A 139984-nucleotide genomic window follows, 5' to 3' on the forward strand; every position below is an offset into this window, starting at 1 on the left:
CCGGCAACTCTGTTCTTTCCTCCAGCCATGTCCTAAGGTCACGACATCACAGTTCTCAGGTGTTAGCTTAGCTGGGAACCCAGGGCCTTTGGCCTTTGTGAATAGAGTCTTATTTCTCTGTTTATGGCTGAGGAGCCTGGCTGGCTTTCCCCTACGAATCAGGATCAGTCTCTGGAGCTAAGTGATTGCTTTCCATAGCCTTACTTCCAAGAATAGGATACTGTCTTCTGAAGACAGACAGTGATTTCAAATTAACCATATAGTCATCTTGTGTTAGCTTTTCATCACTGTGATCAAAACACTCAATGAACTAGAGGAGGGCAAGTGTATTTGGGCTCACAATTCAGAGTGTAGCCCATAGTCAACCTAGTCCATTGCTCTGGGCCCAAGAGAATCAGAACATTGTTGGGGAAGGGTGTAATAGAGGAAAGCTGTCAAGACATGGTGGCCAGGGCTGGAGATGTGGCTCAGCGGTATTGCGCTCGCCTGGCATGCATGCGACCCGGGTTCGATCCTCAGCACCACATACCAACAAAGATGTTGTGTCCACCGAGAACTAAAAAATAAATATTAAAAATTCTCTCTCTCTCTCTCTCCTCTCTCACTCTCTCTTTTAAAAAAAAAAAAAAAAAAAGACATGGTGGCCAAGAAGCAAAGAGAGTGAAAAGAGGGGATGAGGGGGTACAGGGAAGACGCACCCTTCCAGAGCACACCCGCAATGACCCACCTCCTCCAGCCACACTCCAACTGCCTACACCCACTCGGTCCATTCAAACTAGTAGGATGTACTGATTAGGTTACAGCTCTCAAAATCCAACCATTTCACCTATGAATATTCCTGCATAACAGGAGGTTTTAGGGGACACCTCATATCCAAACCATAGCACACTTCCAGAAGAAAAAGGTAATTGTTATAGCATTTCATTTTACCTGTACTAACAACGGCCAAACTAACAACAGACAAGAGCCAGGCCAATGGAAGAAAGGGGAGAGGATGTGGGCTGGGGTTGTGGCTCAGTGGTAGATCACACGTGAGGCAATGGGTTCAATCCCTAGCACCACAGTATTAAAAAAAAAAACAACTAAATAAACAAAATAAAGGATTGTATCCATCTACAACTAAAACTATTAAAAAGAAAAAAAAACACAAAGAAAGAAAGAAAGGGGAGAGGAGATGACCAAATCCAACACAGGCCATTGTTGTCCTTTCGGGGCTTCTGCTCTTTTCCTTCCTTTACCTGTTTCCTTCCCCATGAAATGCAGAGTATTTGTCATTGGCCAAATGTAAGAAGCAAATGACCTTTTTTTTTTTTTTTTAAAAAGCGGTACAATCACTTTATTTATTTATTTATTTATTTATTTATTTAGAGAGAGTGAGAGAGAGAATTTTTAATATTTATTTTTTAGTTCTCGGCGGACACAACATCTTTGTTGGTATGTGGTGCTGAGGATCGAACCTGGGCCGCATGCATGCCAGGCAAGCGCGCTACCGCTTGAGCCACATCCCCAGCCCGCAAATGACTTTTAAAAACTGTAAAAAAAAAAATCAAGTTTTATGTTTTTATTGTAATTAAGGGTGGCTTTTATATATACAAAAGACTGCTTGGAATTATTTTAATTTTTGATCAATATTCATTTTATTCAAATTCAAAATTTGAATTTTTTTTTCAGTGCTTGAGATCAAACCCAGGGCCTTGTGCATGCTAGTGCATGCCAAGCAAACACTCTACTCCTAGGCTACATCTCCAGCCCCTGATCCTTTTTCTTAAGCCCCTATGTTCAACTTAAAACTCTGTGATTGTATATATAACTTTATTTTATAAAATAGAAAAAATTAATAGTCACTGTTAAGGGAAACATTGATAACTGAAATTTAGTTATCAGAAATTTAGTTATTTGAACTTCCTTAAAGAGTTTAACTGCAGTTATGAAATTAATATTTTGTCCTTTTAATTACTTCAGTTCACTCAAACTATACTTATCAATTAAATATGATCACTTTTAACTTCTCTTGATCCCATACTGCTCATAATATTGAAATTATATTTAATTTTTTAGTTTAAATCACAAAGCAATATCAATTACTCAATTTTTGAATTTAAATTGGAATCACAAATTAAATGTAGCATACTCCAATATGCTCTATTCTCTTAAAATTTCAAATTCTTGAAATGCAAAATACAGTGGTAACGCATTGCCTAACATGATCAAGGCCCTGGTTTCAATCCCAGGGCGACACAAAAGCCAAGTACACATATATGATCTAAATTTTTTTTTTTTAAAGGCCATATTCTGTATGATGTAGTTTATGTGAGATGGCCAGATCATTTTTTTTTTAAGAGAGAGAGAGAGAAAGAGAGAGAGAGAGAATTTTTTTAATATTTATTTTTTAGTTATTGGCGGACACAACATCTTTGTTGGTTTGTGGTGCTGAGGATCGAACCCGGGCCGCACGCATGCCAGGCGAGCACGCTACCGCTTGAGCCACATCCCCAGCCCCTATATGATCTAAATTTAACCCTAAAATATCAACAGTGAGTTTACTTCACATTTCTCTACTTACATAGAAACTTCTCCAATATCAAAAGAAACTTACCCAATAAAGAAACAATTATGTCATTACCAACAAGTGAGGGACCCTTAAAAGGAAAAGAGGTTACCTAGAAATTAATACTTTCTGACAAAAAAGGATAGTGTTGGAGCCACTATGCCAGGAGTTCTGTCACCCACTGGAGAAAACCCTAGCCACTCAGGTTTCCAGACCCAACGACCTTTATTCAGCGCCAGGATGGGGGAGGCGTTAACTAGCGGGTGCCTGCTGTAGTCATCACTGCACTCGACCATGCCCTGGTTCAGGCTACCATCAACCGAGTGTGGAAAAGTGAACAGCAACCTTCTTTGTCACCTTTGCCCCACAGCTATGTTAGGGCAGATGTAAGAAAACCAAATCGCTCCTTTCCTCATAGAATAATTGCGGGGCTTCATTAATTCTGGTATGCAAATAAATCATTGCCAAAATTCCAGCTAAAGAGATCAGTCTAGCAGCGTTTTCCTTCTGCTTAATCTGGAATTAGGAAAGGACCCTTCCAATTTAACTACTGACTAGACAGTGAAATGAGACAGGAAGTGAGGGAGTCGGGCGCAAAGGCGGCCAAAGGTGGGAAGGATGTGATGGTAAAGTGCCTGTGCATCTTTGGAATCTTTATATCTTTACATCATATGATTTTTCTCTCTGTTCCAGAGAAAGAAAAACATCCCCAGCCCTGCCAGAAACACTGGGTTTAATGCAGACGAACAAAAGGTATAGAAAAAAATCCCAGCGACTTGGGGAGCCGAGGCAGGAGAATGGTAATTTCAAGGCCAGAGACTTGTTGAAAGAAGGAGTGAAAGAAAGAGAGGGAGAGGAAAGAAAGGGAAATGAAAAGAAAAATTTAAAAGGTTGGGGATGTAGCCCAGCGGTAGCATCCCCGGGGTTCAATTCTCAGCACACACATACACCCCGTCACGCCCACAAAAAAAGGTAAAGAACAAAGGTCCGCACCACACACTCTGCTTGTCCTAGAGATCACCAGTGGCTGCTCGGGCACTCGCATGTCTTCCTGGTCGCGCAGTCATCGCAAAAGCGCTGCTTTTACCGCAATAGGCGGAGCCCAGCTCCGGGAGAGAATGCTGAAGACTGGTCTGCACTGTGCGAGCATTGAGGGGCTCCCGAGACGCAGGTGGAGAAGGGTCGGGTAGAAAAGGCCAGAGACTTGCAGGAGTGACTTGCAGATAAGGCGAAGAGAAAACCATTGTTTTAAAGGCACCAACAATGGAATGCTTGAAGAGGACTATAAGAATTCTGAAAGGGAGATCTGTGGAAATAGATAAGGATTCTGGGATAGAGGATCAGTATTGGATAAACCACAGTCGGACAAGGTTTGGGGTGCTATCCTTCTGACGGCAGCTGCAGGACCCCATTCTGGCTGTGTGTTTGTTTAGACACCACACCCAAATCCTGTGCGGCTCTGCAGGCAGGAGTTCAGGCATCAGACTGAGGGGATTATTTGAGGGTGGGAAGCGGCCTCCCCATTCATCCCAAACCTCTCTCCAGGGTAAGAAGCTTATGATGTGAAACCAGTATTGGCTCAGAGAGGTTCACTAACTTAACCTAATGGTCTTTGCCAATAGAGTGGAATCTTGCATTTTGTGAGTGTGTGTGTGTATCAGAAATGCTTTGGGCAACATGTAAATAAAATTCTGACTTACAGAGGCCTAAACAAATTGTGATGTATTTTGTCACAGGTGAAAGTCTGGAGGTAGCAACAGTTTGAGACTGCTTGAGACTCAATAATGTCAAGGCTATCCTCTTTGTGATTCACTTGACCTTTCCCTCAAGGTTACAACATGGTTGCTAAGTGACAAACATCACATCTGTGTTTGGCCTATGCATAGCAGCAGTCTATCCCTTTTGTCTGGAAAGGGATGTACTCCTGGAACCCCTCCCCCAGTAGATTTCTGATTGTCTTATTAGTTGCAAAAGTTTAGAAACTTAATGTTTCTAAAAAGTAAAATACAGAAAGGTTTGGGAAAGAGAACTGGTTTGGACTTTTCAGAAGCCTGTCCAAGTCCTCTTTATATAGAACACACCACCTCCTTAAGGGTTTAGAAGACTAGCCCAGAGTCATGGCAAGTTATTCCGTTCAACTTACTGACTCTTGCATATATGGATGCTATTTAGTCTTCTTTAAGGCTAGATTTAGATCCTCGTGATTCAGTCAATTGCAGCTAAAAGACAAGTAGTCTGTTTCAACATATCAAATAAAGAATGACAACTTTTAATTGACCTTGTTTAAATTGGCTCCATATTCGGACACATTGAGGTTTTTCTCACTCTTTGCAAGTCTCCATACTTGGGACCTTAGTCAATTTAGATTGCAGGCCAATAACCCAGCTTCCCTGTGCTGCTGCTCTTGCAAATCACTATTTCCTGGGCCTTCTGTAAGACCATATTAAGCCTCCAAAGCTGAGGAACGAATTGGGATTTCCCAGAGAATAGGCTCCTTCACATTGACTCTTATTCTCTGACTCACTGCCCATTTCTTTGTTGAACTGTCAGTGTAGCTGCTGAGGTGAGTGTCCTAGCTACAAAGATCACACTCCTGTTCAGTTCTTCACATTTATGTCTTCTGCCATAGAATGATGCACAGTTGGGGCTGGGGTTGTGGCTCAGTAGTAGAGTGCTCGCCTAGCATGTGGGAGGCCCTGGGTTCAATCCTCAGCACCACATAAAAATAAATTAAAAAGGCTTAAAAAAAAAAAAAGAATGATGCACAGTTGTCACGGCCTAGCCACTGCTGACTGAAAAACTTCCCACTATGAAAAGCTCAAATTTTTCAGCTCAGGGTTGTGGAGGTGGGGATGACATCAGAACTAGGGTGAACAGATGAAAACAGTGCAGTGGACAAGCACTACATTGCGACTCCTGCTCGTTGTCCCAAGGTAATTCTTAAGCATTTTCCCACATGGTCTTATCTTGGAGTTTAAAACACTGAATGGCAGGGCATAGTGCAAGATGGCCTGTTCCTTGAGGTGTCTTCTCACCAATGAATCCCATCCTTGTTCTTGAGAAAATACCTGAGAAGCCAAGTATAGGGACACGCACCTATAATCCCAGTGACTTGGGAGCTGACACATGAGGATCTCAAGTTGGAGGCCAGCCTCAGCAATTTAGTGAGCTAAGCAACTAGCTTACTAAATTGCTAATCAACTAGTGAGACCCTAAGCAACTTAGCAAGATCCTGATTCAAAAAGGACTAGGGATGTGGCTCAGTGGTAAAGTGCCCCTGGGTTCAATCCCCAGGACCATACACATAAGTGAGGGAAATGCCAGGCATGGTGGTGCACACCTGTCATCCCAGCAGTTCTGGAGGCTGAGACAAGAGGATTGTGAGTTCAAAGCCAGCCTCAGCAAAAGTGAGGCATTAAGCAACTCAGTGAAATACTGTCTCTAAAAAAGACATACAAAATATTGTGGATGTGTAACCGACATGATTCTGCAATCTGCATTTGGGGTACAATTGGGAGTTCATAACCCACTTCATTCTAATGTATGAAATATGATATGTCAAGAGCTTTGTAATGTTGTGAACAACCAATTAAAAAAAAAAAAGACATACAAAATAGGGCTGGGGATGTGGCTCAATGGTAGAGTGCCCCTGAGTTCTATCCCTTATACCCTACACAAAGGCCACCAAAAAAAAAAAAAAAAAAAAAAAAGTGAGGAAATATTTTTCATTCCTTTTTGTTTTGGAGATGGGATCTCATTGTGCTGTCCAGTCTCGTCTCAAAGAAATCCTCTTGCCTCAGCTTCTCTAATAACAGACTGTTGGTGCACACCACCACACCCAGCAGATATTTTTTTTTTATTTTTAATTATTTTTTAAAAAAGTTTTTAGATGGATTCACTGTGTTGCCCAAGTTGCCCTTAAACTCTAGATCTTGCTTTAGCCTTCTGGATAGCCGGGGTCACAATCTGACTTTACCTGAGGAAATGAATAATTTCCACTTTAATGATGAATACCAGGTTTCCTGTAGACCTCATATGGACAATTGCTTTATAAAATTTATGAATACACTTACCTCAGCCAGAAGGGTGGTATATAATTTCTACATTTTGCTACATTTCACCAATTATTATTTTTACAACAATGACTCTGCAGGAATAAGGTGATACTTAACAGCATTTGGACAAAGCATATTTTTTTTTGACAAAAATAAATCTTCCTCCTCACATGTCCTTTCAGGCTTCCCACCAGTCACCCACACAGCCTTTCATTGTGCATAGCAAGTCCCCTCCTGCTAATGACAACCTTTGGGGCAAACCCAGAAGTAGTTTGCAAAGACTGAAATAACATCTCTAATTGGTGGTGCCATCAAATTTGCTGTGCTCTTCAGTGGCCCACCCAAGTTTGTGCTAAAACACATCATCTTCCCAGGGTGCAAAGGGGAAGAAGAGGCTGTGGTGTGCTGTTGAGCTTTTTGATATTTCAAAAATATGAATTAAAAATCAGGTTAAGGGAGACAGAGATAGAACCTGCTTTTCCCAGTTGTTTCTTCTACGTAGAGCAAGGGAAATTGTGTGTGTATAATTGTTTTATACCAGTTAACATCAAAGAGCTTAATATGGTCTTACAGAAGGCCCAGGAAAGAGTGATTTGCAAGAGCAGCAGCACAGGGAAGCTTCTACCACCTCACGCAGATAGGTGGGAACACTGATTACTGAGACCCGAGGGCATCTTGGGACAGAATACATGAGGGAGGCAGGGACTTAGCTATACACCTAGACTGGAAAATGGAAGTGTCAGCACTTCTCTTAAAAATTCAGTTCATGCTAGGGGTGGTGGTGCACTCCTAGAATTCCAACAACTTGGGGCAGGAGGATCAGTTGGAGGTCAGGCGGGGCAACTTAGAGACCCATTTGCAGGACCAGACCTGACAGTGGATACCTTTTACCATGTGCAATGCCAAATTCCACATACTGTGTTTTTTCCTATATAGACATACCTCCAATAAATTTGTAAGTGTACCTAATTTATAAATCAGGTGCACTAAGAGATAAACAACTAATATAGTAGTCCCTTATTCAGTGTTACCTTCTGTAGTTACCTGCAGCCAACTGTGATCCAAATTTGAGGAAATTTCAAAAGTAAGCAATTTTTAAGTTTTGAATTGTACCCTGTTCTGAAATCTCACGGCACCATCCTGCTCTGTCCCACTTAGATGTCAACCATTCATTTGTCCTGTGTATCCACATTGTATACACTATCTGCCAGTTATTTAGTAGCCATTTTAGTTATCAGGAAGACTGCCATATTATCCTTATTTTATGCTCCAAAGCATAGGAGTATCGATGCTGACAATATGGATAATGCCAAAGAGAAGCTGTAAAATGCTTCCAATGAATAAAAAGGTAAAAGTTCTTGAGTTGTTAGAGATGAGGATGGAGAAGTAAACAGAAAATTAGATCAGAAGGCTTTGTATTGCATATCAAGGAATTCAGAGCAGTTCTGGGCTTGAGCATATCAGATGCATTGGAGGGTGAAGGTTATACTTCAAGCTGAAGTCAAGAAGTTGCAAAGAAAATTGTTTGCTAAATTAAATGGAGGAAACCCCACTCAGCTCCCAGAATACCAGCAGGGTAATGTAGCTTCCCCCCACCCCCAGACAATTTGTGTACAGCTAAAACTTGGGAGATCTATTTGTAAAGAAAGGACTGAATGTATATTAATGTGGGCATCTGGTAATCATTCATAGCTAGTGTAGCCTACATGGCTTACCTTGTCTATCTGTACATCTCAGATGCTCAGGCCACTCACTGTCTGCTACAAAGTAGATGATGGATAAATATTTGCTGAAAACAATTTTAAAACCTTAATTTCCTCAAAGAGACAAAGTATTGGGAGAAAAAGACCAGGACACCATGTTTTTACAAAAGGAAGACAGAATGTATTAGAAATAACATTTCTATGAGAATTTAAGACAAAGAAACTTCTAAGAAGTGAAAAAAAGAAAAGAAAGATGAGGCTTTAAAAAGACCAATTCCAAAGTTCTACTACATGACTAAATGGAGTTCTAGAAAGAAAACATAAGACTATACAATGATGCTAAAATCATCATAATACAAAAGATTCATTTCACAATCTCAAAGTCACAAGGTTCTAGATTGAAAGAGCCAACCACATCACAATATTTCTGAACACTAGGAACAAAGAAATGATTCTAAATGTTTCCAGAGATAAAAAGACATGTCACATTTAAAGTAAAATTTCATAGCACTAGGCTTCTTCAACATCATCTATAGGAACTAAAATAAAATGAAATAACAGCTCAGAAGTCTGATGGAGTACAACTTAAAACCCAGCCATACAAACTAAGAGTAAAAATCAAGAATGGGAGTAGAATAAAAATATTTTGAGACATGAGAAAACTAAAGATCATCTTCTTTTTTTTTTTTGGTTTTGTTTTATTTTTATGTGGTATTAAGGATCGAACCCAGTGCCTCACACTTGCTAGGAAAGTGCTCTGCCACTGAGCTACAACCTCAGCTCTAAAATCATCTAAATGAAGGTTCTGGAAGGGATTAATTCCATTTAAGAAAACATGGGCCAATATTGGTGACAAAAAGACTCTTATAAATAAGAGATCCAGAAACACAGCAAAGGGAAGTCTCAAGTTGGAAACAGGCAACAGAGAAAGTGACCCGTCTGGACTGGTCAAAATGCTGGAGTTCTTCAGGAAAAATACAAAACTGGTAAGACAAATTGATAAACCTGTCCTTCTGGGAGAAAAAAGGATTGAATGGTACATAAAAAACCAACAGAAAATGCTGGGCACAGGGATGCCTGCCTGTAATCCCAGTGATTTAGGAGGTGAAAGCAGGGGGATTGAAATTCAAGGTCAACCTGGGCAATTTAGAGAGATCCTGTCTCAAAATTTTAAAAGGGCTGGGGATGTAGCTCAATGGTAGAATACTTATCTACAATATGAGAATAATCCCAGTACTACCAAAACGAAAAAGAAAAAGAAAACCAATGTGGTAAAAGAATTAGAAGAAACTTTCAGTTATTTAAACTAAATGATTTTTAAAAACTTGGTAATTATTATTATATAATAAAATATGCTACAAATTATATAAGTGCATAATATTTATGTAATAGTGAATTAGCAGTGACCATGGCTTTAACAACAAATTTTGATGTGAATACACTGGAAGAATGGAGAAAGAAGAAATGGGCCATGAGTTGGGTTAACATAAATCCTTTTCGATAACAGAAAATGATGAAAAAAAATGCCTAAAGATAATACATTAATAAATGGCATTATAAGTAAATGAGTTACAAATAGGAAAACAAATGCCATAATAAGAGTTAAATTAGTTGAATGTGTTTTGTTTGAGGACTGGTGGGGACAGGGATCTGATCTAATTTGCTACAAGGTTTTGAGTATTCAGTTGATTTTATAATTATGTAAACATTTATTTTTTAAAAGATCAAAATTAATTAAAAACTGAAAATAGGAATAACAATAACCCTGAACTTAACCTTTCAACCCAATTTTTCATCGTAATTATGCAAAACTCAGTTTGCAACAACTTAAAGCAGATGGATCTTCATAAAATTCCCATGATCATAATCATATAGGATGGTTCATTGAATTGCAAGCAGTTTACTTCTAAAATGATTTAACATTCATATGATTGTTTCTTAGTCCTAGTTCCATTTATACCTCAGAATTTTCCTCTTCAGAATTATCAGTAAAATTCCCTTAGCAACTACATTCATATCGCGCATTTCCCCCCCTTATGTAAATTCTGGTTTTAGCAAACTATAGACCCATGTGGGTTTGTTACAAACCTATCAATGGGTAGACAGTAGCTTTTCAGAAACTTTGAAAACTTCATGTGTCCACTGTTTAGACAGACTTAAGATGTGGGAGAAAAACAACAGGAAAAGAGGATAACAAAATGTAATAAGAAGTGTTTTTAATACTATAAGAATACAGAGGAAGGAAAAAAGGTGGTTGCTAAAACCCAGCTGTTACCAAATCCGGAAATTGCTGGTGCCCTAAAAGCCTATTTAAAAATATCAGCAGATCATGTATCTGTTAAAGAGACACTAACATAACAATATTGTCTTTCTTTGTTCAAGGCATATTTTAATATTTCCCTAATTGGGAGCAGTAGCGCAAACCTATAATCTCGGCAACCTGGAGGTTGAACTAGAAAGATCACAAGTTTGAGGTCAGCCCTGGCAACTTAGACTGTTTCAAAATGAAAATAAATCCCAGTACCTCAAATAAAATATTTCTATAATCCTCCCTTTATCACACTTAGAAAAAAAGAAGTTTTAGGTTACTTTTAAAAACTGTTTCTATTTTGTCAATGTCTAATGATAACCAAAACAAAGGGAACCTAAACAGCATTTCACAGAAGAGGGTCTATCTGTTACTCTTCCTTTAGTAAATAACATCTTTATTGTAATAATTGAATACTAAGAGGAATATACTTTAGAAGGAAATTGATAGTTTTCCCATATTGTTAGCATTTACATGTTTACATAAAATGTCAATATTAAGTTCATTGTTCTTCAAAAGATCTTAAAAATATCATACTTTTAAAAAATAAAACGTGTAGCTCCATCACTTAGATACATCTAGACTCCAAAGACTATGGTCCAGAGCTCAACCACTTCCTTAAGTGCCTTAAGATGTTAACCAATGAAAGATTTAAATAAATCAACCCAGACATAAAGTGGCTAATGGAAGATCCAGAAAGAGCAACACAATGAAGAAAAGGGAAGAAATTATCAAGGAAATAGTGATAAAATTTTCCATGGGCTGGGGATGTGGCTCAAGCGGTGACTCGCTTGCCTGGCATGCGCGGGGCGCTAGGTTCGATCCTCAGTACCACATAAAATAAAGATGTTGTGTCCACAGAAAACTGAAAAATATTAAAAAATTCTCTCTTAAAAAAAAAAAAAAGTCTTCCAAAATCAAACATACGAACTTCTACATTAAAAGAGTTCATCCCGGGTGGCTGGAGATGTGGCTCAAACGGTAGCGCGCTCACCTAGCATGCGTGCGGCTTGGGTTTGATCCTCAGCACCACATACAAATAAAGATGTTGTGTCCGCAGGAAACCAAAAATAAATATTAAAATTCTCTCTCTCAAAAAAAAAAAAGAGTTCATGGGGGGGGGTTGTGACTCAAGTGGTAGAGTGCTCGTTTAGCACCAGTGAGGCACTGGGTTCAATCCTCAGCACCACATAAAAATAAAAAAATAAAGATATTATATCCACCTACAACTAAAAAATAAATATTAAAAAAATAAAAGAGTTCATCCCAAATGCCCAGTATAATGAATGAAAAGAAATTCTGGGTAACACATAACCATGAAACTTCAGGACACAGATTTCAAAAACCTTCCAGAGAAAAAAGTCACAAATAAGAATATTGATTTTATCAAGGGTAAAGCAGGAAAATAATGATCTAATACTGCCTTTAAAATTTAGAGGGAAAAATGGGTTTTAATCAATCTCACATTTAAACTATCAATTAAGGATGATGACAGAATCAAGATATTTTCAGACACACAAGACCTCAAAAAATAAAAGCATATCCAACGTATCCTGGAGTTACTTCTCAGGAAATTATTGGAGAAAGGAAACCAAAAAAAAAAAAAAAAAAAAAAAAAAAGAAATAAAGACAGACAGACACAGGATCCAACACCACAGATTCAATATGGGAAAGACAAGAGAATTCTGATAATCTATTAACTTCTTGGAAAACGGAAGTTTTGCCAAGACTCTCCTACTCTTTTGTATTCATGCTTTCAAGTTAGAGATAAAACAACATCAAAAAACAAACCTGTAATCAGTCTCTGTGTTATGAAGTTTGGTATGTTATGCTTAGCTAAGCCAGTAGTATACCTTGCTTTTTATTACTGTATAACCATGTTTTCCCTAGAATGGAGACATAGCGTGTAATTGATTCCACCTTCCCTGCTGGGGAGCCCAGATTACTTTTCTGCTCCCATATGAACTCAAGGTTCTTTGCCCAGTTATTAGACTAAGACTTCCTTTTCATTATCTTAGGAATCACTTTTCCTCTCCCTGTGTAGGGTTCCCTATTTCTTGAATCACTGCCATCTTTTTCTGGATTTACTCCTTGAGTTGAAGTGGGTTGAAGACTGAATGGAAATTAAGGAGGTGGAGATTGAGTACAGACTATTCTGAGACATCTGCTTAGGAAGAGGCAAAAGAAGGCTTACAATGATGTATTTAGAAACATGGAGGCAGAGACCAGAAGCAATCCAGCTAAAAAAGGTAAGTTACCACAGGGGAAGAATAGAGTGGAGGACTTTTTTCATTATAAGGTCTATGGTACCAATATCACTGCACGAATGCCTAGCAATACACTAGTTAAGATAACTGGAATAACGGGGAAAAGGGACAATTCTCTAGGTAGAGGGAAAGTGAGCAAGAAAAACTGTCAGTGATTCTGCCTGTTAAAACTCAAGGTGTGGTGGGATAAGAATAAGCACAAGGATACTGAGAACTCCCAAAAGTATAGGATTGGCTTTGGAGAACAACTAAAGATTTTCATATATGGGAATGCTTAACAACCGAGGAATTGTTTACCCAATTAGAGAAAGGAAAGCAGACAGAGCCCACTGGCCTATTCTAGGAAGGAGATGAGGAGGGTCTAAAAAAAAAAATCAAAGGAACTATACTGGGTTAATATGAAAAATGGAAAAGAAACAGAACCAACAGGTCTCAATTACATATTGGACTGGGTAAAAAGGAATGGTAGACATCTAAGAACTGAATAATAGATGCTTTCCTCCAAATTAGAGAATTTAATATGATGGGTTTTAAAAAATGAAAGTGAGTTGTTTAGGACATGTATTTGAGGTGAGGAGATAACCAGGTGATGTTGTCTGATGATCAGATGATGATCAATAGGCAGCTGGATATAGTTCTGAAGTACTGTAATGAAGACTGGTGAGATTAAGATGTTATTCACATAGAAGAAGAAATTAAAAGCCAGGAGGATAAATAAAATAACCTATAAAGAGGGTGAATGGTAATAAAGGGTAACAGGTACAGAGGTCACAATTCTTAAGAAGGGAGTGGCTGTGTCAGATGCCATTGGAAGTTCAAGTATAACTGGATAAATTCCTTTGGATGCCAGTTGCACTGATCTTTAACAGTAATTCAGGGTGCCTAGAGGAAGATTTCAAGTGTACAGAATGGAAAGCAAATGTTTAGTCTTTATCTTGCAGGGAGTAAAAGAAAGAAATTCCACAAACACAGGAAGTAATTTTAAAAGATCATAGACAGGCCACCAAGAGTCACTAATGTCTATTATGTTGAACTTAATTGCTGTATAGTAGCAAAATTAACTTTAAATTTATATTATAGTTGATTTGGATTTTAGTTAATACTGGAAAGTAATTTCAAATTTCTTAAGCACGAACTTGTAGAAGATTTAGAACACACTAAATGATGAATGCAGTTATGGATAATCTAGAAAAGAACAATCAAAGAGACTGAGCAGAAAGACATTCACTAAGTTATGTCATGGTGATGTGAATCAAAGTGGTATGAAGTCTTCTGCAAGTATTAAAAGCAGTTTGGAACTTATACCTTAAGCACATTAGAGTACTACCATCATAATATTAAGTGTAAACTCAAAAGGGGTATACACATTAATATTCATATACCTAATTCCAAAGGTAACACTATCTAAATTCCAGGGTTGTTTTTGATTACTGTCTTAAAAAATGTCCTAGAGGGGCTGGAGTTGTGGCTCAGTGGTAGAGTGCATGAGGCAGTGGGTTCGATTTTCAGCACCATATACAAATAAATAAAAATAAAGGTCCATCAACAACTAAAAAATACTTAAAAAAAAAAAACCCTAGAATTCTTTTACTTTTTAATCCAAACTTATTTTATAATGTGCACTTTTATCACAAAATTCCAGTTAGTCCAATTTTATTCAGTAAAATAACACCACAGAAGATAGAACGTTACTTTTGTTAATAAAAATAGTAGAAAATTCTTTTTTTAAGAAGGGCCAGAATATTCCTTATGTCTCCAAACCAAGTCCATGGATGTAAAGAAATATCAAATTCTTTGCCCCTAAAGGTGGCAATACCCTTTAATGTCTTAATAACCCAAAGAGACAACACAGGCTCACGTGCTTTAGTTGCCGCTTCAAGAAAGTCACGTGCAATACTTGGGAATGCAAGGAAGAAAGCACAGGCAGGAGTGATTCTTGAAATACTTCTTGCCCTGGCAATGAACCTCAGTACTAAATTCTTTCATCTGTTTCCTCTTCTGTGATCCTGCTAAACTTTTAAGCCACTAGGTAACTGCACTTCAAAGGCACAATTTTCCACAATTCCAGAATTATATTTGGTAGGCAGTACAGTTAGGTAGATGACAAGGCCGAATTCTTATAAATTTTGAAATTACATCCAATAGAATTTACATTATTGTTAATTTTTCCAGTGAAAACCTGCCATTTCCAAAACATAGTTGGGCAATGTACCTACTAGTGACATGGCTCCCCAGTTGCTCACTTGCACAGCCAGCCAAATAATCCCCACTAAGAAATGGTGGTGGAACAGTGGAACATGGGTGGCAGGCACAGGCAGAGGCTACAGCAGGCCTGAGGTGAGCCAGGGGTAATAACCTGTGATGCCAAGGCAATCCAGGTGCAGGCCGGTGTAGATGCGTGTTCCACAAAGTGCCAAAGCTCAGAACCCCAAGCATTCATGATCTGACAACTTCAACTTTCCACTTCCCAGGAATAGTGGGAAAATTTAAGTGGGGCAGACCTGAACATAAGTCCATGTTCAGAAGTACCAATAGCACTGGTACTTTCCCAAATGCTGAATAGCATAAATTTGGACTAATAGTGTTGACTCAAGTGCTATATAAACCCCTAGACTAGGACACAAGCAGCAACCCCTCCAGTCCTCTCTTCTCCTGCAGGAATTAAATATGAATAGAAACTGAACTCCTGATTTCCATACCTGCATACTTCATAAACCCATCATGAACTCTACATTCTAACTTAGCTTAACCACAAATGATTAATCCAAACATGTCATGGTAGGATCTGAACTATTCTTTAACCTTAGTTCAGGCTGCAAAGAGTTTTTCTTGGAGTCACTAAGAATTTTGTAAGAGAAAACAGACATTTTTACCTTTGGCAGGATGCCAAGATGATACTTCATAATAGAATTTATGAAGCTATAGTCTAGTAACTTGCAGGCTTTTTTAAAAGAAGGGGCAGGAGGTGGGGGGGAGAGAGGGAGAGAGAGGGAGGGAGGGAGAGAGGGAAGGAGGGGGAGAGGGAGGGAGGGGGAGAGAGAGAGAAGGGATAATTTAATACAAATCCCAAGTTCCAATACTTTCTATATTTTTTTAAAAATATAAGTGCTGCATCATCACTGAAGCAATTGAGAATTACCATGAAATCTCAACCAAGAATAGAATCAACCCAGAAGTTAGCAATTAAAAAAAAGAGAAGCACACAAGAATTTTTAAAAGTATTTTTATACTATATTAAAAAATCACAAAATAAAAAAGAAATCAATCAACATATATCTTAGAAGTCCTTCCAAGAGTCTCAGTATTCAACAGCCACAGAGGCCATTGCCTTTTTCTGTCTTTGCTCAGTCTGCAGCTCATTTAAGGATCATCAGAGATGACTCTAGTTCTTAAAATCAAACTTGTTCCGCCAAATCCAAGACCCTGAATTTATCCAAATTGTAGAAACATGCTTTTACCACCCTTCCACCAAAATACCTCCCATTCAGATCAACAACAGCTAAAAGGCAAACAAAAAGACAGTCAGTTAATACAGGTATCCTATAAGACAATGCATTAACTTTCAACAATAACTTTAAAATAAGCAAATAATAATAATCATTTCAATTATAATGATTAGGGTCACAAATTCAACTTTTAAAAATTCTTTAATATTTAGCTGTGCAGTTTACCTTTAATTGCTGATTCCACTCTCTCAAATTCTAAAAATATTCGTACTGCTTCATCGTCAGGGGCACCAGGAATCTGGAAAAGAAATTAAAGTACAATGAGTAAAGTTATCAATTGAGATATTATTTGTGTTGGAGTAAACTTATAAACAACAACAATAATAACAATAACAAAAAACCCAAAACTCTCTTACTTCAAATATCACACATTTTCCAACTTTGCCATATTTTTCACATTCTTCCTTGGTTTCAACTTCCAAGTCTTCATCTACCTCTCCTGCACCAACCATGTTCTATAAACAACAACAACAAAAAAATTCAACTAACAAGTATAATTTACGAATATGTAAGTTTTATAAATAAGAATATTTTTCAGTGTCAACTGTTCTTAATCCCAAATGACACAATAAAAAATCTATCCTTCAAGCACCCAAAAGATGGCATTCCTTTACACATACATTAGGCTTTGAAAAGTTAAATGAGCATCTATGCAAGCACCAAAATGTATGAACTAAGTGGAAGTTCTAGCAATTTCAAGTATTTTAAAGTAATTGGTCACTGACTTCTCAAACACTGTATTCAGCTTAGAAACGAATCTAAAAATCAGTCTTATATGGGATTCCCAAAGGCATTATTTGCAAAAGTATTATTTTCAGTTTCATTTTTAACTTTTACATTGGTGGAGGTGAAAGCATATGGGATAGAGTAGAACAGGGTGACACAAAAATCAAGGTAGACAGACAGGGGTTCCTTTCTTTTGCTTCTTACCCTCAGTAGGACCACTTTAGTAGGACACTTAAGTATTTCAGTTAATGGATTTGAATCTGACTTCTTGGATGCATCTGTATCAAAACATCATCAGACATGTTATAGAACTATTATAATGACTAATTCCAACAGCAATCTCCATCATTTTTGTCACTAAGACATACAAGCATCTATGCAATCAGTCTCTGCTACAAAACATTTGCTTTGCTTTGGTATGTTTTCATAATATTTTCTGGAAATTTCTAGTGTCTACCATTACCTGCAATTTTGTGCTCTTTGTGCTCTTCCTGACAGAGCATATGGATTACAACCCTTACTGGTGAGTTTTACCTTGGAGTTTAAAGTCCAAGATCACTAGCCTAGGACATTAAGCAGTTAATTATCTAGCCACTTGCTAATTCAGATACTGGGATAACTGTTGGCTTCTGGTACTAACAATTACACTGACTGGCTGCTTCCTATATAAGCTATGCAACAGGGCTACCAGAAGTGTTTTTTCCTATTTTAGGAAAGGGAATTCAGCTAAGTTAATCAAAATCAACATTTTTTTTTTTTTTTACTTAAAATGCCATGTTTTCTCATTCCCAAATGTTCCCAGTATAGAATTGACTATAAGAATCAAATGAAAATAAAAACACCAATTAGAACAAACTACAAAGTAATATAAGATCTTATAGAGCAAATAATCTCTAAGAAAATGAGCAACTACATCTATAATGAAAAGATAGGAAAAAGTAAAGAGCTATTGAAAAAGATGGAGGTAGAGCAGATATAATCACTGATAAAATGTGCATGTCTCTAATCTAAATGCTATGAAAACAAATATTTTATCAAGTTAAAAGGACTCTGTCTAGTCAAGGTAGGTATGAACTTATTTTCTCTACCTCTATTCTGAAAAACGAAGATCATTCTCAAGATTCTTGCCTTCCCAAACAGAAGTAGAAGTGCATCATTCACAAATTACCGTCTTTTGCCAGAAGGGAGGGTTGATCTCTCCCTCTGGGTTGAAGGATCAAGACTTCTCTGTGAACTTACCCTGAGACTCGCCCTTCTCCGTGGCATCACCCACAATGATCTTGCCGCCCCGCTTGCTGGTCTTCTCCACTGACAATGCGGTGCTCAGCCCCTGCTCGTGCTTCCCCAGACCCTGGCCTTCTCGGAAGCCATACTTCTGCATGATCTTATGTGCTACTGTGCCACTAGGAGGGGGAAAATGGATAAGGGTCCTTACAGTAGATATTATCAACTATAGTATAAGTTGGACACCACAATAATCTCCTGGAGAGAGAAAGTATAAATTCCACAAAGGTCCTGATGAGGTCACATACAATGAGTAGGCCTTCAGATGGAAGCTGTGGAGATGTTTAGATCAAAGAAGTATAAATATAAAAAGAAATACAAGCTAGGTATGGTAACACGCCTGTAATCCGAGTGGCTCAGGAGGCTGAGGCGTAAGCAACTTAGTGAGACCCTGTATCTAAATAAAATACAAAATAGGGCTGGCAATGTGGCTAACTGGTCAATTATTTGTGAGTTTAATACCTGGTACCCCCCCCTCCCAAAAAAAGACAAGAAACGTAAGCATAATCCAGGATATCCTTTGGTTAACTCTCAGGGAAATGCTAGTTTCTCTAGTACTGTTAAAAAACACTAGACTTCTTATGTATTCCCTGATCTGTACTGCTACATATCTTATAACTAGACTTATTTAAAACAGTGGTCTGTAAAAATATAAGTATGAAGTTTCAGATAATGAAGATAACTATATTTTTCTAAATAACAATATATTTCCAATGAAAGATTTTTATAAATTTAAGAACCCTTATGAGATCATCTACTGTACTTAGGAGGAATAAAATAACCAAGGGCAAGATAAGGTGACTAGCTTAAGACTGGCTAGAAGGTAAAGCAAAATGTCACATTTAGAAATTATTTCTATATTAGGGTATGGTGGTGCACGCCTGTAATCCCACAAGCTTGGGAGGCTGAGGAACAAGAATCACAGGTTTGAGACCAGCTTCAGCAACTTAGCAAGATCCTGACTCAAAATAAGAAATAAATAGGGCTAAACAGCCTAATACCTTTCACCTTCCACTGTGAGATGCTTGGTGGTCTCAAGGGCACTTTCCAACAAAGACTGCTGCTTAAGCTTGAATCACAAAACCTCGCTTCCACTAGAATTGTACCTACCTTTTTATGTACTTAGTTCTTTTTAGATTGTCTTTTGAACAAGCTATTCGAAGGGGGTAAAAAAGAAAAAAAAAGAAAAAGAAAAAAGAAACAACTGTATCTTACTTTCCTTTTTTCTTTTTGACAGCACGAGGGAACGAATCCATGGCTTCACACATGCCACTCTACCACCAAGCTATATCCCTAATCCTTTTTGAGATAGGTTCTAACTAAGTCACCCAGGTTGGACTGGAACTTGGAATTCTCCTTAGGCTCCCAAGTAACTGGGTGCCCATGTACCATTGTGCCCCATCCACTCTGCATTGTTTCTTTCTTTTCGGGGGGGGGGCAGAGGGGGGTACTGTGATTGAACCTAGGGATGTTCAACTATTGAGCTACATCCCTAGTCTTTGTTGTTTTTATTTTGAGACAGGGTCTCACTGAACTGCCCAGGCTTGCCTTGAACTTGCAATCCTCATGCCTCAGCTCCCCAAGTTGCTGGGGTTATACAGGTGTAGGCCATTGCACCCGCCACACTGCATGTTACTTTTTTTTTTTTTTAGAATTTTTAAAAAATATTTATTTTTTTTTATTTATCGGCAGACACAACATCTTTCTCTGTATGTGGTGCTGAGGATCGAACCCGGGCTGCACGCATGCCAGACGGGCACGCTACTGCTTGAGCCACATCCCCAGTCCTGCATGTTTCTTTTTTTTTTTTTTTGAATTTTTAATATTTTTTATTTTTTAGTTCTCGGCGGACACAACATCTTTGTTGGTGCTGAGGATCGAACCCGGGCCGCACGCATGCCAGGAGAGCGCGCTACCGCTTGAGCCACATCCCCAGCCCCTTGCATGTTTCTTAATATAAGTTAAATATTAACTAAGTTAATGCTTGTTTAAAAAAAGGGAATTAAACTTACCAGTGATGGCAATGTTCTGCATCTACTCTGTCAAATACAGTAACCATTAATCATATGTGGTTACTGAGCACTTGAAATAAAGACTACTGTGACTAAAGAACTAAAGTTTAAGTGTTTGTTTTTCAAATTAATTTGATAACCACTTATGGCTAGTAGTGACCACATAGGTCTAGGATATAGAACACAAAGAAACTCAGGAATTCAAAATGCTCCTGAGATGCACAAATGCCAGTCATCTACTTTAACTCAGCAGCTACCTGAGGGTTTTGAGAACCAAAGCAGATGCAAAGAGGTACAGTGGCTCACTGGGATTACCATACTTGACTGTCTCATTAGTAGCATTTCTACTAGAGGGAGCATCCTGTCAAACAACACAAAACAAATACCTCAGTGACACTGTTTCATAGCCCCTTCATAGCATCAGAGTAAATAATATATAAGATTCTCTTATCTGAAATGCCAAATCCAGCAGGGTCAAAAAAAAAAAAATCATAATTCTTGGGGCTGGAGATGTAGCTCCATGGTAGAGCTCTTGCCTTCTATGTGTGAGGCACTGGGTTCGATTCCTAGCACCACATATAAATAAGCAAATAAAATAAAGGTCTATCAAAAGCTAAAAGATATTTTTAAGAAAATTCATAAGTCTCATCTGAATACCAACCTTAAACTGATTTTTAGACCCTGGCAAACAAACGTCCAATTTTTGCCCCCCCCCCCAAAACCCAGGACCTCATGCATGCTAAGCAAACATTATACCACTGAGTTAGACCAAGGTTTTAAGTCAATAGTACATAACCATGACCTTACCACAAATGACCTATTTTGTGAGGAAAAGAAGATGTCACTTATCCTTTATAGATAACTGAAGAAAGCTCTAAATCACATAAGTTTTTTTTTTGAAATGTTATAAAAATGGGCATAAGAACACATAAATCAATCAAAACTTGTATTAGCTGTTTTGGAGAAAACTGTACTATCTTGGAATGTACTTCACATAACTTGAACATTAATCCTTGACCAAGGCACTATGTGACTGAACACACTCCAAGTTTCTCCTATAAACCAGAATGGCAGGGTCTCACTGGGTTGCTTAGCACTTTAATTTTGCTTAAGTTGGCTTTGAATTTGCCTTGTAAAATTGATTTTTTTTTTAACCTCCTGCCTTAGCCTCCCAAGCTGCTGGGATTACAGGCATGCGACACTGTGCCCAGCCCCAACATTATTTTACACTGTTTTTTACACTGTTCCTCAAACCATTTTTACACTTTCTTAAATGAAAACACTTAAACCAATAATACCCCATGTTAGCAAGGAAAGAGTTGCTAGGCCCAGTTGGAGATCTTGGTCTATCCTGTTCCTCATATACTGGCGGAGGAATAGCAGCTTTGGAAGACTGTGATCGAGGTCTTGAGTCCTCTTCATAAGGAAAATCTCGGGGTACTATTGGGGAAAAATAAAGTAGGTTCACAAAAATACTACGTGAAACTGTACTTTTATCAGTTAATTATCTTTAACTGGTTTAGCCAACATTTTTGTTTATCACAAGAAAAAACTCCCAATTTATAGTCTCTATTTTTTTTAACCCGAAGTAGAATAACCTTTGATTCTAACTGCCTCTACTTGTTCATATCCCCATTAAATGTCCTCTGACATCGACTGAAATATTACATATCCTTTGGAGTTTAACGACAATTCTTGTGTAAATCATTAAGATTTCCTGTATGCGCCAAAGAGATACAATATAATTTTCAGTTGACTCTCATAGCATCTGTGTACCTATCTTAAGACTCCAACTTATTTTCTCATTAGTCTCACAGATCATAAAGCTGTTTGAGTCAGGGACCATACACTGGAGCAGTGGTTTTCAACCCTCGTTACACATTAGAATTCAAAGGAAGCTTTAAACTACCCAGATGCTTGGCCTCATTCCCAGAGATTGTTTTCAACTGAGGTTTACTATATGTGAGTTATTTTCACATAATAGATATTTAATGATATTTTAATAGTACAACAGATATTTAAAAATACCATGGATAATTATATTTTCTTATGACAGCTTAGGTCTGGCCCAACCCACAGCATGGGGAAATGGTCAACATGATATTTAAAAACCTATTACTAAACCCCAAATTCTGGATAACTCAGTGGGAGAATAAGCGGTGGGAGGGCATGTTTTGGCAAAGTATCTAAAAGGACACACACCTGTTCTGAAACAATGCGGGGGTGGGGGGGGTGGGGGGATCAACAAAGGAAGGCACTGCCCTCTTGTGGAAGGTCATGAACATACTCAACTCCAAATGAACCTAACATGAATCTTGGGGAAAAAAATTGATTTAAAAAAATGGATTCTACTCTATAAAAACTTAAGCCTCAGAGCTTAGTATTAAAAAGGCTTAAGTATCAGGGATGTAAGGGAGCAATAGCCCCAAACCACTGCAGCCTCCAAGGTCAGAGCTAGGGGAGTGGTGTGCAGGTTGTTCTGCTCTAAATTCAGGAAACTGAGGGTTTCAAGCTTAAGATTTCCCACAGCTGGGTTAAAAATTTGTATTGGGGGGTGGAGAGTGGGGGAGAAAAGGATCTACATACGCTCTTTGTCTTTTTCGACAAGAGAAGTAGGCGGGGCGATGGCAGCTCCTCCCATACCTGTAAAAACATAAATGTAGTGATCAAAGGAGGGAAACCATTTCAGATACCAGAATCCCAAGAACTGTGATACAATTCAACTGTCATATTATCCACCCATACCATACTCCCAGAAGCAGAAAAGAGCTGCTACTTCATCCTTCTTTCTAATATCTACCTTTAGATTAAACATCTAAAGATAAGATGAAAAATGTAGAAAACTGGGGCTGGTGCTGGTGTTGGGGCTGAGTGATAGAGTCTTGCACACATGAGGCACTAGGTTCGATCCTCAGCACCACATAAAAACTGGCAACACCTAGAGAGATAAAATTGTTTTTTTTTTTTTCAAAAGGCACTCAAAAGTCCCAGAATATAATTGCCAAGTGAATTTTTAGGCAAAACTACACAATCCAGAGAACCAGTACTTACTTAAAAGAGAATAATATAACTCAAAGTAACATAATTTATCACTGTGTAATAAGATACACATACATGACTAGCATATACATGAGCTCATCTAGGCTTCATAACCCTTGGAAACAGGTGTTTCCAGTTTACAGATGAGAAAATAGAGTGAATCTATCAGAGCATCTATTTGGAAGTATGGATCCTGGTTCCTGAAAAACCTGTTAGATATTGTCACTATTCCTGTTTGTGTTTCCTGGATGGAAAATGTAGATACAAAAGAACCAAAAGATAAGAGAGATCTTTCCATTTGCCTCTGTCAATCAAAGGACATGAATGGAGATTATAAGAAATTTTTATTAGGGATAAACTATACATAATGCATATGGCTTAACCATCAATGAAATAATTTTTTAAATACAAATTAAAATTGGCTACAAAAGTATTCTGCATGAACACAAAATGTTTTACAATGGAAATTACTCTAAAGCCAATATAGATGCATAATAATGACAGAACTGAATGACAGCAATTATTTAAGGAGAAATATGAACCTAAAAAAACCTTCTTATATTTCTTTTTTTTTTAATTTTTAGATATTTTATTTATATTTTTTTAGGTGTAGATGGACACAACACAATGCCTTTATTTTTATGTGTTGTGGTGCTGAGGATCGAACCCGGGTCCCACCCATGCTAGGCGCTCTACTGCTGAGCCACAATCCCAGCCCTTATATTTCTTTTCAATCTTGTTATTAAGACCAAGAGTGATTACTGATGGACCCTGACAAGCACAAATTAGTGCTAGTAACTTCAGTATATTGAAAACTTGCTACTATCAGGTTAAAATATAAGCATCAACTATTAATAGTAGTACAATAATCTGCAGGGGTATATTCCAAATATTCAAATGAATATCTAACAATGAACCCCACACAAAGACTATGTTTTTTCATATATCATATGATAAAGTTTAATTTATAAATTGGGCACAATGAGATTAACAATAGTTAAATAAAATAATTATAACAATATATTCTAATGAAAGTTATGTGATATGATCTCTCTCAGAATATCTTATGTATGGCACTGTATAGTAATTTTCAGAACTTAGTTGATAACAAGTAACTCAAAACTTCAGGAAATGAAAGGGCGGTAAGGTGGGACTATTGTGCACATCATGAATATAATGCTGCTACTTCTCTAATGTTAGCCAAAAGCCAGTCAAACACAAAGTCTTTCATTAGAAACTATAGTTCTTGCTAATGTTTAATAAATTAAAAAAAAAAAATGTCCTCAATATAGAAAGCACACCTCCTTCCAAGAAAGAGAGTCAATTTTTAGACTGGAAAAGGAGATCTACAAATATTCAAAGATCTACAAAACATATTAATAAAAACAAACAATAGTTGATTAAGATAATGGACATAAAATGTGTAACACCAACGACTGACAGATACACAGATGCACTCAACAAATGTTAACATTACACCTCATTTAAAAAAAATTACAATGGCTAATAGGGCTCAGCATATAGTTAAGTATAAATGCATTTAATTCACAATTTACATTTAAGGATTTGAGTTTTAAATCATAAACTTGTTCTTTTAACTCAACAGGTTATTTTTAAAATTTAAATTCATCCTAAAACACCCTTTTCTGTATGCTTGGGAAGACCATTCTCAGCCAAACTGCTGTTCATATAACAGAATTACATATGTAGCAATATGACAAGCTTCATGAAATTACATAGATTTTGTGTTAAAGATACCATATTATAACAAGGGTTTCGGGCAAAAAAAGATCTTGGATAAGGCAAAATATGCCTCCAGGTCTCTTACTCTTACAATGGGAGAAGGTAAAAGAGCCTGCGAGTTAAAGGAGATAGCATGAGTGAGGCACTGGGTTCGATTCTCAGCACCTCATATAAATAAATACAATAAATGACCATTGACAACTAAAAAAAAAATTTAAATCTGTCAACCAAACTAGTCAACTAAATCAAGGAAATCTCAGCAATCAAAACAATAAGAAGCTCTCCATTCTCTCAATCCCCTTACATACTGCTGGTAGTTAAGAATATATCTTTTAAAAAAAATTTTTTTAATTGTTGATAGACCTTTGTTTTATTTATATGTGGTGCTGAGAATCAAACCCAGTGCCTCACACATACCAGGTAAGTGCACTACCACTGAGCCCCAGCCCCAACTCCAAGAATATATCTTAAACACAACTATAATTCTGCTTACAAAATTCTAGTGATAGAAGGGGCCTTAAAAAGCACCTTGTGCTAATTCCTGTCTCCCTTGTGACAAGTAAAAGAAAGCAACATTCCAAGAAACCAAGTGTTTTCCTCAAATCCATGCATGTTTGTTACTAACATGCTCTAGAGATAGTGTCTTGATTCAGTGCTGACAAGAACTGCAACTAGACTTTAGAAAAGAGGCAAAAATAACTGTATTGCAGATAAGGAAAAGAACAGGAACAAATTTTATGCTACTTTCAAAGTAATAAATAAATGTTAGAAAGTTTGTGAAGCCCAAAGGATAATATATGAGAAAACAATATAAGCTGAAACTGTCATGCAATTGTAGACTGCTGGGATTCTAAAGAAAAAAATCACCTGAAACAATGTCAAATGAACAATTCATCAAATTAAATGTGCAAACAAACAAAGGGACTGTGCCATGTTTAAAACATTATTTATGTTCATGCCTTACTTCTTTTCCTCCTTTCTCGCTCATAATCTTCATCCTCATCAGAATCTGGATCTGGTCGCCTTGAAAACCCACTAGCTTCGTGTCTGTCTTTACGCCTCCTGTGATAACAAAGGAAACCAATACTTATCACAGATGAATCGATTTTCAGGTATGAAGCTGGAATGAAGTCACCTTGACTTCCTCTTGGCCAGAAAATATCTGAAACCTCTTTCACAATAAATTATTAATTTGTGAGGTGGGGTTGGAAATAACCAATTAAGATTAAAGTAGCAAAAGTATAAAAAGTGAGAAAAATTCAAAAGATAAACTGAACAAAACTTAATAGGTGCCAGGTGCAATGGCACATGCCTGTAATCCCAGCAGCTGGGAAGGCCAAGGCAGGAGGATCACAAGTTCAAGGCCAGCCTCAGCAACTTAAGTGAGTCCCCGAGGCAACTTAGTGAGACCATGTCTCAAAATAAATAAATAAATAAAAAGGGCTAGGGATATGGCTCAGTGGTGGCATCTCTGGTACCAAAACAAAGCAAAAAACAATAGGTACATAAGTATAAATTGTAAGAAAGTTTTCTTGACTTTTAAAGCACATAAATATAGTAATAGCTTAATTAATTAATTAATTAATTTTAATTCTCTAGGATATATATTTACTAATGATCCAACAAATGGGAAACAAAATATTATCATTTAATATATTAATAATTTGATATTTAAAAAATTAAAAATCTAACTACATTACCCATACTTTTCAAAAACAAAAATAAAAGATATGTAAGTTTAAAAAAATTCCATCTGAGGGCAGGGGATATAGGTCAGCAGGAGAGTATTGCTTCCCATTCACAAAGCCCTGGCTGGGTATGATCCCCAGTACTGGGGGAAAAATAAAATTCCATCTGATTCAAAACTAGAAAGAATAATATTTAAGTATTTCAAAGAGTTATAATTTTAGCAGTCATAGCATAGGGGAAAAATATCCTTCAAAATCAGATTTTTATTTTTTTAACTTACCCAAAATTTATACATTAGTTTTTTAGCATTTATAAAGAACTACTGAAGAGCTGGGGTTATAGCTCAGTGGTAGAGCACTTGCCTAGCACGTGTGAGGCACTGGGTTCAATCCTCAACACCATATAAAAATACATACATATAGGGCTGGGGTTGTGGCTCAGCAGTAGAGCGCTTGCCTAGTGTGTGTGAGGCCCTGGGTTCGATCATCAGCACCACATAAAAATAAATAAATAAAACAAAGGTGTTTTATCCAACTACAACTAAAAAAATAAGTACTTTTAAACAAATAAATACATATATACATAAAATAAAGGTATTGTGCCCATTTACTACTTAAAAAAAAACAAAACAAACCCCGCAACCTTTGGAAGGACTGGGATAGAGTGTAGCTCAGTGGTAGAGTGCTTAGCTCAAGGTCCAGGCTTCAATCTCCATTATTATCCCCCCACTACCACCACCACCACCAAAGGAATTGCTGTGGTTTGTTATCAGGGTGGGATATAACAACAAATTCTTAAAAACAATGTGATTCCTTCTGCTGATTAGTCAAATCAACCATGGTAACTAACTTCAGTCCTAGAGATAGGACTAAAGTTCATTCATTAATATTGTAATGAACATTTCAACAGCAAATTATCCAAATTCAAGTGAAATCTTACTTTTCCCTTTCTTCTATTTCCTTCTGTCTTTCCAGCTCCCGCTGCCTCTGTCGTTCCTCTCTCTGGCGCTTCACCACTTTCTCATAATCATTAGGAAACATAGGATCATATTCATCAGCTAAGGGAATTAGAACTTCCCCTGCAGAAAACCCACTGGGAACAGGGTCCTGAGGAAGGTAAAATATCAAAGTAAATATTATATTTATATCTCAAAATTACCTTAAAGAATTATGGTCAAGAATGAGATAAAGAGACCCTAAAGATCATGTAGGACCCAAATACAATTTTATAGAAGGGAAAACAAATGCCTAAGAACACCATACCTAGCTAGGTGGCAGCAGAACCTTGATAGAGAATGCCATCTCTTAATTTAGAACTATTTTCCTAACAGACTATGGCATTTATCAGGAACTCCTACATAAGCCATCTTTAACTAAAATTTTAAACACTAGCTCTTTGAAACAAAAAAATATTATTGCCAGGAGGTGCACACTTGTAAGTTCACGGCCAGCCCAGGCAACTTAGCAGAAATCTGCCTCCAAATAAAAAATGCTGGGAACTCAGTAATAAAGTTGTTACTCAGTAGTAAAGCATCCTTCTGTTCAATCCCTAGTATGGGATTGGTAGGGGTGGGGGAGGGAGAGGAAATTATTTATGAAAAGCATTGAATAACTTAAAAAAAAAAAAACCTCACGAACAACAATCATTCTTAAAGTCATCATTCAGTAGAATAACTTTAGACTCTGTTTACATGGAAATAATACTGATTTCAGAAAGTATCCTCTTGCTCTAAATTCTCTGGAATATTCACTGCATTTCAGGCACCAAGTTTTGACACAGACATAATTTTGTTAACAGCATCATAATTTTTTAAGGCTCACTAAGATTAGATATGACAGCATTTTATATTTTCTCTAGAAGCTTGGACTGTTCTTTGAGAAATAGGAGTAGCCTTAAAAAATTGGAAAAACAAAAGGAAGGGCACACTATTGAAACAAACTTTACCATGGGTGGGTAGCTTCAACCTACATGTGGTTCTGTGAGCTTAGATGCAACAACTTTCCTTAGACTCCAGACATTCTTTTCTTAGCTTTCTTAGCATAACTCTTCCTTATCTCTAAAAATAAGTTGCTTTCCTTGGTTTACACAGATGCCTTGAGTAAGCACAGGTTAGGATTAATGTCCTTAAGTGTTCAAGTCTTTACCTCTTTCAGAAAGTACACTATCCAGTAGTATCACAGCCAAGATTTTACTGTCTGTAAAATGTATTTTGTATTGGAGATCAAAACTGATATGAGGTCTGGGGTTGTAGCTCAATGGTAGAGCACTTCCCTAGCACGTGCTGAGGTTGATCCTCAAAAAATAAACACATAAAATAAAGGTGTTGTATCATCTACAACTAAAAAATATTTTTAAAAAGCTTGATATGATCAACATAGCTTGTATTCAATATCAACAGATCTAAATCTAACTATTCCTGTACTATACTATTGAGGTTTGCCGTTCTGCATTAAAAACAAATGCAAACCACTTCCTTATGACTAAAATTAGGAAACTTTATAATCTGGTAAAAGCGATCAGAAAAATAACCATAATCACCATCCAAGTCCTATGACTGGAAAATTTAACAAGGGGTTCCCAAAGGACCCATAAATTTGTATTCAAATAGAAGATGTTTTCAAAAGACAAGCACATAAATGAAGTTTCTTTTTAGTCATTAAGACTGGAGAGTGAATTAACAGTCACTCACTCAATATATATAATACTATTATCACAATGTACCCAAGAGAACAAATTGTCAACATGAAGGTTGATTTTTGGTCATTTCAAAATTTGCAAGGAAACAACTTTTACATTATAAACCCTGCTAAGCTTAATAATGACCCACTCTCATCTCTTAAAGTACGCAACATTCCCAGCACTCATTGACCCCACCCCCATAAAAATTTGAGATAGGTCTCATTAAATTGCCAAGCTGGCCTCGAACTTGCAATCCTCTTGTCTCAGCTTCTCAAGTAGCTAGGATTACAGTGTGCATCACCATGCCTGACTTAAACCACCCTTTTTCAAATGTTTTAAATAAAGCAGGACTTGGGTTGTAGCTCAGCAGTATAGCACTTGCCTAGCACATGCAAAGCAGTGGGTTCGATCCTCAGCACCACAAAAAAATAAAAAAAGAATAAGGCAGTTTGCTCAATTAAAAAAAAATTAAAATGTGAAAACCCCCAAACTGGGGAGGGAAGAATGTAGTAAAATTAAAATACTGATATATTGTAGGTGATACTGACTACTGTTAGAAACAAGCTGGACCTAAAACAAACTGACCATAGAAATAACTGATCTCTTAAATGCCACCTTAGGAAATCAACCCAAAGAAAATAACTATAAACACAGCAAAAGCTCTCTGAAGAGTTCACTAAAGTGTTAACAGTATATTTTACAATTAAAAATCAGTCATGAAAACTCTGTGTAAGAAGAAAGAAAAATGCTTATGATTAACTGGGGTGGTGATGGAAAAAAATATTATAGGTGTTAGAATTACAATTACAAAAAGATGATGAACCAATTTTTTATTAGATATAGTAAGAAAAAAATAGGTATCAAATTTATGAAAAATAGAAATGTTAAATGACTAAGAATCAGCAAAAAGCTACCTCCACTGGGGGTGGAGGTATCAGTCCTCTTGAGGGATTACAGCCCTCAGAAGCAGCACCAGCTTCTGTGGCCAGAAAAGGTTACCAAGAGGTAAGCTGCCACCTATCTCAGAATGAGAGCAAGAAGCAAAAAACCCTAGGGGAGAGACAGAAACAGAGACAGAGAGACAGAGAGAGAGAGAGAGAGAGAGAGAGAGAGAGAGAGAGAGAGAGAAAAAGAGAAAGAAGCCAGGACAGTGTCTCTCAGTCTGATTGGCCCTTTCTAATGGAGGAAGGAGGAGAGGGGCCATGACAAAGGAACCATGGCAGGGGTATTTTGCTTGGAAAAAGTCAACAATAACAGCATTATCCATTATTAATCTTTTGACTACTTTTCGTCAAGCAATTTTGTGCAATGCACAGGACTGTTTATAAACTACCAGTTGTATTATTTGAATGCCATCTATAGAAAGATAACTATATACCTAAAGAGTGGACATATTTTAACTACAGTTTATATTAAATTCTTTGTACTTTATATTGCCCAGTTTTAATAATTTTGAGTTATCCTTTTTAATCCTTATTAACCCAGCTTATAGAGAGCTTACCATGTCTGTCTGTTTTTAAGCTTACGTAAAATCACTGGGATAATAAAGGTTGGTGTAGTAGAAGAGTTTGTGTTTTTCTCAAACCTCTTCATTTTAATAAACCTCTTTATTTTAATCCACAGTAAAATAAGCACCAACACTGTTGATGACAGCACAAATTAGAAACGACTTATCCAAATTATAGTACATTCATATTAGGCAATACATATTAGGATCATACAGTCCTATATTTCATGACTAGTCATAACACATTAAGTGAGAAAAGCAAGTTAGAGAAAAGAATGAAGATCATATTAAGTGAGAAAAGCAAATTAGAGAAGAATGCTGAGAAGCCATATAATAGAAAGACATTCTGAAATTCAAAGTTTTTAATTTCTGGAGGGTAGGACTGAAAAATTGTTTTTCTTTTTTGCATATCTCTAGTTTCTAATTGTTCTATAACTATTTTAAATAGATAAATGTTTTTAAATTGAGAAAACAAAAGCAAAAACTAAGTTGGAAATAATACTACTTAAAGGCCTACTGAATAGACAATCTATTAAAGAGTAACACACTTGTAAAACAATATTGTATGAAAAGCAGGATAATGTTATCAAGATCACAGGTACACAGGGGTATATAGGCTTACCTTCAGGCCAGCTGCTACATGTGGTGGTGTGTCCACAATTTGCCTGTCATCTGATGAGCCACCTCGCTTTAGATCAATGACTGGGGCAAGGACTGTACTTTGTTTTGTCCTCTGGCTCTAAAATCATCACAAACAAGAAAAAGTATACTGAAGTTTCAAAATAAAATTCATACTATTTGCAACATGTTTTTTTCTGGTCTCAAAACTTTTTAAGACGTGAAAATCATAATCTCAAAACAACAGCCTTTTTTAGTCAATCATTACTATATCATACACTTTCTCTTTTTAATTTTATTTTGAGACAGGGTCTAGCTAGTCGTGTAGGCTGGCCTCAAACTTGAAATCCTCCAGCCTCAGGCTTCTAAGTAGCTGGGAGTGGCCAATGCACCCAGGAAATCATACACTGTTTTCTTCAGTCTGTTAAGAAACACCAGATTTCCTTCAGTTTTTCTGAAAGATTTATAGTAAACTTGGTCATGCTGATTTAAATTTACATGTGAAAAATGTGAAAGCTCCTTCAACCACAGGATGACAAATCTGTAGCACATTACACCTTAATTTTGTGGCTCTTTCACAAAGAATGGGTATGTTTTGATTTAATGGGCAAAAGATACTTAAGGATTAATGGGGTTTTCTCTCCCACTAGGATATATAATCCTTCCCTACCTCTTTTACTATGAACTTATAGAAAAAATTTTAAGAAGACAATAGGGGCTGGGGTTGTAGCTCATCAGTAGAGTGCTTGCACGTTGTGAGGCCCTGGGTTTGATCCTCAGCACCACATAAAATAAATAAATAAATAAATAAAGGTATTCTATCCAATAACAACTAAAAAATAAATATTTTTTTAAAAAGAAAACAATGATTATTCATATACATTCAGCCTGTTAACATTTTGTCATGTTTTCTTTATCCTATAACTGTATTTTTGTTGAACTGTTTGTAAAAAAAAAAAAAGCAGGAGACATCATGACTTCAAACCCCTAGTTCCCCCAAACTATGGAAATTCTCCCACAAAACCAAAATACTTTTACCACAATAATGCCTCTGTATCATTTCCTATCCAATTCATATTCAGACTTTCTAAGCTAAATTTTATTTTATATATATATATATATATACATAAAATATGTGTCTTCTTTTGAAATAAAAAATTAGGATTCTATCAAAGTTTATGAAACTAGTTTGGTTTATAAAGGTCTTGATTTAGAACAGTTCTTCTTTTCTGTAGTTACTACCACCATCCTCTCCTTCCTTTTTTTCCTCTGATACTGTCTTTTAAAATGCTGCATAATCTAGATCTAATAACTTCTTGGTGATCTAGTTTAACTTATTCTTCTTCACCCTGTTATTCCTGAAAACTCAACATTAAAGGTTTGATTTGGTTCAGGATAAGGCTTTTAGGTCAGAATACTTCACAAGTGAGGACAGTGTATTTCATCTGCATCACACCAGCAGACACAGTGTATGATGCTATCTACCAGTTTATCAGGTACCTGGGAATTGTGGTGACTCAGATGCAAAAAACGCAATCCAATGATCAAATATGTAAGTCATAAAGTGAACACCAAAAGTTAACTGACAGGGGGGTTATCAGGATCATGATTTTTCTATTTTTTTTTTCTATTTGGCATGTATTTTAAAAGAGATACAAATGAAACCACAGTTCCATATTTTAGCTACAGATAAACTTTTCTCCATCAAATACCTTTATACATTGGCTTAGGTTAAGCTAATACTGAGTAATTCATTAAACAGCCTGAGAATCAATGCAATGTAGTTCAACTTCCCTTCAAGAAAATAACCATACATATAGTAATCTCAAAATTTATATTAGAAAGCAGAAATGATTTATCAAGCAACTTTTTTTTTTAACCAATTAAAATCTCTGGAAATCTCAAATCTCAAAGACAGATTTCTGACATTAAAATACTTGGAGAAGTAAAAAGACAAATATAAATTAAAAAGACTGAAGTAAACACTGAAGCGGGTATACACTGAGAGCTTAGACTTCATATAAAAACAATTTCTTAAAGTATAGGTACTAGGGAATGAAACAGATCAAATTATTCGGTTATATTGTGTGCAGGTATAAGAGTTAATAATGGTGGAATTTGCTAGACACAGAAAGTAAGGAAGAAGTACAGTGGGCAGGAAGAAACAAATTATCTGCCATTTTAAAAGATGGGTGCAATACCTGTCAACTTTTAGGTTGGCAAAAAAGAATTATATAAATAAGTTTTTTGTTTTATTTTTTTATTTTTTATTTTTTTTGGGGGGAGGAATGGTACTGGAGATTGAAGCCAGTGACTTTGGCATGTAAGCAAGAACTACACTCCCAACCTCCAAGAAGTGTTTTATATTCAGTCTCTCCAGTTATATCTTTTGTTGGCTTCTACTTTTCAATTTCCTGTTGGAGTCATTTCACAAAAAAGATTAGACTTTGAAGAATAAAATATACTAGTGAAAGTGGGGACACACACCTGTAATTCCAGCTACTTGGGAGGCAGAGTCAGGAGGATCACAAGTTCAAGGCCAGCGTGGGCAGCCTAGCAAGACCCTGCTTCAAAATAAAAAGAGCTGGGGAATGTAACTCAGTGGTAGAGTATCTTTAGGTTCAATTCTCAATACCACAAGAGGGGGGAAAAAAAAGAATGAAATACATGAAAAGTTACTGGTATTATAACCTAAAACTTTAATTATGCTTCTTATGTACAAAGCAAAATTTACATGAAATTTAGAGAGATTTTAAAATTTTTAAAAATCTGTTGTGCTAATATTTCTTTTACTTGGGATGAAAGTTTGCTTTAAAAAACAAATGTCTCTTCAAAAAACAAACAAACAAACAAACAAAAAGACACTAGTGGAAAGAGAATCGAAAAGTTCAAGGACAACCTCAGCAACTTAGCAAGACCTTATTTCAAAATAAAAAATAAAAAGGACTGGGTATATACCTCAGTGGTAAAGTACTCCTAGGTCTAATCCACAGTTAAAAAAAAAAAAAAAAACAACAACAACAACTTGGGGCTGGGGTTGTGGCTCAGTGGTAGAGCGCTTGCCTAGCATGTGCAAGGCCCTGGGTTCAATCCTCAGCACCACATAAAAATAAAATAAAGATATTGTGTCCAACTACAACTAAAAAAAAAATACTAAAAAAAAAAAAAAAAGAAAAAAAGAACCTAACTTCAAAACACCTCAATCTGGTAATGTGATAAATTTAGAGAAAAACAAACAACAACAAAACTAATCAACAGAACAGACAAAACAAAACACAAATTTTAAGACTGCTTCCTCTATGGGTATCCTTACTCGTACTCTGTGATATCGAACAATCAAATATAAGTACTTCAGTGTATCTACTGATGCTGTGATAAATGAAAAACAAAAATAATTAGAATTTTAAAAATCAACTCAGTTTTATTTCCTGTTAAGCCCTATCGCCTCTGCCCAAGACTGGGTTATTTTTGAAGGAAATCCTGTATGAAATAATTTTATCAGTAACTATTTCAGTGTGTACCTCCTACAAACTTTTTCTAACTTTTCTTTCACTACTGCCTCCCTTGTGTGGGTTTCTTTTTTTGGTACTGGGGATTGAACCCAGGGGTACTTTACCACTGAGCCACACCTAATCTTTTTTATTCTGAGATTTCACTAACTTGTTTAGGGCCTTTTCAAGTTGCTGAAGCTGGCCTCAAAACTTGCGATCCTCCTGTCTCAGCCTCCTGAATCACTGGGATTACAGGCATGTGCCAATGCACCCACCTTAAGGAGACCTTTAATATGTTTCTCCCTGCTCCGTGACATTTTAAAACTAAAGACACACTACATATTTGTTTACATATAATATTTATATCTGTACTTATACACAAATATAAATACAAAGAACAAGATCTTTTCATCCCTTAAAGACAGATATTAGCCCCATTAGAGGGAATATAATCTCTATTCGGATGTGTGCTCTGAAACATAAGGACCCTTAAACAATAAGCAAAGCATAATACCATTTTCATTCCTAAAAATGAAATTCAACAGTAACATTTTAATAACTACCTAGTCAACATGTGTTTTCAATGTTAAATTATTTCAAGGATATTGCCATGTGCTACACATATACAACAGGAAATAAAGCAATTCCCATCAAGACTACCTATGCCTGATCCACTCATAACCATGTGAGCCCCAGTGATGTATACAATATTTTCTAGAGCTTCTTCTAAAGCACCTGCAACAAACCAAAAGGATGCTACTTAAGAATTCACACTCCTGAGGCCCCAGCCCAGAACCAGAAAGTACCAAAATGTCAGGATCATAGCTATAAAATCAGCATTTATAAACAAACTCTCAAAATAGTGCTCTCACTGTGCTGAAAAGTTGAGAGCACTATTTTTCTTCATTCTTATTCCAGGAAATAGTTCCCAAGAATCAGGAAAAGCAAAGAGATCTTAAATTCTTCATGCCTCTTCCCCATGACTATCTCATATTATTTATCCAATAAAAAAGCAGAACACTCTAAACCAAACTATTTTAACCCTAATGAGGAACATGCTCTGCAGACTTCTGATTTCCCTCTCTGGGCTTGTTTTTACCTTTGCTTGCAGAACACTCTAAACCAAACTATTTTAACCCTAATGAGGAACATGCTCTGCAGACTTCTGATTTCCCTCTCTGGGCTTGTTTTTACCTTTGCTTGAGTGAGAGCTGCTTTCTTCACCTGAAGCTGAGACTGCAGAAGTTTAAAGTTTTTGGACCAGCCTTCTGTTTTTGAGTCACTGGTCTCTACTCCCAGGTCATCATACAGGGACATCTTTTTAGTCTAATGCTGAAAGGGAAGCAGTATGGAGATTAAAAAACATAAAATACAGTAAAGATTCTGAACCTTTTCATGGACAATTAGTGCCATGAAATTTTAGAGGTAAAAGGTCCAGGGTCCTTCAACAAGAGTGGCCAAGACCCCTAATATCACCAAGGTTGGGTTCCTAATAATACATGAAACTATACTCATGCAATATTCACAAACAGTCCTGTAGAGTTAATTCTATTAGATCATGTAGTCAAGTAATTCATGAGTAAAATTCTTCAGTTCTACAGAATATAATGAGGTAAGATGGAAGTTCAAGATTCATGGCATTATTAAATATACAGCCAATATTTTAACTTTCATTTAAGTTAATGGCAAAAAATAGAAACTTTATATAAAAGACCAGCTACCAAGTTGGTTTAGCACAATAAAGAAAAAAATTAAAACACATTCCTAGAAAAAAAAGAAAAAGATGAAATATCATTTCACAAATGCTGTAATTTTGTACATTATGATTTCTGAGGGAGTAGATGCACTGCATCTTAAATACTGTGACCTCCTCATAACCAGAGATAATCAATAATCTACATAAGATTGTTGCAATATACAATACCCTTGCAAAACAGAAATTCATAGTAATAACAAGAAATGGTAAGGGTTATACATCGTGTACAACCATAGAAGTGTAAAGTTGTGCTGCAATTGTGTACAATGAATCAAAATTCATTCTGCTGTCATATATACCTAATTAAAATAAATTTTAAAAAAGAAAGGAAAAGAAATGGTAAGGGTTAAGCACTTGCTAAACCTTGTCAGGCCAGGCATATTAAATGTAGTATCAGTACATTTACACTTCCCTACCACACATACGCCTGTTGGAGTTTGAGTTTCCTTTTCTTACTTCTCAGACCTCCCATTATAGATACTCTAAGAGGCTGCTACCCCAGTGACTTCTCTGACCTTAGTCCACATTGCTTTAGGTGGGGAACAAGGAGCACATAAACTTTTACTGGCTCAGAATGGCTTTTCTGGTCTCAGTACTCAATGAAGTCAGTACTCTAAGATTAAACAACTGCTTTTTTTCCAGGTTTCTTTCATTTCTTCATTCATGAACCCTGAAATTACTCAAACTTTCTCCATTTTAATTTTAATTTTTAAACAAGAAGTGTTGAAGCTGGCTTTATTAAAGCAGAGTACATGGGATAAAAATGGAGGCAAATCTATAGATTATCCTATACTCACCAGCTCAGATGACAGCTGTATCCCCAAACAGGGAAGGCCCACTGCTTTCAGAGCCAAAGTCAAAGTTTGGTCATACTTTGACACTAGGCTTAAGGCAGTAAGGCCAAATCAAAAAGTAATGAAATTAACTCCATCTCTTGGCAGCTACAGCTGAAATACAATCATGTCTTGAAAGGTTTAAAGGGAATCCCCTGGGGATCTACTTCTAAACCTATTTTAAATTATCCTACTGTAAACTATTTCATGAAAATCAAAATCCAGTGTATCCCGTCCACTGCTCTACTCCCAGACCAAGATCAATGTCTAACCCAGCACTGAAGAGGTAATTAGGCCAAATGCACACTTTACTTGCAAAGCCCTCCCAATCATCTCCTTAGAGATTTCTGGCCAACAATTACTTTGGCCAGAAGGAAGATCATTGCATCAAATGGCTTCTGGGCTTTTGTTTCAGCTTTTCTTCCAGCTCACCTAGATTTCAAAATTCATTGTTTATAGATACATATCCCCTGAACTTTAACAGGAAAAAAAAAAAAAAAAAGATCAGAGCAAGGAAAAACAATACCAAATGCCCAACAGTTACCACTGTACTTCTCAAAAAAAAAAAAACCTACATCAAAAATGACTTTACCTCCTTTCACCTAACTTAATCTTTTGAGCCTTTTTTTTATTCACTTGGTTACCAAACTAAAGCCTAATAAATCATGGTCTCATATGTTCCTTTTTATTCTTTTTTAAAAAATATTTTTACTAGTTGTTGATGGACTTTTTTTTCCTTATTGTGAGGCTGAGAATCAAACCTCACAAAAATCACATGTGTGAGGCAAGTGCTCTACCACCAAGCCACAACCCCAACCCCCTTTTTATTCTTGAAATGGCAAGAGAAGACAAATGCAATCTAAAAAACAAATATAAACAGTAATGCTTTCTGGGAAGTCACAAAGTTATGACCAAAAAAACAAAAAACAAAAAAACACAACCCAAACCAAACTATACTTTAGATATGTATCTCTCAATATTTCTTCAAAAGAAACACCTCAGGACAAAAAAACCACACTCTATCATATGTGATTTTTTCCCCCTGAATCCCATTCTCATTATTACCTTGCTTCCTTTTTTAATATAAATTTATTTACTTAGGTTGAGTATATCTATTTCTTAAGATGTGTATATAGTAAGCATTTATGAATATACCACACTTTAACTTTCCCCACTGCAACTATTGAAATGTAAGTGCATTAACAAGACTCTACCAAGACCCAAACTTAATCTAATTAATGTAATATTATAGATGACCATAACATATTTATTTCATGAAGTCCAGTGCTAAGGAATAAAAAGCAGAACATTTTAACATTTGGATATACTGTAAGAAGCCAAGATCAAATATAAATAAATACAAGTAGCTGGTTTTTATAATTCTTTAAAATATCTACTATTTAGTTCTTGTTTATGGCAGCACTAAGTGTTGATCACTTCATCTTTCAAGTATGTCTCAATTTTTAAAGAAGAAACAATAAATATGTTCCTACCAGAATTAAACAAGAATGACTTTTCAAGATTCCATTTAAGCTGCAAAGTGTTTTTCATAACATGTCCAACTGGCAGGAGACAAGAACATGGAAGAAATCTTCTCAGAAGCATCCCACTTATTTTTTCCAAGTGCATCTTAGAAGTCTTTAGTGACTACTACCCTCACATAAAATTAACTATCCATGATTAATTTTCCTTGAATATAACTAGATATTCACAACACTGCAGTTTTTACATGTTTTGCTGCTTAATGGTTTACACCCATCTGTCTCTTCCTATACAATGAACCCCTGAAAGGTAGGGATTCTTTAACTCTTCATATTTATATCTCCAGCTTATCACCATGCCTGGAACACTGTAAGCACTGTATAAACATTTTATAAGTGTTTCAGAGAGTGGAGAGAATATGCCAATTCATCTATTTAAAACAGTAATATCTACAGATCTGCCTTCTAAGGACACAGGTAAGTAGAATTGGTGTAATAAAACTTAAATTGTATACACAAATTAATGAGAGAAAACTACCATTACCATACAACTAAATAATGAGTGTGGGTCTGAGTTCTGAACACCTAGAGATGTAAGCTTGGTAAGAACAAATTTTTTTTTAATCACTAAATAAATATTCAAGCATAAAATGAGACTTGCATAAACGACGCCTGAAGAATATGGCAAATGTACAAAGAAAGAAACAGAAATAGAAATAAGAAGCATGGTTCACTTTGATGTTCACCCAATATACAACTATAACATGCATCTGTCTCATGTATAGTTTTTATGACTTTTTAAAGAATTTAACAATTTTTCCTATTACTCTTCTTATGCTACACTTGTCACACTTCAGTATTTTCTATTACTCTAATGCTCTGCTATTACCAAAATAACAGCCCTGAGCATACAACAAACCTCTTAAGAGTCACCTGTAACTTGGGTGTGTAACAAAACAGCCTCCTCTATTTACTATTGTGCAGGATTTGAGGGGTTAGTGATGGAAAGAGGTCTGAAAAATTCATGTGCAGGGAGAAGCTGGAAGTTAATTAAAACAAACCAAATGAAAAAATGCCAGTTTATACAAAGCTACATTTAGGAATGTACAGAACCCCACAATCAAAGCTGCTCTTCTCTGTTCATGTTTCTTTTACATCTTGTTTTACTTTTTCATTTTTTCTATCTCACAACCTACTCTCTGTCCTAAACCATGCAGCAGGCAGCACGCCGCTTATTAAACTCTAAAAATAAAACGTTATTTGTTTGGGTTACCAACATGTTGCCTCCTATTTTCTACAACTCGTTATTCCACTCAAAATGTCGGCAATTTTTTTTTCCAGTCAAAACGAGTAACTGAGTTTCACCCTCCACCTGTTGCAGGAAGTCAGTGCTCATCTAGCCATCCACTTGAGGAGATGCAGAATCTTGCCCTTATCTAGGAAATCCTAATTCTCCATCCATATGTCTGGCTCCAGCAATAAGAACGAAAGCACCTTACTCAAAGGCGCTCCCCTACCGACCTCTGAGGTCCTCCATGAGCTGACCTGGCCACCTTCACCCTTCTCTCTGCCTTACCTGAAGTTTCCAAAATGCCCTGCGGTGCTTCACTTCTGCTCTTATTTTCTCTGAAGGGATCTTTCCCCCACTTCGCCCTTTTAACAAAACACTTCCAAGCTTCAAAATACGCATCGCCTCCTCTCTGAAGCCTTTCTAGATCCCACTCTATTTCTCGGACCAACAGGCCTGAGTTTTCAAGCCTCGTCTTGGAGACCAGAAGTCAAAGCAGGGACAGAGCTCATTCAACCTGCAGCCCCTGGTAGCAGCACACCTTGGGGACCAGGGATGCTCAAAAACCGTCCGACCACTGGCCATGACTGCTAAAACACCGCTTTAAAACCAGGGCCACTGCAGTGGCAGGGTCGCCACTGCCCTCGCGCGTCCAAGAACGTCCCGGTTTCCCGAGAGACGCTAACATCTGCAGCCTTTAGAGAGAAGCGACTCGATTCTCTCCGTTCCCCGAGCCCTGGACGGCTGTGCGAGGCCATAGAAGGGGCGGTCCAGGTCACTGGGGTCCAGTGACGGGCGGCTTCGTCAGGACTTGGCCCGCTATGAGACAGACGCGTTCGTTAGTCCTGAAGGGATCTACACAGACCGGAGGCCCGAGGAGCCCGGAGCTAGTGGAGGTGGCGGGCGAGGGTGCCGGGGGCCGGGACGCGGCGCGCAGGAAGCCAGGGAACCCCCCGAAGCGTCGAGAGGCCGCCAGCGGATCCAGCCGCCGGGCCAAAATATGCCCACCCCTGGCGCCGAGGCCTAAAGCCGCGGCCTCAAGTCCCGCGCCGCCGGGGAAAGCGCACCCGCCCCGGGTCCCGGGTTCCCGATCCTGTCAGGCCGCCCGGCCAGAACGGTCGGAGCGCGACTTACTCGGCCTGCCTGGCCGACTCTGCCCATGGGCCACGGTGGCGGCTGCGCGGAGCCCGGCCGCACACGGCGGAAACCCGCCGACCGTAGGAGCCCACCGCCGCTCACAACCTCTGCTGAGTCCTCGGGGCGGTCCGCGGCGTAGGGTGAAGCAGCGCGGGCCTCAGAAGAGCGCGTCTGTGTCTGCGCCTGCGCCTGCACCTGCGTCGTGGGAGCCTCGTCCCGCTGCCTCGTCACACTGCTCCCGTCACACTTCCCCCTGCCGGTTGGAGGATCGCACTGCACGCTCCCCTCCACCGGCCTTCTCTTCTACCAAGAGGTGTCACTGTGGTGCAAGGATTCGAAATTCCGTCAGATTTGCGGATCGTGGCAGTGACACCAGAGGGAAGGAGGAGAAAAGGTCCAGGGCGTTCAGAACCCTTGGTTTACAGGTCAACAGTTGAAAATAGATCTCCGTAGGCGAGGTGCTGCAAAAGAATAGCCGTGAGCACTGAATTAAGTGTAAGGCTATGGAAACATGCCGAGATTAGCATTACAGAAAAGAGTATAAATATTACAAAGTCTCGCAGTTTTAAAACTGTGTAAATTACAAAAAGTGGGGGGAAGTAGAAAAGGGACTTCGTGTGAATATAATTTTCACATCTTTAAATGCAGAAAATATTTTAAGCTGATAGATAAAAATTTTAGAGATTTAGGTAGGTATCAGTGCAAAGGAACACAATATAATCAACTAAAATTTGGTGATTTAGGAAAGGGAGGGAAAATAGAAAAAGAAAATTAGTCAGAAGGTAATAGGCAATGTAAAGAAACAGAGGATTAAGGGCATCCTTTAGCCATGTAATAATGGTAACCCAGAATAAAAATACAAGTCTTTTAGATGATCAAAAACATACAAGCACGCAGCTATAGAAAACAAAGTGACATAATGGAACAATTGGAAAAGTTACAAAACAGAATGCATAGCAAAACAAATAACAAAATTAAGAGGAAAAATCTCACATGGATAAATGTAAGGGACCTAAGTTTATCTACTACAAAAATGCAATACAACTTCAGATTGGAGCACAAACCATAACACCACTCTATATCATATAAGGCAGCGTTCAAAAAAAGTGATTCTGAAATTTTGAAAATACAAGACTGGAAAAGATATACCAGTTTCTGCCAGATAAGCATAAAGAAGTCAGGGATCACAAACACTTTTCACAGGTAGATTTCAGGGCAAACAGCTTTAAGTAAGTTTTAAAAGGGTATTTTTTAAAAGGTCACAATTTACAAAATAATAATAATAAGAAGAAGAAGAAGAAGAAGAAGAAAATCCATGCAATAAATCAAATAACAGTGCATATAGAAGATACTATAGGAATGAATGAATAAATCATTGGTTTAATCCTTGACAGATTAATCCTTGACAGATTAATATAGTGAGGATTGAGAAGACATAAAAATGTAATTAAAATGGTAGACATAACAAACTCTGTACCCTGAAACAGATTACACCTTTTCAATTGTCTGTGGAATATTTGTAACAATTGGCCTTATTTTATTTCTCAATAAAATAAACTACATTTTATTCATCATTCTTTTTTTTTTTTTTTTTTTTTTTTTTTGCAGGGCTGAGGACCGAACCCAGGGCCTTACGCATGCTAGGCAAGCGCTCTGCCACTGGGCTAAATCCCCAACCCCATATTCATCATTCTTAAACCATTTCAATTGGCTGTATTTTAGACCAGAGGGGGAAAAAATCTTAATATATCCCAATAAGTAGAATCATGTGTATTATCTGATCAAAATTCAATTAAACTAGAAATTAATGACAAAAGAGAAAGTAAAGCATTCCTACTCCTTGGAAGATATTAAATACCTAAACAACATTTGGATCAAGAAGGAAAATAAAACCAAAATAGCATAATACCTAGAAAGTCTAAATGATGAATCAGAATCCATGAGACTTAGCTAAAACAGTACTAAAAGGCATATCTAAGAATTTAAATTTTGGTATTGATTTAAAAAGTTGGGACAAATTAAATGAGCTAAGTGCCTAGGCAAAAAAATAAAAGAAAAAAGAAATAAAACAATAAAAATTTGAAAAGGAAAAGGAAGTTACCAATAAAGAAAAAAAATCAGAAAATAATGGTGTATAGACAGAAAAAGGATAAGGAGCAAAGATAGAAGTTATCTGAACTAGGTCTCTCCCCACCCCCCGGTCCCAGTGGAGGTGGTACTCAAAAGCCCTGGTTCTGAGACCCAAAACCTAGGGACTCCCTCCATTTTGAATTGCTGTCTACCAATTCTCCTTAAGCCACTTGACATCTCCACTTTGCAGACTGTTTACCACTGCTTTCCTCCCTTCATGGGAATTTTGTGTATTTGTTCTTAAATCATTCAATCATTCATCCTTAGATTACTTATTGGTTTACAGACTACAGGTACAATTCTATCCATTGTTTGGGAATTGTTCAGTTGAAACCCAAAAAGAAAATCTTAACTCCTTCATCTCCCAGTACATAGGCATATTCTTTTTTCCTCTATTTCCTGCCAATGGTAATAAATATTACTTTTATTTTATGAATTGAGAATCTGAGACTTACCATGATAGAGGAAAATAATACAGGCCATGTATCTCTTAGGCAGTATAAATAAAGTGGTGGAGATTGGGAAGAGAGATAAGAGGCATTGGGCGTCCAGTTGAGCAGCTGGGCAAACATACAGAGCAACCCCTACAGAAACTATTCATATAATTTTCCCAAGAAGTGCTTCACAGCCTGCAGGGAGTAGAGCAGGATATAAATTGGTAGGATTAATCAAGAACTGGAAATTAGCAGGGCAGATGTTCCAGAAGGAAAAAAGATGGGAAGTATTTGGGCTGGCAGGAGAACATCTAGGCAAAATGCCATCCTGCATGATGGGCAGAAACTGGAGGAGATGAGAAGGGGGCAGGTGCCCTGGAAGGAAAATATGTTGGTTAAGATGACAATTTGATCAAAGTTGAGTATCTGCAAGCTCTCTATGAGCAGTGATACTTTTGGCAAAGCTCTGGGGAGAATTTGTGTGGTTCCTCTTGTACATATCTAAGCAGTTTTATCCATTTTTCAGGAAAATTTTAAAGTTTTTCTCTAAGTCATTTTTGTAGCTATTCCTGTTCTTTAATGTTTATGATAACAAAAAATTAGAAACAAATCAAATAGCAAAATAAAGACTTATGAGATCCAATTATCTTGGAATACAAATAATTTACACACAAATATATACCAGAAAAGTATCTAAAAATACACACCAATATGGCTTTCTCTAGGTAAATGGAATTATAGAGACTCTATTAAAATTTTTTTTGCTTGGGGAATGGGTATTGGGGGTTGAACTCAGGGGCACTCAACCACTGAGCCACATCCCCAGCCCTATTTTGTGTTTTATTTAGAGACAGGGTCTCACTGAGTTGCTTAGCACCTCACTGTTGCTGAGGCTGGCTTTGAATTCCTCATCCTCCTGCCTCAGCCTCTGGGATTACAGGCACGCGCCACCTCACCAGGCCTGCCTGTGTATTTTTCTAATTTCCCTGTAGTATGTTTGCATTACTTTTATAATAAAATAACAAAATAAATTGTCACTTTTTAAAATACATAGAATTTTCTGAAGCTTTAAAAAAGTTTTAATTCGTCTTCCAATTGATGTCTGTGCTCCTGGTTTGATCAGGATTTTCATAATTTCAAAATTGTATTGATTGGTTGAAAACTAATCTTTTCAATAAGAAAATTACTTTTTAGAAAACACAATTCCTGAGCTGGGGGTGTAGTTCAGTGGTAGTGTTTGTTTAGCATATACCAGGCCTTGGGATCATTTCCCAGCACTGCAAAACAAAACAATAAAACACAATTTCTGTGCACGATTTCCGGCTTTTGTGTGGATATCTTTCAAATGGCAAATTCAGGTAAGTATGTATCTAAATTGGTCAATAAAAGGATGCCTTTAGCCTTTTTAGCTCTGAGGTTCTCGCTCTTCAAGCAATGACACCAGTACGGAATGTGTCCCTGGGGACTTCTGTCTTCTCCATTGTGTCCGTTAGTGCATCCCCAGCGTGCGTGAACAGAAGCAAGTCTTGTTCCTTGTACTTCCATCACTAGTACAGCTTTGAGTCGCAACCTTCATGTGGTTCCCAATGTGTGATCAGGTCATCAAAGCCAGATCATTGGCTTACGTGGCACGATCGGGAAATGAGTTTATCTGTGATCTGAGGGTTTCGAGGGATTAGTAATCCTTTCAAGTTACAATCTCTCCCTCTGCAAATGAGCAGTGACACAGATCAGCACAGAAGTAGAGCACTCTTGGATGGTAGGGGGAAACTACTGCCAACGGTGTGCTAGGGGTCTTAACAGCAATTGTACCACTCATCTCCGTTGATTTGGTGAGATGGGTGTTATTGTGCCTGGTTTTGTTTTTGTTTTTGTTTTTTTTTTTTTGGTTCAGAACAGAAAACCAAGGCTCAGAGAAGTTAAGAAATTTCCTGAAGATGCATAGTTACTAAATGGCTGAACTATGATGAGAATCTAGGTCTGGCTGGATGGGGTTGGTCTGCTTTTTAGTATAGTAAGCTGCCTCCTGAGAAGGCAATTTAATTAAGAAGCAGGACACTGATGCCCCCACCAGAAATATATTTGGCACTAGACAGTTTAGTCTCTCCAGTTCCACTGACCTCACCATTATTCCCACTGAAAAATAATACCATTTATCAAGCAGCAGACACTAGAATAAGAGAATTACATATTTTATTTAATTTATTCCTCCTGTGGGCTCTATGTGCTAGATGTTCCATTCCCATTTACAAGTGAAGAAATGGAAACTTAGAGGAGTTTTTTTTTTTTTTTAGAGGAGTTTTTTGCCCAAGTTTTTATCTGTGCTTAGAGCTCCTAGATTCCCAAGCCCATCCTCTTAAATGTTCCTCCTTACTCCACCTGTAAAATATGGGCAAAGACCAACTGTGATGTATCATCTCTGTGCAGTAAAATGTGCAAGATAATATTTTTATTTCTGACAGCATTCCAGTATGTCTATAAAAATTAAGATGATTCATTTTAGTTTAGATTTCATTGAATTTCATCAGAATCCAATTTCTTAAAAACTCATCCTTGGGCTGGGGATGTGGCTCAAGCGGTAGCACACTCGCCTGGCATGCGCGGGGTGCTGGGTTCGATCCTCATCACCACATAAAAATAAAATAAAGATGTTGTGTCCACTGAAAACTAAAACTAAATATTAAAAATTCTCTCTCTCTCTCAAAAAAAAAAACTCATCCTAGATCAGTACTATAATTCAGCGACTAAGAACTTGGTTTGGTGTTGACTAACACAACAAGGGCTTAGGAAATTCTCCAGTTTTAAATGAAAAAAAAAAAGTAGACTTGGCACTGGCTTATATCTGAACACACAGAGAGGGTAAGAAACAGAAATGCAAATTCTAGCTCTATCCAGAATATAACTGGACTATGCGCTCTGGGGCTCCGGGAAGTAATAACATATGCAGGAAAAGAAAAACAAGACTGGGTAAAGCTCCCTGTAGCAGGACACTTCACACACCTGAAGAACACAGCTCTGCAGAGTAAGAGAGTCACACCCATGAGAAAAGCCTGTGGTTCCCTTGTCTGAACCAATAGAAATGCGATTTGTCTCTTGGCTGCATTTGAAACTCAGGAGAAACAGAAGAGGTGGGTAGATGCGGAATCACACTTTTGCAGGAAGCAGGCCGTAACTGAGGCATGACCCACCTTAGTTACAGGTGGGGGTCCTATGGGCTCAGGCACAAACAGGACCAGAGCACAGAGCAAGCTGGGTGAGCAGGCCACCTGTAACATGTCCAATGAGCCCGGTGCACCAGGGTCACTCAACTCTCCCCTCCAGGCATGTGAAGGATCCCTTACATACAACTCAGAGAAGGAGAACATACCTGAGCTTGCTGTAGATAGGCAAGCTCATTATATGGACTAAGCTGAAAATAGATAGCAGATGCATTACAGCTTCTCTTAGGAGTCACTTCGAAGGATTAGAAGGAAAGAGAACCCTTCACAGGAGCAGAGTGTCCAAAGATGCTCTTGGTCATCCACTTTGTATGGACAGGAAATGTTACCTAAGGTTAGAAGATACTCCTATTTGTTGAGAAGACTTTGGCTGGCTGGTTAGATATTTAAAAGGAAAAATATTGGAAGACTAGGGACAAGAAGGTCTAAGCATAAGCAGAAGAATTGGCAGGTGGGCAAGGTTATATAGCATAACGATTTCTGTATTTGTGTTTGGCCCGAGAAGGTTTGACCCACCATGAAAGAGGCACTAAAACAATCAAGAAGACAAAATGACATTGCCAGTTCACATAGGTTGACCATGGTCACAGAGTCATGCTAGGCACATGAACAAAATGACCAGTGTAGAAGAGATACAGGTGATTCAGAAGCCCAGAAGCCTTGTTTCTGGTTGCATCTCATCCTGTACCACCCAGCTGATTTAAGAGCATTTAATGATGTCATTGAAATGTCAACTCAGAGGTGATATTCTGTGATGGGACAACTTTCTCCAAACTGCATTATACACTTTGAATCAAAACCTTTTATACAGGGCTGACCCCCAAAAGGAAGAACCAAGAGAACCAAGGAGAAGAAGAAGTGAACTTACCATCACTCCAAAGACTCTTTGAGGGACTTTGTGTTCCCTATTCCTGTAGCCTTGGGCTTGGCAGGACTGCAGGTCTTGATGCCCCAAAGATCACACTTTTTCCAGGGGACACACCAAAAGTCTTATTGGATAATAAGTTTATGGCTACCACGTAGACACTTTGAGCTCCTCATGACCAGCGAACAGGAAGAAGGGAGAGCAGTTACTATCTTGCAGGGGTGTGTGTGATCCTGGTCAGCAGGAGGACGGGGTGTGTGTGTGCTGTTACAGTCAGTGTAGGAAGACATTTGTGTACCACCAGGGTGATCCACTTGAGCATCTCCTGGTGCTCCTTGGCATATTCAGAGTACTTCTTGGATAAGTGTAGCCACTAAGAAGGACATGGTGACTAGGAAAACAGAGTCCCTAGGGTCGATGGTTGGTAACCCCACCAGGTAAGCCACCAAGATGGTGGTAGAGCACGAGGCAATCTAGAATGAAGAGTATAGGTGGAAGATCATGAGTGCTAGTCGTAGCCTTGAGACAAGTCATGGCCGTGGGAGTTGTAGTTCCTTGTTGTAGCCTTCTCCTTCACAGGTTTTCCCAGAAGAGGGGTGCAACAGAAAGCTGAAGGACCTGTTGGGAGAAGTATATCCAACTAGTGCTACAAGGGATGGAAGTGAACACAGAGGTGCCCTGGCCAGCCCTTCGAGGATGGACACATCCCAGCTGCTGGAAGCCTCAGCAGGTACTCCAGTGGACAGCTTATTCTGGTTCGCCTCGGTTGTAAAGCACTAGCTCACCCAAGATGATATCCTGCTGAAGGTGTCCAGACTCACTGATCAGCATGGGGATACACAGGACAACTTTGATGAGCCATATGCACTCTAGAAATTTCTGTGAGGCTTGCTAAGGCTTTGTCAGACCTGCTTGGTTATTCGTCTTCTCCACCTGCCCAATCCTGAGTCTTTCCCTCTCTGTTTACAGATGTCTGCCCCAATTTAAATCCTGCAATCCCAAATCTGTCTTTTTGAGTTTTTGTACAATGGACATGTATTATCAATTTAAAAACAAAATTTTAAAAATCAAGAGGAAAAAGGTCTAAAGAGTACTAGGATGTGCTCTTGTTTGGTCAATGGCTTAAGTGGAATATACCAACAAGGAGAAAAATGAATTCAAGAAGGAAAAAACAGCAGAGAAGAGAAAAAAGGAGGTAAATAAAGTGGAAAAGAAGATCAAAGCAGAAAAGATTTTTCCATGGTGATTTGGAACGTTTGGAACTCATGAAGTTTACCCTTGAGGTCTTTGAATTTCCCCTTTCAGTTCCTACTTTCTACTCCTAACAAATACCTGCCTACAGCCTCCAGAACCTTCTACCATGTTAGCTCTTGCTTTTCCCTGACAGCTCCAAGCCCAGATCTCCCTCCGTTTCTTCTTCCAGTGTCCAGACTCTGATTATCATTCACCAATTAATCCACTGAAAAACTGTTTATTTAATTCTTATAATGGAGTAGTTGTGGGAAACATTCCAAGACAAAGTCATATGAAGGTATGCATGCATGAAACAACTTTGATGAAAGATTAACAAAGACTATTTTTTAAAAAAATTTTATTTGTAAACCAAGAGTATTGATTTAAAAATAGAAAAAAAAAAAAGAAATTCCAAAGGTAGAGATGTTGGAAATATTTAGAAACTAATAGGAGAGAACTGAGGGCGCTGACTTTTGCACCATTTTGGCAGTGGCTCTTTACATTGTTTTGTAATGCCAGATTCGTGGGACCCCCAATAGACCTCCAGGAGCCGAATCTGATGCAATCACACAAGAGTCTTTATTGCAAGCTCGAGCCTGGACCCACAACCGTTTCCGATGAAGGGGTCCCAGGGAGTGAGCCCTGGTCATTTGTTCAGGGAGATTTTATAGGTTTTGGGGGGATACTCTATGCATCACAACATCACACAGCAAATCATTCCACACCGCAGGAAAATCAAACAACAACTCTTAACATTGATTAGCACATTCATTGGCGGGAACAAGTTGGGTGGGGGTGATTGGTTGGTACAAGAGGGGGATTCCTTTAAACTGATTGGTTTAAGCCATGAGGGATATACGTGCTAAACTACATGGTTTCCCAACATGTTATCAACCACCATAAATTACTGGGGGGTCATCTGGCATCCCAGGTATTTTCCCTGTCTCATGCTGATTGATGGCTGCTAGGGGGTTGCTATGGGTCCTCACTTAACCTAACTGAGTCAGGGACACCTGGCGCCGCCGATCTCTCCTGTTACTTGCAGACAAACTACTCAGCAAGGTGGGTATGTGCCTAGAAAGGCTCTGTGGGTTTTTCCAAGGACAAGGGTCACGCCCCCTTCCTTAGGACAGGCCTTGAGGTAGAAGCTTCTGTTATTTATTTATTTTCAAAAATGGAGTCACATCAGTTTCTTAGTTTCTGGGGCTAAAAAAAGAAAAAATGGTCTATACTACCTATTATTGCCTTCTTAATGATGATGTGCCCACTCCACCTTCCCCGGATTCCAGCATCCTCAGTCGTTGTAAATTTGTGCTACATAGATGACTCAACTCTGAGCCAACATAGAGAGGAAGCTTGTAAATGGGGCAAGACACACAAAGGGGTCAGTGTGGGTGGAGGAACCTCAAGTGCATCAATAGGGATGGAAGTAGATTTGCCAAAGCACACTGGTATAGACCAAAAAATACCCCATGCATATTTTTAGGAATGATTACTCCCTGAAATTTCACCTCCCTTTTGTCAAAAGAATAGCCACACCCAGATAATTTGGAATGAAGAGAAAAGAATAATTGTAGTCTACTATAATTCTTTTAGAGAGAGAGAGAGAGAGAGAGAGAGAGAGAGAGAGAGAGAGAGAATTTTAATATTTATTTTTTAGTTATCAGCGGACACAACATCTTTGTTTGTATGTGGTGCTGAGGATCAAACCCGGGCCACACGCATGCCAGGCGAGCGCACTACTGCTTGAGCCACATCCCCAGCCTGTCTACTATAATTTGCAAAACTGGCAACACTGTGTGTCTTTTGTAACTAATTACATTTCTCATCATGGGTGAACACCTACCAAAGTGTCAGGTTGATCACCCTTTGGAATCATGAGCTAGATGCCCCAAGACCCTTTCTACTTCGAGGCTCTACCCTTGTAAGGAACAGGAAACAAGAACAGGGTTCAGAAGAGTGCCATTTTGAACCTAGGTGGATTAGGCGAGGCCAGTCAGAAACCAAGATACCCACAGCTGACACGTTCCCTCTCCTCTGTGTTATCCAGTGACAAAACAAGGAAGAATTCATGTTGGTTGGCTGAGCAGACTCTGCCTCTGGACTCTTTCAGAAATTCTGCAGAGATGTTCTTTCTTTCAACAGGCTACCCAAAATTCATCAGATTTAAGTTGAAAAAAATTACATTCACATTCCATCTCCATTCCCCTCTAACACACACATTATTTTCATTGAACATGTGTTCTAAGATTTTTCTGACATTCATTCATGGCAATCATTTCTAATTTTGCCTCTTTGGGGACTTATATTCCACTTTTAATTTTCATTACAGAAGCTAATTTAGTTTCAGGCTTTAAGATTTTGTGAACTGGGGGCTGGGGATGTGGCTCAACTGGTAGCGCACTCGCCTGGAGTGCGTGCGGCCCGGGTTCGATACTCAGCACCACATACCAACAAAGATGTTGTGTCCGCCGAGAACTAAAAAAATATTAAAAAAATAAAATTCTCTCCTCTCTCTCTCTCTCTCTCTCTCTCTCTCTAAAAAAATATATATATATAAAAAGATTTTGTGAACTGATTACATGCATACTATTTATAATCTCGTACTAAAATACGAAGCTTTTATGTTGTTTATTTGTTTGTTTTGATGCTTTGTGACACTAGGAGTTGAACCCAAGGGTATTCTGCCTGAATTACATCCCTATCCCTTTTGAAAATTTTTATTGTGAGACAGGGTCTTGCTAATTTGCCCCAGCTGGCCTCAAATTTGAGATTATCCTGATTCAGCCACCCAAGTAGCTGGGATTACAGGTGTGTGCCACTCTGCCCTACAAAAATTGTTTTCTATAAAAAAGTTTTCATAAAATTGTCAGTTATCTCTCATCTCTTTAGTTATAAATTTAATTGTGGATTCTTGCCCTATTTAAGATTTTTTTTTTTTTAGTGATCTCACTGGAATGTGGGATACAGTTTTAGTTCTTTTTTTTTCAGTCTAATAATTCAAAATAATTATTCCCTGCAGTCTGCTCTCATAGTTCAAGACACAAAAGTCTTAAAACCAGAAGGTTGTTCCCTGCCAGGGAGTTCGAGAACCAAGAGGAAGAGTGTGGAGTCCAGATAAATGTGTGATTGGGAAATAATAAAGCTGACCTCAGGGAAAATGAAAAGACTTTGCTCTGTTTCCCCCACCTCCACTTGCCAGGGCATTTCAAGGTAAGACAGCAGCTCTAAGACTCATAGCACCAACTCTATCTACCCCATTCTGCAAAAGACCCACACGCAGAGAGAGGATGTCCTTATCAAGACATCTATAACTGTGACCTTCAGAGAAACACAACAAGAAGTGCTACTGAATTTCTTGATGTCCCCTCCTCCACTGGTATTTTTTCTCTTTCTTTCCTTCCTTCATTTCAGTCATTTCCTTTTTATCTACGACTTCTCCCTTGAGCAAAACTAAATACCATTTCTTTCCATTACGAAAATACCAAAAGTCAGAATTTAGTGTGTTTGCTTCTTCTGTGAGTGTTGGTCTTCCCTGCTCCAAAGGAAGACATTTTGTTTGTTTGAAATAGAACATTATTCCAGAAAAGGAAGCAAATCTGAAACACCCTCTTCATGCCCTGATTGGGGCTGTATTCCCGTCAGAAGCCATGAAGCGACTCGTCTTGGCGCCTGCCTGCTTCCCAGAGTGTAAGAGAAGAAGTAACTGAAAAAGAATTACAGAATCATGTAATCCCAGGGTTGCCCCATCACCTTCAATACTTAAATCTTTTCTGTACACCCTCAATGTTGGAACTTTTATGTCGTGGTTTATAGTTTGTGCCCTCTGAAATTCATGATTCATGTGGAAACTTGATTGCCATGGTGGTGATGTTAGGAGGTGACTAGAGAGTTAAAAGGGATTGATACCTTTCTCCTGGGAGTTAGTCTGTTCTCACAACAGCAGGTTGTTATACAGCAAGCCTGCCTTTTCTGCTTTGTCTCATCCATGTGTATCTGCTTGCCCTTCTACCTTCTGCCATGAGTCAAAGAAGTATGAGGCCCTCACAAGAAGCCAAGTACATGCTGGTGCCATGTTCTTAGAATTTCCAGTTTCTAGAACCATGAGCCAAAGTAAATTTCTCTCTTATAAATCATCCATTCTCAGGCATTTTGTAATAGCAAATGAACTAAGGCAGCGTGATAAGTAATTTCATCTCTTTCCCTTCTTAGCTCTAAATCTATCAAGAAATAAAAGAAGGAAGAACACAGGAATTGAAGTATTAACTTTCTTGGTGGTGGTAAATCTAGTTTGGAATGTATGGTGGATTTGAAGCTTAAATCCAAGTCTAGGCTTGTGACCTAAGTAGAGAGAGTTGGGTTTACAGAATAAACCCTTGCCCAAGGGCTCTATGGAAGGAGTGGCCTACCTTGAAGCCTTTCAGAGCATAAATCCTGTGGACAACCCTTCATACACTCATCCTGTTGAGTTCAGAAATGTAGACCAATGCCCACTAAACTTCTCATCTGTGCTAGTCAGTTTTTTTTTTTTTTTTTGTAGCTGTAAGCAAAATACCTGAAAAGAACAAATTAGAGGAGGAAAAGTATATTTTGAGTATATTGTTTCAGAGGTCTCAGTCCATGGTTGAGCTGACTCCATTTCTTTGAGCCTGAGATGAGGCAGAACTCTGTGGCAGAAGAGTAAGGCCGAGGAAAGCTGCTCACCTCACGGCAACCTGGAAGGAGAAAGAAAGGAACCCAGGGAAGATAAATCCCCCAGGACATGCCCCCAGTGATCTGCTTCCTCCAGCTACACCCTATCTGCCTACAGTTACCACCCAGGAGTCCATTCAGCCATCAGTGGATTAACCCATTTCCTGATGTCTGAACACTAATCACTGCCTAAAAGCCTCCCCTCTGAACCTTGATGCACCAGGGATCATGCTTTCAAAACATGAGTTTTTAGGGGACATTTTTAGATCCAAACTATAACATCATCCCACCAAACATGTTTTTTTTCCCCCCCTTAGGGAAAACCCAGTGAGAGGAAAGAGAAGGTAAATATTTTGACCCAATACTTCCAGCAGCTAGAAACTCATTATCTAGAAGCCATCTGTGCTTGGAAAGTTGTGACTAGAAAATGCCTATGTAGAACTAAAATCTATATTGCTGCAATTTCTGTCTTGTGCCTTTCTGTTTTGGGAGCTTTTTAGAATGAGGTTAATTTCTCTCCTACATAACAGCTGTTTTAAAAACTCTTAGATGTACTTTCAACATCTATCATAGCCCATGTCTAGATTGTTCAAGTGAGAAGTTTTGGGTTCATTCACAATCCTGGTCTGAATATTGGAAATTGTTATAATAGGTATGTTAAAAATATCAGCTTTGCCAGGCATGGTGGTATAAGCCTGTACTCCCAGTGACTAGGGATACGGAGGCAGGAGGATCACAAATTTAAGGCCAGCCTCAGCAACTTAGCAAGATCCTGACTCAACATAAAAAGTAAAAAGGTCTGGGTATATAGCTCAGTAGTAAAACACCCACATGTTCAATCCTCGGTACTGAAAAAAGAAAGAAAAATGAAAAAATATTATTCGCTTACAAGAGATTTTTTTTTAAATGCCAAAAAGTTTTCTAAATAAATAGAAAACTTAAATATGATAAATAAAACTTACTAAAAGTAAGGAAACATTACATTAAGTGATGAAATAATAAAATTTTGTCTCCAAAATTCATGACTTAAACAAGGATGCCCACTATTGTCACTGTTATTAATTTTTTTTCAAATTCTGGCTAAGGAATAAGACAAGAAAAGGAAATAAGTGGCATAAATCTTGAAATTAAGAATAATTATTCTCATCTAGACAACACAACGATATTATATTGGTAGAGAAACAACTAGAATGTATTAAAGATCTGTAACACTATTTGAAATCTTATTTACTAGTTCTAGTTCTTGCTGTAGCCGAGGAGAAATTGATTTCATGAAGAGATATTAGATACTATCTAACCATCTCTTCCCCTAAAAAATACAAGAATTGTTCAGCTTGGTAAAAACAAAAACCAAGGCAAGAAGGTATTCGACTCGTGTATTTTCCTTACTATTAACTACTCATTACAATGTTATTTTGATTATGCTTTTCTGTTTCTTTCAAATCAGCTCAATGTGGACATTAGCATTATTCCACCATTCTACAGACCCATAGTGCATCTTATAATCACCCTTGTTGGGTTTTCTTCTCGTATCTTGGACTTCTGAAGTCCAGGTTCTCTAGAATTCCCCATTCAGTCCTGTTTCTCTTCTCACTGGCATCATTGCTTAGAAATACACTATCAGAAATTAAATGTATTTGCTTCCTAGCTTCCCCATAACATCTTTCCTCTCCAAGTCTTCTGCCCCCTAATTTCCTTGTCTTTGCATGAGTGTTTGCAGTATTCTTTTCTAAAAGTAAATGTATGCATCTGACAACTTCTAGACTTTTCGTGGTTATAAAAAAATTCTGAGAATGTACATTATGGGAAGTTCTTAGACAACAGATGGCCACATCTTCCCTAAATTTCTGATACTTTACCCTTCACCCAGTTTTGGCTTCTCAGTTACAATTACATAGAGCAAATGTTCTCAAAGTGTGGTTCTGTAGACTAAGCAGCCTCATCAACATTACCCAAGAACTCATTAGAAGTGCCAATTCTCTGGTCTAACAAATGTCATACCTGGGGAACCAGAGACCATGGGGATGGGGCCTATTCATTAGTGTTTTAACGAGCTCTCTTGATGATTCTGATGTAGTCTAAAGTCTGAGAATAAAATTTCAAAGGATAAGTGTAGATAGAGGATTGCACTATTTAGCTCATTAAACATTTTTAGTAATGAAATTTCCAAAAGATATTTCTTCAACCAGAATGGATTATGTTAAGAACATGGTTTTGATCTTCAGCCAAGTATTTTGTGACTGCTACTATTCTTAGAGTGGTAAGTTTTCATGCACACGCAAGTCTTCTTGACATGCTGTTGTATATCTTCTCCTGTCCCGACAAGCCTGCCTTTTCAAATTGGACTTTCCCTCTCAGTGCTATATTCTAATTTTAAGTGCTTATCGGTTGATCTTCATGCAGCTGTTTCTGCATTCTTCACCCAGTGAACCAGCCATGATAGGAAAAGAAGAGGGAAGATTTTTTGCTTAAAAACTATTTGAAACTATCTAGATTAAGTAATTGGCATACAACACCGTGTAGGAAGGCTTAGCATTGGCCTAAAGATGGGACAAGACATCCAGGGTGATACTGGCCTGGTCATCATCACCATCATTATCAATCAGAAGGCACTCATATCAAAGGCATTCACTGGAAATAGTCTTTTTTATTTTTAAATATTTTTTAGTTGTAGATAAACACAATTCCTTTTTATTTATTTATTCTTTTTACGTGGTTCCCGGGATTGAACTCAGTGCCTCACACATGCTAAGCAAGTGCCATACTACTGAGCCAAAACCCTGGCCCCTGGAAATGGTCTTTATTAAGACCTGCAGCATTACATAGAAAAGTTCACAAGAAAATGGATGATGCCAGCTTCATTCTTGACCCTCTTCTTCTCACTTCATCATCCAAAGAGCTAAGCAACTTTAATTTATCCCAATAAACTTTAACTGAATAGAAAGATCCAGTCCTGTGACTTGCTTTTGCTTTTCACCAAGTGGGACTGGATCAGTTTCCCTTATTTTCTTATAAACGTCCTTGACATCATTGCCACAGTGCTTAGCAGGTTATGTGTGTGAATGTCACATTTCTTCAAAAGCATAAGGTCCTTATATCTCATGATGGTAGGCCTGGAATGAAGAAGTGTGTGTAAACAAACAGGGGAATAAGTAATGCAAGACACAAACCAACTAAACCATGATGGCTGATGGGGTTTTAATGTATGTATCCATCTATTAATTTTGTAGTAGTTTTAATTCTTCCAGTGAGTTTGAATTTTCTCTGTTTAAAATAAGTGACTGCCAGGAAGGCATTTTTAAAGAAGTGTACTTAAAGACACTTGAGATTATGAAATTGCTGTAAAATTTTCACTGTGTGCAGAATGAAGAGTTATTGATAGTGCTACATATTCTAATCACTTCATTCTTTTAATCCATGTTCTTCGTTTTACTTTTTTGGGTTAGTCTTATTCTCTTTTGCATGCCTGCTCAACCCAGACTCAATGTTTTTGAGAACTGCACCCTCAAAACATATACTGGATTCCTATAGCCACAATGTGTGTGTGAGCAAGGCCCCTGGCACAGGTGACTGTCAGGAATGGAAATTCAGTTCATTGGTTGTTGATGGCCAGATACCTGTTCATTGAAAATGTGAACTGAGAAGAAGGCTGAGAGTCATGGGCAGAGTCACCTAATGTTGGTTCATTAAATCAACAACCTATACTTTCCTGCAAAGTCCCCCAAACTCCCTTGGCCCATGACTTGAGACCCAGGTCTTTAGCTTTCCTTGGACTCTGCTGTGTACTTCCATAAATGTGTCCTTTCTCTCTCCTTGGAGTGGATTTCTGTCAAGTCCAACTACATTTCTTTAAGACAGTCTTTGAGATGGTTTATCTAATCTTTGAGATGACTATCCTGAAAAATTAAACCTCTCACACTTTTAATCTCAAACCTCAGTTACCTTTCAAGCCATGCTTCTCAATCAAGACTACTATTTAAAATTATCTGAGAGTCTTTCAAAACCTGCTGATGCCACAAGCCACAGACTGAGTCTGAAACTCCAGGTGCTGATCCTTGACATAAAAGTGCTGTCAAGGTTCCCCAGGGAATCCTAAGAATCAGCCATGTGACAATGACCCAGCATTCCCCAGATGTATCTAGTATGTGGCAAAGCTCCTTCTCACCACAAATCTTTCCTACCAACATTTGCAACTTTAAGAAACATAATTATGTGTCAGTGTTAGTTCATCAATTATAATAAATGTGCCACTCATGGAGGAGGCTGAGCACGTGTGGAAGCAAGAGATATATGGGAAATCTTTGTACCTTCTGCTCAAGTATTCTGTGCACCTAAAACTGCTCTAAAAATAAGTTTATTTTTAAAAAAATCTCACTAGTCTCTCATAACGTCTTTCAGTTCCTGCTTATTTTCTCTGCTTTCTTTTCTTTCTTTCTTTTTTTTTTTTTGAACACAACTTTTAAATATTGTGATTGAGTACCTTCACAGTATCTCCACTTAGATGCTAACTACCATGGCCAGTACAGGGCTCTTTGTTCCACCTCCTCCTCCTCATAATCCGGAACCAGATGCTGCTCATCTCCATCGCAGTAACCAGCGACATCCTTGGCTGAGTTAAGTCAAACATTTGAGTGGGATTTGATTTCTTCTATTTTCCTCATGCCACTCCCCGCATGTGCCCATGAAGCAAGTTCTGTGGGATCTACTTAAAATGCCCCAAAGTGGCTGCTGCTCACCGTCTTTCCTGTCTTTCCTGCTGTGGCCTCAGGCTGTGCCACTGTGGACTCACTGGACAAGTGGTGTAACCTGAGCACTTTACTTCTCTGCTTCAGTAGCTTCCCACCAACACAGAATAAAATCCCAAACCTCTGAGCTAATAAAAATGCTTCAATGATCCAGCCTCTGCCTCCTTTTCCAACCTGCATCTCTTCCTGTGCCCCAGGCTCATCTAGTCAAACCAGTCTGCTTGCTGTTTATGGGACATCAGTGGCACTCCTGGCTCAGGGGAGCTCATCCCCCAAATAGTGACTTGATTTGCTCCTTCATTTCTTCCAGGTCTCCACCCAATGTCATCCTCTCAGAGGCCTTTTCAGACTTCTCCACCTAAAAGGGCATTCTTTCCATTCCATCCCTGGCAAGCTTTATTTACCTGCATTACTTTTCTTTGTAACACTTATCATGGTGGAATATTACACTATATTTTTGTTTATTTGCTTATTGTCTGTATGCCTTACCCCACTGAAGTGTCCTAATAACAGCAAGGATTTTGTCTGATTTGTTCTCACTATAATGATGGTGCTTCTTGTGTGCCTGGCACATAGTAGGCACTAAATAAACAGTAGAGATCACTGGGCACCAGAGAGCTCAGCAGAAAAATGAGGACCTATAGGTACAAGCAGACCTATAGCCAATGTGGGGAAAGGAGGGTCATGATGGGAGAGAGAGAGGTTTTGTTTTGTTTTCCTAAAAAAAAAGACACTTAGATGAGACAGTTAGAAAATTGCCCTGTCTCTACCATGGATGAAAATAACATAGGCTCAACAAAACTCAATTTCTTCACCTATCAAGCAAGAAACAGAACATTTCACAGTGGGTTGGGGCATGAAAAAAAAAAAACAAAGTAACTCAACCAAAAAGTTTTCGACTTCTCAGAAAAAATGAATTTCATCAATCTTAGGTATTGTTAATACCCCACCTGACTAGGGCTGATGAAACAGATATTTGGATTCCATGAATTAAACTACCTGCTAATGTCACTTCTGGATTCTTCAACCTTTTGATAGGAGGTTGGTCCCTTTTTCTGTTAACCCTTCAGGTGTCATGTGAAAAAAAAAAACAAAAAACCCTTACCTGTTTTATGAGACCATTCTCTGTCCTCACTACCCAGAAAGTGTCCGTTTTATTTGTTTTCTCAAGCTCTGACATTAGACATGGAAAAAACAAGGGAGGAAACTGAGTTTTTATGGGGGATCAAAGTTGCTCCGAATAGCCAAGCGGTTGACATTAAGCCCAAATTCCTAAGCCTGATATATTTAAGATTCTTCATCATCTGCCATAGCCTCTCCCTTTAACATCATCTTCCTTTTTCTTCTTTTTTGCTGTCTTTGCTACAAAACAAAATTCTGCCTCATTACTCTCCCAACATGGCTTCCTCCTCTTTTCCTGTTTAATGTCAAGCTGCCGTATCACCCACCTCCCTTGTCCCACATGCTCAGGAGACACGGCTGCTCAGCTCTGTTTCTGGAGATCCATCTGCACTTAAGGGAAGGAGTGTCCAGAGTCAAAGAGAACCCATTGTGCTACGGAAATCAAGACTTTACCTCAGCAGGCCAATGGCATCTGATTCCTTAGATTCACAGTTGAGCCTCTGGCTGTCCTATCCGCTGACACTAGGGATTTCAGTCAAATCCTTTGCAACACACAACCCAATTGTGGACTCTAAAGTCCCATAGGACACTTCACTGTAAAGTAGAAACCATTAAGGCCGATTCCTGCTTCTTCATGTCTCCCCACACCAGAGCTCCTGAAATTTCTTCATACAATTATTTATTCAAAGGCTACTTACTGAGTATCCATTATAGTCTGGACCCTGCAACAGCACTAGGAATAAAAAGGTGACTTAGAGACATATCATTTTTTTAAAAGACACATGGGGTCTAGTTGGAGGGATCAGATGTGTCTCCAGAGATCTACAATGAGGTCATAAATTGGCAGATGCCACAAGACTAAGGCTATAGTCGCATGTTTAAGGGTTCAATAGACCTGGGCACTTAGACATGACACTACTTGTCATGAATTTCATGAGTATGGGCACCGACAACCACCAGGAGAAACAGAATCTTCATTTGTAAAGTGGAAATTGTGATAGCACACCTTCCTCATGGGACGGCTGTGAGAAGTCAGCGAGATCACACACCTGAACTGTGGGACATGGTGCCTGCCACATAGCAAGTTTGACCCAAGCTAGTGATTGTTTTCAACATTTATGAGATGTGGATAAGGGAACAGCTCAGAGAAGAGTGCCTTCAGATGGAAGATGAGACCTTTTTCAGGAGGTAGACTTTGAGGTGGATCTTAAGAGAGATTGAACTGTGGGTTTGTAGATTCCACAGACACACTGAAAGAGGAGGAGGCCGCGTAGGGGGAGTAATGAAGAGTTGAATTTTTACTTTGTAGCAAAGACAGCAAGAAGGAGAAAAAGGAAGACTAGGGAAGATCATGAAGAATCTTGAATATCAGGCTTAGGAAACTGGGCTTAATGTCAAAGTTATTACGAACATTCCTAAGACTCTTAAGTTTTAGAAAAAGAATGGAAGAAATACAGAATAAAGGAAAATAAGAAGTTCATTTGAATCAGCAAAGCTGGTTTGAAAGCTAAGTGACACAAATAGGACTTCACCTTCCTCTGAATACCTACAGTCCAGTAAGCTGATACAGAGCCTCAGAATCTTCATCAAGTAGCCATTAGTGATTGATCAGCACTGGCTTAAGAAATAAACTTCATTATTATCCATCCCTGATGGAGAATCCAACAGAAGAGGTGAGGGAGATGTGTCTGATATTCATGCAGCAAACACAGGGTGTACTCAAGTAGAAAGGGGGGACAGGGATCTGACAGGTTACCATAGCTACCAAATGATAGCAAAGTCAACTTTCAATTGTTAGGGACAGAGGATTCAGTTTATGATTCATAAAAACCAACTGTTCTTGCCTAGTATTTTACTGGTGGAGCAATTCGCAAGTCCTCCTTGGGAACCAGACATTTGAGTGGAGGAGGGTTATTTGATTCATAGTGGATTTTGGTTTTCCACAGGACCCCTGCGCCCTGTCTAGTAAAATCTGGTGGAAATTACAAAGTGAGAAATTCAACCCAGTGCCACAATAACAGGATGCACCTGTACATTTCACAGAATTAGCAGCCGTGTTCTCTCAACACAGTTTGAGAGAAAGAAAACTGTTTGTATAGTGCTAACTGGGGAGAACATGACATGTTCTCACAGCTTGTCAACAATGGACGTAGCAATCATGGTGACAATTGTCCAGCTACCCAGCTACTAAGAATCAGAGGCCTGCATGCTACAAATCCTCTTGCATTACTCCTCTTTATTTGCTCCTCTTGGGATCACCAACTTTTCAGTTGCACTTGAAATTAATAGGAGGTTTTTCTATCCCTATTCCCCCAATACCACTATTACCTTGTTGGCTTTTTGAGAGCATGAATCCCTTTGTTTTTTGCATCTTTCAGACCCTAGCAGAGAACCTGGTTCCCTCCTCGATTAGTATTTATTGCATTGAATAATATTAAATGATGTGACTGAGAGCCCATGAACTATGAAAAAAGTAAATCATGGGTACATTTCAGGTCCATGTCTAAGAGATAAAGGAAAGAAAGGCTTGGAACGCCATTAGCTGGGAAAACCAACTCTTAAAAAACCCTAATAAGAGTTATCACATATGTAAACAATACACTCTTCACAACCACCCATGTCATCTCACTGCCACCCTTCAAGAAAGCAAAACTTCATTATTATCCAAAGGGTTCTCCTCTCTCTCAATTTTGGCTTTGAGACCACACAGCTCAGCACATGGCTCTTCTAGAGAAAGGAGAGTGAGCTGAGAGAGTGTGGCTGCTTGCATGTGGTGCCAGTTGGGTAACCCAGGGCAGCCTGACCAGGTAGAGGACCTCCCCTGCAGAAATGAGTGGTTTCCTTCCCTTTTCAAGGCCCATCGCCTTTTCTCTTTGAGTAGCTTCTGAGCATTCTTGGAGCATGGACCAGGACTCAAGTTTCTTGGAATTCTCCCCAGATCCTAGCAGAATGCTTTGTTTTATTGCAGGTGTTCAGTCAATATTTGTTGATGGACTACTTGACAGAATTGAAATTCTTTGATCTGAGTTTCAGCTTTTTCTTGCCTTGGGGTTCCTAATGAAGATGCTAGTAAATAATGAAACCATCAAGGGAGCAGCAGCAGTAAGGCAAAGAGAGAGATCCTGGAGTCCCAGACTAAACATGCTGCCCTCCTATCTCTAGTACACAGAGAAAGCAAACTCTGGTGCCCATCACGAGAAGAACCCACTGTTGTTCTCTGAGCTCGCTTCTTTCTTCCTTACCCCATCCTTTTCCTCCTATTTTGATTTCTGCATTTAATCCTTCAGGACCCATTTCTTTTATCTTCCTTTCACAGGGTCAGAGATTTGGGATAGCAGGCATTGTTGAAAGACAAGCCATGAGCATCAGTGAAGGGAAAAGAAAGAATATAATTGATTTCTCAGCACCTCGCCTTTACCCTCTTACTCTTTCCATTCCCCTCCGGATCTTGATCCTAATAGGCAGAAGGTGTTTCTGATGCAAATGAATTCTTTAGTAGTGTGGTACAGGGGTGGGGGGGGTGGGGGGGTGGGGGTGGGGGTTTGAGAAATCAAAGTTTAGGGTAAGGGTAATCTGGACAAACTCCAGAAACAGAGCTTCCTTCTGCAAGAGCCATTCCACATCTTTTCCTACCTTCTTTCTGTGCTGCAAGAAGGGTGCACGTGAACACTCTGGCTGATGCTCTCAAGAGCATCCATAATGCTAAAAACAGAGACAAACACCAGGTAAATACCAGGCCATGCTCCAACGTCATTGTCCAGTTTCTAACTGGGATGATGAAGCATGGTTAGGCTGGCGAATTTGAAATCACTGATGATCACAGAGCTGGGAAAATTGTCATGAGCCTCGCAGGCAGGTTAAACAAGTGTGGAGTGAACAGCCCAGATTTGAGGTGAAGCTCCAAGACTTGGGAAAGTGGCAGCATAATCGGCTCCCATCCTGTTAGTTTGGTTCATTGCATTGACAACCTCAACTGGCATCGTGGACCATGAAGAAGTAAGATGAAAACACACAGGAGGGAAATTCCTGGGATTCTTTTTCTAGGAATGTAAAACATACATACAAATAAAATCCCTTGGTGGTAGGGGGAGAACTGTTCCATAAAGTGGGGATGAGAGAACAACCATGTGAACAACCTCCTCCTATCCATAGATGGTATCACCTTTCTGCTACTTACCTAATGTCAGCCTCCTGTACCTGGATTTAACCAATTCATTTGATTAACTCAAATCAGTGAACCTTACCTCCTCCAAAGCTCACAACTTCCATTCTCTACCTCTTGTCCCTGCATTCAGGTATTAAAAACTACATTTGCCTTTGCAAGATATTCCAATAGCAAGCCTCCAATTCATTCTGATTTGCATCACCTCATTCGGCTACTTTTATTTTTTGCCTGAACAATATCTTATCATCTTTGTGTCTCTATCTTCCCTACATATTTCCTCTGCCTCACTGCACACCACACCAGCTCAGGCTAATTATGGCATCACCTGGATTATGTCTGACCCTGTTCAGACATCTTCAGTGGATAAAACCCAAACTTACTCTATCCTTCCAGATCCACTCACCTCTGAATCAAACAGATATTTCTAGCCTTAGCTTCTGCTGTCTACCTAATTCTACGTCCGGTTGACTGTATACCACGTTTGCTATCTCAAGATCCACTTACCAAGGCTACATCCATCCTTCAAGAACAGCACTTAGGTCTTTCCTAATGATATTAGTTCAGTAATTTTTCCCTTCTTAAAATTCTACTGCTCTTCTTATCATGATCCTTAGGGCCACCTTGTACAGTTAGAAAGAAACTCACCTCTAACCCAACACAAGTCAGTCTAGGTCAGAAATTTGGTATCTGATGTGATGAGCTGTTTCTTCTGGGAAGTACCAAGCATTTCTGTTAACTGAATTGAGCAATTTCCTGATAAACTGAGACTCACCTTGCGCTGTTGACCATCTGTCCTGTGAGGGACTTAGTTAGCTTTAACCAAATGTTTGTTTTTTAAACTAGTCTATCAATGTTATCTAGATACCATTTATTCCTAAAAAATCTCTACTAGGAAAAAAATCTTTGAAGTGAATTTATTGGAAATTGCTTCCTTCAAGTAGGTTTGAAACAAAACTTTTATATCTGCTCACAAAAAAACTGAAATTGCTGAAATACATTCTAGTTACAACTATCTTATATTTGATAAAGGGGCTAAAAGCATGCAATGGAGGAAGGATAGCATCTTCAACAAATGGTGCTGGGAAAACTGGAAATCCATATGCAACAAAATGAAACTTAATCCCATTCTCTCACCATGCACAAAAGTTAACTCAAAATGGATTAAGGAGCTTGATATCAAATCAGAGACTCTGCGTCTGATAGAAGAAAAAGTTGGCTCCGATCTACATATTGTGGGGTCAGGCTCCAAATTCCTTAATAGGACACCCATAGCACAAGAGTTAATAACAAGAATCAACAAATGGGACTTACTTAAACTAAAAAGTTTTTTTCTCAGCAAGAGAAACAATAAGAGAGGTAAATAGGGAGCCTACATCATGGGAACAAATCTTTACTCCTCACACTTCAGATAGAGCCCTAATATCCAGAGTATACAAAGAACTCAAAAAATTAAACAATAAGATAACAAATAACCCAATCAACAAATGGGCCAAGGACCTGAACAGACACTTCTCAGAGGAGGACATACAATCAATCAACAAGTACATGAAAAAATGCTCACCATCTCTAGCAGTCAGAGAAATGCAAATCAAAACCACCCTAAGATACCATCTCACTCCAGTAAGATTGGCAGCCATTATGAAGTCAAACAACAAGTGCTGGCAAGGATGTGGGGAAAAGGGTACACTTGTACATTGCTGGTGGGACTGCAAATTGGTGCAGCCAATTTGGAAAGCAGTATGGAGATTCCTGGGAAAGCTGGGAATGGAACCACCATTTGACCCAGCTATTGCCCTTCTCGGACTATTCCCTGAAGACCTTAAAAGATCGTACTATAGGGATACTGCTACATCGATGTTCATAGCAGCACAATTCACAATAGCTAGACTGTGGAACCAACCTAGATGCCCTTCAATAGATGAATGGATTAAAAATGTGGCATTTATACACAATGGACTAAAAAATGACAAAATCATGGAATTTGCAGGGAAATGGATGGCACTAGAGCAGATTATGCTAAGTGAAGCTAGCCAATCCCTAAAAAACAAATGCCAAATGTCATCTTTGATATAAGGAGAGCAACTAAGAACAGAATAGGGAGGAAGAGCATGAGAAGAAGATCACCATTAAACAGGGTCGAGAGGGGGGAGGGAAAGAGAGAGAGAAGAGAAATTGCATGGTAAAGGAAGGAGACCCTCAATGTTATACAAAATTACAAAAGAGGAAGTGAGGGGAAAGGGGAAAAAAACAAGAGAGATAAATGAATTACAGTGGATGGGGTAGAGAGAGAAGATGGGAGGAGAGGGGAGGGGAGGGGAGGGGGGATAGTAGAGGATAGGAAGGGCAGCAGAATACAACAGACACTAGTATGGCAATATGTAAAAAAGTGGATGTGGAACCGATGTGAATCTGCAATATGTATACGGGGTAAAAATGGGAGTTCATAACCCACTTGAATCAAATGTATGAAATATGATATGTCAAGAACTATGTAATGTTTTGAACAACTAATAATAAAAAAAGAAAAAAATGAAATACATTCTAGTTATATTTTTATGTGCATGCTTCTTAACGCATGGTGTTAGACTTCCCCATGTGTTATTCACTGTGTTAGGTGATAGATTCAGTATAGGCTTGTCCTCCAGAAGCCAACAATTTGGCACCTTTAGCCTGAGATCCTGGGACTCTCAAAGTTCAGAGTGCCCATGACACTTCTGAAACTTTCTATAGACTTACTGGATATGTGCATATTTCTTCAAAGAGAAGAAACCAAAGATTTCATCATATTCTCAAAGAGATTCTAAATACCCCCTCAAAAGATTATAAGCAAGGAAAAAAAGAAGCACTTGAATAGTGAATTTCAGGACAGTGTGGCAAGTGCTATGATAGAGTATAAAGGATGACAAGAGGCCTGTTGGAAGGAGCAATACCACCCAAGTATCTTCCCATTTCAGTCGCAAACTTGCTGAGGGCAGCAGTTCTGATACAAAGTCAATCCTCTATATTTGTGGACTCTGTATCCATGAATTCAATCAATCGTGGATCAAAGATACTTGGGGGAAAAAAATGTGTCTGGCCTGAACATAGATAGTTTTTTGTTTGTGCTTATCTCCATTCCCTAAACAATGCAGCACAACACCTATTTACATAACATTTGCCAATTATTAGGTAATATAAGTCATTTGTAGATGACTTAACGTGTGGGGAAGCATATGCATAAGTAACATGCAGATGTCATGTCATTTTACGTAAGGGACTTAAGCACCTGCAGATTTTGGTGCCCACATGGAGTCCAGGAACCAAACCCTCATGGATACTGAGTGACAACTGGATATGTAGCTTCAGTATGAGATGATGTACAGTACATGGCAAAATGAATCTGTTTTCTTTTCCTCCTCTCTCTCCCTCTTAGGTCTTGGCGTAGTACAGTGAAACATCAACTAGAAAGCCTAAGGTCAATAAACTAGAACTGAGTTCAGCTACAGTGCAAACTGTAAAAGTCAACTAGATTATTTGTTTTGCAGCGGTCCATCTCAGCTCCAGGAGCTGGTCCTCTTGTTTTATTTTGAAAAATTGTGGGAGCCTTGTGATTTAAACAAATATTTTCATTAAGATTAATTTAGTAGTCTATGATTACAGGCAGAATAATACTTAAGGATATTTTTTTCTGGTATTTTACTAGTGGAGCTGGGTCTTTCTTGCTTACTTGAACTTCAGCAACATCTTGGTTCAGATATCAAGATATGTTTACAATAAGCCAAAAAGAATTGAACTACTTCACTAGATGTGTTATTTAAAGCCAAGCGATAGGACCTCCATGTTTTGAAAAGTAAAAGTTTTTGTTTAGAAACTCACAAAATGAATTTATAAAGAGTGGGTCAAAGCTTTTATATTACTTAGGTTGTTTTTAAGTGACATGAGATGCATCAAGCTATCCCAAAGCATGCCTGCTATTATTCCACCAGGACATCACTGATGCAAGAACACATGAAGTTCAGTATATCCTTTCAGACCAACTGTATTAGTCAGGGGGGGTTGACATATTATTACAGAAGACCCAACAACAATTGGCTTAATGTGCAAAACAAGTTCAGAGTTTTTTCACATAACAGGAAGTATGTTCCTAGGCAAAGGTTGCTGTGCTCCAAGGCATGCAGGAATCAAGCAGAGCACATGCTTCCACTTTCCACATCACTCTGATCATAGTTGTTGCAGTCAGTCACACAGATGTGCTAAACACCACTTCCACTAATGTTTCTTGGCAAGAATTCCATTGCAAGAACCCACTTAGCTGTGGGACGCCAGGAAGTGAATCCTGTTCATGTGTTCAACAAGAGAGAAAGAACAATTTTGCTGGACTGCTGGCAGCCTACATCACACTAAATAATGTATTGTGGTTGTCTGTTTTTTGGACTCTGGTCCATATTGTGTAACTTGACTTTCAATTTCATCATCTGCTTGTGAAATTACTGTTTAATGAACACCCGACCTTTATATCATCCAATCATAGTTGACTTGGCTCTGTGGCTAAAGAAATTCCACATGGTTTTCCAACTGGGACTCTCTTTATCAAGCAACAAGTCCTGTTACTTCAAAATGAAAATTGAAAAATTCAATGTGTAATTTTTTAAAAATTGAGAAATGGGTATTTCAAAGTAAATCCACTGATAATTTCTTGAGCAGTATGCAAATTTTGTGTTTTTCTTTTTTCCTCTATGTACCCTTGTAGGATAGGAAGTCAAGATTGTCTGCTGTGGCTTCTGATTTGAGGTTCTAACTCAGCAAAAATTACCCACAAAAATTAATTATATGATTCAAAATACCCTGAAAATCACTATTTTCATTTTAATGGTTTGTATGTCATTTTTAAATAAAAAATGTAAAATTAAAGATATTTAATCTAGTTAGCTAATATTTTATTACTTGGTTATTAAGAAAGTAACTTGAATATTTATTATGAGGAAGGATTTATGAAGATTCTGACGAAAAGCAAAAAGACTGTGTTTCATCTTGATTATTTTATATAGCAATGAATTAATATGTGAAGTTAATTTTTGTGATTTAATTAAAGTATAACTTGCAAGTGCTGATTCATATTTCTTTGATCCTCAAAAACATTTTAAAATAAAAAGCATTGAATTTAATTTTACTTAATAGAAGAAAAAGAAACTGATTTTTTTAAAAAAAGTAAAGGTATTAAAGTGGATCATTACTTTCCAATAAGAAATACTCATCCCTAAAACCTACTAGAGTTAAAAAAAAAAAAGTATTTAAAACACATGAGAAGCTGTTGGGCCATACTTACAGGTTGGTTGACTTCTTCATTACAATGAACATGTGTGCTGATTCTCTGAGCCTGTCTGGATTTTAATTTTTGGCCTCATTTTTCAATTCACTGCATTCTTCCTGAATGGTCGTCACTAGCCTTTCCTTCTCTCCCCTTTTCTGAACAATTCAGTCTTAAAACTTCAAGCAGAATGCAGCCAGGGGACATCTGTGATATTCTGGTGGATGTAACTCAGAGTAGGGTGTCAACAGCCTGAAGAGGGGTAGGAGGGAGGGGTCTGCATGGGGAGACGGTCTAGAGTGTGCAGCCAGGCTCCATGCAGAGTGAAGAGAGTACCCCACAAGGAGTAGCCTCCTGGGCTCATCAGAACCTGAGGAGGTGAGAGGAAGTCCACAGAGACAGGGGCTAGCACAGCCAATGGGGTGAGGAGGATAAATACATAAGACCCGGCAGGTAAGGGTGTCAGAGATCAAACCAGCTGAGGAGGTCATTTTCAACAGGGGCATCCCAACACAAGGATTCAGCACCCAAACAGGATCAGAAGGACATCCACGTGGGGGCAGGTGGCTAGCCTGGCCAGGGGCATCAGGCCCTGACCAGGTGAGAAGGCTATTCCATCAGAGTCTGGGAGTTGACCAAACATAGGGAGTCAAAACCTGAGAAGGGATAAGAGGAAACCCATGTGGGAGAGGAGCTGGTGTAGAGATGAGATTGGGAAGACAAAGGGATTGAGCATAGCAGTAAATGCCAGGGAGAGTGGAAGCCAACTGTCAAGGAAGAGAGTTATACATGGAGAAAAGGAGAAACTGAAAAATCCAACCCTGTGGTGTCAGATTGGAATGGGGGTGTTGGGAAGTATCAGTGTGAATTCATGGGTTTCAGCATCTATAGATAAATACAGAAGTAAATATAGACATAAAGGTGAATGTCTGTGTGCATGTTTGGACATACACAAATTCCCAGCTCGGTCCACTGGGAGAGTCCAGGAGTGGTTGCTGCCCCTATAGTAATGAACACATCCAATGCCCAGAGCTTGGTTTCCAAAAAGAGTTCTTTGAAAGGTACCAGGACATTTTGGAAAAAAAAAAAAAATGGCTGACTCCCAGGGCTGGGACAGAGAACATACAAAATGGACCTGAAAAATCTTTCCATGCACCCAAAGCAAGGAAGCACTCAAAGAATAACAGGGACATGTCAAAAGGAAAGAGAAATCAGCTTGAATTGACTCCCAAAGGACAAATAAGAGATAAATTGAGCATTAAACTAAGTGAGAGTAATTGAGTATAACCGGATGAAATAGAAGAGCATGAATCCATATGGATATAAATAAATATGAACAAAGTGAAAGTCTGAATATAATGGGATATTTACATCATTTCACAAAATGCTTGTTTATTACACAGGAGAAAAGAGTAATTTTAAACCCAGAACACACCAAATAATCAAGTGGTCAAAGTGAACATCATGGGTGATGAGATAAAAGGATGCAAGGAGAAGAGCAAGCATGGATTTAGTTTATCCCTGACAAAGACGCTAAACCTGAATCCAGTGAGGAAGAAACAAGGAGCTAATACAAATTTTGGGATACCCTACAAAATAATTTGCCTATGATTCTTAAAAATGTCAGGGTCATAAGAAAACACAAAGAAATTGTTAAAGACGCATGCCAGCTATATGTAATTGGTGATTCAGAACTGAATCTTTTTGCTACAAAGGACATGACTGAAACACTAGAGAAATCGACTTATAAGAACTGAGTGACATCGTAGCACATCAGTGCTATTTCCTGATTTTGATGGTTGTGTTGTCTCGATTCTGGAGAATATCCTTGTTTGTAGGAACCCATGTTGAAGTATTTAGGAGTGATGGAACAACATATTGGCAACTACTTTCAAACAGTCTAGGTGGAAAGTTAATTGTGTTATTTTTTTCAATTTTTAGTAATTTTTTTCAAAATTACATGATAGTCGTTATTGCTAGCAAAAATTCTTATCTTAATAACTGGGACAGACCCTGGAGATAATAGGAATTATAGCCCAAACATTCACCTGCACAGTGGCAAATACTCCTAGTAGTGAAATTATGCTTGGTCTAGAATCTTTTCTTATTATTTTTTAATTTTTTAGTTGTAGATGGACACAATATTTTCATCTATCTATTTATTCATTTCTATGTGGTGCTGAGGATTGAACCCGGTACTTCATACATGCGAGGCAAGCACTCTGCCACTGAGCCACAATCCCAGCCAATGGAATCTTTTAAAAAGAGAATATTGTCACATTTTTATAGGCACCCCATTCCCAGAAAGAAAACAGTTCACTTTTTTAAACTTGTAAACTATGATACTTACCTTGGAAACCACTCAGTTCATTTTCTGACTGCCAAGTCTCTTTTTATTTTTATCTTTTTATATTTTTTGGTGCATTATAGTTGTACATAATGATGGAATTTGCTGTTACATATTTGTACATGCACACAATATAATATAATTTGGCCAATATATTTCCCATGCCCGGTCTGGTCTCTGAGGGAGTGTTATGGGCAGAGATAATCCCTCTTGCAACCATGAATTCCTTTGTTTCCCAGGTGGTCTTCCTTTTATCAATGCCTTCTTTCCTGGCTCTCTAATACTCTAGAAATTATATTTTATTGTAAATAGATGACAGGCAAGGGGAACAGATTTCCAGGTCACAAAACAGTCAACCATATCATGAAAACTACAACAGAGCTCTGATAAATAAACAAGATCAAATTTTACCAAAAAAAAAAAAATTCAAAGTTTAGAACCTAAAATCACTTCTAGTAGGATCCTTTAAGAGAAAGACAAATCTGAAGACAAAATATCTTATAAAACCACAACGTACTTTGAAGAACCCTGGACACCACGTTGAAATGATTATGGCTGGTACCCATTATATGTCATAGGAGGTTATTCGTGAATTCTGAGTATTAGTCAGTCCACTGCTTACTTTTCCATGATCTGAATATTGGAGATCCAGCCCCAATGCCTGATAGACTTTGAAAGAGACTCAGGGTTGGACTACTTTAGGAAATGCCCGTCTATGGTGAAGGCTGCCTTTCCCTGCTCTCCTGTGATTGCCCCTCCATCTCCTGGGGCCCCTGCCTGCAAAGCTGGGGCTGGGGGGGGGCTTAGTTTTCAAAACAGTAGATGAGACCACTGCCAAGAAGTGCTTGCTCACCCGTCCTTTAACAGCAGGGGAATCTCCCTTTCCTTTTATAGGTGAAACTGAAGAAAGATTCATAAATGAAGCCTGATCCTTCTCACCAACCTCAGCCCACACCTCCCAGCAATTGAACTTGAAAAAAACCCTGGTTTGAAAATTACCACAAACTCTGTTGTCATCAAAAAAAAAAAAAAAGCCACTTTCTATATTTGAGATCAGAGAACAGAGTGGTAGCACAATTTCCTGGCTGAACACACCAGTCTGATACTTAAAGAGAGCAACTCCTGGCTGTCATAGAGACTGGCTGGACCAGCAAAGATGACAGGTCGAGAGGAATGAGTCTTTGCTCAGGCACCCTCCCAGCACCATGTGAGAAAGCTGCTGACAGGCAACCCGACCCACTGGAGAGAATCGCTTCCTCTTTACTGTCCCAAGTGCCAGGAGTTGGTCCCAAGTGCCAGGAAGATGGAACCAAGCTTGCTGATGTGGGGATTATTCACACTCATCATGGTACCTGGCAGCATGACAGGTAAGAGGCCATGGTTGCCCTTGGCATCTTGAAAAGGCTAGTAAATGTCACCTCTACCCAGCCACTGAGCCAGAGGGGACACTAAGTAGAAAGTTCTAAGAAGGGAGGGAACCTTGCTTCCTACCTCTTGTCTACAACCCACGGGGACCTCATTTTACGCCTCGGTGGTCCCTGGTTTATAAAGCAAGCTTGGATGCTAAGAGACTCTAATCATTCACAGTTCTTGACAGTTCTGGGAAGAATAATGATATGATATTTGGATGTTAACAGGATACTGATGAGCAGATTCCTCAGAACATTTTTCTTTATTCTCCAATGAATTTAGTTTCCCACTGTAACTCCCACCCCAACTATAATATAATATTAAAAAGCAATGGGCTGGGTTTTGGCTCAGTGGTAGGTTACGTGCCTCACATGTCTGAGGCACTGGGTTCAACCCTCAGCACCACATTAAAAAAAAATAGATAGATAAAATAAAGATATGTGTCCATCTACAACTAAAAAAAAAAAAAAACTGTTAGACAGAAAAGGACTAGGGATGTGGCTCAGTGGTTGAGTGCCCTGAGTTCAATCCCTGGTAACCAAAAAAAAAAAAACAAAACTATTAGAGCCAGGCTTGGTGGCACATCGTGTAATAATAGCAGCTCATGAGACTGAGGCAGGAGGATGTTGAATTCAAAGCCAGCCTCAGCAAAAGCAAGGTGCTAAGTAACTCAGTGAGACCCTGTCTCTAAATAAAATACAAAATAGGGCTGGGGTTGTGGCTCAGGGGTCAAGTGCCCCTGAGTTCAATCCCTAATACCCCTGACCCTAGCAAAGAAAAAAAGCTATTATACCTCTCTTTATCCAGATTAATTTGCCTGAGACACCAGTAACTCATATATGAAACACCGGAATAATTTAAGAACTCAAAATATTTTAGCTTCTTTGCTTTTACTGCCTCAGGAAATAATACCTAGGAAGCTTCTTTTAAGTGAAATTTTGTAGAAATTTTAGAAAATATAAACATACATTACTTTTTCCTATATATACATATATTTCCTATATATGTATATATGTCTGCATATATATATATATATGAAAATTTTCAACTTCATCATCCTAGTTTTTTTTCAGTTTTTTAGAGAAGTAAAAATCCACCAACTTATTGCTCAAACCACCCTTTCTAATTGAATGTGAAATTTCTGATAACATTTTCCCTTGCTACTCAGAAAGATAAATAAGAAAGTATACATATATTTTGAAAGTATATAATTTTGTGTCCTAAACTTCTAGAAATAGAATCCTAAATGATTGCCAGAAGATGTGTTACGAAAAGAAAAATGATGCTACATACAAGGAGTGTGTTTGCTTGCTTTGGGGAAGTGATTATGTTGTGTTGGGAACATACTGACCAGGGTAGGAATTTCCCCACTTTGGAATTAAAGGGTTATGATTTTAACCCTTTTGTGGTTCGTCCCTCAAAAGGGTCCTTGCCAGGTCAATCACACCCTGAAAAACAAAATCTTCACAGTCAATTGCGCCCTGCCTCTGGGAAACACATTTCAAGTAAACTTGTGTCATTACCAGTCCCTGGTGTTTAGCTGGGGATCAGAATGGTCTTGGTGGCAGAGTATCATGCTGACTTTTTTGTTCGCTCGATTCTCCATTAGTCTACCTAACGCCTCTTCTGCCCTTTCCAGTACTGCAGGCAGAAATTTTACTCATGTAGTGAACGTGACATGGCCCTGATAAACCTTGTCGGGAGGAGAAAGGCCAAGAGTGGCAACAGTCCACGTAGGGCAGTGGTGAGCCTCAAGGGAGTGTGGGCCGGAAGTAGGACTTCATGAAAGTGGAGTGCCAACAGGACCCTGAGGAACTGGTGAACTTCGGTAACAGATTCCATATGGAAAGGACAAGTGAGCAAAGACACAGCAGAGCACTAGGGAACAGCAAGGGGTCCACCATGTTCCCTGAATTGGGTGGGGATGCTGGGATGCTGGGAATGAAGATTGAAAAAGTAGGATAGGGCCAAAGGGGTGATCCAAAGCCTTGGAGAACACGTGAAAGCCTTTGAATTTCACTTGGTAAGTAAAATTTTTAGAAAAGAAATTATCACTTAGAGAGTGACTTCTTCATGCCAGACATATGCATCTTATTTGTAATCCTTATAACTACTACTTTGCATTGTGGATATCATGAACCCATAGATGAAGAAGAACTCAAAACTCAGTATCACACAGGCCATGAGAGGGCCAGGGCTCAAACCCAGCCTCCCGGCTTGTGCTCTTTTGGTTCACTGAAAACAGGGTCAGAAGTGACTCTGGCATAGATTGGAGGAAGATCAGGTACAGGGAGAAGGGTCACAGGTCTCTTCAAAATAGTCCAACCAAGAGGCCAATGAGAACCCAGTGATAAGAGAATTAAATGAATTGAGATTTTTGGAATCAAGAAACAGCACAGGAACCACTCCAGAGAAAGAAAGAATCTCATCTCAAACTTTTCCTCCCAGAGGAACTTGGTCTTAGGATAAGGAAGTCTTTTTATTCCCCAGGAGTCAGAGTTCTCTAACGAAATCAGTCTGTCAACAGATGCAATTTCTAGCTGATTCATAAGGCAGATTTTCATTCTGAAAATTTCCAAAGCCACCATTTAAAATTGTGATGAGGTACAGGGGATGTATTAGTCAACTTAGGTGTTTTTAATCTCTATATTACTGGGTCCTGGGATGTGGTTAAAAAGAGAATTCTCCTGATGTTGTCAACACAGCACGTTATTGAAGCTACCTTTCTCAGAATTGTGGAAATTCTGAGGGCTTATATGTCCCTTGATCATCTTTTTTTCATTCTAGGAATTCTGTGATCAAATCTTGATCCCCTAGACAAAAAAAAAAAAAAAAAAAAAGAGTGCGGGAATCCATCAAGGTGATATATTAGTCTGATTCTCTTTCTTGTAAAGACTGCTGCCCACGCTAGAATTTCCTACCTTCGACTTGGTCATTAAAACACAAGATGTTTAAGCCTTCACATTTAATCCTTCCATTTCTCTGGATCCCAAAGTATTATTGTGACTGTTACTTTGTTCATCTTCAAAAGATAGATCTTAGAGAGGTAGGCTTTTGCTAAGCATTTTGGAACTAACTCATAAAAATAGCCAGTAACTTTCTTTAAAACAGTGTGTCTTAAACAGGCAGTTTGACTTATCACCTATGCATATGCTCTATTTTAGCTCTGAGTATCAAAAAGAATTCACTTTACAATTCTATGCAAAACAATTGACTCCCCTGGCGTGTCCAGAGAGTTGCTTATGAAGAATAGCTAGTACGTTCTACCAATCCATTCCACTGGTCTCAAACATGAAAATTTTTCAATTGTTTCTTTTCCCTCTGGCTAGAAATTGGGTATTCTGGATACTTCTGAGCAATCTCTTGTGGAAGCCATTCCCATGATAGCAACAGGCACCATTAAAGCAGGCTAGCCCTCAGTACACTGGCCATTCAAGTTAATTTCCTGCTCCCTCATGCCCAAGCATGAGTAGAAACCTTACAAATAAACAGAGAATTCCTTTACAAAATAGGAGTGGTCACCTGAGATCAGCAGGGAATAGGATTAGGAGGAAAGCAAATTTTGTAGGAAATAGAAAGTGGAGTAAGGCGCCTCCCAGAGACATTGTTGGAGGACCCAAGAGAAGACATGTGAAAGACATGTCTTTTGACAAATTTCTCCCCGTAAAAGGAAAAGGTTGACCAATGAAACCTTTTTGAGAAACTCCCTTTCAGTTCCATCACTCTATCAAGAATTCGGAAAGGAAAAAGAAGCTCTGTTTAAAAGGCATTTTCAAATGGGGGTACTTTTGGAAATAAAAAAAAAATTTTTTTTCCCAAGCAAAAACATACCCAGCAGGGTCAGGCTTGAGAGATCTTCAAGTGTCAACAGACTAAAGCCTGGTATCTCCTTGTAGGTTATTTCCAGCTCTTCAGAGGCACTGCCCTGCCCGGCAGCATGACCCACTGCTTCCATATCCCTGCAGTGTAGGTGTTAAGGCAAAACCACTAACTATTGATGAGGTCTTCAGCTGTTGGCTCTTTAAGGGATTTTTTGCCCTTAATCAATGCCCTTGTTTCTCCTGGGAGAGGTTTTGCATGGGTGAAAACCTGTCCCTCCTCTCTTTATATGTAGACACTCACTGTAGAAAAGAAGAGAGATTTTAATTCAATGAACGGCTTCAAAAACCTACAAGCCTTTCATCCCTAAGTGTGTTCAACTAAAGCTTGCTCTAGAATCCCGCCTCTTAAATTCTAGCCCAATATCCCCTGCACATTAATTACCAATGAGATCCCTTTGTCTATCCATTAGCACACCAGAATTACAGGGATGAAAAGGTTAAAATCCTTGTCTTCAAACTGCTTATCATTTAACCATGGAGATGTCTCGTCTACTGAGCAATCCCCATCTGGAAGACTACCAAGGGAAGGCTAGTAGTATTTGCCAGTGAGTCCACATCTTACCACCAAATCCCTGAACTTACTTGTTTTCAAGTAAGTCACTCACTGTTTTCCCCCAAATTCTCTGGGAATTTTATACATGTTCTACTCTAACATTACTCAGATAATTTTTTTGTCTATTTTGGCTGATTTTTAAGGTTACTCCGGAATTTGCCTCCATTAATTAGAGAACACAAGTCCCACTGGGAAATGTCTTTGGGACAATGGTTCCAGGCACCTGCTACACATCTGGGATGTTCTAAAAAGTGATGTCCATGATTGATTAAGAGTGGAAAAGTCAGACTCTCTCAATCTCTCTGGGGAGAACAAGATGTAACAATAACATTTGTTTCAACTTCCTTAAATGGTTTAAGATGCAGTTAAAATTGAAACTTACCCACTTTACAGTGACAAAATGATAATTCCTGCAGTTGGTCTAATTCCATGGTTTTATTTCTATTAATTGAGAGTAGAGTAGCACTTCTCAAACTTTAATGCATTTACAAGTCACCTGGGTATGTTTTTATAAAGCAGATTCTGATTTGAGAGGTATGGGTGTGGTGCCCGAGATTCTGATTCATACAGGCTCCAATATGAAGCCCGTGTTGCTGGTGCGCATGTGTTGCTTCTACTGACCCATAACCTGAGATTAAAATTGGAAAACCAATCTGGAAAAGATCAGATATTGATCAAATAATGCACAGTATAAAGAGCAAAACTGATGAATGTCATAAGTGATGAGAATGGGAAGAGCAATGTGCTACTTGGATAATTAGGAAAGACTTCTGGTTTTTGCTTTTAAAAAGTTGACATAAAAAAACAAAAAGTTTGCAATCAGTTCTGTCCTGCTGCTACTTTGTGGCTCTGTGGAAATCAAGGTTGTCTGTGCCCCCAGAACCCCGCCACTATTGTCATAATTGGTAGCTCTTCAATCTACTGGTGTGCCCAGCCTCTTGTAGGAACTCCTCAGGTTTCATCTGGTCTGCGGAGTCTGGGTTTTCTGGATCCTTCTGTTCCCCTTCAGTCCTCCTTTGACCCTCAAAGGACAGCTTGGGGTGTCTTCCTTGCATCTGAGTATGCTTCAAAGAAACCCTCACAGTCACGGCTGCCCCAGCAGGCCGCAAAACAGAGGAAATTCTGAACACCTCTCCGCATGAGTCACTACACCATGCTCAGGAATTGCCATCACTGCCCACGGAATCACCCACTCTTTTCTGTTTGGGACCAAAATAGATACCTCCTTCAGAAGCCTGCTGCTTTCTATACTCTCAGCAATAAAAAACAAAGGCAAGGATAGGTATGTGCCTCCCAGGCGCCGAGTGAGAGCGTGGCTATACCAGTGGGGATGACATTCAGGGTGATGAGACAGGTGGCAGGAGGAAGCAGTAGGGCCACTAGGGACAGCCCATCACTTGGGGCAGGACTTCTGCTTATTTGTTTGTCCACTCCTTAGTTTACTCATTCATTCTGTAAACATAAGAGATAGGGTTAGAGATATGGGGATGAGTAAGACCCAGTCCCTGGCCTCTGGGAGCTCATCATCTACCAGGAAAGAAACACACCACCACCATGCTGAGATACGAATTTCAAGAAAGCCAGTGGAACTTGCAGACCAGACCCTTGTTCACTTCTGCAAGCCATCAGAAATCAGTGTCTGCCTCTCATTCACACCAGCCTGTGGGATACTGAAGAGGGCGGGAGCTGCTTGGTCTTCATTAGCCACCCAAACTTCAACACCTGCAATTTTGAATTTAAAATAATATAGACAAAGGACATAATACAGACTCTTTTCTTTTGCTGAGGGAATTCCTTTCAGAAACATTTCAAGCGGCACTATTTAAATTTCCTTAATAAACTGATGGCTTCTTCAGCCCCAAGAACCTTTGAGGCACTATTTATAGACAGTGCTAATCAACCACCATGTGCCCGAGTCTGTATGAATCCTTCCAAATCCTAACCACGCAGGACCTTTCCCAGGGAGGGAGGGAACTTGTTGATTCCGTTTACTTTATTATGGTGGAGTTCTTTTTTGTTTGTTTGGTTTGGTTCTTGTTTATGATGCTAGGGAATGAACCCAGGTCTTCATAAGTGCTAGGCAAGTACTCAACCATTGAGGTACATCTCCAAACCCTATGATGCTTTTTTTTTTTTAAATATCCTTTTGTTTTATTTATCTATTTTTATATGGTACTGAGGATCAAACCCAGGGCCTCACACGCACTAGGCAAGCACTCTACCACTGATCCACAATCCCACTCCCCACCCCTAAGTATGATGCTTTTTAAAGAAAAAAAAATGTCTTTTTAAAAATATATTTATACATATATTTATAAAAGAATACATTTACATATTTATAAAATATAAAAATAATATGGCACATATAAATACAAAAATATACTATTAGCTATATATAAAAATATACTTTATAGCTATATATAAGTATTGATCAAATGAGCCCCTTGAAGTGAATCCATTCATCTCCCTAGAGAGAGCTCTGTTTCTCAGGTTACCCAGCAAAAGGCAAAGCACTCATTTCTCAAAGTCTTGTTTGAAGTCCCCGAAGCATAGGTTGACGTCATCCTCTTCCTGCCCAGGCACCCTAAGAGTTTCCTGGGAGTTTTGGGGCTGGAGATGGGGCACAGGCTGCGTGACACTGTGCCAGCTGTGGGCAAGCTGTCGGTGGCTTCCCCGGAGGAGGAAACCGGGCCGAGCTTCGACCCAGCTGAGCACCGGTGTGGTATCTGCTTCCGGTACTTGTGGTAGTGACACCTCTGTTCAGAGCCTGATTTAGAACAAAAAGAACCTTTGTAAAGGGAAAGCTCCTTATTTTAAGTGGAAAGCAAAACAAACCCAAAACAACAAAAAAAAATTTTTTTAAGGATGTTTTGAACAAAAGGGCAGTTTCCTCAGACAGCGTGCTGATGCTCTTGGCCCTGAGCTGGAGCTGCAGCCCACAGGGCCAGCTCACCAGCCCTGATGTTCACCCCTGGGTCGTTTTCTCCACTCTGGTTTTCACTGCCTCTCACCCACCAGATCATCACTTTTACTTTCCTTTTCCCAATTTATCAGCTTCCATTTCTCTGGCCCAATTTTCAAAAGCTAGTGCCAGAGGACTAGCAGAGGGCTTTGTCCCTCTCCCCATGGGATGTGATCATAGCCACTGAGGGCTTCCATGGTCCAGCCAGGTCTGAGCCTCATGCTCTGCCTCCATTATCTCATGGAATCCTTGCAAAAATTCTAGATGGCAGGGACCATCACGAGCCAGTAATCGCTTGTTGAGAAAGCAAGGAGCTGGTCCATCTGTCTGCAGCGTGCTCCCACCCTACATGAAGGAAGCAAGCCATGAAGCCATCATTCATTGCACGGGCTTCTTAGGCAAGCCCTCTGTCTACCATTTTAAGGGGCAGTAACAGGATAGCAAAGTTTATTGAAAGAGAAAAGAGGAAGAGTGGAGGAAGCAACCCCATGGGAGAGCAGGTCTTATCAAATTGGAGAGCAACAACTCAGTTTTTTGTGAACTCAGTTTTTATTGGGGTTAAGGGGCACTTTCCAGAGGGTCACATCTGTGCACCACTTCCCAGCTCTTGATGATTGACAGATTATATCAGACTTCTAAATCCCTTTTGCATCTGTTAATTCATGACTTTCTCAGGAGTGAAAAAATAATAGGTCAAGGACCTAAAGGCAACTTTGGTCATCCTGGCTTGTGCCTGCTGATTTTACCTGGAACTTGACTTCACAGACCTTGAAGCCACTGAGCTCTCTAGTCTCAGGGCAGAGCACTCTCTCTTCCCTTATTTGGGGACAGCTTCCAGCAAAAACTTTTCAGTCCTGGGTATAATATGTTGTTTGTCACCAGCTTTATCTTAAGTCAGAGCAGAGCCAGGATGCCTGTGTGAAGTTTCTTTAAAAATATGTTGAAGCTAGGAGCAGTGGTGCCCACTTGTAATTGAACCTACTCTCTCAGCTTGGCTAGACTGCTCAGCCTCCATAAGCACATGAGCCAGTTCCCACTACAGATTCCCTCTCACGAATCTATGGTTCTGTTTTACTGGAACAATGAGGAAGGCCAAGGAAAGACAAAAGACACAGTGAGTTCCAAGAGCTGTCATACTTGTACAAAGCCAAAGATTTGAGGCGTGTGATGGGAGGTGGAGGCTGTTGAGGCTGGGCGTGTGCAGTGCTATGGAGCCTTCTCTGGTCTGCAGCCATGAGAGAGGGGTGAGATGGCAGCAGGAGAGGAGCCAAGGCAAGGGACAGCAGGATTTATGCTTCAGAGAAAGAGCACTGGGCTCCATGTGGAGAGTGATGGAAGGCAGACGTGATGGAGGCCCGAGGGGCAAGCTCAAAGGGTCGTGAGTGACCAAGGTGGGGACTGATGGTGGGCCAGTACCTAGCCTTTGTGCAGCTCAGTTTCTGTTTGTATAAAATAGGAGTAGCACGGATTCTCCTGGGTTGCTGTAAGCTACACAAGAAAGCCTGCCTAAGGTGACCAGGATGTGGGCCTAAGTGGCCCAGTAGACACGACTCACTGGACTTAGAATTCACATAGCCAAAGGCCCTCAGCCCTTCCACGTAGATGCTCACCAGCTGCTCAAACTTGTACAGAATCATGGCCCCAGGCTGTCCTGTCTTCTCCATTTCCTTTTTCAGTGAATGCTATCCACCAGGAATCCTGGGCAAAATCCCGTTTCTTCCCTTTCCCTCCTCGTGGCAGCCAACCAAGCCCCAAATCCTGGAGATTTGAGGATTAAAATTTCTTAACATTAACAACCTCTCTTCCTCCTCACCCATCACCACCCAAGCCCCAGGATTCGCATGCTGTGGAACAGAGGCATGGCAGTAGAAGGTCAGAGGTCACAGTGGCCACAGGAACAGGGTGCAGCCGGCCCACAATGGGGGAACTAAAAGGCACACAGCCGCCAAATCCTGGCTCCACTATCACTGGGCTGTGTGACTCTGGGAAAGTCACTGAATCTCTCTGTGCCTTGGTTCCTTTGTCTGTAAAACAAAAGAATAATGCCTTGCCTAATTATCGTTGAATGTAATTATACAGATGTTATGCTATGGTAGCTTATGATATATATTAATTACTTATTGCATGTTTATATTTTCTTATAATATATATAAGAGTGTTGATTATTATACTATTTTATACCATATATTTTATATTTATGTATTTCATTATATTTCATTACAGTATAAGATATAACAAAATGACAATTATTTTAATTATTATACCATAGTAATTTACATATCTTAATTAATCATTATGTATCTACACATTTCTGGGATATGTAATGTAATGCAAACTGCATTAATTTTATCATAATATATTTTATTTATGATATATTTTCTTTGTGATACATAATATAACCTGAAATAATAGTTATGTTAATTGTCACTAACATTAACAACACCTCCTCCCTCCGTGGCTGTGAAGATGGGAGAGAGGATGCCCCACACAGTGCTTGGCATGCAGCACGTGCTGAGTCTTGGCTCATACGATTGTTATTATCAGTTTCTCAAAAGCTTCAGAGCAGAGTTGGTGCCTGGGCTTTCCCCAGGTGCTGAGACACCTGACGCCCCTGGGTGACACACCTGCCCTTCCCAGCCTCTTGTCTCCCTTTGGCTTATCCAGCTCCTGGTCTGATTGCACTGGGTACTATGCAGAGTATGAGAATGGGACAGAATGCTGTCAGTGTGGTAGTGAACTCATGCAGTGCCCGACTGTCCCTTCTACAGATCAACAAGTGATCTAGGCCAGGTGTCTTCATCGGGTGACCACCGTGCTGAGAAACACATAATGCACCCAAGAACTTGAGAGGCCTTAGACAAAGTGTGCACTTTCTCCAGGCAAGTGAGAAGATGGCTATCGAGTGTCTTTAAGTCCCCGGGCAGTCCTAACTTCCTACGATTTAATAAATACTTGCTGAGTAAAAAGCAATATCTCAACACCACACTGAGGAAGACATGGGAAAAGAGCTCTTGCCCTGTGTCTTAAATTCCCACATACTTGGAAGATGTGGCCACCTTGGATTTCACTTCCAAAAGAAGCCCAATGTTAATGCTGATTGCAGTATGTTATAATCAGCTTCCCATTGCTATGACAAAATCTCTGAGAAAATCAGCTTAGAGGAGAAATGATTTATTTTGGCTCACAATGTTAGTATTTGCTGTCTATGATCATTTGGCCCTTTCACTTTGAAACTCTGGCAAAGCAGAGCATCATGGCCGAGAGCATGTGGAAGGGCAGAACTGCCTATCTTATGGCAGCAAGAAAGCAGACAGAGAGAGGTGGGATGCTGAGAGAGGAAGGGACCGAGGACAACACACCCTTCAAGGGCATATCTCCAGTGACCTATTTCCTGAAACTAAGCCCCATGTCTTAAAGTTTCCACCACCTCCCGATAGCACCACCATCTCAGGACCAAACCTTCAACAGGTAAGACTTTGGGAAACATTCCAGATCCAAAGTATAATACAGGAGCAGTCTGCAGTCACACACTAACTGTGTCTGTTAGAAAAATAGCACCTACTGACTAAAACCATCAGAAACCTGGATTTTGTGTGTTAAGTAAGAACTTACGCAAGGTAGGAATATTTTAGAGCCAACATTTTAAAGGAAACTCTGAGGAAAGGGGAGGCTGAGCTTCCTTTCAGCAGGACATGGGGAGCAGGACAAGGCAGCGGGTAGAATTTCCACCAGCCCACTCTAAATACATAGACCCCCTCAGTAAATGCCTTTAGGATGATTTTGGTTTTCTGAGGCCAGTCCTTGGAGTACAGGAAGGGCTTTTGATTCCATTTAACCTATGGTCTTAGCAGAATCTTCTCCCAGCTCTATGCTGCCAACCGCATCCATCCACACACACCTGAAATATGTGAAGTGTGGGGTTTGTGGAATATGAACAAGTGCCCTTGGTCTGTATTGAACCCATCGAAAGCAAAACCACAGTAGACGAGCAGATCTGGGCAGCGTATGAAACACCCAGGACTTGGAGCCCAAATCAATGCTTCCCCTGTACCACAATTTGTGGCTATGTTTCCATGTTTTGGATTGTCATTCTCCATAAACGGGTTTGAACCTATCAAAATGGGTAATGTGAACAACCTGGATCTTGCTTAAAATGGAGTGTGAATTCTGGATGGCGGGAAAGAAAGGGAACACAGGAGGCACCATCTCAGAAGCAGGCAGAGTGCAAGTGTGGCTGAGAACGGGCATCTTGGGTGTGGTCATATGGTTGTGGCCTACTGGCACGTCAACATGACACACCCTGTCTGACATCGATCCCCCTGGGCCACAATTTTGAGGAGCAGTGTTGGCATCATTGCCCTGAGTCCCCGTCATTTCCCATGTCTTTAAATTTTTTTTTCCTTCTTTCTGTTTCCTTTCTCTGGTCTGCCATCTCTACCCCACATTATACTGACTTACATGGTCTTTCTTTAAAATTTCAGGGGAAATCCCATTGATATCCAGTTCAAAAATCTCCTTAGCAATATATGGTCTAGTTTCTCAGAAGAGTGTCTCTTTGCAGAAGACTGTGGGTGGGATTCACCAATTTAGCATATTTCTACTAAAAATATGACTCTGTCCCAAGAAATTGGTTTCAACGATTTGAGGGAAAACTGCTTTCAGATTTCGGAGAAAGAGCAGAGTGTTATTTCTCCCCCCTCCCCCACAACCTTGTTATTCTTATCTGATGACACTTTAATTTTAATCAGGTTGACATTCAGTGGTAAGCCTGTGGTTAACTCAGGCATGGAAGCCTGTCACCGACTCGAGGGTGAGGAAATAACCAGATCCCCACCATTCCTTCCTGAAGCATTTGAGACCCCCCAAGATGAAACAGCTCAGAGACAGCTCAGAGACAGCTAAGTGGAGGGATACTTCTGGTTCCCTGTTTCCTTTTTCCGCTGTTGTTTGTTTTGGGGGTTGTTGTTATTGTTGTTGTTGTTGTTTGGTGGTGCTAGGGATTGAACCCAGGACCTTGTACACTGTGAGGCAAGCACTCTGCCAACTGAGCTATATCCCCAACCCTCTTTTTTCCTTTTCAAAGTAAAGAGAAAATAACTAGATCCCCTAACCCATAGTTTGGGAGTTTTTGTTGTTTGTTTTTATGACAAGTGTTTTTTTTTTTTTTCCAAAAGGATCTGAGCCATGAGTCACTCATTCTTGGCTTGTGGGAACTCTGAACATTTGACACGGTCAGGGGAAGCCAGGCTGCAGAAACTGTGGGTCAAATAACACAAATAACTCACAGATGAGCAGGCCCGGTGGCCTTGAGGTCACCTGCCCCGAACACATGACATCCCCTCTCCCGCCCTTTGATGACAGTAACTTTCCTTAAATTCCTTTAAAGGAAAATAATTATCCTTATAACATGGCACCTCACTTCTGCCTCAGTTTCCACAGCGTTTATACTGCTGGAGTGAAAGGGCAAAGAGGGATCCTCTGGCAGGGGATGTAGCTCAGTGGGAGGGCACTTGCTTAGGGCCCTGGGTTCTATCCCCAGTACCACACACAAAAAAAAAAAAAAATTAAAATAAAGCAAAAAAGTCAAAGGTGGATAATTGTTTGAATAAATAAATTGATGGTTAATTGTGGGAGTTCTGTGTTTGGGATTGGGGTCTATGACAAACTTCATGATTATGACATGCTTGGTAATTAGGAAGTTTCTATGCAAAGACACAGAATGCCTGGCTGCTAGGATATATCTGGCTACTGGGAAACTCCTGTACAAAATCACGGGATGCCCAGCTGCCATAGCAACGTTCTTCACAAGTTTACCCTGTTTCCCAGGCTTGGAATGTGCAGCACTTGCCCCTCCTTGAAGCTACTAAGATAACTATGCGGGTGCACTATCTGGTCTCCTTAGCAATGTCCTTGGAGAGAAGGGGCTCTGTGTTTGTACTAACCGGGACCTTATCTCAGTTAGCTAGCACTTGGGCTTAAAGAAATACTAATGAGGATGTGGTCATGGTAACATGGTTTGTAACTTTTTTTGAGTTAATAAACTCGGCAGGAGGGAGGAGTGGACACTTCACGTCTACACTTCTTCTCCCTCTTCACTTCCTCCTCGCTGCTTCTTCTCCCCACTCCGCTTCACCTTGTCTGCCTGCCCCTACCCGGCCTGTGTCTGTCCTTTTGTTCATCTCTTCACAGGTGTTTTCTCCACAGGTATTCTTTATAGATAATATCCCCAGTATCAGTGCTGAGACACCCAAATATTCGTTCAGTGCCTACCACAATTCATGGCAAGGGAGCTAAGCAGCTAAACAAAGCTTACGGGCTGCTCTTGGGTGCCCATCTAGCCAAAAACAATGGAAGGCAGTGGGTAGGACCACCACTTGTATTTTGTGCTATCCTATTTTTTTGTTGTTGTTCTGGTCCATATGCATATATAAATTTTCACATTGCTGTAATTATGCTATTCTCAAAGTCCTTTTACCACCTCCTCCAGGAAGATGTTTTAGCCTTAATCCTCTTGCTGAATTCAACTACTGAGAGTTGAGAGCAATGATGGAGACAATTGATTTGAGAAATAAATTAGGAGTCAGACACTCCTGCTGCGTAGAGGGCCCTGGACTGGGGGAAAGCCATTTCCCTCCTCCTCAAAGGCCCTGAGTTTGTGTTTTCCTTAGGAAGAGGCTTCAGCAAAGAATTAGGTTGACGTAAAAAACTTATTTATTCTATATATAATTTTAAAATTATTAAAACTTCAAACAATACAGAAAAGCCCTAAGATTAATATAGCTATCAAATATTCATCCTCAGGATACAATGAATGTTTATAGTTGACCTTGGTTGCTTCATGTCCATTTTGTTCTCAAGCTTGAATGATACCCCTTAACGCAATGTGCACTACTGTTTTTTATTTTATTTTATTTTGTTTTTGTTTTTGATTTTCAATATACATAAATAGTAAACTTCCTTTTGAAACTTGTTTTTTCACTTAACAAATTTTTACTTAAACTTGTTTTTGAAATCTGCTCTTAACGATGCTTGTTTATGTATTTAATTATGATTCTATTGTCTGATTATGCCAGAGTTCATTAATCTAATGTCTTCTTGATTTTTTTCTATTATAAGCAATGCACTAATGAATAGCCTTGAATATATGCACATGTGCAAAAATTTCCCTAGGAATTTTGCCTAGAAAAGATATTGCTCATTGTAGAACATGGACAGCTTCAATCTTACTACCATATTTTTAAATTTCTCTTTGAAACACCTATGCTATTCTACAGTCCCACCAGCAATTTATGAGATTTTCTGATTTCCTCACATAATCCTCATTATCATTAGCATTACAAAATCTTAACATTTTTTGCCAACCTGGTAGAATAATATGAAGTCTCATTGTTATCTCAAGTTTCCATGATTTCTGGTGATAAAGAGCATGCTGTCACAAAGTTATTATTTACATGATTGCGTTTTTTTATAACTTTTATTGCTTTTTTACTTATTGATTTGTAAGAGTTCTTTGTATATTCTGGATACTAATTCTTTGGGTAATTGTAGATTTTTGGATCTTCTAAGTTGATGCCATTATTATTATTTACAAACAACAGTTTTATCAACTCATTATATCTTTTCACTTGTCTTATTGAATTATCTAATCCATGCAACACACTTGAATAAAAGTAGAGATTATGTGTATTTCTGTCACATTTCTGACATTAAATAGATTTTAAGGTATCATGTAAGTATAGTTTTCTATAAATTGGAGTGTCTTCCTTTTAGAACTCTTCTTTTTTGCAATACTGAGGATTGAACTCAGGGCCTCAGGCTTGCTAGGTAAGTACTCTATCACTGAGCTATATCCCCAGTCTTTCTCTAAAGTTGTTTAAGAAACTTTCCTTTTATTTCTAATACCTTAAAAGATTTTTTTTCATTGAATCATTAATGGCTATTCTTTTTGTCATCATTAGATGCCCCTTTTTATCAAAATTACATGATTTTCCTCCTTCAGATAGTAAAAGTAATGAGTTACACCAAGAGACTTTCCACCTTAAGCCATTCATAACTGCTGGAATAAATTCAAATTGATCAGAATATTATTTTTTCTTAATATATTGATAGAATCAGGGCAAATATTTTATTCAATAGCCTGGCATCTATTTTCATAAGTGAGACTGTCCTATAGTATTCTTTTTTCTACAGTCCAATCCAATTCATAGAAAGATTAAACTAACCCTGCAAAAAGAACTGGGGAGACTTTAATTTTACTTTTCTGAAATAGTTTTTATAAAACAGATGATATTTTAGGTAAAATTTACTTTGTATGTTTTAATAATTTTTAATTATTGATTTAATTTACTTTATTGGTTACAGTTCTATTCTACTTCTTTTTGAATCAATCTTTTCTTCCTAATCTATTTACCTATCTATCTATGGTTTTGTAGTTGCCCATTTCATCTGTTTTCAAATGTATTGGCAATATATATTTTCACAGTGGTCTTTTATTTTCTTTTAAATTTCCATTCTTTCCTTTTCTTTATAATATTGTTTCTTTGTGTCTGCTCTCTTTATTCTTAATCGTTATTATTTTATTATAGTAACAGAAAATGGACCAAGACATAACATGTAGGTTTAATATTATTATAACTTCTCATGATTTTTATCTGTGAAAATGGTTTTTGTCTAGTTTTGTGCTCCCTCTCTCCCCCACCCTCTGCCTCTCTCTCTTTCTCCCCCTGCCCCTCTCTTGGCTGGGGATCAAACCTAGGATGTAGCATATGCTAAACACATGTGCTACCACTGAGCTATACCCTGATCCCAGTCTAATTTCTCTTATGTTAATGTAGTTTCAGAAATTTCTTTGGGTAAATAGTTACATGGAATGTATCTTTCAACCCTTTAGTTCAACCTTCACATGTTATCATATTTTAAAGAGCTCTTACAATAATAAAAACTGGACTTTGGTGGGGTTTTATTGCAGGGTGGAGGGGATATAGAGGGGCTTTTTCCCTCAATTTGAATAGCTCTGAATTTTATAAGTTTCATCCACTTACATTTATTGCATCATATTTGAACTAGTCTTTTATCTTTTTTGGAATTTCATTAACCTTTTTTTGTTATCTTTATCTTCTTTTGTATTGAATCAATTGCATTTCTTTTGATTTCTCTTTTCCTTCTACTGGTTTGCAAGTTGTACATTTTAATTCTATTTTTAGAATTAAGCTTTCTTTTTTAAAAAAAAAATTTAGTTGTCAGTCACCTTTATTTATTTATATGTGGTGCTGAGAATGGAACCCAGGGCCTCACACATGCTAGGCAAGCGCTCTACCACTGAGCTATGACTCCAGCCCTAGAATTAAGCCTTCTTCAAAGATCTCCAAAATGGTCTTAACTTTCCAAGTTCACAGGTAATTAATGTCTCTCCCAGTTCTCGGATCCACTGATTAGAGTTTATCACATTGCTGGCAACCAAGGATCAAAAATCATTTTAAAATGTGCATTTTCCATTACATTTTCTGATTGGCTATTCTCGATATAAAGAAAATGTTGAATTTTATAAACTGATTTTGTATTTGGCCACCCTGCCAAACTCTTGATAGTTCTAATACCTTACCTGTCTGAGGTTTTCTAAGTACCTGTTTAAACTGCTCACACACAATGATTATTTTGTCTTTCTTTTTCCAAAAGCTATACATCTTATCTGTTACCAGTTTTATCAGATTTCCAATAATTTAGGTCCTTTTAAAGTTAATTGGAATGAGGAAAATCAAAGATACTACTTAGCCGTTTAGTATTTAAAAAAAAAAAAAGATGGGTTCAAGAAAAGAGAGGCAAGGGCAAAATGGACAGTTACTATACAATGTATCAGAAAGTAAGACGTGATGCAACAGTGGCTAAGAAAATAATGAAAAAGTTGCATATACGTAACATAATGTATGCAAAATAGTCTAAATAAATAATTGGTGATCTAGGCAGCCAACAACCCAAATAACTCAAAAGTATGGAAACTAAACCACGAATTTACCATAATTTAGTAGATTTGAAATCCATTATAATCTACTCATGTGAATATAGGCCAGAGGAAAAAAACTAATTCAGAAGTCTCATAAATAGTTCTTAGAATATGAATTCAAGAGAAACTCTATTTCCTGGTTCTGAGACAGTCAGGCTTTAAAGTAATAACATTTTTTCAATATTTCTTTCCAGCTCACAAAATAACTACACATTTTATCACTTGGTTGTACAAAACAACATTACTCAAAAGGTTATTGTAGAGACAGTTAAGATTTGTGGGGCATGTTATAGATTTCATTTTTGCTTACATTATTTCAACTGATGCTCACATTTTTTTTTATATTCATACCTTTACAATTCACACTCCAGCTAAAGATCCTAATTGTAGTCTCCTGAACACAGCATTCTATTTCATACATCCCCTCTGCCAGGACAGCCTGTCCTGCCCCCTCTGCCATGTCAGGGACAGCCTTCATTCTTTTACCTGGATCCTGGGCAGGGGCAGAATTTCCAACAGGAGCCCCATGTCCAGAGGTGCAGAAGAACAAATTAACAGGGCAAAAGGCAGTGACTTGGGGTGTCTGAGGAGTTCCAGTCACATGGCTGGTTGACGGTTCAGAGGAATATGCCATCTACTATTTGATTGACAACTCGATACCCAAAATATAGTCATTACCTCTTGCAAAAACTTAGCATGTATTAGATGAAACATTTCCTAGATCAAAAGAGAGTGAAGGGAGTTTTGCTATTCATGGTATAAATAAATCACAAAGGTGGAGGGCACATTAGACTTCATCACTTGGCCACTTATTAGGCCCCTGGTACAGTCAGTTCTGTGCATAGGGTCCTTGCTTTTGCAGGGGTTTTTTGTTTGTTTTGGTTTTGGTTTTTGGTGGTACTGGGCATTAAGCCCAGGGGTGCTCTATTACCAAGCTAGATGCCAAGCCCTTATTTACTTATTTATTTATTGTTTGCTAATTCTGCGACAGGCCTGGTTACATAGCCAAGGTTGGTCTTGAGTTTGAGATCCTCCTGCTTCAGCCTCCTGAATAGCTGGGTTGACAGGCATATGCCACTGCTACCAGCTTGATTTGACAGTATTTTTAAAGAGGTACTGGAGGGGTGGAGAGAAGAGAGGCAGAGAGAAGTGGTAGGATGCTGTTGCCAGGGCAGATGGCCGCTGGGCTGTCAGGAGGGCTGAGGCGGGTCTTGAAAGTCCATGGGGGATGAGGGTGAGTGGTGTTGAGATAGAAATGATGACTCTGGGGGGTTGACTGGATGTTGGGGGGCAGAGAATGGAATTAAAGCAGTTGCAGCAGAGTCAAGCTCCATTGACTCAGAGGATAAGGGTCCTAAGAGAAAGAGAGATAGTAAGAGAGTGGAGTGTTTGACCTCGTGTTACGAAATAATTATAGATTTATACTTCTGTCCTCTTTGTACTTGCTGCTTCTCAATACAATTATGTTGGGTATTGGAAAGAGTTTCCTAAAAGTAAAAGTGAGAGATTTTAAAAGGCAAAAACGAGGGCAGCAGTAGTAGACTTTCACATGACTCCTGCCCCACCACCTGGAGCTGTGTGGTTTAGGCAACTCAGAGTCTCTGGACCTCAATCTCCTGGCAGGGAAAATGTCGATGGCACTGTCTAACTTCCAGAGCTGCAGCAAGACCAGGCAGGGATCAGGCATCACGGCTCATATTATACAAATAACCCCAAACAGAGGGTCTGAGCTCTCTGACTTCTGCAAAGATAATGATCAGAACTAAACCACAAGATTACACAAACACCTCTTAGTACTGGGATAGTTGATATAGTTGAGATACCTCTCAGTGAGAGAGAACCTTCAACTGGGGTGTGTGTGTGTGTGTGTGTGTGTGTGTGTGTGTGTGTGTGTGTGTAAAGCACACCAGAGATTAAGGCTCTCCAAAATGGGAAATCTCTGAACTGGGAGTCAAGGGATGTGGCTGTAATCTCAGGCTTACCACAAACTCATGGAATGACCACAGCTTCAGTTTCCTTATCTAAGTGTCTCCTAGTTCTCAGATTCTTTTGGTCCTATTTAAAAGATATAGTCAACATGTTCTGGGGTATTTTACTTTGCACCCAAAACACTTATTTTCTATAAGGCCCAACCACTGATTTTGTTCAAGAATATGACAAACAATTTTGACCTTATCTTTGGAGTTCTCATTGGATCTGATGCAGAAGAGAAGGACTTTGGGCTAACAACCAGACCATTTCTTTATCAGGTGGCCCAAGCTCTTGCTGTACTCCTGTGTCCCTTGTAAGGCTTAGCCATGTCTGGGCTCAGTGAAGTATTTTCATCTTCATCCTCAATCTGTGTTAGAGAGATGGAAAAGAAGAGAGGCACAAAGATGAACTCATTTTCTCAGTGCTGACTTGGCTATGGGCAAAACAACTTGACCTTGATTCACCTGCAAAGCAAAAAAATCTTATCTTAGACTCAGTCCACATCCTTTGGAAGCCCCTTCCTTTTCTTTCTCTTTCATGTCACTCACCCGTGGCCACAAGGGCCAGATGAGTTCTCCTGGTTTTGAACATCAGAGAAAAACAACAAAAAACATCACCTACCCCACAAATGCTTCTCACCCACACACCTTTTCTCCAATCACCATGTTGGGTTCTAAGTCAAGGGCTTGTGTACTGACTGCTCTGGAAGAAACTTAGCAGGGCTGTAGTACTTGCTCACTATGCACTGGAGGGCTGTGGGTCCTTGGAAGGGACAGGTAGATGATGAGAAGCACCAGCCAGGGGCTCTCTCTAGACCCCTGCTACTCTAAATGGATGGGCAGCCCCAGAAACACTTGACAGCTTTTTTAGAAATGTTCTTAGCCCCTCAACTGCCCCCTGGATCCCGACACACAGTACTGGCAGGTGACTTGTGTATGCACTGTTGTGAACAACCCTGGTGTCAGTCCTGCTGGGTGTAGAGCAGTCAGCTCCCAAGTCACTCTGCAACGGTGGCATCATCCTGATGATCAAAAGACTGACTGTCTCCCACGTGGCCTTCAAGAGTTGTTATTTCTGGTTAATTCAAGGGCACCAAAATATCTCAGGGCAACATTAATTTTAGATCCGGTTCTTTTCTAAAAATTAAGGGATAGCTTTTAGTTTGGGGGAGTGGAGTTGAGGGCATAAGACAAAACCAAATAAAGGGCATGACAACTCGAAATCACAGGAAGAACCATAGATTTGCTTCTGCTGTCCTTAATCTTCTGTGCAGGAAGAGAAGCAAATAATACAAAAGGCAAAGGTGTTCACTTATCAGGTTATTAGTTAGTTTTTTTTTTTTTGCATTTGTATTTTCTGCTAATATTTATTTATTTATCAAGACCAAGTACTGAAGAAAGACAAGCAAATGAGTGATCCTTGCCAATCAGTAACTCTACTAGCCAAAACTTAGAACTAGGACTATTTCTCAGGATAGGTGTAAAGGCAGAAATTAATGGAATCAGCTGGACTAAAATTCAGGCAGCACAGGTTTAGAGTAAGAGGGCGTCAAAGGTAGAAAATTGGAGTTGGTGTTTTTGCTCTGATATGAACTATCTGTATGATTAGGTTTTTTTTTTTTTTTTTGTCTCTTATTTGAAATCCAAAAAGTAAAAACTGCATATTTGTCCTTCTGGGAACAATGGCAAGTGGTTGATAGTGTTGGTCTAATACTTGAAAGGAGAGAGAAGATGACTGAGATAGAAAAGCTGGTTTGATTTCCTAACTCTGCTGCTGTTTATTCTTGGTTATGCTATTCTGGTCAACTAGAGGACAATGACTGTTCTTTTCCTAACTAGCACAGGCATGGAGGAGTGAAGCTGAGTCTCAGTAACAGAAAGAGAAGAGTCCCCGAGAGTCCCTGACCCTCCCTTACCCATCATTCTCCTGCACCTGCTCTGTGCTACAGTCCAGAGGAAGGTGGCTCTGTCACTCTCACTAGTTTTTGCCAAAGTATTAGCTGAAGAACCTAAAAGCTCCTATAGGGTGTTACATTTCAGTTGTGCAGGGAAGTCACGGAGGCAACAAATCCACAAATATCCCAAGGAAAGTTACATCCATGATGGTATTTCAGGGATGTGATGGAGGAGAGGTGTGGCGAGGGTAGGAACAAGAAATTCTGACTGTGGCTTTCAAACCATCTTCCGCAGCAAGACTCTGACACAGGATGTGTCGTGTTCAACATCAGAAGAGTTCAGTTTAGTTCTCTCTTAGTGGACATCCCAGGCACAAACCTTGGGATTATCAGCATTAATAACTGCTGGCTGTGTCTTTTTTCCCTCTGCTCACATGAAATGCCTGTCAGCTTAGAGGCAAGGCCACACTGATGTGCCTGGGAGCCTGAGGAAAGATTTTCCTCCCAGGAGCCCCATAATCCAAGCTCTGAGACCTCACAGCACCACCACCTTCTACCCCCACGTTAGTAATCTCAAGTTTTCCTCCACTCCTCAGGCACTGAATACTTTACTCTCCGAAGAGAAAATGGCATCTAAATCCAAAATGGTGCCAATACTAAAAAATTACAGGAGGAAAATATTCTCCTTCCCACCTTCTAAAGAAAATTCTGTTTTTCTCTTGAGCTTCCAGGACCATGGTAGTGGGAGCTGGGGCTGGGGAGAGCTGAGAACAGGAGGCGATGGGAGGGTGGAATGACTTATATTAACAATTCAGAGCCTCTGGTAGAAGCAAGGGGCAGGACTGGAAAGATAAGAGCAAGGGTGGACAAAAGCCCTATTGGTCAATTTTTTTTAAAGAGAGAGTAAGAGAGGAGAGAGAGAGAGAGAGAATTTTTAATATTTATTTTTTAGTTCTCGGCGGACACAACATCTTTGTTTGTATGTGGTGCTGAGGATTGAACCTGGGCCGCACGCATGCCAGGCGAGTGCGCTACCACTTGAGCCACATCCCCAGCCCCCTACTGGTCAATTTTTGAGAAAGAATTATTAGAGTTTTTAGCGAGTTAAACAGGAGAATGAGGACAGCTGCCGTGCTGTGTTATGAAAAAAAATGATTATTATAAAGAGTCTTCAAAGACCCTCTGTTGAGTCATAGTTAGTGGAATTCTCCTTCATTATCTTTCTGAAAGATGTCTATACCTATTATTTTTCATTTGTTTTTGGATGTTATAGTGCTATTTCTTTAATGACACCAGACTGAGAAGAGGTTAAAAAAATTAACATATTTTATTCCTATTAAATTTTTAAAAACCAAACCTCCATGGCTACCTCCCCCAACATTCATCTAGCTCTCACTTACTTCATAAGATGTTTGGAAGACCCTGGGAAAGGCCTTTGTTATGGTGTGGATCTGAGGTGTCCCCCAAAGCTCCTGTGTTAGTGCAGGGATATTCAGAGGTGAAACCGTTTGGATCATGAGAACCGTAAGCTTCTCACTCTAGTTTGTCTCTAGTTTAAATGGACTGGTGGTAACTGTGGGCAGGTGGGGTGTGGCAGGAGGAGAGGGGGCACCTGGTGCATTCCCTGGAAGGGTGTTCCTTCCCTGTAGTCCCTTACACACCTGTTTCTTGGCCCCATGAGGTAAGCAGCTTCCCTCCAGCACACCATTTCTGCCTCACCCAGAGCAATCAATGGAGCTGACCCACCATGGACTGAACCCCTGAACTATGAACCAAGCAAATTTCCTCCTGTAAGTTGTTCTGGTGGGATATTTTGGTCACAGTCTCCAAAAGCTGACTGACTCAGCCTTTCAGGGTTAAATATTGCAGACAAACTCTTTATTGGTTGCTACAGATCTAGAAGTTTGTGTTCAATTCCTGAATACATCTTTTATGAAAGGAAGAGTGGGGAGAGTAGGAAGTTCTGGAACTTCCCCTTGTCCCCACAAGATCTCCTCGGATACTTAGGCTAAATTATGATGGCTCTGGAAGTTTCCATGGCCTTATCTAGAAGAAGAGAGTTCTGCACATGAAAGAGTTTCTAAGAGCCTCAAAGACAATTGGTTTGACCCTTTTCAAATTTACGTGTTTAGAAACTTTCTTGGCTTGTGGTTGAGATACCAGATTCGAAATATATCTGAGGTCAATCCTTGACTATTTGTGCTAATGAATAATTTATAAGAGTCGCTAAGTGTACTTTTCATTGATTTTTGTGGAGGTGAAATTATTTGTAGAGAAATGCACAGATCTGCAGCATACAATTTGATGAGTTCTGACAAATGTGTGTACCCGTAAAATCAACACTGCTGTCGCTCTGCTGCTACCTCCTTCTGGTTGATCCACCTACCAAGAAATGACTGCTCTGATTTCTCTCTTTCTAGTTAAGTTCTGTCTTTCCTTGAACTTCATATAAATGGAATCAAACCAAATGTACTTTTTTGTCTTTAGCTTGTCTCGTTTAACGTAATGTTTTTGAGATTTATCTGTGTTGTGTGTATAGGTAGTTCATTCTTTTGATGTTTGAGTGATTGTATGGATATATCATACCTCACTTGTCTCTTCTCCCAATGATGGATATTTAAGTTGCTGGGTTGGTTTTTAATCATGCCACCATAAATATTTTGTAAAAGTTTTTTTTTTTTTTTTTGTAGACATATTCTTTCACTCCTCTTAGATAGTGAGGAGTGGAATTGCTGGATCATGTGCTTAACTTTATTTTTTTAAAATTTCAGTTTTCCAAAGTAATTTTATATTTTATATTCCAGTAGCTCTGCTTCCAACATTTGTTGCTGCCAATCCTTTTTATCCATTTTATCCATTCTAATGGGTACATTTCATGATGGTTTCCAATTTTCATTTTCTTGATATCTGTTGTGTACTCAAGCAGCCTTTTGATTGGTTGCTGATAGTATATCTTCTTTGGAGAAGTGACTGTTCAAGTCTTTGCCCATTTATTGGCTTGTTTGTCTTTTAGTATTGATTTGTGATTCTTCATATATTCTGGAAAACAAGTGTTTTTCTCCCAGCTTAATTTCTTACTGTCTTTAGATTAGTAGAAACTTTTAATTATTTTTCTCTTATGATTAGTGCACACTGAGTCCTAAGAAATCTTTGCCTACCCCCAACTTGGAAAGCTATTCATCTTTATTTTCTTTTAGAAGCTTTATAGTTTAAACTTTAATGTTTTTATCTATCACCTATAGGTCAAGTATATGAATTTTTTGTGTTTACATTAAAATAAAATTAGGGCTGGGATTGTGGCTCAGCAGTAGAGCGCTCTCCTAGCATGGGTAGGACCCGGGTTCGATCCTCAGCACCACATACAAATACAGGCATTGTATTGTGTCCATCTACACCTAAAAAATAAATGTTTTAAAAAATAAATAAATAAAATAAATAAATAAATAAAATAAAAATTGAGGATTCTTTTTAAAGAATTTAAAAACATTAAATTTTGTACAGGGAATAAGGGTTTTTTTTTTCTCCATACATTTATTCATTTGTTCTGGACGAATTTGTTGAAAAGATTTTCCTTTTCTCGTGGAATTGATTTGTCAATTTTGTAAAATAATTAATGAAATATACATGTGAGTGAGTCTAATTCCAGACTTTGTACTGTGTGCCATTACTCTATTTGTCCTTAAGCCATAACACTATGTTGTCTTAACTACTGTAGTTTTATAGAATATCTGTGTATCAGATGGCATGACTTTCAAAATTTGAATGTCTTTTAAAATTACTTTTAGATGTTTTAGATTCTTTGCGTTTCTAAGAAGGTTTTAAAATCAACTTGCCAATTTTAATTTTTTAAAACTAAGAAGGTTTTAAAATCAACTTGCCAATTCTAAAATATGTTGGATTTTTAAATTGTAATTGTATTGAGTTAGTGGATGAATTTAAGGTGAACTGACATTTTTTTCTTATTAAAAAAAATCTTCCGATCTATAAACATTGTATATTTCTCAATTTATTTAGTTCTTTTTAAATGTATCTCAGCAATATTTCTGTTTTTAGTTTAGAGGTTTTACAAGTTTTTGACAAATTTATTCATGAATATTCATGTTTTTAAGTCATTGTAAATGCACTTGCTTGTAAATATTGTAATTCCTAATTGATTGTTTTCAGTATAAAGAACATACTGCAAGTGATTTTTGTATACTGAGATTGTTAAACTTGCTAAGTTCTAAATTTCACTTGTAGATTTCTTAGTCATTTTATGTAAACAGTTGTTTCATCTGTGAATAATTTCCTTATCTTGGAATCTATTTGCTGATATTAATATAGCCATACTAGTTTTCTTATATTTACATGATGCCATTTTTAAAATTATTTTAATCTATTATTGTCTTCATATTTAAAGTGTGTTCTCCTGGGAACAGCATATAGTTGGGCCCTGCTGTTTAATCTAGTTTCTATCTTTTAACGTTTTGTTCATTCTTGTTTAATGTAATTAATGCTGTGGTTGACTTTAAGTCTGGCTTATCACTGTCTGTTTCTTAGCTCTCCTTTTGTAGTCTTATTACTCTAGTCTTCCTTTTCTCTCCTTATTTTGCCTAACTAAAAAAGAATTGTGTGTGAATATACATATATATGTATATATACAAATGTGAATATATATATATATACACACATATATATGTATAAACTGTGTGTGTACGAATTACTCTTATTTGATTTCTTCTATTACCTTTTGAGATACACTATTTGTATTATTTTATTATTTGGTGGTTTCTCCAGGCTATTCAGAATTTCTTCTTATTCTTAACTTATCATAATCTACTTACACCATTTCATACATAATATAAGAACTAGAGTCAATTTCCATTCAACCCAACCTTTATACTATAGTTATTATATATTTTGCATTTATATATGCAATGCAACTCACCTTACAGTATTATTTTAATAATTATTTATTTATTTTTGTACTAAGATTGAATACAGGAACACTTTACCATTGAAATACATTTTTAATTTTTTTTCTCTTCATACAGCGATTTGCTAAGTTGTTGAGAGTCTCTTTAAGTTGCTGAGGCTGGCTTCCACCTCTTGAGTTGCTGGAATTACAGGTGTGAGCCTCTGTGCCCACTCATTTTTATTTTAAAAGTTGTCTTTCAATAAAAAGGTAGTCTTTTCGTGTACCTAAATATTTCATTATTATTTACAGTAAATTTACCTTTCTAGATAATTTCCCAATAGCTTGAAAAATTGCCTTAGCACTTTTTTTTAATAATGTGGGGTGCTGGTAACAAATTCTTGAATCTTTCTTTTATCTGAAAATATAGTAGTTTCGCTCTCATTTTTGAAGGATTTTTCTCTAAGTAGAACTGTAGGTTTACAGGCTTTTTTTCTTTTAAAACTGTGAATATGTTGTACTGTTCTTTTCTGGTTTCCATTGTTTCTGTTGAGAAGTCAGTCATTATTATCATTTTCCCATCTATCTATGTGTCCTTTTTCTTGGGCCACTTTTAAGATTTTCTCATTTACCTTTGGTTTTCAGCAGTTTGGCTATGATGTACGTAGGAGTGATTTTCTGTATGTATATCCTGCTTGGTGTAATGAACATTTAAATCAATGTTTGTCACCAAACTTCAGAAATATCTGGCCATTATTCCTTTAGATATTTTTTTGTGCTCCATACTTTCTCTTATCTTCCTTTGGCACTTCAATTAAATGTTCCACTGGCCACTAAAGGTCTATTCAATTCCTTTCTCTATTTTTGTCAGTTCAAAAAAATTCTATTAATTTGCCCCCAAGTTATGATAAAGTTCATTTCTGATATTGTGCCTTTCAGTTCTAGACTTTTCATTTATCTTTATGTATTTTTTTTCATTTATCTGCTGAGATTATTGTGTTGTTTCACTCATCACAACCATTTTCCCTTTGTATTAGCAGTTAGTGATTTTTTTTCTTAAAGGGTAAGAAAATAAATATTTTAGGCCAGCTGGTTATACAATCTTCCATTGCAGCAGCAAAGCAGCCATAGATAAGGTATAAATAGGTGGGCATAACTTTATTCCATTGAAACTCTATGTACGAACATAAATGATAGCCAATTTTTAGATCATAGCTATGAAGATTGCTGACTTCTGCTCTAGTTATAATAAATGTTCTCAATGATATAAAATATTTTAAATAGTTGTTCTAAATTCTTCATCTGCTAATTCCAAAATCTAGATCATTTTAGGGTCTGTTTCTATTGACTTTCTTTTTAGTGGGTCACATTTTCCTGTTTCTTTGCATATCTATAATTCTTTTTACTTGCTAGGTATTATGAATTAGACACCACAGACAGTCTGGATGATAATGTTGTTGTCCTCTAACAGGTGGTAATACTTCTGACAGACAGTTGAAGGGATAGTGTATGCTCCTGTCTAGCAGGCTTGATTTTGTTTTTGTAAAGGTGGGTCTATTGTGGTTTTGAAATTCATTCTAGGAAAGTCTCTTCTTCTAGAGAAGATGGGTCAGATGTCTGTTTTTTATTAATAAAATTTGGTTTAACTATTTTTCTCTCAGATTCCCCAATAGGCAGTCAGTGCTTGGTCTCACTGCATCTTTCATGTGGAACCCAGATCTTGGCTAAGAGCCTGAGGTGCCCCCCCATACTTATGGGTCCCCCTTTGTTCAGTGTCCTCCTCTCCAAGGCTCTACCTAACAGATCCCAGTCATACCAAGTCAGGGAAGCCACCACCGTGCCTGGGCTCCACTTTGCTGCTGCCTGAGAGGAAAATGCCCCAGGAAGAAATTCGTACAGTTGGGAGCTCATTTCATGTGTTAGCCTTCTCTCAAATAATGTAGCCCTGAACTGCCTGTCACTTGATACCTGAAACTCCTGCTGCACACATAAGGTGTAAAGTTGTTTTCAACAGAAAAGTAAGTTGGTCCCAGTTACGCTGCCAGGGCTGGGAGCAGAAGTCCTCATTAGTTTTTCTGATATTATCCATGCCTTGTCTTGACAACAGATTGCCTTCTGGCACTTAAACATTGGATTGGCATTTTGATAAATGCCAGCAAGTAATAGCAACCATACGGACAGTAGAGAGAGATACCCTTTGGCAGGAGTTAAACTTCACAGTTTAACTTTTCGCGTCTGTTTTTATTGACTGTTTAGGGTAAATAGTACCTTATTCCATGTAATTTTCAAGTCAATAAAATAATTATCATTACACCCATTGAAGAACAGGAAGCTGAGCCATACAGAAGTAAAAGCAACGAATCTATGAAGCTAGTAAGCTGGCAGAACTAGAATTTAGAAACTTTCAATTTTCTTTTAAAAATGTGTGGGTTTTGTTCTTGACTTCTGACTTCATTGCATTGTGGTTAGAAAATGAATCTCTGTGATACTTATTTTTTGACATTTGTTGAGACTTCCTTCATTTCCTAGTAAGAGGTCAGTTTTTGTAAATGTTCTAGGTATGCTTGCATTTACAAACCCAACTTTCCTCCCCTTTCTAACTATGCTGCTTTTCTTGCTTTACTATGAAATTATCAGAATTTATTGAGTGTCTGTGCTATTGATTCCACTATAACTGCTGGCCCTGCAAGCCCATTTAAATTGCTTTTGTTTAGTACATTCTTGGGTAGAGATAGGCCAACCTGTCCAAGTTCTCCCCAGCTTTAGTTCTTGGGGGAATCAGAGAAGGCCTGAGCCACTGTATGGTGTGGTCTTCAGAGTGAAAACATGCTGGACATAGTAAGGACAGAAAAATTTCACTTCATCCTGAGTGATTAATAGGGGTATTAGTGGAACCGGTGCTGTGGCGCACCTATAATCCCAGCTGCTTGGGAAGCTGAGGCAGGAGGATCGCAAGTTCAAAGCCAGCTTCAACAATGGCAAGGTGCTAAGCAACTCAGTGAGACCCTGTCTCTAAATAAAATACAAAATAGGGCTGGGGATGTGGCTCAGTGGTCAAGTGCCCCTGAGTTCAATTCCCAGTACCAAAAAAAGGGGGGGAGGCAGAGGGCTCGCCAAAGAAACAGAAAAACAGAACAACGTGTGTGTGTGTGTGTGTGTGTGTGTGTGTGTGTGTGTGTAGAGAGAGAGAGAGAGAGAGAGAGAGAGAGAGAGAGAGAGAGAATTAAAATTAGCTCATATCATCACAGAGGTTGAAAAGTTCCACTATGGTCATCTGCATGCTGCAGAGCCAGTGGTGATGACTCAGTCTGAGAAGCAGGAGCTTCCAAATCAGGGAGACCAACAGCACAGCCTCCAGTCTCAGGCTGAAGGTCCTCAAACCATTGGAGGATCTCTGGTGCCAATCCTGAAGTTCAAAAGCCAAAGAACTTGGAGTCTGATGTCCAAGAGCAGCAACAAAAGAAAACGAAAATGTATCCATTTTGCCAGGATGAAGAAGAAGGGGGAGGGGGAAAGAAAGAAAGAGAGAGAGAGAGAACGCTCTTTCCCCCTTCTTTTGTTTCCTGTTCCATCTGGAGTCCAGCTGATTGCATAGTGTCTTCCCCTCTCAATCTGCTGACCCTCTCTGTTCTAGTCAGCTTTTTTCATTGCTGCAACCAAAAGACCTGACAAGAACAATTGAAGAAGGAATAAGTTTATCTGTAGCTCAGGGTTCCAAGGGTCTCAGTCCATAGACAGCCAACTCCATTCTTCTGAGCAGGAGGTAAGGCTGAACATCATGGCAGATTTATGTGGTGGAGGAAAAAGGCTCAAGACATAACACCAGGAAGCAGACAGAGACTTCATTCACCATATACCCCAAAAGCATGCCTCCAATGACCCACTTCCTCCAGCCACACTGTACCTGCCTATAGTAACCATCAAGTTAACCCCTTTAGGGGCATTAATTTAGGGACCGGGTTAAGGCTCTCACAATCTAATCATTTAATCTCTAAACCTTCTTGTATTGTCTCACCCATCAGCTTTTGGGGGACCCCACCCACATATCTAACCATAACACCTACCTGCCAATCTTCTCTGGAAACAGCCTCACAGACACACCCAGATAGATGTGTGTTTTACCTGTTCTCTGGGCTTCCATCAGTCCATTCCAGTTGACATCCAAAAATAATCCTCACGCTAAGCAATGGGCCAACCAACAGCCAGGAGTATAGCTGACAAATCTGATCACCTGTCTGTACGTTCCCTGCATGGATGGACTCTGCTGTGCTAGACACTTCTGCTTCCGTGTACCCAACATACCTCTTTCAGCTTCCTTTATCCAGCCTGTGACATGTTTATAATCATCCGGTCTCTTGCATCAGAAGAACTTATTGCAAAGTATGCAATGGAGTCATTTTTTTCTGAGTGGGCCAGAGCCATATTCCCCCTCAGTATGGACATGGCCACTGCTCCTCATGTTCTTACTGGGTCACCCGTGTCCAATTTTTGAACTGAGGGATAAGGTCTTCATGGTATGAGAAGGTAGTTGGTAAGTCAGTGGTGGGCAGGTAAATAAGAACTATATCTCCCATATGCCACACATTAAGTGGAACACTTTTGTCTATTTCTTCAAAAAAAATGCATAATCATTAACTATACAAAGCCTGATGATTCTTATTTCCTGAACAGTATGTCTTTCTTCCTCTCCTTTCCTGACAGTCCTCTCTGTGTGTGTATTTGCTAAACACGAGGCATATTCAAAATAAAACCTCGTTAATTTTTCACTCATTTAGAATTTACTCATTTTACTTTGGAGAGTAACACAGGTGCAAACTCCTAAACCATGTCTCCTACAAAGATTCTTGGTTCCTTTCTAGGAAAAAGTGGGATGTCTATAAATCCTTTAAGTGGAGTGAAGAAAGATGTGATTAAGTCATTACCTGATCAAATATGTGAAGGTCTGGCCAGGGCCTCCTGAACTCACAGCCTGCTTCTCTCTCTTTGCAGAGTTTTGTGATAGTGAACCACTGGAGATCAGTTATGCCACCTTCAAAGCCTTGTCCTACGTTAACGGCACCATGTTAACCTGCGAGTGCAAGAGAGGGTTCCGCAGAATACAAAATGGGTCTCCCTATATGCTTTGTACGGGAAACTCTTCCTGGGAAAACAAGTGCCAGTGTGTAAGCTCTCGTAAGTGATTCCTTTTTGTAAACCAATGGAAAGAAAAAAATGTGCTAGGCACTATGGTGCATGCCTATAATCCCAGCAGCTCTGGAGGCTGAGGCAGGAGGATCATGAGTTCAAAGGCAGCCTCAGCAACTCAGTGAGACCCTGTCTCTAAATAAAATACAAAATAGGGCTGGGATGTGGCTCAGTGGTTGAGTGCCCCTGAGTTCAATCCCTGGTACACCTCTCTCAAAACAAACAAACAAAAAAACAAAAACAAAAAACAAAGAACTGGAGGACAGAATGAGACAGAATTCAGCTTTCGTTCACTCAGCCTTGCAGACAAAAAGCGGCCAGCCCAGTCTATGGGATAACTCACATTAGAGGTTTATGAAATAATCACTCATTAAACAAATGCTTAGTAGGGTGTCTACTACCTCTAAGAACTCTTCTGGGTTTCTAAGACTAAATTGATCTGACACTGCAATTTTGCTGTTGACCTTTCTCCTTGAATCCCCAAATCTCTCTCACAAAGCCCCATTTCTGCATTGGCCTCACACCTACCCTGTGGTATTAGAATGTGCTGAAAGTGATGGGCTTGTTTGGAGATTGTGTGGGTCAGTAAGTCAGACTACTATAAAGCCTGGTGATTGCTGCTCTGTGGAAGCACCTGCTTGAGTCGTTTCCCAGCAGCTCTCTGCTTTATTCTGACCCCCACCCCACTGGAGTGCTCCCTTGCAACTCCTTTGCCAAACTCTTCACTACAGGGAGGGGTATTACAGGAGGAGTTTTCCTGCCATAGCCTTAGGATAGCACCTCTCTAATCATAAGGGTCTGAATAGCATTAGGGGAGTGAAGGGTTCATGGGGTGGTGGAGTCAGACCCCTCCTGTGTGCCATCACACATACCCATGCACACCACTGACAGGCCTGATAGCAAGCAAGGATCCCTTTTAGTGAGACACATATGAACAAAAAGGGTTATCCACCAGAAAATCTTTGAATTCTTCCAGAAACATTTTGTAGCCATTGTCGTTATGTACATGAATATGTAGAAGCCCCTGCAGGGACAGGTGATAACCCTGCCTACCCAAGGGAGGGCTTGCCCCTGGCTCATCAACACCAACACCAAGATAGAGAATTAATGCCAATGCAATTAATAGATGAACCATGTGTTTTCCCATTTTAAATATTTGTGAAGCTGTTTGCTGTACCCCTCTCATATCTTCCAGACCCTAGGAACACAGGGAAACAAGTTACACCTCAACCTGAAGAACAGAAAGAAGGGAAAACCACAAAAATGCAAAGCCACTTGCAGCCTGTGGACCAAGTGAACCTTGCAGGTAAGTGATGCATCTGAGCAACTGACTGGCTGACTCCTGGGAGCTGTCCTTCTCCTGCATGGGAATGACGTGTTTCCCCATGGAGAGACTTGAGTCCCACACACTCTCCATACGTGTGTGCATGTCATTCTCCTCTTCTCAGGGTATCCTGGGGACAAGAACCATCACTGAATGTTGGCAGGCTGTTTGCTCAGCATCTCCAACTACCCTTAACAGCACCCAACCTGGGCTGTGATTTGGGAACTGGCCAAATAGAATTCAATGTGGTTCAATTCAATCCAATTCAGAAGCATGTATTGGGACTCACTGTGCCAGGCTCTGCCAACAGAAGGTGCGAACATGGGTGGGACAACAGTTCCTGCCCTCATGGAAACCCTCTGGTTTTCTCTTAAGTACAAGATGATGATTTACAAACAAGATGGTTTTTGTCCAGGTGTTTCTTACAGGATGGAGTTATAAAATGTGCTGGGCTATCCTGGTGATACTTAAAGGCTCCAGACAAACATCTCCTGGCTAATGAGCTGGAGATGAGTGAGCTCAGCTTCCTCAAGTGAATATGCTTCCATTAAGGCATGACGTCAGGAAACGGAGCCCACTGGGAACACCTGAGCTTTGCCGGGAGCTGTTGGCCATATGAAGACCCATTAGTCCTCTGCTAATTTTATAGCCTTACAAAGAATCTTACCATATCATGTATAATCCCATTTGAGCCTCACAACCTGGTGAGTCAGGGAGCAGAAAGCATTTCTTCAACTTACTAAAGAAACTGAGGCACCAAGAAATGAAAAGTACTCCCATAATAGAACTGGAGTAAGATCCCAGGTCTCCAGGATTAGATGAGGGATCTTTCTACTGAGTACTTATTTTAAATGACTTTGAATTTATTTATAGCTTCCATTATGAGGGGAAGGAGGCCAATCCCAGGGACACTATGCACCGTGGTAGTTTTCCCCTTTGCTCTCTGACTTTGAACTACACTAGAATTTCCAAACATGTGTAATGTGTGTTTTGTTCTGTTTTCCCCATATTACCCTCACAATGATTGAATGATTTCAGAAGTCAATGTGTGTTGTCCTTACTCAAGAGATAACCAGCTGGATCCGGCAGATGGATGCTTTATGAATTGTCATAGTTTGGATGCTTCCATTTGAAAGAAGCAAACCCAATTCAAACAGATTCAGGCAGTGATGGATTTTATTGTCCTTTAAAGAACATTTTATTCTGAGATTAGAACTCAAGTTCGGTCAAGATTTTCAAGGCTCTCTGTGACAGAAGCCAGCTCAGGACAAGGTCATTTGGCTTCCTGCAGCATCAGAGGGCTTATCTAGAGTATTTGCAGAGGTTACTTTGGGTACTGAGGTTTATGGAGCATCTGGAAGGTCATGAAATGTGTGCAGTTTCATGGTCTTGGGTTGGAAGGTACACACAGTTCCTTATGATCAGACTGGGGACAGTGGGCGTGGCATCCTGAGATTAAATCAGAACAGAACACAATCTCTGAGGCCGAAGGTCAGCCAAGTCTGGGTTGTGGGCAGTGTATGTAAAGTTACAGGCATAGGGGAGCTTAGAGTTCTCAACAGGACTCATGTGGATCAAGCTGCAGGCATAGCTTAACCAGAGCTCATGTTTAATTTCTCTGAGATTTTCTCAGTTCTTCCCTCTGGGCTTTGGCTTTGTCCCTGGTCACCTGCTGCCATTGAGGGATGTATTTCCTTTCTTCTTCAACAGAAATCCAAGTTTTCTTTGCCTTGGGTTGAACCTGCCCTTGCCCTTGAGCTAAGTTTGTCCTTTCCATCCCTGTCACTTCTCAAAGCCCTCAGTGTCTTCCAGGAACCGGCTCAGACACTTCCTCATCTGGGTTAGCATCAGTCAGAATGAATGACTCATTTCCCCAGGTCCCCAGCAAGACTCTCTGCTCTTCTATGATCCTCACCACCTTCTGCCTTCATAGTTCTTACCCCATGGACTGTCCAACCCTGGTGGGTCGCTGTGCCACCCCACGGTGCCTAACAAGGTTCCCGACATAGGGATGTTCTCAGTCTGTGTTGGTTGGATGAAAGAACAAACAAAAGAGAAAGCACCAAGGTCCAGTCTCTAGCAAGAGGCCACCTGGACATATTCACAATGTTTTCCCCAGCTTGCCTTCAGAACCAGCTTTCTCTCTTCCAGGTCACTGCCAAGAGCCCCCTGCGTGGGAACATGAAGACACAGAGAGAACTTATCATTTCATGGTGGGGCAGACACTTCACTACCAGTGCATCCAGGGGTACAAGACCCTACACAGTGGCCCTTTCTTGAGTGTCTGCAAAACCATCCGTGGAGGAACAAGGTGGACCCGACCCCGGCTCACATGCCTGGATGAAAATGAGCTCCATCTGTTTTCAGGTAGGTGGCTCCTCTCTTGTGTCCAACGCCCTTGCTCTCTCCCTCTGTCTGACCAGGGTGGGATTCCTGACTTTACCTGCCATGTGACCCTGGGTAAACCCCTTGATGCTCTGGGCCTCAGTTTCTTCTCATTCTAAAACAAGAATGAGATCTTTAAGGCCCCTTCACCTTAGGTAGCCCTGTGCCCAGAGTGGGGATAAGTAGAGATGGAAGAGGAAGTTCTCTCAAGTGTTCTGAAGCAGAGGGATGCTGCTCAGGGCAAAAATACTGCCCTTGGTCTAGCTGATCCTGAAATTTTCCACTACTTCCCCAAGTTACCCAAGCTGCAATCTGCCACCCTCACGTGTCTTCCTTTCCCAGATTTATGATGTAAACCTGTCATTTGTTAAGTGTTAGGAGCCACAGCAAAAATATTGATACAGGCACCTTTGGATTTTATTGACTGCCAGCCAGCAATTCACATTCATATGGTAATTGGACTCATGCTGTCTAGCTGGGCCCATTTTCAGGACTCAGGTTACTCATGTCACTCTTGTAATGGGAGAGTTCCCATTGGTTGGGAAAGGATGGTAGGAGGGTGTTCCGGGGGAAGAGGAAACCCCCCCGGCTCAGGTAGAACACACACACGTGGCGGACCCACCTGTTAGGGGACGCACACGGCCTCTCTCTAAATAAAACTTTGTCTCAGTTTGACTGGCTTGTGTTTTTGTGCCCAACCGGGTTGCAAGATTGCAAGCCCATGTGCACTGACAGCTCAGCAGGGGATCGCTCAGCAGGGGTGCCGCAGGCAGTGCTCGGCAGCAGGAGCGGGACTCAGCCGGCCCGGGGCCGGGCAGTTTGCGGCAGTTAAGTGCTCTACTGTTACCATGCTCCTTCCTGGGTAAGTCCCCACCTGAGCTTTGACGAAAGCGCAGAGAAGGGGCTCACTCAAGCATGAGTGTGTGCACGCTCTCGCACACATGCCACCTGCCTACGTTGAGGTCTTCTGCTATGTGCTCTGAAATCTCACTCATTTCACATTCACCGTGAGAATTCCGGTTTCTTTGCTCACCACGGTTTCTCATGCCCCATGACTTCCTCTAGGGTTCTCTAGGGATACTATTTCTTTCCCACAGCCTGACTCCAGCAAGCCACCCTGATGGCCAGGGCATGTACATCATTTCCTCCCATCAAGTGGGAGGGAGGGCCTGAGTAACTGATCCCAGCCCGGGACAATGACATTGGGTAGGATCCGAGGACCTGTCAAAGAGGAAAGCTATCCCTTTGTGCATTTCCACTCCATGTGATGGTTCACTGTGCTTGGGTTATTAGCACCCATTTCCAAGTCAAAGGTGGAAGCTAGGGCTGAACAGAGATACTGGGGAGAAATTGCGGCTCACAGTTCCATGCACAGCCAGGATCAGAGCCAGAATTCCCCATCGCCGGCTCTGCTGCAGCCCTTTACCTGTTTCCCAGTGACCCTGGTGTGGAACCTTGTGGTGTGCCATCCCTAGAGATGCGACCACCCCAGGAGACATGCCTCAGCAGGAGTATCCAGGGCCAGCTGCAGTAGGCAGGTGCAAGAGGGGGGACTCCTGCCTCCTCACCTTGGGCCTCATAAGCAACACTTTCTCTCCCAGATGAAGTTGACATTCAAACAAGCACGGATGATCTTCCTGAAAGTGAGACTTACCACACCATCACCACAACAGGTATGGGGAGACGCTTGGCCATCGAAGCCAGATCAGGAAAAGGGCAAATGCAGTCAGCCTGATGCAAGCCTCTCTGGCAGATGGGCAGGGTCAGGAGAACCAACCCCGGCTGCCTCCTCCAGAGCAGGGACACGCCTCAGCAGCCTTCGTACCCACAAAGCAGGTGTCAGAAAGAGGAACCACAGGACCGAGGTCTCCAGGCACAGGGATGAGGCATCTGCCCCCTGTTGACCATGGAGAAGTCACTCTCCCCAGCTTGTGCACTCTACTTGCCATAAACTGAATGTCTCCCCCACCCTCTTTTCATAGATTTCCAACAACACTCAGAAGTAGCAACAACCATGGAGACGTTCTTGTTCACGATGGAGTACCAGATAGTAGGTGGGTGACATCCTTTTCTCTGTGGACAAAATGTACACCAGACCCTGACATGGACAGGTTGGTTGGCTGGTTTAAAAGGTCCTCTACTCACACGACATGTTAATAAGGGTAGAAGGTGAATCCAGATCCTAACATTACCCAAGAATCGGTTATAATAGGTTATAAGTTAATTTTCAAACCAGACCCAACGTCTTCCTCTTGAGTGGGTCTAAAAGGAGCCCCCATAACCATGAGCCAGGCAAGAGGCCAGGGAGAGAAAGAAAACACGCTCCATAAACACTGAAGTTGTTTCCACATACGAGGGGGAAGTGAGCCTTGGAGTTCCATCTGCCTGGACAACTGTATGAACGTCTAGCTCCAGGACCTCCGCAAACCAGCAGTTGGAAAATGTGAGCAGGTTCAAGAGTGACTCATGTACTTATCATGTATCTTCTGTTTCAATGATTCTTTCACCAGACACAGGCCTCCCTCGCAGCCTCCTTAGGTGAGGCCTGGCCTCAGAGTGCATCCGAATTGCTTGTCTGTCAGTTTACCCCAGAGGTACCAGCTCCTTTCCCTAGAGACTCTCCTTCCAGGCCCACCTGGCCCTTATCCTCCTTGAGCCTCCTAAGAAATCCGTGGGGGTGGGAACTGCATTCTGAGAAGGGAGAGTGGAAAATGCAGTGCCCACCCTTCAGGAGGCTCTTGCTCATCTGGGGCACCTTCTCCCCAGCTCTGGGAACCCAGCTTCTGCAGGCCCCATGCCCAGCCCCAGGCACCCCTGCTGAACACCCTCTCTGTTGACAGTGGCCGGCTGTGTCTTCCTGTTGATCAGCATCTTGCTTCTGAGTGGACTCACCTGGCAGCGGAGATGGTGAGTCCCACATTGTCAAGGAAGGCTGTCATTTAGAGTAGGGAAAGCCGTCCCAAAGTTTGGTCCCTGTAACAACAGCAGCATAAGCACTGACCAGGGCTATGCGCTAGGCCAAGAGTATTAAGAATTAAGAAACCATCTTGAGAAAAGCTTTAGAGAGTAGACCATAAGACCCACTATGTCACTCTCTGAGTATCCAGGACGTCCCTGCCTGCCAGAATCCACTCTGGCCAACCCTGACATAAACTCCCAAGTAAGACCTGGTAAGATACAGATCCTCCCCTCAAAACCCAAAGCTCTTAGAGTCTTCATTTAGCCCAGCCAGAGAGGGGGAAAAAAAAAAAAGCAGATTCTTTCCATTCCTTCCTTCCCTAAGGAAGGAATACACTCTTAACTTTCCTCATGTGAACTGAGAAGTACAAATTATTTCAATGCAAATGAGAAGCCCTTCAGGGTTATTGCATTAGGAATTATTCACAGATCTGGCAATCCCCCTGTTTCTTTCTAAGGCTGTATTTCAAGATTACAGGAGATGAAGCGTGTAAAGTGTCTGACATATTGTCAGGTCTTCTCCCTCCCCAAGCTGAGTACTTGGCAAGGACCTTTTCGTTTGGTAGCTTGAAGACCAAGACTCCTCAGACACAGAGGACAGACCACTGGGGAGCAGTCATGGTTCAGTTTATGTAGTGAAGTAAAGGACTGCCTGAAACTGTCTGAATTCCCACAAGACCTCCCAGGATTACAGTCTTTGGAGAGATTCAAACTATCTGAGTTCCCACAAGACCTCCCAGGATTATGGTCTCTGGAAAGATTCAAACATAAATCTTTAAAAAAAAAAAAAAAATCCTACTTTCTAGAATCTAATTTCATCTGATGGCGCCCTCTTGTGGCTTAACAGATATTCTACATTTAATTTACTGGACCATCATGGGACCCCATCCCGAGATTTATTTTATTTATTTGTTGGTCTGTTTTTGTGGTACTGGCCATTGAGACCAGGGGCTCTTTGCTATAAGCCATATCCCCACCCAGTATTTTATTATTTTTCTTTTTGAGATAGACTCTTACTAAACTGCTGAAGGTCATTTTTAAATGGTTTGTTTTGGAGTAATCACCAGGAACCAGAGAAGTGTTACAGCAAGCTCACATTGGTTAAATTTTCAGGGATTTTGGGGGATAGTTTGGTTTTGTTGTTGTTTAGCAATGGTAAGGACCAAACCCCAGGGCCTTGAACATGCTAGCAAGCTTACTAAACTGAGCTACACCCCCAGCCCTATCAACTGGTTTTTAAGCACAGCTGTTTTTAAAAATTAGAGTATAACAAATAAACTATATTAAAACAAAGGCAATACATACTCAAAACTGATCACTTCCAAATTATTTTACGGCATTTCACTGAGATCTTTGCTCTCAGGGTAATTCACATCTAATGTACCTGTATCATGGAAATACCACAGGACGGTGTGCTACTGTGACTCTCCTCCCAGTTCTGTGTCCAGGGATGTCACGTGGGCAGCTGGATGCTTAGCATGGTGGGAGTACCTACACAATGGAAACAGGCAAAGTTTTTCGGAGGGTTGATTGTTAGACATTCCTAGCACACCTCTGCTCTGTGTTTGCCCTGAGAAGCTTTAAGCAAGGTAGGGAATAACCTGATATTCTTTTGAGCTAATTAAGGACTGAGAAAACTAAAAACCATTCTGTCCAACATGGCAGCCTCTAGCCACTTACGGATATTTAAGTTCAATCTTGGATAATTTAAATACCATTCAAAATTCGATTCCGTGGGCCAGGCATGGTGGCACTCACCTGTTTAGGGATATAGCTCAGTGATAGCTCACTTGCCTCGTGAGAGTAAGGCCTTGGGTTCTATCCCTTGTACTAAAATAAGGAAGGAAGAAAAGAAGTAGCCACCGTGTCCTAGAACAAAATGTAAAGTGAAGATCTCAGGTAATATGCCCCTTGGGATTTAGCCACAAAACAGCCCATCTGTTCTTTGCTCCCTCAGACCCACTCAGTCTCCGCCTCTGGAGTAATGGGGACACAGGAGGGCTTCCAGGACTCTTCCTCATACCCCGCTTATTGAACACTAAATTGAAGAGTGAACTATAAAACAGAGGCTAAGACTGGGCGGCCAGTTTGGGCCTCCAGAGGGGCGGCAAGATCGCAAGGTCAGGTTTCACCAAGTAGGAAGGTAATGGTATCCTGGGGTAGAATCAAAATTAGCAGGTCACACTTCTGGCTGAGACTCAAGTAGAATATTCTGCCCATATTGGTATAAGGTGGGGACCACATTTTCCTTGACACAATTATTACCCATATGGCTATGACTTCACCACAGGAAGAAGAGTAGAAGAACCATCTAGAAAACCCAGAGTGGTGAGAAACCAAGAACAGCCAACAGAAGTCATGAGGCAGAAGCAAAGTCAGAGAGGTCAAACGCTCATCTCGCATCTCGCCTCTCACATCCCTTGGCTTTTGGGAACCTCTGGATTCACATCACAGGACATCAGGCAGCTGCTGCCATATCACTAAGACAATCTGCACCATCAAAGAGGGAGACCTGCCCACTTCTATCCAGAATTTCCAAGGTCTTTAAAGAAAAATGGAACTCTCTGGCTTATCTTTGTGGACATGGGTTGATTAAAGATAGAACTGCATGGAATGTTCTCCATATTCTATACAATATAAAGTAACTTTGTGTTGACTTCATCCCAATTTCCCAGTTTGGAAATCCCAGGTAAAGCCTTAGCACTAACGTAAGTAGTCTCCTTCCTGTGCCACCACATGTGCCTGGATCTCATCCATGGGGACCCTTCCCAGTTCTGGTTGGCTAGCCCATTCTGATCACTTTGTTTATTAAACAGCCTTTAAGAACTCTGGGCTGGCGACTAGCACACTGAGCCTAGCTCAATACTATAACGCAAACCTCTTCTTTTGAGGCTTCAGATTTGAATTTCTAAAGAAAAAAAAGCTGTGGCAGAATCATTTGTGGATAATATCAAAATAAGGCAGCTAATCCCTTGGAATGGTGAAGCTTCAATATTGGAGATGATTTGAGAGGATTTCAAATAGTGAATGCTAGTGTCAGGAACAGGAGGGTAAACTATGTTCCAGAGAATGAATTATACTTATCAAAATGCTTTACTTGTATCTTACTATTAGGCTCATTAAGAGCTGGCTTCTTTGGGATTGCTATAAATTATACTCAGAGCTGGGGCTACACTAATTTGATGTTTACTAGTAGACACACAATGTACAAATGTGTTCATTTCCCAATACATGTCATAAAAACACTGAAAAGGATCAGTTCATTCAACATTCATGGGAAGAAGGAAAGAAAGAAGGAAGTGAATGGGGGGAATGATACTGATAAAATTTTGCTGTGGAAAAGGTGCCCCTGTGATCCTCAACTGTTACCCAAAAGCTCAGCAAGTCAGAAGGCATGGAGGCCTTCTTCAAAACAAATCGCTGGGCCCACCTCTGGAGTTGCTGAGTCAGTAGATCTGGAATTTATATTTCTAACAAGTTTCCAGATGATTCTAATGGTGCTGGTCCAAGGAACCAGCTGAGAACCAGTTTGCATTACATGTGCCCACCCACCCTCAACTGCTACTGAAAACATCAGCTTCAGGTGCTGAGAACCTCTGAGCATTCTTCTTCAGTCTCACATGAGACATTTCTTCAAACCGGTTGGCTCAGATGTTCAAATTTAACATCATGTGATTTCATGAGATTAGAGAGAAGTTTGAAGTATCAACCAGTTTTCATTTCTGGAAAGGCAGAAGAATGTGTGTTTGGGCAGGACATGGTGGAGCATGCCGGTAATCCCTGTAAGTAGGAAGGCTGAGGCAGGAGGATTGCAAGTTCGAGGCCAGTCTCAGAAACTTAGTGAGACCTTCTCTCAAAATTTAAAAAAAAAAATTAAAAGAACTGGGAAGTAGCTTGGTAGTAAAGCACCCCTGGGTTCAATCCATGATACCAAAAAATAAATCAATAATAAATAAGAACCTACATTCACCAGGACCTACATTCAGATTTAAAGAACAGTTTTCTATTTTTTTCTGTGACCAGCCAAGTACAAAGCAGACTTTCTTTTTCATGCTCCCTTTCCCAAATATAGGCTTTCTAGGTAAACTAAATTTGAGAGGCATCTCAGACAAGAATTTTAAAATATAATATTTTTTAAAAAAATTCTTCCTTGAGTAAAACTGAATTGTATAATCATTACTCATTTTGGAAAAGAGGGGGCTATTACATCAACATTTTTTTCTTATTAATTTCAGGTTTACTTACCTATTTTATTCTCCCTCACTTATGACAATAGAAATAAAAAATTTGAAATAAGAAAACAGTTTATTCTGAGCCAACACAAGCCCTGGGAACACCAACTCAAATTAATGACGTGAGTTCCCAAAGCACAGGGTTCCCTAAGGACATGATCCTCCCGGAAAGAGATTGCACAAGTATTTTATAGTGCCAATAAATTAGGTGGGGTCCCCAGGCGAAATCTTCCACGGTTTTCAGTAAAGCAGGGTAATCTCCTCCAGGAGTGAAGTACCATCTCATTATCAGTCTGAAAATTAAATAGTGGTCCATGAAGCTTAGCAGACATTTACCCAGTGGTCACAAAAATGCTAGATTGGGCACAGAGGCCCATGATACATGGCTGTAAAAGGAGCCTAATTAAATCATCCAATACAATTTAAGCTTCTTATGACATTTCATCTCTCCACAAGGTCACAACACTCCAATCAGTGAGATTTAAACCATCTGGGAGCTCTTAAATACAGACATGGCCTCTTTGAGAACTCTTTAGTTCACACTCAGAAGTAGTGGAATTTTCAAGAAATCACATGCTATGTGATGAGTTCATATCATGAGTTCATTTCCATTGTTGATGAAATAATTAATAAATGGTATTGTAAATTTTTCTTGTTTTTAGTTTTTAAGTATGGTAAATATCGACAGATATAAATCTACACAAACAAAAGCTCTTTGGGATCCTCCCGAGTTTGTAATAGCTTTAATGTTTTTAATTATTTTTTATTCTAACTTGTTATATAAGACAGCAGAATGCATTAAAATTCATATTACATTTGTAGAGCACAATTTTTCATATCTCTGGTTGTACACAAAGTAAGTCGTCACACCATTCGTGTCGGCATACATGTATTTAGGGTAGTGATGTCCATCTCCTTCCACCGTCTTTCCTACCTCCATGCCCCTTCCCTTCCCCTCCCTCCCATTAGAAAAACTCTACCTAGAGTTTGTCTATTCCTCCCATGCTCCCCGCCCAACCCTATTACGAATCAGCCTCCTTATATCAGAGAAAACATTCGGCATTTGATTTTGGGGGATTGGCTAACTTCACTTAGCATTATCTTCTCCAACTCCATCCATTTCCCTGCCGTAATTTTATTCTCTTTTAATGCTGAATAGGTTTCCATTGTGTATACATACCACGTTTTCTTTTTCTTTTTTTTTTAAGAGAGAGAGAGAATTTTTTAATATTTATTTTTTAGTTATTGGCGGACACAACATCTTTCTTTGTATGTGGTGCTGAGGATCGAACCCGGGCCGCACGCATGCCAGGCGAGCGCGCTACCGCTTGAGCCACATCCCCAGCCCCCATACCACGTTTTCTTTATCTATTCATCAACTGATGGGCATCTAGGTTGGTTCCACAGTTTAGCTATTGTGAATTGTGCTGCTATAAATGTTGCTATGATAAGAGGGCCTGATGAAGGACTAGGGAGCACATCAATTGCGCAGGTATTTTGAAAAGGCAAATTTTAAAACTCAAGGAAAGCCAGGGTGGTAGCCTACACCTGTAATCCCAGCAGCTCAGGAGGCTGAAGCAGGAGGATCCTAAGTTCAAAGTCAGCCTCAGCAACAACCAGGTGCTAAGTAATTCAGTGAGACCCTGTCTCTAAATAAAATACAAAATAAGGCTGGGGATGTGGCTCAGGAGTCAAGTGCCCCTGAGTTCATTCCCCAGTACCCCCCCCCAAAAAAAAAAAACCTATCACTTTATGTCCATCAAGGAGACTTTCAACAAAAGAAGGAGGAGAAGAACCCTCATAAAGTGCTGGGGGCAGAGTAAATGGTGCAGCCACTGTGGAAGAGAGATTGGGGGATTCCTCAAATCACTAGATGTAGAATTATCCTCTGACTCCACAATTCTGCTCTTATTCATGTTCCCAAAAGAGAAGGGTCCAAACAGAAACATGTACACAACTATTTCTGTTGTGTGCATACGAAAAGATGTTTAATCCAAGGGAAATTTTCAGGCACTAGAGAACAGGAGAGGTGGGGACAACTAAAGGTATTAAATAACCCAACAGGAGACAGTAAAACCTAGGTGACCTTCGAAGACTGCACACCCTTGGGTACTCAGCCAAAGGGGAATGCGGGGCTAAGGGGATCACAAGCTCTGGAGGGTACAGTGCTGACTGTACCAGACCTGGGTGTGCCTGCCCCTCGGGGGACTCCCAATCTTACAAGACTGTCATTAAAGCCTCAATTTTCTGTTATACTGTGTGTCTCTTAATCCATTCTTTGGGTTTGAATTCTCAATGAAAGAAAGACGCCAGACACAAAAAAAGTTGCATATAATTCCTTTTATGTGAAATGTCCATAATGAGACAATTCTATAAAGACAGTGGACAGGATGGGGGTTACTTGATGGGTATAGAATGATTAAAAAAGTATTGGATGATTAAAAAAAAATTTTTGACACTAAAGAGAAGCCAGGCATGTGCAGGCCTGTAATCCCAGCGGCCAGGGAGGCTGAGACAAGAGGATCGCAAGTTCAAAGCCAGCCTCAGCAAAAGTGAGGCTGTAAGCAACTCAGTGAGACCCTGTTTCAAAATAAAATACAAAATAGGGCTGAGGATGTGACTCAGTGGTCGAGTGCCCCTGAGTTCAGTAAATGGCTGCTTCGTTTTGTGCCAAGTTCAATCCCCAGTACAAAAAAAGAAAAAGAAACTAAAGAGAAGTTATTGCATAACATTGTGAATACACTGAAAGTCACTGGATTGCATACTTTATAGTAGATATTCATGTTTGTGAATTCAACCTCATTTAAAAAAATGAAAATTTAAAAAAAAAGAACCTGAGACCAAAATATTTGAATCCTGATGGTCTTATGATTCTCAAAGATATGTCCTCATTCCACTGTGCAGGGCCAGGAAGGTCCTCCTGAAGTTTTTATGGAGTCCTACTTATTCTATTAGATGATTTACTAGGAGACCCTGAATTTTTGTTTTCAAAAATTAGAATTATTATTAAAGTTTAAAAATATATCACTAAGGTTGAAGACTTCATTCCATATTTATTGAGAACATCATATTTGCATAGCTCCCCAGAAGCATGCTGTATTGATTATTACAGGACCTCTGTTGAGTTGATTTAGGTCATTGGTTGCTCATGTTCTCTCAGCTAAATGATAAAGTGCTGTCAGTACTTTCAGAGGGGGCGCCTCAACATGTATTCCCCACAGTCAACTTAATTTGTTGTGAGTTGAAAACCTGCATAAACTGAAAATCAACACATGATCTTAGATCTGTACATGAAGTGAGGTCACAGGGCAAATCTCTGCCCCTGATTGGCGAAAGACAGGCTGCTGTCACCATTTTTCAAACGCCGTGTGTGTTAGGAAATGGGAACTTAAGGGATGGCTGTTAGAGGCTTGGCATGGCCTCCTCCACACTGAGAGCCCCAGGGGAGCGTGGTCCCTGGGCCCCAGCCTCTCACAGATGCTTGAGCTCCTCATGGTGAAGATCAGAGGAATCTGCACCCCTCCACACACACACTTTTCAGTGAGAGAAAGGAAAGAACCATTTTGAAATGGGCAATCCATTCTCTTTTTTAAATGTTTACCATTTATTTATTTATTTATTTATTTATTTATTTATTTATTTATTTATTTATACCATTCAATGGACAATTTTTTATGGTTTTTGCATTCCTTTTTCTAAGATTTTTTTAATTTGTTCTTTTTAGTTTTACATCACAGTACAATGTATTTTGACACGTCATACATACGTGGAGTATAACTTCCCATCCTGTGGTTGTACATGATGTGGCGTTAACACTGGTCATGTATTCATATATGAACACAGGAAAGTCATGTCCTCTCACACATGACCCACATAGGTGATAGAAATGGGTTCCCCTGGGGGAATGGGCTGGCTGAGAAAGAAAAGAAAAATAGAACAGCAAAAGAACCACAGGACACAGAAAATATCTTTAAAAGCGAGGACAGGACGGGCAAGGCAATCAGACAGATCAAGCTTCCGTACTTTAGCAAAATGAAGCTTTATTTATATTGGGGACATCAAAGGCAGGGATAAGGTTTCAAGGGTGGAGTCTTGCTTCGTGGTGTCTTGCTGTTAGCAGGTTGATGGACATCTTGGCAGGTCACACCCATTTCAGGTGCTGTGTGGGATCTCTGGCAGAGCTTAAGGGGGAAGTTCACCTGCATCAGGCTACCCATGCCAGTGGGGGTGCCAGGGAGGTTCCCAATGCCAGACTTGTCTCCTCATTAGTCTACTATTCGCAACATAATCCACACGCAGCCCACAGACAACTCGTGACAATGTCCAATTCATTCTACTGTCTTTCCTTTTCCCATCCCCCACCTCCCCACCCCCTTGTCCAGTCCAGTAAGCCTCCACTCCTCCCTCCCACCCCCACCACCCACTATTTGTAAGTCAGCATCCACATATCAGAACGAACATTTGGCCTTTGGTTTTTGGAATTGGCTTATTTCACTTAGCATGATAGCCTCCAGTTCCATCCACTTACTGGCAAATGCCATAATTTAATTCTTCTTTGTGGCTGAGTAATATTCCATTGTGTATATGTACCACATTTTCTTTATCCATTCATGTATTGAAGGGTGTTTAGGTTGGTTCTATAGCTTAGCTATTGTTAATTGAGCTACTATGTACATTGATGTGACTGCATTGCTATAGTGTGCTGATTTTAAGTCCTTTGGGTATATGCCAAGGAGTGGTATAACTGGGTCAAATGGTGGTTCCATTCCAAGTTTTTTGAGAAATGTCCATACTGCTTTCCATAGTGGTTGCACCAATTTGTAGTCCCATCAACAATGTATGAGTGTACCTCTTTCTCCACATTTTCACCAACATTTTTTATTGTTACTTATATTCTTTAACCAATTTTTTTTAGTTGTAGATGGACATGATAGCTTTTTAAAATAATTTTTATGTGGAGCTGAGGATCAAACCCAGTGCCTGACATGCGCTATGCACGTGTTCTACCACTGAGCTACATTGCCATTCTGACTGGAGTGAGATAAAATCTCAGTGTAATTTTAATTTGCATTTTTCTAATTGCTAGTGATACTGAACATTTTTTCATATATTTGTTAACTATTCATATTTCTTCTTCTGTGAACTGTCTGTTCAGTTCCTTTGCCCATTTATAGATTGGGTTATTTAGGTTTTTTGAGTTCTTTATATATCCTGGAGATTAACACTGTATCTGAGGTGCAGGTGGCAAAGATTTTCTCCCGTTCTGTAGGCTCTCTCTATTCATGTTCTTGATTGTTTCCCTTGCTGTAAAGAAGCTTTATAGTTTGATACAATCCCATTTATTGATTCTTGATTTTTTTGGTGGGTGTGGTGGGTACCCAAGGAATTGAACTCAGGGGCACGCAACCACTGAGCCACCTCCTCAGCCCTAATTTGTATTTTATTTAAAGACAGGGTCTCACTGAGTTGCTTAGTGCCTCACTTTTAAAAATATATATATTTCTAGATGTTGATAAACCCTTATTTTATTCATTTATTTATATGCAGTGCTGAGAATCAAACCCAGTGCCTCACACATGCTTGGAAAGTGCTTTACCACTGAACCACAACCCCAGCCCTTACTGCCTCGCTTTTGCTGAGGCTGGCTTTGAACTCACAATCCCCCTGTCTTAGCCTCCTGAGCCGCTAGGATTCCTGGCGTGTGCCACTGTGCACCACCACATCCGGCCTGATTCTTTTTTTTTTTTTAATTTTTTTTAGTTATACATGGACACAATATCTTTGTTTATTTTTACGTGGTGCTGGGGATTTTACTTCTTGCGCTTTTAGGAGTCTTGTTGAACAATTTGGTTCTTAAGCCAACATGATGGAGATTTGGGCCAACTTTTTTTTTTTTCTATTAGGCACAAGGTCTAATGCCTTCGTCCTTGATCCACCTTGAGTTGAGTTTTGTGCAGGGTGAGAGATAGGGGTCCAATTTCATTGTATTTCATATCGATTTCCATTTTCCCCAGCACTATTTGTTGAAAAGGCAATCTTTTCTCCAATATATGTTTATGGCACCTTTGTCTACTATGAGATAACTGTATTTATGTGGGTTTGTCTCTTTGTCTTCTATTCTGTACCATTGGTCTTCATGTCTATTTTGGTGCCAATACCATGTCATTTTTGTTATTATAATTCTGTAGTATAATCTAAGATCTGGTATTGTGATGCCTCCTGCTTTACTTTTCTTGTTAAGGATTGCTTTGGCTATTCTGGGGTCTTATTTTTCCAAATAAATTTCATGACTGCTTGCTTTATTTCTATTTTTTAAAAAAACCGTAATAGGAATTCCATTAAATCTGTATAGTGCTTCTGGTAGTATGGACATTTTGACAATATTAATTTTGCCTATCCAAGAACCTGGGAGGTCTTTTCATCTTCTAAGGTCTTCTTCAATTTCTTTCTTTAGTGTTCTGTAGTTTCCATTGTAGAGATCTTTCACCTTTTAATTAGATTGACTCAAAAATATTTTATTTTCTTTGAAGCTATTGTGAATCGGATAGTTGTCCTAATTTCTCTTTCAGTTGATTCATTACTGATGCATAGGAATGCAATTGATTTATGGGTTTTAATTTTATATCCTGCTACTTTGTTGAATTCATTTATGAGTTCTAGAAGTTTTTGGTGAAGGTTGTTGGATCTTTTGACTATAGAATCATGTCATCAGCAAATAGGGATTGAGTTCTTCTTTCCCTATTGGTAGCCCTTTTAATTTCTTCTGTGTAATTGCTCTGACTGGAGTGTCAAGGACTATATTGAACAGAAGTGGTGAAAGAGGGCATTCCTGTTCCAGTTTTTAGGGGGAATTCTTCCAATTTTTCTCCATTTGGAATGATGATGACCTTGGGTTTAGCATATATAGCTTTTACAATGTTGAGGTATGTTCCTACTATCCCTAGTTTTTCTGGTATTTTGAACACGAATGGATGCTGTGCTTTGTCAAATGCTTTTTCTGCATCTATTGAGATGATCATGTGATTATCTTCTTTAAGCCTATTGATGAATTTTGGTTATTGATTTCTGTATTTTGAAACAACCCTGCGTTGCTGGGATGAGCCCCGCTGGGTCATGGTACACTATCTTTTTAATGTGCCTTTGTATGCAATGAGGTCTTCTATTCTCTTAACAAGACCTGCCCTTGAGGAAAAGTATTTTTCTGCCCAACATGGATTTTATCAGGGCCTCACCAACCTAGGGAAGGGAAACACCCAGTGCCAGACTGCTCTGTCTCCCATGCAGGAAAAAGAAATGCACAACTCCTGCCGCTCCCCCTCATGTCACCTAAGAGAGGAGGTGCTGAGAAGCTCCGGGAGACAGACCAGGGGTGCAGGCTCACTAAGAGGCTGCCACCTAATAGAGACCAGAGAAGACTTCCCCTTGCCACACCTCTTGCCACCAGGAACTCATGTCTCAGTTCCTATTTAAGAAATTGTCTCAGGGGAAATAACAGGAGAGACAAAGACGAGGACACTAGAGGAAGCTTTAGCCTCCGACACCTGTGGCTATAGAAACAGCAAACACTGTCAGACAGACACACATAAAGCCTCACCCCAATGACCTGCTTCACTCAGTTCCTCTCACCCAGAACCTCGTTGAACAGCTTCCAACAAATAATTACAAGACATGCTAGAAGATGCAACGCAGTTCAAAGACAATGCAAGTGTCATTACAAGACCCGGGCACAGCTGAGGTGTTGGACAATCAGACTAGGAAATTACAACTGTGGCACAGAAATCATTGTGACAGAGATTGCCACCGTCCCCTGAACCCATTCTTCCCTTCTTCCATTGGCAATAATAGTCCTATGGTTTAGAGAATTCCTCCCTCCCTCAGCTGACAGTAACATCTGCTAGCTCCTTTGCAGATAAGTGTGACCCTGTGACTAAGTTCTGGACAAGGAGAGGTGAGCAAAAAGGGCCTCCAAGGTGTGTCCTTGAAGAGGATGGGTGTGCCCTTCCCCCTCATCATCTCTTCTCACTGACAGGCCCTTGGTCTTTCTAGAACCACCGGTGGCAAGAAGCCACCTGCCAAGTTTAACAGGGACACAAAATCAAAGGCACCTGGACACCTGTTTTTACGGAGGTGCTATGCTGTGACTGCGTACCCCTGGACTGTACTCGTGCCAGAAATTTACACCCATTCCCACTGTGATTTTTGCCCTTGTTAGGGAAAAATTAGCAATCACATCCCTACTGATATTAGATATAAACCTATACTTCCCCCTAAAAATATCTGCTTTTCCAGTCATACTAGCATAAAAATATTTTCAATTAAAAATAGGATCAAGAATCAACATTCAACATCATAACAGATTCATGTAATGGCAGGTTTTCTGCTCCAGGTCGACTCCTGAATAGTTCCCCCTCCAGGAGGTAAGTCTGTAAGATAGAATGGCACCAGGTCTCTTTAAATTTGCCGGCTCCCTTACTCATCTTCAAGGAATGACGGCAGTCAATTTGCAACATCTCTGAAGACTTTCCAGAAATGTTGGTTCACTTGGAACTATTCCTACGAGATGGTGTTTTCTGGCTAAGTAGGGAATGAGAAGTCTGCTGAGACTTTCACGCTCATATAATTTCCACTTCCCCTTCAGGAAGCAAGATGCCAAACACAAGTCCTCTCCTATGACAGTGAGGATCGTACCTTTGGATCTATCCTACCAATGTGACAGTGGAGATAAGAAGAAATCTTTGACCACAAGGTAACAAAATTATCAAGCGCTATATTCGCCTATGTGTCACTTAAGATTCAAAGTAGGAAATCAGAGAAAATCCCAGTAGTTCCATGGAACTGTGCATCCCTCACATGGTAGTTTCCTTCCTGGCTCATCAATCTTATGAAGAACCTAATTGATATTTTTCCCCTCTCTTCTGTCTCTAGTCATGTTACCCTGATCCAAAGACCAGCTTATCCTCCAAAGCCTACAGCCTCAGCTTTTGCCTCTAGTTTTTCTATGTATATGACATAGGGCCAGAGAATTAGACCAATGGAATGATCTCTGAGACAGATACCCTCCTTTTTCTTCTCTTCCAGTCTCACTTCTTTAAAAAATGCAGTTAGTCCCCCTTAGGTTATCAGACATGCCCAGATAAACCTAGGTGAGAGGGGCTTCCAGTCCATGTACACCATGTGTCAAAACATTGTTAGGACCTTTAAATTCTAGGTTCTTCACATATTTATTTTGCAAATATTTAACACCACTCCCTTGGGAAAACCTGCAAAAAGCTCTATAGCTGGTGTGATCAGATGCTTTGTAAACTATTCCATTTTGGCAGAGTAAGAATCTAAGGCACCACACAGTACACACTGTCGCCCCGCAACAGCCTACACTCAGATACACAGAATAAAATCAGTAGACATTGACCTGCTGGATTCCAAGAACACCGCACCAGATGTGAGATCCAAGAGGCAGGAAATAGGAGACAACCAGGAAAACAGGTTTCCTTCCCACCCACATCCTCAATGTGCTTGTTGTCAAGGAAGAGAAAAGGAGTCTCCATCTTCTGGCTGCTCTGTGATTTGTAGAGGAAAGGTAGGTTTGGATACACAGTACCCCCATCAAACTGAGGAGCCACAGAATTCAAGGGAGTTCCTGAATGAATACAAGTCCTACAGACCAGAAGTTGGAAAGGCAAGACAGAGCTTCAGACGGTCCCCAGAGTTTCCCTCGGGTAGATGTGAAAGAATGAGATCCATACATCCTCAGGTGCCCACTGGCGAGAGATGGCTAACTGAGACCATGGACAGGCATGCCTTCCCTCCAGGGGTCACCAAGAAAGAATCCTGGGCTCCCTCTGCAGACCCACAGGACGTTGGAACAGAACTTGGGATGGACACCCGTGCCAGGAATTAAATGAGCACCCTCAGATCTGCAGGCTCCTACCTGATGGGGCATCTAGGCACACTGGAGCCAGAGGGAAGTGAAACCCCTCCTGCAGGGTCTGACCAATCAGGATACTTCCATTATCCCTCCCTACAGTCCCTGGCTGCCCCTGGCTGAAGGGACCCCCACAGTAGGTACCCAAAGAAGAGGGGAATAAAAACCTTGAGGTAGGACTTTAACTCAAATTCTGAGTTAATAATCGACCTGGAAACTAATGAAGTGAACAGGGGATAAGGCATGGGGTGGAAAGCTTCGGTTGAGAGCACCTGATCAACCAGGGCTTCCGAATCAGAGATGGAGAGTTTTGACTTTAAAATATGCTTCCTGCCAGGCCAGCGCCTGCTCACTCTCCTTGGGAGAATCATCTGGTATTTGTGCTCCATAAACAACCTCTTTGGCATTCACAGTCTTTTCTTTTCCTCTTCAATAGTTCCCCTCCCCAAATATCTCAGGATGACTTATTTTTAACTAACAAACCATTTGCTATAGCTCCAATGAATCCTGTAAGACAACAATATTAGGGAATAAATTAGCTAGAAAGAGACACTCTATCTCTAAATGGGTACAATTTTTCACAAATAAATCAGTGCCCTTTTGGGGAGGAAAATACTATTCACCACTCTCTTGAGTTCAGAAATGGTCATTGATTTGCTTTGGCCAATAAATGTGACAAGTGTGTGCACTACCACCAGCTGAAGCTTCAGAGACAGCACATGAACCTCTCTTGTTCTTTTCCCGTGCCTTGATGGCCAGCAAATTTGTACCTAAGTTTCTCCATCAGCCTGTCATAGTGGGAAGACTTATGGAGCACAGTCTTAACTAAATTTTGATACAATGTCACTCAAATACAAAACAAACGTGCCATTGTAAGCCACAAGTATTTGGGGGCTGCTTGTTATTGACGCCCAGCCTGCCTGATGGTAACAGACACACAACCTTTCAGATGCACACAGAAATTGTACCTTCTTTATTTAATCAAAAACAAATCAACCTTCACCCAATAGTTGGCAGGAAAACAAAATGCCCTACCCAATTTAAACAACCCCTGTAGGCATCCTTCAGCCTCTTTTTAATAAAAATGTTCAGTTACTCAAATACCCTCCCCCTCCCTCTACTTATTGCCCTATGATGGTTTCTAGTTGATGTGGAGGCAAGTGGCAAGTGGGGAGGAGAATGGCTGGTGAGACCTTGGGGTGGTGGGAAAGCTGACACCTTGGCTTTCCTCAGACCCAGGTACTGATTGCTGGCTGGGAATCTCAACTAGAGCCTGCCTCTCTTGTAAACTGTAGCCTGACTATCTGGGGCTGAGCACTGCCTCACTAACCCATCCTGATCTCAGTCCCTATAGTTCTGGGCTACTGGCAACCCTGCTGAGTTATCTTGCTGCTTCCAGAGGGACACCTCACCCCACTACAGTCAATTCCTCTAGAAAGCAACACAGTCAGACTCGAAGTTATTTTCTGGGTTCCTACGATATAGAAGAACAAAGAGTGTGGCTCAGCTCAGCCCTTTCTCTCCCTCTAGCACACACTGCAGCCCTGGGACAATGTGGCTATAACTGGCCTGATCACTTACCTGCCTCCTACCAATCTTCTCCCCCGTCTCCTGGGCTAAGAAACAGACAGACCTTCCCCCTTCTTACTGCTGTTTCTACCTCATGTGTAAAATTCTAAGGGTTAGTCACCAAACCTGACATCTGATATGCTAGAGGAGCACTAATAACAATGCTTTGAAAGTATGGCCAAAAGTCTCTGGAGCATTTTGCTTCAAAATCCTATTTTGAGCTGGGGATGTAGCTCAGTGGTGGAGCCTCTGCCTACCATAAATGAGGTCCTAGGTTCTACCAAAGCACTGGAAAAAGAAACACTATTTTGAATATAATTTTACCATATGACTCAGAAATTCTCTTATAAAAATTTTCAGAGAAATTTAAATACACACGCATATTTGTCAATTTTTCATAATTACCAAAATTGGAAATAACCCAAATGTCCATCAACAGGAGAAAATGAACGAATTATGTATTTGTATAATGGAATAGAACTCAGCAACCAAGAGGAACAAACTATTGGTGTACGTAACAAGATGAACCTCAGAAGCAATGCTGAGTCAAAGAAACCAGGGATAAAAGATCACATACTGTATGAGTCTACATATATGATTTTAGAACTGACAAAATGAATTCATGACAAAAGAAATCAGAACAATGCTTGGCTGGGACAGGGCATAGTATGGAAATTGGTTAAAAAAGGAATATCAAGGATCTTTCTTGGAAAATTTTCTCTGACTTGATAGAAATATAGGTGTATGCATTTGTCAGAACTTAGCTCAGTAGAGTATCTCTCAGTTAAAGACTTTAGGACTCGGGGTGTGGCACAGTGGTAAAGCATTTGCTTAGCATGTATAAGGCCCTAGGTCCTATCCCCAGCACCACAAAACAAAACAAAACCAAGAACAACTTCAATATTACTTCAAATATCAGAAGCAATTACTATATTTCATGAAATACATTATCGATTATAAGATTCACTGTGGAGAGCAGTAACTTGGATCACGGTCTCTGCCCCACAGGCAGGAGGCTGCACTTGTGCTGGGAACTTCCTGTGTAAAGGTGTAGGTCAAGATTCCCCCATTGCTAAGGTGATTCCCTGCTTAAGGAGGTTCTATGCAAGGCATGGGACTATCAGTCATGACCTTGAGTTCAGACACCAGCTGCTGGGGATAGAGAATTATGAGCACAGGTAGTAATTATAATTGCTTGCAGGTGCTTAGACCTCCAAGCCTACCTGCTTTGAAGAAACTTTCTCACATAAACCCTTTTAATGATAAAACCTATATAATAAATGTACTGAGCCAGCTCTGGATCACTGTTCCTCCATCAGAGGATGGTGTCCCACTGGTCCCATCTTTCTCTCTGTACATTTTTTTTTTTTACCTTCTTAATCTCCCATAGCCCCTCACCGGTTTCTAAATTAGTGGCCATGCAGGTCACAGCAATTCACCATTACTTTACGTAAACCTAAGAAAGAAAGAAAAAAAGAGCTTTTCCTCTAAAACTATGACACACCGTAGGCTTCAGGATGCTTCTGGCTTAGAAATGTTAAAAATGTGGGGTTAATGCATGTTCTAGAATGATCTTCAGCAGCTTTAGTCTTTTCTTCACATTTTTCCTATAATGTGCCTTGCTCCCCACAAAACAAGTAGCTGCTCTGGACCAACAAAGGTAAAGACTGTGGTTTCAGAAGGGTAAAAGAGAAAAGCAAATTAATTATTTTCTAAATACAATTGTTGTAAAACAGTCATACGGACCCAAAGTTCTTCATTAACTTGACTCAATTCAAAGTCCTTAACTCATGGCTGAACTGCTTATTTGGTTAATAAAGAGGGTAAGGAGGTCCTCAGTCTGGACTGTTCTGTTCACAGTGAACTGAACTCCATCTTTATGACATTTAACTCTTTTACTTTAGAGAGCAGACTATCTTTCAAAGAGATTAAAAAGGAGAAAAAAATGTTTTCCGTATTTGCCAATTTATTTCCATTTCTATGTGTAGATCAAAATTTCTGTCTGATACTCCTTCCACTGGAAGAATCTAACATTTTCTCTACTGACAGTGTGTGGTTGATAGATTCTATCATCTGATTGTGAAAGATATTTTCACTGGTTATATATTATATATTATTTCAATGAGGACTCTAAGCTGATTTTCTTTCTCTTTCAGTATTTTAAAGATGCCTCTCTATTGCCTCTGGCTCACAAGGTGTCTCCCTAAGGAAATATTTAATATTTTTCAAAATTTCCTCCTTTATTGCTGATTTTCAGCCATTTGACCATCGATGGTGTGCCCAGGCTTGCGGTTATTTGTATTGTTTTCCTCAGGGCTCGGTGAGCTTCTTGGATCTGTGGTTTGTTGTCTTCATTTATTTGAGGGAAATCTTTTCATGTGTCTTCCTCTTGCTCTTACATGATAAGTTTATAATATCCCACCACTTTTAGAATGTTTTAGGGGGGTTTTGGGGTTTTGTTTGTTCTTTTTTTTATATAGTTTTGTCTTTTATTTTTCACTCCATGTTTCTGGGTAAAAATGTTTCCATTGATCCACCTTCAAGCTCACCAGTTCTTTCCTGTGCTACATCCATTCTGCTAATAAGCCTATTTACAGAATCCCTCATATCTAAGAATATGGTTACATGTTACCTACTTTATCCAAACATTTCCCTATTGACACAGATCCTATTCCCAAATACAGTAACGTTGGAAACTAGGGCTTCAACAAACAAATCCAGGGAGACACAATTCCGTCCATAAAAATGCTCATTTTCATTTCGAGTATTTCATTTAACTCTTCTTCTTTAGAGTTCTCTAAATTTTTCCATCCGACATGTTGTTCATCTTCTTCACTAGATTCTTTAACCTTCTCCCCCCCACCTTGTGGTGCTGAAGATCAAAACCAGAACCTTGTGCATGCTAGACAAGTGCTCTACCATTGAGTTACATCCCCAGCCTTAGATCCTTTTACTTATTAATTACAAAGCCTCTGATAATTTCAGCATCTGGACCATCTGTGTCTGACTTTTTTGACTGTTTTAGCTCATTTTATCTTTTGGGGAGGTGTTCTCTTATAATTTGGATTACTTCGTGTTTAAAAGAATAGTAGTAGAGATAGTGGCAACACTGCCACCCAGAAATGGACATACATCTTCTCTCAGTTGATTAGTGTGAGAACTGATTCACTTTAGGCCCTATCCACCATTGGATTTATGGACATGTGGCCCAGGCTGTCCCATGGGGCCTGATTACTTAAGAAGTGGCTTGAACTTGGTTTAATGCTCTGATGTTGAAATTCTTCATAATTTGAACAGGGAATCTCATATTTTCTTTCTGTACTGGGCTTTGCAAATTAAAGAGCTGGTCTTACTTATAAATGTGATTTAGCATCTGCTTCAGCATATCTTAAGATAAGGAGAGTTCCTCAGAAATTAAATGCCACAGCTCTCGATACACAAGTTTGCTTACGTTATTTAGTATAAAGATTGGGTGAGCCAATATACCCAGCCAATAAGATGGTGCTTTAAATAGCCACTAAATTCTGATCCAGTAATTAAGTGTTATAGTTCACATATAGAACCAGATGTGGCTTCAAAGACCTGAATCAAGATCAATTAAAAATTGATTCAAAAATTTTAGATTATCAATTAAGCTAGGTAGATCACATGACTAGCCAGAATGTCCCCCTTAAATCAGATTTACCAAGTTAAATGAAGAAATGATCAGTATGAATATGTTTTTATTTTATTTATTTATTTTTTAATATTTATTTTTTAGTTGTAGTTGGACACAATATCTTTATTTTATTTTTATGTGGTGCTGAGGATCAAACCCAGGGCCTCGCACGTGCTAGGTGAGCGCTCTACCGCTGAGCCACAATCCCAGCCCTGTATGAATATGTTTTTTAAAGGTAGAAAATAAGAATAATCTTATATGCCTTATAACCTTATAAATATGTTCTTTCTACTGTATTATAAAGTCAATGGTCAATTATGTCTATGTACAATAACCAGCTTCTCTTTTAAAATACAATATAAGTGGCCGGACATGGTGGCACACACCTGTAATCCCAGCAACTCAGGAGGCTAAGGCAGGAAGGGCTCCAAGTTTGAGGCCAGTTTCATTAAATTAGAAAGACCCTGAGCAATTTAGTGAAACCCTGTCTCAAAACAAAATACAAAAAGGGCTGAGCATGTGGCTCAGTGGTTAAGTGGTTAATTGGGTTCAATCCCCAATACCCCCCCTACACACACACAAACACACCTGTGTGTTCCATATAAATAAAATATAATGAAATTCATTTTAAATCACTAAAATGTAATGAAAATGCGTAGATACAGCTTAATAATACATTAAAATAGATAAAAATAAATAATATACTTTTTTTCTTCCATTAAAATATATAAAAAAAGAAAAAGTACAGAAAAATATCCTCTTTCACTGTTAAAGCTGGGACGTGGAATGTGCTCCAGGGGCTCATGTGCTGAAGGCTTGGGGCCTGCTATTGGGAGGTGATGGAGACTTTAGGAGGTGGGGCCTCTGTTGGAAGAGGTGGAGCACTGGGGGTGGGCCTCTGATGGGTATGATTTGTCCCTGGACCCTCCCTCTCTCCAGTTCCCAGCTACCATGAGGTGAATAGCGTGGCTCTGCTATGCCCTCTCTGCCATGGTATTCTGCCCCACCACAAGCTCAGAACCAAAGGAGTCAAATGACCATGAGCTGAAATTTCTGAAACCAGGAGCTAAAATAAATCTTGAGGTTGGTTTCTCTCAGGTATGTTTTCATAGCAACAGAAAGCTGATGAACACACTCACCCCATTCCCTTCTATTCGGTTCTTACCCTCACAGAGAAGCCCATTAATTGCTTGCCTGTATGTTTGTTTTTTTGTTCATTTGTTTTTTGGTAGCAGGGATTAACCACTGAGCCACATGCTCAGCCCTTTTTGTATTTTATTTTGAGGCAGGGTCTCACTGAGTTGCTTAATGCCTCACTGAGTTGCTGAGGCTGACTTTGAACTTGCCATCTTTCTGCCTTAGTCTCCCCAGCCACTGGGATTACAGACATGCACCACCACACCCAGCTTCCTATATGTTTTTTCAGTGTTGTTGAATGTGTATGTAAATATAAGCAAATATCAATATATTCTTACTTTCTCCCTTTTAACATAAAAGGCAACCTAGTACACAAAATTTTGTATGTCATTCATTATTGCTTTTCAAACTATGTATTTTTGGAGGTGATGGAGACTTTAGGAGGTGGGGCCTCGTTGGAAGAGGTGGGGCACTGGGGGTGGGCCTCTGATGGGTATGATTTGTCCCTGGACCCTCCCTCTCTCCAGTTCCCAGCTACCATGAGGTGAATAGCGTGGCTCTGCTATGCCCTCTCTGCCATGGTGTTCTGCCCCACCACAAGCTCAGAAACAAAGGAGTCAAATGACATATCCAAAAAGGAATGTTACTATTTTTTAATACTGCATTATACTTCCTTTGTACATGTTACATACTTTATCCAAACATTTCCCTATTGACAAGTGTTTAGGTCATTTCTAATCTTGGGAATTATTAAGATTCATTCTAGCATTGTATTTATGATACAGTTGGAGAAATATAATTTGGAAGAAAAAACTCTAAACTCAGAAAATAAATGGTTTTAAGTTGACAGTTGGTTTAACTTAGAAATCCATAAATGATTACAATTTTTAAAAATATAATGGCTATAAAGTTTTACCTCTTGTAGACATTTTATTCTAACATTTTAGCTCAAGGACACCTTTGGAAAGCTGATGGATGCTAGGAGTCCCTCTGCAGAAAAGTGTACATGTGCAAAACCTTCTCATAAAATGTTTCAACCAGTCGTGGTCACCTACTGTGTTGGTCGTAGAGCTAAGATTTTCACATTCATGAACCACACTTATTCCAGTAAATTTGGTTTTTCTAATTTCTCCTGTGGCAGGACAACAGAAGCACTTCTAATAGTTGTTGGGATTAAAGCCTACAATTCGTGGCCTTTGTTAGGCTCACATGGTGCCTTGATTTTGTTCTAAAATTGCAATCACTTTTATAAACTAGGAGATTTTACACAAGGTCTGATATTTCCCAAGTCTCTGCAAAAATTAAAAATCTGGTGGTACTGGACTCCCATTGCTCCCTGACAGCCTAAGAAGCACACAGTCCCCTTCTCTTGCTCTCCAACCCTGTAGTCTGGCCTTAGAGGCATTTGAGTTTGAGATTTCCAGATGAGTCTAAAACCTTAAGTCCAGATGAGTTGAAAACCTTAAGGTTTTGTCACTTTTATCTGCAGATTATTTAGGGATGAACAAAAAGCAAAATGAAAGCCACCGGTTTTTAGAAGATTTCCCTCCTCTCCCGAGTTCTCCTTACCAGGGGATAAGAGAAGAGGCTGGGGTGAAGGAGCAAGGGCTGGTGACCTTGGCAGCGGGTCTTGGTGTGCTCTTTATAGATGAGGGACGTGGGTGATGGTCATGGTGGAAGGGTGAGGTGGAGGTACAGGACACACTTCATCTTGGGCAGTTTGCTTTTTGATGTTACCATCTGAGTTGGGTGTAGCCTTGTGGGAAGTGACATGGAGAGATGTGGAACATTGGTCCCAGCTGTTGGAACTGCCAGGAGGGGTGTTTTTATCTTCTCTATGCTCTGGCCTCCTGCCTCAACAGATGGTTCTGACTTAATGGCCTGATAATATTTCTCCAAACACTTTCTCAATCCCTAACTTGCGTGGTTGACAACATCCTCTACAATCATCTTATGTAGCTTCCAAAGGACAGCATACTACCTATTAAATATTGTGTATTGCACAGCTAATATTTATTGAGAATTTACAAGGGACAATATATTGTCTATCAACTCTTATGTATTATATATGTAGTATTCATTGAGAGTTTATTACATGTTAGGCACAGTTCAAAATGCATTTATTAGCTCATTTAATCCTCACAACTTCTCATGGTCTAGGTCCTGTTATTCCCATTTTACAAGTGAGAAAATCAAGGAACAGAGAGGTTAAGGACTTTCCCAAGGGAACCCACTTAGTCAGGTGTACAAATATATGCACACGGTTTTCCCTTGGTGTCTACAGGGGATTGATTCTAGGACTTTAAGACCTCCAATCTGTGAACGCTTCATCTAAACAAGGTCTGTTATACAATATGGCACAATATTTGCATAAAACCAATACAATTCTCCCACATACTTTAAATCATCTCTAGATTACTTATAATACCTAAGACAATGAAAATTCTATGTAAATAGTCATTAGAGTAGGTTATTTAGAGAATGAGGTCAAGAAAAAAGCCTGCACATGTTAAGGGTAGACACATTTTTTTTTCAATGTTTTGGATTTGAGGTTGGTTGAATCTATGACAGCAATTCTATGATACAGATTCAACGGCTGACTATACATGTTCAGTATGTATAAATATGGTAACCTTTCTACCCCGTAATTCTCACCCACAATATTCCTTGCTTAAAAGAAGATACTCACAGAAATTCTGCAGATACTTACAGAAACGGCAGGAAGTAAGAGACAAAGGCTTCCGACCAGTGAGAAGTGGGTATAATTCAGTTGCTCTTGAGGACTCAGGAGAGGTTAGAGAATTGCACAACCCAGCTGCTCTTTATCCATATGATGTCTGTTCACTGTTGTCCCCTCAGTGTGCACAACCACAAGGAACAGAGACTTCTGGCCAATAAAACACATAACTGGAAAGAACTTACTTTCCAAATCAATTAAAAAGTAATATTCCAAAACAACTCTGAGTTCAAAAACAAGGAGACCCTTAAGTCTTTGTAGAACTCATTTTATTCTAATATATTTATAGATTTAAAATCCAGAATAATTTTTCCACCCACTACAGTGATTAAATTATGGGTAAAAGGCTGCAAATTCATACAACTGAGTGAATTATTAAGAAATGGATTGGTGGGGCTGGGGATGTGGCTCAAGCGGTAGTGCCCTCGCCCGGCATGCGTGCGGCCCTGGTTCGATCCTCAGCACCACATACCAACAAAGATGTTATGTCCGCTGAAAACTAAAAAATAAATATTAAAAAAAAAATTCTCTCTCTCTCTGTCTCTCACTCTCTCTTAAACACACACACACACACACACACACACACACACACATACACACACCCCAATAAAGTCCTTAAAAAAAAAAAGAAATGTGGATTGGTCACTTGGGAATTTGGGCTACCAAAGATGCATCCTGAGAAAAAAATGAAGGAGTAATTGTCTTCAAAGGCAGGCAAGCTTTTGAGTTCTAGAATCTGAGGCTGTCTTGTTCTGGGGTTGCAGTAGACGGATTAATTGTCAGGAATGATACAGGGAGGCTGACCCAAATCGGCCTTTCTAGAAGAATACCCAGGGAAACAAGCAAATCCACCTGGATTATCTGAGGCTGGGAAATATGCAAAAGTGTCTGAAGCCCCCTGCCTGGGAAGGCTTCAGGTGGATTTGCTGAGACCAGGAAACAAGGCAGGTTTACACTGTGACCTTCTTACTAGTAACCAAGACAACTCAGGCCATAGCCTCTGCCTGTCTCCCCCTGGGCCCTGCCTGGGTCCTGACACAAGCCTGAGAAAGAGAAGAAAATAATTCCCTACAGGGAAGGCAAAAGAATGATTTCAGATTGTTGTTGATCTTGGCCAGTATAGAAGCTGAGAGCCAGAGCCAGATCTGATGATTTACAACAATAAAGGCATGCAATGATCTATTTATTTATTTATTTTTATTCTTGGGCATTGAGAAGAATTCCATCCTCTCCACCCAACATTCTTTTCTACTCTTGAGCAAAATTCTTCTGGCTGGACTTGTTTCCTTTCATTCTTCTTACATCGTTTTCACTGCCTTTGGGTCCCCAGGTTAGCGGCAGCAGCTAGATCCTGATATTCAGGCTGCCACAGAATCTGATTTGCCTTAGTTCCTAAATCAATATCTCCCATGCCAAGTTGCTCTCATTGGAAATGCATCTCTTGTTCACTGAGAACCTCTTATGCCTGGCTCCCCTAGGGCTCCCTGAATCTTCCTGCTCACCTTCGAGAATCTTAGCATGATCTGAAGAACCATCAGTTCTGCACCTGGTATATACCCAAGAGAACTGAAAATGTGTTTTCACGTAGAAATTTGTACATGAACGTTCATAGTACTTATATTCATCATAGCCCAAAGTGGAAACAACCCAAATATCCATCAACCGGTGAATAAATAAACAGATCATGGAATGTTTAATGGAATTTTATTTTGTCCTAAAAAAGGTGTAAAGTCCTGATACATACTACAACATGGATGAATCTTGAAAATATACTGAGTAAAAGAAGCCAGACCCAAAAAGACATATTGTATAACTCTAGCTACATAAAATGTTCAGAATAGGAAAATCCATAGAGATATAAAAAAGGAGGTTACCAGGGGCTGGGGAAAGGAGATTTGGAGTGACTGCTTCTAGATACTGGGTTTGTTTACTGGAATGATAGGAATATTCTGGAATTAGCGGTAATTCCACTAATGAGGAAGCCATTTTTTCTGGTAATGGTTGCAGAGTATTATGAAAATGCTCAAAACCACTGGATTGTTCACTTTAAAATGGTGAAAGTTTAAATGAATTATAATTCAAATTAAAATTCTAAGGTTCTGAAGAAGATGACAGGATGAAGAAGAGAAAGGAGGAGGAGCAGGAGGAGGGGAAAAGGGAAAGGAAGGAGGAAGCCATGGTTTAGATGGTGGGGTCCCCAGAGCCTGGTGTGTTAAGGACTTGATCACCAGCTATTGGAGTTCTTGGGATCTGGTGGAACCTCTAGGAGGTGGGGCCTGGTAGAAAGGAGTTGGGCGATATTGGGCTCTTGTTCTTTCCTCCTCTTTCTCTGCTACCCAACAACCATGAGGTCAGCAGCTTTGCTGACCACACAATCCTGGCCATGATGTTCTGCCTCATCATGGGCCCCAAATGGCAGGCCCAAGTAATCATGTCTGAAACTTCTGAAACCAGGAGGGAGCCAAAATAAATCTTTTCTCTTTTGAAGTTGATTATCTCAGGTATTCTGTCACAGCAATGAAAATCTGACCAACACAAAGAAGGAGGAGGACCCATTGGCTTTGAGTTGTTAGCCTTGAGCCCTTCCTTCCCCTTCTAAGTGGTCTAATCTAACCCCAGGCCCTCTGCCTGCTCTCTTCAGTTCTGAGGGTCCATCACCCTGGCAATGAGCCGGAGGCTGAGAAACCTCCGACCAGGCCTTGTTTTTCCTGACCCCTGAGCCTTGAACTCAGCTCTACCTATGCTCTGAGTGATGACTGCTGAGCAAACACCCCACCCCTATATGGGTCCCCTGACAGAAGTTGCCAGAGGAGACTCTTACCTGAGTCACTTCTGAACGGTGGACACTCCTGAAGAAGACTTTTGTTCTGAAGTCAGTTTATTTCCTTGGAGAATATGAACCTTAGACTTTCTGTTAGTCAACTTTTCGTCTCAGGGACCACAATACCCAACGAGAACAACTGAGAGGAGGAAAACTTGATTATGGCTCATGGTTTCAGAGGTTCAGTCCATGGTCGGCCAGCTCAATCCCATTGGGCCCTAGGGAGGAGGAACCTCACGGAAGAAGGGCATGGCAGAAGAACACTGTTCATGGCAGCTTGGAAGCAAAGAGAGAGGAAGGGGAAACAGGGAAGATGAACCTTCCAGAGCATCGCCCTGTGACCCACCTCCTCCAGGCTCCTGACCTGCCTACAGTTACCACCCATTCAGTCCATTCAAACGGATTGAGTTTCAGATCTCATCATCCAATCGTCTCACTTCTGAATATTCCTGCATTGGCACGGGAGCTTTTGGAAGACACTTTATGTCTGAACCAAAACAAACTTTGTTCTCAAAAAATAAGGATACCTTATTGTTATGGGATTGAAGCATGTTCACCCCGAAATATATGCCGGAACCACAACTCGTTAACACTTACAATGTGACCTTACTTGGAAATAGGGTCTTTACAGAGATGATGGATTTAAAATAAGGTCAGTAACATGGGCCCAAATCCAATATGCCTGCTATCCTCATAAGGAGAGAAATTTTGGACACAGCTACACAGATACATCGGGAAGACCACATGAGGAGACACAGGGAGAAGATGACCGTAATACTGAGTGACACAGAGCTGCAAGCTAAGGGATGCCAAGGATCTCCAGCAAACATCAGAATCCAGAAGAGACAAGGAAGGGTCACCTGTACAGCCATCAGAGAGAACATGTCCCCTGCTGACGCCTTGATCTCAGACTTCTCACTGCCAGAATTGTGACATGAGTTTCTACTGTTTTAAGCCAAGTAACTTTAGCACTTCATTATGGCAGCTCTGGGAAACCAACACACATGTGAGAATATAGAGTCGCTGGAGACCGGATGGCAGATTCACTGGATTCAGAAAGACACCATTGGTTACTAATCATCGGTAGAAACCAGCTAGCAATACATGCAACAGCTCCAGCACATCAAGGGAATGATACTTGGTGGGAAAAAAAAATTACATCTAAAGGTTACATATTGCATGCTTCTATTTATATAACATTCTTGAAATGACAGAATTATAAACATATTGGTGGTTGGCAGAGCTTTGAGAGAAGGGGAGAGAGGTCAATGGCTGTGGCTATAAAAGGCTTCATTAGGGATCCTTCAGTCAGAACTATTCTGTATCTTGATTGTAGTGGTGTCATACACATCTATACATGTGACAGAATTGCATACAACTAAATGCACACAAATGCTTGTGAAACTGGCAAAATTGGAATGTCTGTAGGCTATATCAATGTCAATATCCTGGTTGTGATGTTGTACTGTAGTTACTCAAGATGTTGCCAGGGGGCCCACCTGTAATCAGTGACTCTGGAGGCTGAGGCAGGAGGGTCCCAAGTTCAAAGCCAGCCTCAGCAACTTAGTGAGACTCTGTCTCAAAATTTAAAAATAAAAATTTAAAAAAGGGAGGGGGATTTGGCTGTGGTTAAAGGCCTTTGGGTCCAATTCTTAGTGAAAAAAAAAAAAGTAACCATTGGGGGAAAATGCATATAGGGTCTACTTGTTTTCTTTGTATTATTTCTTACAACTACATGTGAATCTATAGTTATTTCCAAATTTTAAAAAGTTTTTTTAAAGTAGCTACAGGTTATGTCAATGTAACCCAAGAAAGTAGTTGTCACTGAATACGAATGAAATTGAAACTTATTTTCATCTAAGTACAATTCAAGATGTGTTGGTCTCTTTTTTTAAGGGATAGGGAAACAAAGTGAAAACTTCAAAAAATCATCTGGATAAAAAATAAAGCAAGAACAGTAAAGAAACTTTGTCATTCCTGTGTTGGAAACTCAAGTCTATAATGCAATAGTGTTATGGGGACTCTGCCCTGGAGAATAGATCAATGGACCGTTATCCCCAGAGTGGGTTCCTGACACAGGGAGAGTTCAGCAATGTCTCTGTGTCACTGCTCTTGCTCTCCACTGGAATGTTCTTGTTCTCCCACCTTCTACCATCAGAAGGCCCTTACCAGATCGAGGCCCCTAAACTTTGGACTTCCCAGTATCCAGAACTGTAAGAAATAAATCCCTGTTTTTATTAATTACCCAGTCTCAGGTATTCTGTTACAGTGACAGAAAAAGGACTAAGAGAGGCACAAGACTTGGAAAATAAGCTGGCAGCATTTGTATAAAAGAAAAAAGTCTGGGCTCAATGGTAGAGCACTTGACTGGCATGTGTGAGGCAATGGGTTCCAGCCTCAGCACCACATAAAAATAAAAATAAAGTAAATGTACTGTGTTCATCTACAACTAAAGAAGAAAATTTTAAAAAGAGAGACAGAGAAAAGTCTTTAAACTATTTCCTGCCAATCAAGAATTCCACAGTAGAAAATTTATTTTAGACAAACTTAAATTCACTAGGTGAATTTTGTAGAAAGATATTCA

The 139984-nt window shown here is 39.8% G+C and overlaps 2 protein-coding genes and 1 pseudogene across 2 annotated transcripts; 2 read left to right on the top strand and 1 right to left on the bottom strand.

Annotated features, from left to right (window-relative positions):
- Positions 1-16126: 16126 nt before the first annotated feature.
- Positions 16127-41833, bottom strand: Rbm17 (RNA binding motif protein 17). The gene is made up of 12 exons (XM_077802368.1): positions 41668-41833; positions 36370-36507; positions 31689-31805; positions 27820-27986; positions 26156-26253; positions 22996-23052; positions 21708-21849; positions 18353-18516; positions 17318-17391; positions 16744-16842; positions 16553-16625; positions 16127-16380 (listed from the first exon to the last, which is right to left on the bottom strand). The coding sequence occupies exons 2-12, from the start codon at positions 36490-36492 to the stop codon at positions 16277-16279; spliced, it is 1218 nt and encodes a 405-aa protein (XP_077658494.1). The 5' UTR covers positions 36493-36507; positions 41668-41833; the 3' UTR covers positions 16127-16276.
- A 6901-nt stretch (positions 41834-48734) lies between these two features.
- LOC113184933 (small ribosomal subunit protein uS8 pseudogene) lies at positions 48735-64153 on the top strand (annotated as a pseudogene).
- Positions 64154-73190: 9037 nt separating this feature from the next.
- On the top strand, positions 73191-113825 carry Il2ra (interleukin 2 receptor subunit alpha). Its single transcript, XM_026391817.2, has 8 exons — positions 73191-73275; positions 104463-104645; positions 105853-105963; positions 108133-108348; positions 109968-110039; positions 110349-110420; positions 111207-111273; positions 113615-113825. The coding sequence occupies exons 1-8, from the start codon at positions 73212-73214 to the stop codon at positions 113637-113639; spliced, it is 810 nt and encodes a 269-aa protein (XP_026247602.1). The 5' UTR covers positions 73191-73211; the 3' UTR covers positions 113640-113825.
- The last annotated feature ends 26159 nt before the right edge of the window (positions 113826-139984 follow it).

Source organism: Urocitellus parryii, chromosome 9, assembly GCF_045843805.1.
Source record: "Urocitellus parryii isolate mUroPar1 chromosome 9, mUroPar1.hap1, whole genome shotgun sequence".
Classification (NCBI taxonomy): Eukaryota; Metazoa; Chordata; class Mammalia; order Rodentia; family Sciuridae; genus Urocitellus; species Urocitellus parryii.

What these genes read in the sequence shown, in the direction of transcription:
- Rbm17 (XM_077802368.1), bottom strand. Translation starts at nt 36,492, where the DNA reads ATGTCCCTGTATGATGACCTGGGAGTAGAGACCAGTGACTCAAAAACA. An exon ending in TGTCGAAAAAGACAAAGAGC is followed by an intron (nt 21,850 to 22,995) that starts GTATGTAGATCC and finishes TTTCCCCAATAG; the next exon opens with TACCCCGAGATTTTCCTTAT. An exon ending in AGTGGAATCAGCAATTAAAG is followed by an intron (nt 16,381 to 16,552) that starts GTAAACTGCACA and finishes TTTGCCTTTTAG; the next exon opens with CTGTTGTTGATCTGAATGGG.
- Il2ra (XM_026391817.2), top strand. Translation starts at nt 73,212, where the DNA reads ATGGAACCAAGCTTGCTGATGTGGGGATTATTCACACTCATCATGGTA. An exon ending in GGACCAAGTGAACCTTGCAG is followed by an intron (nt 105,964 to 108,132) that starts GTAAGTGATGCA and finishes TCTCTCTTCCAG; the next exon opens with GTCACTGCCAAGAGCCCCCT. An exon ending in GATGGAGTACCAGATAGTAG is followed by an intron (nt 110,421 to 111,206) that starts GTGGGTGACATC and finishes CTCTGTTGACAG; the next exon opens with TGGCCGGCTGTGTCTTCCTG.